Genomic DNA, 144,179 nt, shown 5'->3' with positions numbered 1-144,179 from the left:
AGAGGTCAAGAGGGCATGAGGGATAGTCCTCAATTTCCAATATGGTATCTAATGTGGGCCAAGTAGAAAATGGCCACTGGAACTTTTCTTTATGGGCAGAAGAGTTACTGATCAGGTACATGAGCCCCGCATTCTCTGCATTTCTCTCCCTCCATCTAGCTCACACTCAGAGTGCACAGCACAGTGTAAGATTTTTAATTTGATGCCTTCATGGCCGGATGTTTATAATGGAGTTAGAGTCACTCAGACTCTGGTGCTCTCTTAAGAAGAGAGAACAATTCCTTTCCTTCACTAGGCATGGCTGATTTTCCCCAAACCACTGATAGATTTCAAGGAACAAGTCACAGCCCAGATGACCAGTCCCCAGCCACCACATACACAAACCTTAGGTGCCTTCTCATTTCTTTGTCTTAGGATTTGGGGGCCGATAAGTTCATTCAAAAGAGAGTTGCCCACAGCCAAGTGTGATGCATCACTGACATGTGAGTGCAGTTGGGCACGGCAAATGAGTAGTTTTCTGTCTTCAGGAGGCACTGCCTATGATTTATTAGACTAATTCTGGAAGTCAACTGGGCATTAACTGGGAGGGAAACTCACTCCATGAAAACGCCCTGCCTTGGCCTCAATAACATCTCCAAAACAATTTCATCAACTCTAGTCCTGTGCATTGCACAGTTAGATACATGAGGGATGCCTTGAAGTCTCAGGGAGAAGCAAAGGCTGCCAATTTCATTATCCACAGCCATCTCCTTCTCAAGAGAAACTTCGGAAAGCATTTTATTTATAGAGAACTACTCTGACTTTTTTTCTTCTTTCTTTCATCCTCTCTCTGTCTATCTCCTTCCCCATCTCTGAGAGGGAATGGACAAGGAAGGCTCTTTGACTCCAACCATCCACCCAGCAAATGAAGTTTGAAGTTAAAGTTGCCATTGAAGTCAGAATCATTTGGCCATGACATTACATGGGCTTGCCATGGAGAAGGTTTCTGATGTCAGGTGGGATTATGACTTGAAGTGAGGAATAAACAGCAAGAGCAAAAAGAATGATCCCAAAACCAAGGGCTTTTCCCTCCTCCCTTTTAGGATTTCTGGTAATAAAAAGCAGGGGGAGTTCAGACTGGAAACCCAAACTATAGGCGAGGATGACATCCAGAGGCAAGGAGAATGAAGGTTGTGACAACTTGAGGATTCTGGGATCGGGCTGACCGCCATGTAGCCTAAATTCATAATTTTGCCTAATTTGTTTAGTTTTCATAGTGAGCCCATAAACCCAGACATTGGTTTGCAATTTAACTCCTTTTCTTCCATGTCAAAAAAAATTAAATGATTTTAGGCAGGGGATGAGGAGAAGAAAAACCGTTTTTGTTCATTTCAAGAATTTTAGGACCACAATTCTGGAATCTTTAGGAGAAACTAACTAATTGCTTAATTATGGTTTATTTACAGTCCTTGGAGAGAAGTTTGTTCCTGGAGAGGAAACTCTGTAGTATGAGAGAGTAGGATGGACAGGCAGGATTGTTTCCAAATGGAATGTTTTCCTATGGTTTTTATAAAGCACTCATTGTTCCTTGAGCCCAGAAAATACTCATTTGTCACTGTACACTTAGACAGCCTATGTATGCATCACCAGCAGGTTAACTCTTCACAAGGCATACGCTAATTTCCACACGAGAATTCACAAGAAAATACCTCCATGGGGGAAAAGAAGCAAGCCAGATGAGATACAACCTTAAGAAAGTGGTGGTCCCAGGAGAGTGAGGGCACCTGGGAACCGTGGGTGCATTCCAGAGACACCTTAATTATTGCAAGATCCTAGGAGTATAGCTTCAGAGGTGGAAGGGACCTCAATGGTTATCTAGGCAGGATACAAATGTATTTGTGCAATGTATCCACATCAGCCCTGGAGTCAAAAGGACCTAAATTCAAATCCTGTCTCAGACACTTAGTAGCTGTGTGACCTTGGGCAAAAGAGAGAGGAAGGAAGGAAGGAAGGATTAATTAATAGAGTCCCAGAGAATATATGCATTACCCAAGTTCACACAACTAATAAGTTACAGGACCAAGGTCATGCACTCAGTTTAATGCAGCAGAAAGAGTATAGAATTTAGAGTCAGAACCCAGATTTGATTCCTGCCTCTGTTTCTTCCTACCCATGTTGACCTTGGACAAGTCATTTAACCTCAGTTTTCTCCTGTATATATAAAATGAGGGTCATTGGACTAGATTGCCTTTAAGGTTTCTGTGTATTCTATGGTCCTCTGATGCCAGATTCAGCTCTCTGACCACTGCACCATATTCTTTTTCATTATAGACACAGGAGACTAAGCTTCTGTTACATGAAACAGTTCATAATGCTCTTGTTTTTCCTATCACCATCACTGAAAATTACTGAAAACTAATAAATAACTATACTAATTAATAAACTATAATATAATATAATGGGGTAATGATGTAGTACAATGGATCGAGCACTGGGGTTGCTCTCAGGAAGATTCATCTTTATGAGTTTAATCTGGCATCAGATACTTACAAGCTGTGTGACACTGGGCAAGTCACATCACTCTGTCTGCCTCAGTTTCCTCATCTGTAAAATGAGCTAGAGAAGGAAATGGCAAACTACTCTAGTATCTATGCCAAGAAAACCCCAAATGGGGTCATGAAGAGTCAGACGCAATTGAAATAATTGAACAACAGCATCACCAATCAACACACTCAAGAAAAAAGGTTTCTCTGTGATAAGCTGTCCTCCCACAGCCAAAATAATATTCAGCATACTTAGGAGTACAAAAGAGATCTTTACCTAAATCACTGTCACACATTTCTTTTCTACAGGGATTGAAATCAGGCTTTCCCACCCCTGCGTTTTAAAAAAATGGGCAAAAGGATCCATTATTAATTGAGACACCCAGTGATCCATATGTGGTCTCTTTTAACTTTATCTTTAAAGCAGAAGGGTTTGGGGGTTTGGGGATTTTGGGGGTGGGGTGGATGAGGAAAGAGCCCTTTGAGAAATTTTACTTGGGGAGTTAATATTTAAATTTATGGTTGTGGCCATCAGCTGAAGACTTGTTTCAATTGATAAACCAATTTTAGACAATTTTGTCCTTGTGTTCATAAGTATACACTAAAACATAAGAATAAGAATAAGAACAAGAGGCAAGAGAAGAAATCTGCTATAAACCAACTTTCAAGAAACAACTTGCTACAAATTTCCTTGAAGGGAGATGACCATTTTTTTTTTTTTTGGCAGGGGCAATGAGAGTTAAGTGACTTGCCCTGGGTCACACAGCTAGTAAGTGTGAAATGTCTGAGGTCAAATTTGAACTCGGGTCCTCCTGAATCCAGGGCTGGTGCTTTATCCACTGCGCCACCTAGCTGCCTCATGACCATTTTTGAAAAATTAAGCCTTGCAACCTGCAATAAATTTCCCCACTTCACAATAAGATACTAAAAATACCAAAAGGCAGACCCAGAGATATCAAAAGGAGAATTTGTATATTTGTCAGGATAAATCTTCCTGGAAGCAAGCAGATGAAGACCATAAACATGATGATGAAGAAGAGAATGGGAAGATGGGCACTCAAACACATGACTGGTGGAATTGTGGATTAGTCCAACTGTTCTGGAAAGCCATTTGAAATGTTGCTGAGAAAGTGATGAAAATATCCACATCCTTAGGGGGCAGCTAGGTGGTGCAGTGGATAGAGCACCAGCCCTGGAGTCAGGAGGACCTGAGTTCAAATCTGGCCTCAGACACTTAACATTAGCTGTGTGACCCTGGGCAAGTCACTTAACCCCAATTACCTCACCAAAAAAAAATGCTATGGAAATGCTAGCTATTACAAGTAAACTTGTCCCCAAAGAAGAAAAGAGAACTATGGAAGCAGCACACTGCAGAAACTACTGTGAGAATCTATTGAAGTACACTCATTCGTTTTGCTGAATTGCTTTTTTTCCCCTTTTTTGTTTTTTATTATAAATGATGGCTCACTAACTAGGAAATGAAGCTGAGGATATATCGGGAAATGAAAATGGTGCAAAAACAGAAGATATCAGTAAAAACTAAGAATTATTTCAATTCTGGTGAGTTATTGCTAATGTTAGTTCTCTAACCTCTACATCCTCTTTCAATCCATTCTGTACCAGTGTGGTTTGTCACTGGATTAACTCTAAGAGGGATTCATTTCCTTACAATCCTAGAATTTCAGAGATGGAAAGAGACGTTTTTGTATTATTTCATTTTCCAGGCAAGAAACTAGAATTCCTCAGCTTTCTTTGGCCTTGCATCTCATGCCCAGTACCAATATGAGTACACTGAATCGAGTGAGCTAGTAATCAAGAAACTTCCACGATGCTTTCAGGATAGTTTTCTATTACCTTCAGTACAAGTTTATAAAGCACCAAAAATATTTACTAAAAAACTGGATATTTTCCAATAACAGCTGTGGGCTATAGTGGTGGGCTCAGGCCACGTTATTTAGTCGTTTTCAGTCATATCTGACTCTCTGTGACCCCATTTGGGGTTTTCTTGCCAATGATACTGGAGTGATTTGGTATTTCCTTCTCCAGCTCATTTTACAAGCAAGAAGACTGAGGCAAACAGGGTGAAGTGACCTGCCCAGAGTCAGAGCAAGTATCTGGGGCCAGATTTGAATTCCTGAAGATGTCTTCCTGACTCCAGTCCCAACACTCTATCTACTGTGTCACCCCGCTGCTCTAGGTCAAACATTTAAGGTAAATAATAAGTGCTTGGGATAGAAGCAACTCCCACTTCCCTCATGTGGAGGGAACATGGGGAGGCAGTTAAAAACTTCCCATTTACATATGTACCCATCACATTTCATTCCTGGGCCATCTTTTAACTGAAATTGTCCTCTCAATTTATGTGGGACCATCAAACTCACAATGAAGCTACATACTCCAGGAATTTTTTTTCTTTCCATTTCTTAAGCAGCAGTGCCATCTTCTGGACAAATATAAATATGACATTTGGTAACAGGTGGGCCTTGCCAAAAGAGATTCTTTTCTGTTCACCAAAGTTGGTGATTCTTTTGTTGTTATTGTTGTTCTTGTTGCCTCTAAAACTTTACATGGTATGAGGGGTTTCATGGGGCAGCAGATTTATTCTAATTTCTAGTGCCCAATATTGAAGGGTACTGACCACAGTCAAGAGTTGTAATATAAAGTTATTCCCTAATTGATAAATGGTTAAAGGATATGAACAGGCAGCTTTCAGAATAAGAAATCAAAGATATCTACAATCATGTGAAAAATGTTCTAAATAACTATAGATTAGAGAAATTCAAATTCAAATTCAATTCAAAACAACTCTGAGGTACCACTTGACCCCTATCAGATTGACTAACATGACAGAAAAGGAAAATATTTCTAGGGGAAAGTAGAAAATTGGAACATTAACACATTGTTGGTGGATTTTTTAACTAATCCAGCCATTTTGGAAAACAATTTGGAACCATGCCCAAAGGGCTATAAAAATTGTATATACCCTTTGACCCAGAAATACCAGTACTAGGTCTGTATCCCAAAGAGATAAAGGAAAAAGGAAAAGGACCTATATGTACAAAAATATTTAGAGCAGCTTTTTCTGGTGACAAAGAATTAGACTTTTAAGGAATGACTAGGGAATGGTTGAATAAGTTGTGATATGTGATTGTGATGGAATACTATTGTGCTATAAGAAATTATGAAGGGGGTAGTTTCAGAAAAACCTGGAACAACTTTATATAACATATACAAAGTGAAGTGAGCAGAACCAGGAGAATGTTGTACACAATAACAGCAACAGTACAATGATCAACTGTGAATGACTTAGATATTCTCAGCAATACAATGATCCAAGACGGTTCTGAAGGACTTATGATGAAAAAATGCTATCCATCTCCAGAGAGGGAACTGATGAAGTCTGAGTATGGGCTAAAGCATAATGTTTTCACTTTATTTTTTTTGCTTTTTTAAAAACATAGCTAATGTGGAAATGTTTTACATGATTTTACATATATGATTGATAAATTTCTTGCTTTCTCAATAGGTAGGGGAGGGTTAGGCAGGAAAGAAAAAATTCAGAACTCAAAAAATTCTTAACATTAAAGATAATTTTTAAAAGAGTTGTATATTATATAAGTTCTTGTTTCATAGTATATCTCTTTTACTGTCTATGAAGAAAAGTTAAATCCAAGAAGAAGCTGACTGATCTTCTGGAATAATTTAGCACATGTATTCAGATTCACAGTGGGCTCCAATTTGAACCGTGTCTGTTTTCCTTTCCTGTATAAGTTTAGATGGGACCCATTTTTGATAGTGTGACACAAGTTACAGGGATAGGAATTTGTGTTTGCTTTTCTAACCCTACAAAAAAAGGCTTGGATTTCCCTAGATAAAAATTTCAAGTGCTTCATACTGTTGGGGCATTTGGGTTTTTGCTAAGTGAAGAAAAATAGCCAAATTACTGCCGCTTCATTCAACTGGGGGTAAAGTTCTAGCTAAGGAAGGCCAGCACACAGGCCTAATATTTGGGACCATGATGCAGGCCTCCAGCACTAGGCACAGATGGAGAAGAGGACCCACTCAGATCACTGGGCTTCGATTCCTTCTCATTCTTAGGGTTGAGGAATGCAGACCAAAGTGAAGCTTGCATTCCCTTTTGCACTTTTCTTTTGCGCTTTTCCTGTGCACAATCTAATGACGAACTAGCGTGAAGACTCTCCCAAGTCTAAAGTGTCCAGCACCCTTTGGCAAGATAGGGAAAGTCACAGGGACTTGATCTAGGATTTTATTGATGTACCAGGGCAGATAAGCCCTTTCTCTGCATCTTATGGTCTTAAAGAACTGCCTAGAGCAATGAAAAATTAAGTGACTTGTCCAGGGTCACACGATCGGTGTGTGCCAAGGAGTCTTGAACCCTCTATCCACTCTGCTCCTACTGGAGTATGCCATGGCTTATTGAAAAGTATGACCAAATGATAGGATAATTATTTCTAATGCTCATTTACACATTTACAGTGTGTATACTTAGGTGAGCACTAAGAGAACTAAGCCTGGAGTTAGGAAGACTTGAGTTCAAACCCGGCATCAGATACTTATTAGCTGTGCAACCCTGGGTAAGATGTTTAACCTCCCCATGTCCCAGTTTTTTCAGTTATAAAATGGGAATAATAAAAGCACGTACTTCACAGGGTTCTTGTCGGGATCAAATGAAATAGCATTGTAAAGCACTTAGTAAACTATGTCCCTGGTGCATAGTAGGTTTTTTAATAACTACTTGTTCCTTTCCCCTATAGTGTAAAAGGAATTGCTAATAATTATTTTTTGGTCCAGACTTACAATTTAATGGCTATGTACTACTAATGAGACAAATCAGCAATTCATCTATAATTTAAGATTCCCAGAGTTGCCAAGAGCACTGAGAAATTAAGGGACTTTTCTAATCATATGACTAGGGTGTGTTAGAGGTAAAACTTCAATCCAGATCTTTTTGACTTCGAGGCCAACCTTTTATCCATTAGACCAGTTTCCCTACAATACAGATGCATATCACAGGAAATATGTTCACAAAACTTAACACAGAATCAAGCTCAAACGTAACATCCAAGCAAAAGGAAATGTCAAACTATAAGAAAGGTAAGGAAATCACTATTCTGTAACTTTTCTTCTGTTCCTTATTTTATTTTTCTTTATTTTCAGTGATAAAGCCCATTGAAACATACTTGTTGTACTCATATGGATGTGATTGTTCTCATTCCATCATGTTCTTGGGGGTATCAGATCTGTAAAAATCTTCATGTTTCAAGTTTTTGTGGCAAATTATCAAAGGTCCCCAAAGCACAGATCAAATTAACATCCCAAAGTTTCCCATTATGGAAATGAATGATGGTGGGGGCAGCTAGGTGATGCAGTGGATAAAGTACTGGCCCTGGATTCAGGAGGACCTGAGTTCAAATCCAGCCTCAGACACTTGACACTTACTATCTGTGTGACCCTGGGCAAGTCACTTAACCCTCATTGCCCTGCCAAAAAAAAAAAGAAATGATGGCATAACAAATCTTATAGATGATTTCTCTGCAAAGAAGTATAACCACTTGGACCAAAACGATTTTGTTGGTAGAGTATATATGCAATTAATAATTTGTGGGGATCATTTATGCTGAAGATTTGGTAGGCTGTAGTACCATGCAATAGACATAATATAGATGATATATTCAGAGATGCTGAATGAAGGAATGAACTTTGTCTTATCTAAACTTTTGTCTTTCCCTCAGAAGCTATTGTATTCTTTTCTTGAAAAATGTTTTTGATAGCTTTTATGTCTTTTGTTTATATCCCTCCATCCATTCTAGTCAGAGGGTCATATTTTGTAATGAAGAATTTTTTTTAATTTAAAAGCACTTCTGCAAAGCTTATTAACACATCAGTGTAGTCAGAATAGAATAGGTACTGTTCCACACCAAAGTCCTACACCTCATAAAAGAAGGGAAGAAAATGCATTCTCCTGATTCTTTTTCAGAGTCAAGGTTGGTCCTTATAACTATAGCATTGAGTTTCAATTTTTTTGTTCTTTCCATTTATACTGTTATGGTTGTTGTATATATTGTCTTCCTGGTTCTTCTTACTACCCTGTGCCTCAGTTTACATAAACCTTCCCATGCTTCTCTGCATTTTGTATTCATCATTTTATAGAGATCAGTAATAATCCACATTCGTGCACCATAATTTGCGCAGGCGTTACACAACAGATGGATATGTACTTTGTTTCTAATTCTTTTCTACAAAAGAAAATGCCCGCCAATAATTTGGTGTATCTGGGATTTTTCTGACCTTCTTGGAGAATATGCCTAGCAGTGGGATCTCTGGTTCAAAGGGTTTGGGTATTTTAGTCACTTCTTAGTAAAAGTCTAAGAAGTTCTAGAATCGGCTCAGTTCATAGCTTTAAAAACAGCCAATTAATATGCTCTTTCATGCCACTTCCAACATTAATTATTCCCACCCTTTTGTCATCTTTTCTGGGTATGAGGTGAAACCAGAGAGTTGTTTTGATTTGCATTTTCCTTATTATTTGTGATTTGAAAGAAACTTTCATTTGGCTGCTAATAGTTTATAATTTTTGACAGTTTTTTTTAATATCCTTTTGCCAACAGACCATTGGAGAATAGTTTTTGGTCTTATATCTTTGTATTAATTTCCTATCTGTCTTGAATTCTAGATCTTTGCCAGAGATAATGAAGGACGAAATGAACATTGAGTTAAGTTTCTGCTAGACAATTTATCTTTTAGTGATTAAAAAAATACATAGTAATCTTGCTTGTCATAAGATGCTGTCAGATCCCTTTCTTCACACTTAAGAGTAAAGGGTCCCTACCATGCAGGACTCTCATTAAATTCAATTTCCAGTGAAATCAGCAATAACTTCAAATCTACTTCTGAAAAATGGGATGAGGTGAGGAAGGATGGGGCAGGGAGGGGAGAGGATTTCTTATCTTATTGTGAAATGCTCTCTGGTCATCTTCAGCTTTTGTCTACATAACAAAGACAAACGTCATCTATTATTGTGCAGCACCTCTCTTACAACACTCAGAAGAAATGTATTATACCAAACAAGTAAATAAAAAACAGATGCATTGTTTTCTCTTTTCTTTTTTTTTAATATACAAAGTCAGGAGGATTCAAAATCAAGCTAAGAACAGTCTACAGACATAAAATTTGTTTTGAAGCCCATAATTTGTCATCCAAAGCAGTTGGCTTAAGCAATCCATTGTGTTTATAGATGCCAAGCTGGGCCCTTGGCCTTAGAAATACTATTCTTTAAGAACAAAGTCTCCTAATGAGTATGCAAAAAAAGGATAAGGCTTTTACATCAACCAACTATTAAGTGTGTGTGTGAAGCAGACAAAACTGTGACAAGTGAAATAATTCTTTTGGTGCCTTGGCATCCCCTTTATCTATACTACCCCAAATCCCCACCCCTTTTAGGTCTCCCTTCAAATCCAGATGTCAAAACCTACTCTCAGTAAATTGTCTGAAATTCATTCGCACAAAGGTATGTGATTATAATTTAAGGCCAATACTGATAAAAAGCAATAAAATTTTAAAAGGATCAAATCTTAAACTTAAATGAAGTTTTGGGGCAGCTAGGTGACACAGTGGATAAAGCACCGGCCCTGGATTCAGGAGGACCTGAGTTCAAATCCTGCCTCAGACACTTGACACTAGCTGTGTGACCCTGGGCAAGTCACTTAACCCTCATTGCCCCTAAAAAAAAGTTTTAAGGGCTGGGGAAGATTTCAGGCATTAGCTTGAGGGAGGATTCTTTTAGAGCATAAGGTCTTCCTGGAGCCCCTAAAATTCTAACCTTTCCCCAACCTTTCCACCCTCAGTCAATTGTCTACTATGCCAAGATGATCTGTTAGAGATGCTTCAGAGTAAAGTTGAACTAACTGACCTCTGAGGTACTTATCAATTCATTTCAGTACAAAGACATTTATTTAGTGCCTAATGCATGCAAGGCATTGTTCTAGGTACTGGGGATACAACCAAACTTTAAAAGTAATTGCCCTTGGGGCAGCTAGGTAGCACAATGGATAGAGCATCTGACCTGGATTCAGGAGGACCTGAGTTCAAAACTGACCTTAGACACTTGACACTTACTAGCTGTGTGACCCTGGGCAAGTCACTTAACCCCAATTGCCTCACACAAAAAAACAAACAAACAAAAAAAGTAATTGTCCTCAAGGAACTTATATTCTATAGGCAAAAACAGCATGTAAGCAAATGAGTAAATGCAAGATAATGAGGAGAGAGAGGATACTAAAAAAGTTAAGGGATGAGAAAGATTTCCCATGGGAAGTGGCATATGAGCTATGGTTTGGAGGAAGCTAAGGATTCTAGAAGGCACTAGTGAGGAGGGAGAACACTCAGGTATGAGGAACAGCCTGTACAAAGGAAGAGGGGGTGGGGGAAGGTCAAATCTGAGGAATAGCAAGTAGGCTTTGGATTCTAAGACTGGGGGTGATGTGAGAAGGCATTCTAAATCATTAGCCCTCCCTTTTTCTAATTATGTTTCATTCTACAAAGTAAACACAAATTATCTTTACAGTGATATTATAGTATATTGTCCTCTATTCTGAGAGCATCATTTCATGTATATCCACTTCTCTTAAATATTTTCTTCCATATTGAAGTAGTTTGAGGTGGTAAAAAACCACACAAAACACTGATTTGGAGTAAGGAAATCCTATTTCATCTTAGAACAATCTTTGCCACTCTGAGCAAGTCTCTCAACCTTTCCAAATCTATTTCCTAATCTATACAATGAGGGCAACATTAACTGTAATAGCAATATCACATGGTCATTGTGAGGATAAAATGTGGTAATGAATGTAAAGTACTGTGTAAATATTAGTAGTAAAAATAGTAGTAGTAGTAGTAGTAGTAGTAGTAGTAGTCATAAAAGCAGTTCCTATTTTCTGATACTTGACATTTGTTAGTCAAATTTAGGAAATCCCCTTCAAAATGGTTCAAAGTAAACTATGTGATGTCGAATCTGGATTCTCAGGACACTAACCATATCAAACTGAATGGGTTTAAATTTTACACTGTGGGAGCAGCTAGCTGGTGCAGTGGATAAAGCACCAGCCCTGGATTCAGGAGGACCTGAGTTCAAATCTGGCCTTAGACACTTGATACTTACTAGCTGTGTGACCCTGGGCAAGTCACTTAACCCTCATTGCCCAGACCAAAAAAATCTTAAACTGTGAGGGCATAATGTGCTAAGTACTCATTTTGTACAGGGACCTTGAGCCCACCCTGTAGATACAATGATATAGGAGTACTGTAGAGGTGAAAATGTGTCCTCCACTACTCCCCTTACTTTCTATTCCTATCTCTATGTGTAAATGCACTCTAGGTGAGTCACAAAAACCAGCCCAATCTCAGTGTTCTGTGATTGTAGATGACATGTTTATGAAACTGGTTTCCTTGTCAAAGAGAGAAACCTACCCTCATATGCCTGGCACCCGCCACCACAAATTGATCCCCAAGTGTCAGAATTCAGAGATGAGAGTTATAATTGCTACTAGTTAGAATCAGCTTCGAGAGTACTGATGCACAGAACACACTCAACTACTAAAGAGCATTTCTAAAATTAATTCATGTCACACTTCAACTCATCATTTCAGAATGATCACTTCAATCACGGCTAATACTGTGTTAGAACATAGCATAAACCCCAACGACCATATTCATTTGCTGCTCACAATAAAGAAAGGAATAGTAATAGCTGCAGTTCTTTGTCACATATGCTCTTATGGGTAGGATGGTGTTTGTATTGATATTCAATGGATGACTCAGAGTAAATTTGTTTTGTCATTTTTCTTTTGGTTTTTAAATAAACTCTTGTGAGATAACCAGAGTTATTCTGCTTTACTTTCAGGGTCAGACCTCACTAGAGGAAGGTTAATAATATGACTTAGTCCTTTGATATTTGAAGGAAAAATACCAACAACAATCTAGAAACTTGGTAATGCAGCACCACTGAAGAGAAGGATACCTAATTTGTCATGGGAAAGCTCATAAACACTTGCTTCTTATTCGTATTTGTGAATATCTTAAAATGACAGCTACTAACAAATGCCCTCTTCTCTCTGCCCCACAGCTGGCAAAAGGATATTGCCTAACATGAATTTGATGGTCAGAGAATTTTCCTGTTGCTTGAGCAAATAAAACGTAGGATGTACATTTGGAAAAAATACACCATAGCACCTGAATTTTCTGTGGAGTTCAGTTTTGTCTCATCTTTAACTCCTATGAGTCTCACTCCAAACCTTTTTATACTAAAGAATAGACATTGTCACTCAAGAGTTGGTGAAGTTGGAGGGGCGGAGCCAAGATGGCAGAGGAGAGGCTGTGACTCCCACAAGCTCCAGATAAACCCGTCCATTCATGCCCAAATAATGCGGTAAAAATCAAAGAGTTGGTGAAGTACATGAGCAACAAAATTTCAGAGAGAGGCAGAGACTTAAAAAAAAACAAACCCTTTCTACTAATACGAAAGTTGTCTTTGGCCCTTGCATGTAATATATACGTAGATCTTTCAATTAATGTCTTTATTCTTTCAAAAGAGAAATGAGGTGTCCTCTTTTGTAGTTATAATGCTCTTACTTCATCTTTCCTAAAATCTGTTCCCCTTGTTATGAAAAATCCTAAAGGACCATGGAACTGGTGCTTACAACATAAATAAAGCTAGAGAAGCAAACTTTTAAAATAATGCTCTGAAGTAGGACTGTTGGCTAAACTATATACAGTTTTCTAAAGCAATCAGGACATTACAAAAATCTCTAGGCTAGATATGATGGATGGTACATTGAGCTGTATGAAACCAAATTCAATGACCTGTGTTGCAAAACAATCAATAATCTCACATGTTAGTTTCTTTAGCACTGAGCCCCAACATAGATAGATTAACTACAAAGAATCACTGAATATCAAGTTAGGTCATTTAAATTCTGGAGAAGTAGATCTTCAAGTGTATAAAGAGTTCATATTTGTCTTGTTTCTTGGATGGAGCTCTGATCCTTGTAAATTTTCTATTAATGTATATTTCTCAGTCATGTTCCTCAAAACAGAGGTCCATGCTTTTTCTTTATTATATAAATCTGAAATTTCTTAAAACTTCCAAAGCTGTTGCTCCAACTTGAGAACTGATTTGACCCTCTGTTCATAATTTTATTTTCCACATCTCAGTGAAGAGAGAATCTATAAGGGATAGCTTTTGTGGTTGTTTATCTTAATGAACTGAGTAATAGTTAAAAAATTCCTAATAGTGGGGCAGTTAGGTGGATAGAGCACTGGCCCTGTAGTCAGGAGGACCTGAGTTCAAATCTGGCATCAGACACTTACTAGCTGTGTGACCCTGGGAAAGTCACCTAACCCCAATTGCCTCCAAAAGGAAAAAAATAATCAAAGGGAAAAATTCCTAATAGCACCATGTTGAATGTATAAAGTGGGTTCAATACCAACTACAAAATCTACTTTTTTTGTGAGGCAATTAGGGTTAAGTGACTTGCCCAGGGTCACACACAGCCAGTAAGTGTTAAGTGTCTGAGGCCAGGTTTGAACTCAGGTCCTCCTGACTCCAGGGCTGGTGCTCTATCCACTGTGCCATCTAGCTGCCCCAAAAAATCTACATTTTTATGGTATCCCACGCACATTTTGTGAAACTTAACTGTGTGGACAATACCTAATGTTTAGTGTTCTCATTAGAACACTAACTTTAAGTTGTCAAGTTTAAGGTACTATATACAGCTTATGATGAATGGGATACTATCAGAAAAACATGGAAAGACCTACATGAACTGAAGCAGAGTGAAATGTACTGTATACAAAATAATAGCAATAGTGTGGGATGATCTGCTGGGAAGCATGGGGTTATTTTCAGCAAGGCAATGATGAAATATAACCCTAAAGGATTTATGAAGATTACAGCCCATCTGCAGAGAAAGAACTGATAGTATCTGAAAACAGATGGAAACACATTTAAAAAATTTTTTTATTTTCCTCTTTAACAATTCCTTAATCTGGAGTTTTGGGGTTTTTTGACTGTTTTCTCTCACAACTAGCAAATATGGGAATGTTTTCCATGACTACTCATGTATAACTTATTTTTAATTGCTTGAGTTCTTGTGGGTGGGGGGTGGGAATGGAGGGAGGAAGAGAAGTTGGAACACAAAGTTTTAAAAAATTGATGTTAAAATTTGTTTTTTACATATATTTTGGAAAATTAAATTCTATTCAAAACATAAAAAAGAACACTAACTTGACATATAATGCAAACTCAACCTTTAGGTGAAACCTCTAGATGATTTCCACAACAAATAGCCAGATTCACTAATGTTCAAAATCAAACTAGATCGCAAAGCCTAATAAGTGTTTGATGTGTGAAGGACCTTACTAAAATATGAAAAGATTTGGGGAAAGAACTTCACTACAAAGAACCTGTTTTAACAGAAGCACAATTTGTCTGAATTGTACTATCATGGGATATTGCCAATGATGCAAAAACAACCATTCACCTAAACTATAAGAAAAGAGCCTTTCATTTCACTGTTCCTAAGATTAAGGTATAATAATGATGGGGAAACAAGACCAACCTAGCTAAGGAAGTCTGCCTATTTTTGTTACATAGAATCTCTCAAAGTTCTTTCAGAAAATTGTGATCTCCCAATTCAGTTATGGCACAGTTCAACAGAACCAAAGACCTACAGAAGCACTAAACTATCAGGGTATAGTAAAGTGCATATAAATTGGATGGGATGGGAATAGCTCTTTCCCAACCAGGTTAATACATAAGCTCCTCTCTTTTTATGCAATGGCATCTTAGATGAACTATTAGAATCAGAATCATAGAATGTGAAAACTGGAAGTGACCATATTGATCACCAAGCCTAACTCTCTTGTTTCACATGAGTAAAGTGAGGTCCAAAGAGGATAAGTTATAGAGGACTTTGGTCCGTGAGGTTGGAGATTGGAATAGATATTCTATCTCTCAACAGCAATAGTCCCCAAATTCTTGACTTGCCAGGAGTTATAAAAAGTTCTCCTGGGGGCAGCTAGGTGGCACAGTGGATAAAGCACCGGTACTGGATTCAGAAGGACCTGAGTTCAAATTTGGTCTCAGATACTTGACACTTACTAGCTGTGTGTCTGGGCAAGTCACTTAACTCTCATTGCCCCGCCAAAAAAAAAAAAAAAGTTCTCCTGACCCTACCTCCATATTCTGTCCTCTATGGCATACTGTTTCACAGCTATGGTAATATACTAACACTAAAAGGAAGACAACAAATCAAATTGACACTTAAAGGAACCAGCAAATAACTACAACTGGGACAGAGAAGAAGCTCACACCTCTTTCCTCTACCATTTTCTATGCCTACTAAAGCTGGCAAAATTTCTCAAAAGGAGTTTTCAGCATCATCTAAAGTACCAGGTATTTGTTTGAAAATAGGCTTAATAAACCCATTTCTTGAGCTGTTCCAACAAGTCCTGTGTGTTTCTCTGTAAAAGCACATTTGCCCAAATAGTGAAGTATTGTTTGTGTTCAAGACTGATCCTACAGGTGAAGAGGATAAAGAATAAAATCAGTTTCCAAGGAGGCAACTGTTTATTAATCTGAATTTTAATTGGGTTGTATTTGCATTTAAACAGAAACACTAATGAACACATATCAAGTAAGTATGTTCAAATTTCAGGTATGCATTGGCACAAAGCAAAGCAATCCCAAAGATTAATTTAATTACTTTTTAATTACAAAGATTAGGGCTGATGAACACTAACTGACAGATTTCCCCACTCAGTGACAATCAGGATTTAATAAGTAAAGTAATTCTCATGACCTGGTACTTATCCTTTGGAGTACAAGGCATAGAGGAGCATAATAACAGATCCCCTTAGTTAAAACCTTTTCACATTTAAAACAAGATATATCTCTAGGGATAGAATGAAAGTTTTCATAACCTAAGATAATGCTATCTCCCAAAAGGCAAACCAAAACCAAAAAAGCGGCAATGACAATATTTTGTTTTAAAGTTAAAATTAGTCTGATCACATGTGATGTTTATGTCCAGACCATGAAATTAAATGTTCTGTGCTGTGTTGTGTTTTTTAGTATTAGCTAAACATGGATTAATTAAGATGTTTTTACCTTTGTTTCTGGAATTTATTAAAATACAGTATGGTGTTTGTGGATGGAGTCCCTGAAACTGTGCATCAAATGAATATGATCATAAACACCTATGCATTTGTATCAAATTAATTGAATTGATTTCTTTAAAAAAAATATATATATATATATATAAAGAAGTATGTCTAAAGTTATCAAAACCACACTAAGCCAAAAAAAAATTTAACTCTCCCCTTAGAGTGATACAGAATTGTCATTCACATTATCTTAAGTGAGGTTTGAAGAACTCTTAGAACAGATGGAAGCACCACTGAAGTTGATTTGTCCAGATGTACAGGAGCAAAGAAATACTTCCAGTCAACTTAAAACCCTAGTGGAGAAAAACATACATGATCAGAGTTGTCACTTCCTTTTCATTTCTTTTTGCATGGCCTGAAATGAAAGAAGGGGAGGCTAGGTTTGTAGCAATAACACTTCATCTTCTCCCAGAATAGGGGTCAGACTATCTTCACTGAAGACTCTTCATTTCTTAGAGAACCTTACACACCTCCAAGGGATGAGCAGGATTGTCTGCTTCAGTGTCACCAGCAAATGGTCAAGAGTAGAAGATGTGGGAATAATAATGCTTGTTTTACATAGCACTGTATGGTCCACAAAGTGTATTCACCTACGTATCTCATGTGACTCCCCAAACTGAACTCCAAGAGGTTACGAGATTTGTCCTAAGCCCCACAGCTAATAAGGAAGTCAGTGGTGGAGCGGAGACTAGAATCCAAGTTTCCTGAGTTCTACCTCTTAAGATATTGCTATGTCAACCAGGAGCAATAGTGTCGCTGAGAAATATAACTAGGGTGGGCCATACATCAGAGAAGACACGTTTTGAGGATGACAGAATTATGAAGAGTTTAAAGAATTTAAATGATCTAAACTAATCTCCACTTACTTGTATTTATATTTCTTGGTGGAGAAGGACTTCGACTTCTTGATACCTACAAAATATAGAACACCAAAAAGTCAAATAAACGGGACTTAAGCTTATAACACCAGTTTTTTTTCTAATACCACCTAAATAGTAGCTCCAAAACATTTCAGAATTATTATGTATAATCGTTGTTACACTATTTATTATATATTATTATTCAGAATTATTCCTTGTTCTGAAGATGTTTACCAGGATAGTGCTTGTTAGACTCTATGGGATATAATAATACATTTTTTAAACTGGAGATTTAATGTTAGTTTGTTTTAAATTGAGGCATCGAGGGGGCCCAGAGGATAGAGCAATGGAGGTGGAGTCAGGAAGACCTGGGTTCAAAGTCTACCTCAGATACTGCTGTTGTGACCTTAGGCAAGTCACTTCTCTGTGTCTCAGTCCCCTCATCTATAAAATGGGGATAATAATAGCACCTACCCTCCTCACAGGGTTGTTATGAACATTAAATAAGGTAATAGACTAAGTATTTTGCAGACCTTAAAGCACTACAGAAATGCTAACTATTATTAAATTGCTTTATTATCTATTAAAAAGACGTGTCATAAAAGTATAGAATCAGGCTATTTAAACAGTTTCCTAGGTTCATATAAATAAGTTAAAGAAGAATCTGGAACCATAGCCCAACAGAACTCAAGATTATGTCGTCTCTATTTTTATATGACTTTCATTCAAGAATTAAAACAAAAAAAAGTATTAAAATCTAATGGGGAGGAGGAATAAATTTGATTCTTTCTAGTCTTATAAACTATTTTCTGTAGAACAGTACACAACAGTATTTCTGTTGATGGTACCACAATCCTCCAAGATTCCTAGGAACAAAATCTCAAGGTCTTCTCTGACTTTCCCCTCTCTCCTCCCTCAGTCCCCACATATGATCACATGTGAAGCTGCTGTAACGATACTTTCTCAACAACATTTCTGACATCCAACCTCTTCTCTCCAGGCACACTATCGCTACCCTAATTCACCTTTAAAACTTCCCACTTGGACTATTTCAATAGCTTCCTAACTGGTCTCCCTTCCACAAGTCTCTTCTACTTCCAATCTATCCTTCATGTAACTGCCAAAATAGTGTTCCTGTTGATCAGGTTTGATCAATCATTCCCCTGCTCAAAGACTTTCCTGTGTTACTCTTTATTGCCCAATCGATTCAATGCACACTCCTATGTCAGGTACTAAAGGTTCTGATCCTGGCCTCCACTATTTGCCTCCCATCTACCATTCCAGTCTTCTTTCTTTCTACTGTCCTTAGTCCATGCTATATTCCAAACTATGCTACTAATGGTTCTTTACTCTTGTCTTGCCCTTTCGTACCTCTTATTTCAAACTCATTTCCATTTGTTAAAATCATTTTCTCCCTGCAAGACCCAGTTCAAATGCTACATCCTCCATGAAGCCTTACTTAGTATTCACAGCTGAAAGTAACCTTTCTTTCTCCTCATATTTCTCCTAATATATCCTATATGCAGAGTATATATTATGGTATAGATTCCTCCTTCATCCTGCTCCTTTCTCTACTTTGAATCATACCTCGCTTGTGTATGTGTCTTATTCTTCACAGTGCCAAGTAGGCACCTAATAAATGTTTGCTGAACTAACTTTGTTGAATGTCATCATCAGTACAGTTCTAATGCTAGAAGGGACCTCAAAGGTCATCCAGTGCAACACCTTCATTTTACAGAAAAGGAAACTGAGGCTCCAGCAAGGGAAATGGCTTTCTCTGGGTTATGCAGATAAATGTTAAAAGCAGAACTTGAACATTGATCTTTGGAACCCAAAGTCAGGGCCTCATGCTATCCTAGCAAATCATTGTTCTATCCATAAATGGATACCATATTGATCCAAATATAGGTCTTTCCCTATAATATATGCTGCTACCCTTACATGAAAACTCTTCGAATATATATATATATATATATATACACATATATACATATGGGTGTGTATATACATACATAGGCATAAGATTAAAACTATACAAAATTATTGTGTAAAAGTATATTTCACAGTGAAATGTATGATTTTACATTTCTTTCAATTCAAATAAAATTTTTTTTACTAATTTTTACCAATTTTTTTCTTTTTCATGAAGACTACAGTAATGAAAAAAAGGGGAAAAATAAGGAGATTATAAACCCAGGTTTTCTACAGACCAAACATGGAAAATGTTTGGCCTACTATATAGCTATTGATTTTCGTATAGGGGACTGTTAAAAGAATGGAAGTTACCGACTTTTTAAAATAAAAATTTGTTTCATAGAATCTAAGATGATTAGAGTGATAGATACCCCGCTTTTACCCGAACAACCACGGTGATGGACAGGGCTTAGACTTCTGCTCCTACTTCGGTTGATGTTTCTCACAGATGACCACTGCATCAAAGGACAGAAATGAAAAAGTCATATAGTTCTGAAAAAGTAGCAAGATAACTTAATGCTAGCTATGGGAGTAGCTTTGCATCCAATTATTATTGATATTACTTATGACCCTAGTTTTCTACTACTGACCATTAGTATAATTTATACCACTTTTGTTTCCTATAGCTATTAAATACTATATTTAGTAACAATTTGTCATATTTCTCTGGCAAAATCCCATTACAAAGAACTCTAAGGGACATCTAATTTCTTTGTGCCAGTAGAATTCTGTTAAAATGAGTGAATTTCTAGAAATTACATTCATAATCTGTAAGATAACACATGGAATACAACTAATTCATAAATGAAAAAGTAATACTTTCAAAAAGAAAAGGGGAGGTAGGGGCAGCTAGATGGTGCAGTGGATAGAGCACTGACCCTGGATTCAGGAGGATCTGAGTTCAAGTCCGACCTCAGGCACTTAACACTTACTAGCTGTGTGACTCTGGGCAAGTCACTTAACCCCAATTGCCCCGCAAAAAAAAAAAAAAGAAATTAAATGAAAAGGGGAGGTTTTATATATATATATATATATATATATATATATATATAAATATATATATGTATGTGTATATATATGTATGTATGTGTATATATATGTATGTGTGTATATATATATATATATATATATATATATATATATATGCCTTCATCCCATTGATCCCATATTCCTCAAAGTTTTATATATTTGTGTATTTGTCATTTTGTTTTAGGAATTTAAGGGGTAGCAAGTTGTGATGTTTGATGTGGGAAAGGTAAGTGTATTTTAAAACTTATTGCTATTTGAACAGGAGAGCCACCAAATATCTAATTCCTTCTGCAATGCAAACAGGTACTTTATTACAAGGCAGGAATTGGAAACGACATTTGTTGTATAGGGTCTTTCAGTGTATAAAGGGTATTGTAACTAGTTCAACAAAACCTCGTTTCTATTTCTGTTTCACTAAAATATGGAAATTAACTTTTCAATCTATGATCCTGGGACATCCTCAGCCCTCAGTTTCCTCATCTGTAAGATAAGGAGGCTGGACTAGATGACCACTAAGCTCCCTAATGGTTCTAAACCAATGATGCTGTGAATGCATTAGTGAAAAGATCTCCCAGTGTGGAAACTCCCTCCCCCAAAGCAGATCAATAGCACCTCTGTAACTTAGAGCAGGGGCTCTGAATTTGTGTCTCCCACTTCTTTGACAGTGTGGTGAACCCTAGGGACCCTGTCTGAGAAAAATGTTTTTAAATGTACAAAATAAAATGCATAAGATTTCAAAGGAAAAAAATAAAAGATGGAAATGGTTTTTAAATCTAGAATCCTTTACTGTAATGGGATTTTACCTGTAATGTGCCTCATAAATTCCCTTTAATCCATTACAAAATTAAATTTAAGCAATAAACTTGTTGGGTTGAATTCTCTACTTCGTATCAAGAAATACTTCTGGTCATTGCCCCTCCCCCCACCATTTTCCAGTTCAAAGGAAATAGCAGAGGCTGTCCTGTTTGCCTCCATGCTCTTATGTAGTGACTGGGAGACCTTTACTCTCTCCTACAAAACTGACAATCCCTTCCAGGAAGAACAGTGATACAAACTATATGATGGACATTATGCAGAATATCCACATGCTCACAACCAGAAATGAAACCCATCAATGTTCTCCAAACCAAACCCAACTTTTGTGACCAAGTATGGAAGTCATGCACAGAAAAGGATGCTTGTGTACAGGAGGCAATGAATCCATGAGTTATATTAGCTTCAATCCTCATGCCCTCACCTCCTCCCTAAAAAGGAGGAGGAAAGATGATCAAAGTCATGATTTCTTGGGATTAAGTGATATAATGATTTGGGCAAAATCCTTAAGATTAATTGACAATTTTAAAATGAATAGGACTACACAAGTTCTCCATTATGGCACGGGTCAAAGGACCCATATATTTGCCTATTTAACCTCGCAATATTCCTGAGAGGGTGAAGGTATTACTGCTCCCATTTATTGATGGGGAAGCTTACTGCCCAGGAAAAAACATGGTGGAACCAAAGAACAGACTTAGTTGTTGTCTAGCCCGTCCATTGGACCATACACTTCCTCCCCTTTGTGTGAAACATTTTCAAATGATTGTTTTTATGAAATTCTTTGTGGAAGCAATGGAACAAAATTCCTCTGGGTACAAAAAGTGCCCTGAATCTGTGAGGCAAACAGATTTGATGACTTTTGACTCCACAATGACACCGTACAAAAGCCCCTCTCTTGGTGACAGCTTCTCCCTTCATAATGACAATTTCATTCTCCATCAGAGCAGGCCACACGTGATAGAAGACCAAGGGAGCTGTGAAGTCAGAGTCACAGCTGCGACGATACCTATTTTAAAAACATATATGAAAATTTTATCAGAGTGAAGAAAGACAAAGTGAGAATAATGTGAAACTAGAACGAATCCATAGTGGATCACCACCAGAGGCACTTCTAGTTCTAAAGTCACCTATAATTACTATTAATGAACTAGAAAAAGAAAAGCAAACGACATGAGTAAGTTTTGTATTGCTGGGACTAGATGTGAGGTATTATGTATTATTTGGTACAATAGGATGACCAAGATGGTGAGCAATCTTTGAAGCATATCCATTGATAAATAGTTCAAATGAATGGGTATGTTCAGCTTGAAGATGTGAAAACTAAGAGAAATAAGATAAAAGTCAATGACTTCTCCTTAGCTACTATGGGCTGAGCCAGGATCACTGAGTGGAAATTAAAAAGCAGCAGATGTAAGCTGATCATACAGAAAAACTTTCCAATGAACAACATATGTCTAATGGTATCACAGTCTTTGAGTGTCAGGGAGTTTTCTTTCACTAGATGTATTTAATAAAAAATTGGTAACTGTCTTTCAGGGTTTCCACCCTGGGAGAAATATTGGACTACATGGCCTCTGGGATCCTTCTGTAACTTGAATATTCCATAATTTTATGATTCTAAAGTTTGTGGATGATTCTGGGTGGTAAATTCCCCAAAGGAGAGATTTATGCAAAAGAAATGAAGAGAATTGCATTCTTAAGATTAAGAAGATTGCAAAAACAAACAAATGAAAAATTATCTGAAACCTAGGTATTGATTCAAAAGTAGGAGTAGCAATGACAGCAACTAGAAAACAAATATAATCGATACAATAAAATCCGTCATTACTGTAAGTTGTATTTGGCATAGAAGAGAACTTATTCTCCTCTTATATGAGCTTTGATCATGTGTGGCTAGAGAAGCCATTAAAGGTTAATAAAACCCTCAAAACTGAACAAAGACCTAGGACTGTGGTTCCTAATTCTGATTCAGTAACAGCTGAGAGAGATCCCATTTATCTGGAGAGGTGAGATTTAAATGTTCAACTCAGATTTTTAAATGTTCAAGACAAGATTAGTTTTAATTTCTACTTACTTGAAAGAAAAACCCATCATAGGGAACTTTCAGGGAAGGGAACTGGAATATCAAACTAAAACAGGGAATTACAAATTTTGGAAAGGTTGGGAATTATTGCTCTACATTAAAGCTTCTTAAACTGTGGGTGGTAAGCTCACATGGCATCGCATAACCAAATGTGGGGGTTACAAAAAAAATTGTCAGTAAATATTTTATTTCTATGCATATTTTATGTACCTATAATACCTGGGGTTTTGTGTTAAAATTTATCTGGCAAAAAGGGGTCCTGAGTGGGAAAAGTTTAAGAAGTCCTGCTCTAGATGATATGGTAAATATTCAATAATACAATTGTGTACTTATACAGTACCTTTCTTCTAAGATACTTCAACCCACACTATCTCCCAATGAGTTATATTTAAACCACAACAATTCAATTCCATTTAATAGAGGAGAAAACTCTCTTCAAGGCAAAGTGGCTTATAATAGTATTCATCATCATACTTATTGCTATAATAACAGTAATAGAGACAGCCAAGCCTAGAAGTCAGGAAGTTTTTTGACTCCTTGTATCAATGTTCTTTACCCAAAACAATATTTTCCCTAAGCTAAGAGCAACCCCACATTGGCTTAGAAGCTATGCATTAATTTATGAGATAGTTCTTAGATTTCTTAGTTTCTATTTCTGCACCTAAGTTTTCTTACTTGCAATCATTAAAAATCTCTCCATCAGCACCAAATGAAATATCTAGGGGAGGATCCAAAGTCTGCATTGCAAATGCAATGCAGCATATCTCCTTGATGAAGCAGCTGATAACAACAAAGTCAACTTCAGGTGGAAAAGAAATCTTGGGGTTCACATTCATGGCACGAATCACATCCTGAAAATAAAAAAGACTTTAAGGGGGCAGCTAGGTAGCACAGTGGATAAAGCACCAGTCTGGATTCAGGAGGACCTGAGTTCAAATCTGGCCTCAGACACTTGACACTTACTAGCTGTGTGACCCTGGGCAAGTCACTTAACCCTCAATGCTGAAGAAGAAGAAGAAGAAGAAGAAGAAGAAGAAGAAGAAGAAGAAGAAGAAGAAGAAGAAGAAGAAGAAGAAGAAGGACAAGAAGGACAAGAAGGAGAAGGAGAAAGAAAGGAAGAAAGAAAGAAAGAAAGAAGAATTTATTCTCATTATTCACTTGTGACAAGAAATTATGATTTCATAAGGCTTTGACATATGTGAGAAATTAGAAAAATGGGCTTGGGTGAAGAGAAAAACAAAATGCATTTAGGAAAAGAATGGAAATTGTACCTTAACTACTACCTACTCATGTAATAAGGAACAATGAAGGAAGGACAGTAATAGACACAGATCATGCAATGCTAAATGGAGAATACAGATGAGCGGCTTTTTTCTTACCATTACCTTTATTTTGCCATCCTAGGCAAGTGCAAGATTTGCCTATACCGGAGATCTTGTTCATAAGTTATCTTAAGAATATGAACAACGGTCGACTTAGCCCTATAAAACTTCCAAAGAAGGAAGCAGAAGTCAATAACTGCCTAGCAAACCTATAATTGTGCATATGTATGTATACATACATATATGCATGTTAGAAGTATAGAAACAAGTAAAGTTGATGTTTACTTCCTTTCTCTTCTAAAACAAAGGTATGTTTTTAAAATAAGATAAATTTATGGTTATCTAGATTATACTCTAGCCAATGACATCATTAATAGAGTATATTCATCATGTTAAAAAAAAATTTCCAGCACTTACGTTAACACTGCTTTGAACATCATATAAATCAAGATGACAAATTATGTAATCCATGACAACGTCCTCAAGAGATTCCGCCCCGACATGACTTGGGGTTAAAGTCTTCCTCACACGTATTTTGAAGTGTCTGAAGGCCATCTTAGCTACGTGGAAAGATTCCTGCACATTAAAAAAAATGCCACATATTTCTCTTAATGAAGGGAATGGTAAGGCAGGAGCTAGACAACAACCATAAGCAAAGCAAAATATTTTTTGGCTTCCTAATGACCTAAACCAAAATATTAAAAGAGATGATCTGGGATGGGAAGAAATTTCAGAGGTTTCAACAGAGCCTCTATCCCTGAATCAAAAAATACACCATGAAAAGGCTGAGATTTAGTGGATTTCAAGAAAGTTGATAGCTAGCTAAAGTTCATATTGTTTGTCAATTATTTCAATGTGGTGCACAGGAAGAGAGAAATAAATCATCTAGGTTATAGAAGCATTTGCCTAATCGAGGTGGCTGATATTGTGAACCCCACCCCCCACCCCCCACCCCCGCAAAGGAAAATACTATTAGTAAAAAAAAAAAAAAGATTAGGAAATCATATCATTCTACTATTAACCAGCTATGTGTCTGGTCAAATCACTTTATCTTTCTTGGGTCTCAGTTTACTCATTTGTATAATGAATGGGTTGGACTAGATAATATCAGGTTTCTTAAAGAGCTAAAATTTTACAGAATTATATAATATACATCAATACATCATTGGGAAGGAAGGGAGGACGATGGGACAGAGGAATTTCTTTGATAAATGCTCTACTAGCCTTTCCAAACATTGTTAGTTAATACCAAACTATATACAAACTGTCAGCAAAGACATCTGTATCCCAGTAATTTTATGTCCTACCACTGTGGCAATATAGATGATCCTCTGCACTGTTTCCATCTTATCAATATATCTCTTGAGCAAGTTTTGTGCCTCTAGGCGGGCTTGAGCATATGCATCACTGAAACGGGCCAGGAGATTAGCTTTCCGAGAGACCGAGCTCAGCCTGCCTGATAGAGGTGAGGATAGAGATGATTGGGTCAGCTCTTTCTGAATGGGACTGCAAGACCTGCTGCGTTGGGAAACAGGGCTAGGAGACCGGCTCCTGGAGAGTCTGTCAAGGAAAAAGCATTGAAAGCATTTGAGAACGCTTAATCCACACTGGGCACCAGCTCCCTCCCCTTACACACAGGATCATGGATTTAGATGTGGTGGGGACCATCCTGTCCAAACCCCTTGTTTTAGAGATGGGGAAACTGAAGCTCAGAGAGAGATGACTTTGCCAACATCACCCAGGAAGAGGAGGGCTCAGGTCCTCTGCATCTAAATCTAGTGCCTGCTTCTTCTGCCTCTCTCTGCATTTTAAACTGAGAATAAACATCATAGGTCAGAGAATATAATGAACTGCTCTATTTGGTCACATGCATTTTAATAAGGGCCTGCCTTCTGAAAACAACTGTTTAAGCCAAACAAGTGATTTTACTTGTCATCTAGCAGCACTAGAGTACTCCTTTAGTTCAAGACACTGAGTGTGTCTCCACATTGCCCCTGCTAAAATATCCTGGAATGTCCCCCAAACGCCATTTTGCTATTAATATCCATTGACATCTTGCCATAACTAAGTATATCAATGTAACAAACTTTGAAGAAATAGAACCAGAAAAAGATATGTGTCTACGTGGGGAAGAAATAGTATGGAAAGTCCAAATAATAGGAGACAAAGAAGAAAATGAGGAACCACAGTAGGGATGAGAGTAGGGCTCAGGGAACCAGGAAAAAGGATAAAAGCACTGGGTGCCTAGGACCAGAAGAATGGAGAGTGTCGGAAAATAAAGATGGTCCAAAGACAAACTTGTCTTACTTGAGCCTCGATATGTCCTGTTCATTTTGATTTTACTTGAATTCAATTCAACAAACATTTCTCAAATGCTTATTTAATGGCACAAAGCACTGAGGGAAACAAGAAGATAAAGAAAAACTAGTCCTTGCTCCTAGCAGGGGCACATGGCAGTGGAGGAAGGAGCACTAGACTCAGAGCTAGAAGACCTGGCTTGAGTCCCAATGACAGTAAGAAAGACACCCTCTCTGAGCCCCAGTTTACTCATCTATAAAATGGGGATATTACTATTTACATTACGGGTCTTCACAGGGTTGTCGTGGAGAAGTGTTTTGTGAACCTTAAAGTACGACATAAATGAGAGTTGTTATTATCATCATTAGGGAACATAAGACATGTAAAGTAATTATAACGCAAAATAAAATTAGTGCATTAAAGAGACGCAAACAAGGTACTAAGTAGGTTCTGGAGGAGGAAAAGGCTCAAGTCTTGTTTGGCAGAGATTGGGGCAGGCTTTGTGGAGTGGGAATGATGCCCGAGTTACATCTTGGATGAAGAGGAAAATTTCAACAGGAGCAGGTGGAGAGAAGTAACGGAGAGGGAAAGGAAGACCATTCTAGACAGGGAAAAGGTAAGAGCAAAGGCATGGGGAAGGGAAAACCTGAAGTGTATTCATGATTTAATGAGTACCATGTTTGTCTGGAGTTTGTCTGGAATGTGGAGGTCATGAATAGAAATTGTATTTGATCGAGGTAGAAAGACTGCTTAGCCACAGACAGTCAAGGGTCTTGAATGCTAGGCTAAGGAGTTAACAATTTTACTTAAAGTTTCTAAGTGTAGGAGAAAAGACATAACACAAAGACAGGGTACAAAATTGCTCAAATCTAGAAGGGATAGGGTCCTTCAAGAAGTACGGCCAAAGGGTCATCCCTTTTATAGAGTGGGCCCCTAGGCCTCACAGAAAGTCCCCCTAGATTACCCAAAGGCCCTTGGAAATGGGAACCCACCAGACAAAGGCCTCCTTGCATTATGAGTTCAGACATTCAAGTCTGGCTTCAAAGTCCCGAGTTTTCCCAAAATATAATTCTCTGACTTGTTCTTTGACTCAATGTCTGCATAAAATTCCCATGGTAGCACTTGTCTTCTTCACCCATACCTTTGTGACTATAACTTCCTAGTCTTTCCTAAACATACAAAATATATATTTCCCAAGTATAAAGAAACACAATTTCTGTCTTTACATACTTCCCACTGTAGTGCCATGGGCCTCCCAGGTTGTCTGGTGCAAGAATATTGCACTGAGGGGACAGTTAGGTGGTGCCGTGGATAAAGCACTGGCCCTGGATTCAGGAGGACCTGAGTTCACATCTGACCTCAGATACTTGACCCGTACTAGATGTGTGACCCTGGGCAAGTCACTTAGCCCTCATTGTCCCATTCCCACCCCCAAAATAACATTGCACTGGTCTTGGTGCTCTTCTGCCTTGTAGTAGGGTGTAGACAAAGGCAACCTTTTGCTGTCAATTGTTCAAGTTACATAATATATTAAAATTATAAAGACATGATTTTATTTATGTTTCCACCCAAAAGTCCGGCAGTCACCATTTTTCTCCCCTTTAGCATCAATTAATATCAATGTGGTAACAAAAAAAGATATTTCATTGCCATAATGATAATACCAAATTTACAGAGGGCTTTACCCTACAAAACACTTTTCTTCCAACAACCCTATGAGATATGTAATATTATTATTATCTCCATTTAATAGAACCTGGGCCTCAAAGAGATTGTGCCTTGCATAAAGTCACCTGGCAAGTAAATGGAAGAGCCAGAACTCAAAGCCAGGTCTCTTGATTATTTCCATGTTGTCTCTCCAACATTAAAATCTCATTTGGCAATATTTTCCATAAAGGGATCATTTAGAAGCATGTGTCAGGCTGGATCACAGACCTGCTCTGAAGAACAGATTTTTCCGCAGACAGAACAGCAATCTCATCCTTCAGGGTCCGAAGTTGTCGTTCATAGTCAGTTAGCATATCCAAGCTGCGCTGGCGGGACTCCTCCTGGGCTTGAAGAGACTTGAGCCTTAACCACAAAGACAAATAAATTCAATGGGCAATAGCATTCATGCTGAGCAGTAGCAGCAGCACCATTTATCAGACCGTATAGAATAATAACAGTTCTATGAAAATTCAATGAGCAATGCAAAAGTTAATAAGTGCCAAGAAATCCAGGAATCAGAATATCATTTCATGTCCATGACTCAGAATGAATGGATATTTGGGGGCAGGGGGCAATGAGGGTTAAGTGACTTGCCCAGGGTCACACAGCTAGTAAGTGTCAAGTGGCTAAGGCAGGATTTGAACTCAAGTCTTCTTGAATCCAGGGCTGGTGATTTATCCATTGTGCCACCTAGCTGCCTCTAATATTTTTTTTTCCTACAGAGGAAACTCACCTACCCAGGTGATTGGTATCATGTCAGAACAGTGTAAGGCCAACTAGAAGTCCTTATAGAGTAAAGAATATGGCTTTGTTTTGGCTCTTCTGCCCTAGGTTGGACCATCCTTCACTGAACATCACTGTGAAAGAATTTGGCCTCCAGATATTTTTTCTCTTTCTTTTTTTTTTGTGGGGCAATGAGGGTTAAGTGACTTGCCTAGGGTCACACAGCTAGTAAATGTCAAGTGTCTGAATCTGGATTTGAACTCAGTTCCTCCTGAATCCAGGGCCGGTGCTTTATCCACTGAGCCACCTAGCTGCCCCGCCCTGATATTTTTTATGAATGTTTATCAAAATTAGTGTAAAGGGGGTTGGAGGAAAGAAGTGTGTGGTTTTGCCCCTGAATGTATTTTAATCTTATATATGTTAGGCATGAACTGATAACAATGGAAGATCCTAAAATTTATCAGCTAAGTTCTTCCTTATCTAGAAAAATACCTTATTAGCGTCAAAGAACCAATTTAAAAACCATAACTGCCACAATTCAGGAATGGCAACACAATTCAGGAAACAGGAAAAGGGATGCAAATTATCAAGATTTCATTGCTTAGGCATTACAGTCAGAAAAGTCAGATCAGGCAATGTATGTGGCAATGATTAATGAAAGGTTTCCTGTGGTGGAGAGGGGGATCAAAATTGTCTAAGATGAAAGATGAAGAAGAGTTTCTAATCTGCATCACTGGGGGAGTGTCCACATCATTAGTTCTCTACACCAAGGCTTCTTAAACTTTTTCAATCGTGACCCCTTTTCGCCTGAGAAATTTTTACACGACTCCAGAAATAAAGGTGTATGAAATAGATATACATAACCTTTTCTTGTTGCCAAATTTTTGCAACCCCCACACACACTCAGTTATGTAACCCCATATGGAGTCATGACCTGCAGTTTAAGAAGCTTTGCTCTACACCACTGAAACTGTTGATCCAGATTAAATTTTTTAAAAATTTCTTATTGATGACTAAAACTCTGCAATACCGCAAAAGCTCAGGAACAGAAAAAAAGAAGGAAAAACTACTTTGCTTGATACATAACCACCTAAACTATACCTCTGATTAAACAATTATTACCTTTTTGCAGGGTAATGAGAGTTAAGTGACTTTCCCAGGGTCATATAGCTAATAAGTGTCAAGTGTTTGAGGCTGGATTTCAACTCAGGTCCTCCTGAATCCAGAGCAGGTGCTTTATCCACTGCACCACCTAGCTGCTCCAATAATTATTATTTTTTAAAGGTTACTACTCATCTATCATTTGCTTAGTAAGATTAACCATTATTCCACATGACAAGAGAATAATGGAAAACAAGAATAGATACTTCAAGAATTGGCAAAGTAAAGATTAAGCAACAGACCACCACCAAATACAGCTAAGGCAGATTTTTCTTACTGCTTCCTTAGATGAATTATTTCATCCTCTGCAGCCAAAAGGGCTGTAGCTGATCTGGTCTTGGTGTCTTCAAGATCCATCTCAGTTTCTGTCAGACTGTAAGAGAAATTGTTAACTAAGGACAGATTTTCAAAATTGGTAGACCTTCCAAATTAAGCAACAAGTTCTTCTAGAAAATTCACTGAATCAGGAAACAAAAAGACCCAGTTGCAAATAGACATCTGCATTCATAGTAAACATATCACACTAGGTTTTTGTGTAAACACATACTAACATTCTTTGGTGAACAAAAGCAACTACACTAGAAAATGACCAAGCTTCCATTTCCCCCCAAATACTGTATGATAATTAATAACTAAGAAAGGAATATAGCACACACAAGAAAGATTACATTTGTCCAATCCTTCTCTCCATCTTGCCCCCTAATTGCTTTTAACTGTTCATTTCCTGGCCAACAGTTTTGTTCCTAGCTTGAAAATATCCATCATCTATCAGTTTATTAATTCCTTAGGTCTTTTCTACTATGGCAACACTTTGTTGCTTCACCCATGCCTACTATAACTTCCTAGTCTTCCTAAACATCCAGAATTTAAGTTTCCTGTTGATCTCCATTAATAGCCCCTGCCTTATTGTAGATGTTGCTTCTCTGTGTCAGCAAGACACTCTCTGCTGGCTCCTTCACTGATATCTTCTATTTCTCAGGTTCTCTGTTCCCACCTGATACCAGAGAAGGATACAATTTCTTTCTCCTCTCCCCAATTCCCCTACTTCCTTCCTAAAAGCAGTATTTCATCCTTACAGACAATTACAAAGATTTTCCACAGGGCAAAATAAGGAGAAATTCCTGTAAAATATTCCTCCAATCTTTTTTCATGGTGTAGAAAGGACCCTGGGTTTTCAAGTGCTATTCTAGTTGAGTGCATGCCCTGGCTGGTCCCTGTGGTAAAATATGAAAGTTTTTAACAGTCGGTTAGGATAACTGAAAGACGCCAGTTTTTCAAGGACCACCCTTTTGGGGAGGAGATGAACAGTCCGCCTGCTGCGCATGTCAGACTGCCTGCCGGGCTCTTGACTTCCGGGGTGGAGAGAACGGGAGTAGGCCTGAAGATCATTTACTATGTTGCAGAGGGATTGCAACCTGCCTCGTGGGCAGAAGAACCCACACGATAGCACAGATCCTTTAAGTACTGAAGTACTATAAGAGGAAAATACAAGGTGATATAATGAAAAATGAAAAGGGTAACATTTAAGTAGAAAAAGTGCTTATGAATAAACCTTCTTCCTATATACCAACTACAGGGAATTAGGGCTACTTTTTCTTAGCTTCCCCTTCCTACTGATTGACCTCTTTTTGCCAGGGCTTAATCTTGATGTTACCCTTTTGATGCTAGCTCTACTAATCTTTGTGATTGCAAAGCTGTTGGTGCCTCAATTTTTCTGAATAGCAGATTCAATAGGCTGGTTAAGAAAAGAAATCAGATCACAAGGAGTTGAAGAATGAATAGCTGGAGAAAATCAAGGTAGTAAGAGCAATAGACTACTCTTCCTCGATACATAAAGTGAAAGAGAAGACAAAGAAAAAAGTGTTAGCTTGAGGAAACTGCATTGTGGAGGGAAGCATTTTTAAGGAAACATGGTCATTTTTAAGGAAAGAAGAGAGATGAGAAAGTTTGTGGAAGAAAGAAGTAGCCAGTAAAGATAAAGATATTGAAGATTGAAGAAAGAAGATAAATAATTGATAGAACAATAGTGGTGAGAGATTTATGGTAGGGGGACTAATCCAAAGACCATCAAAGTAAACTAGGCTAGAGGTATTGAAGGGCTGTGTGAGTGGAGCAAAGGGCTAATGTTGAGAGATGTTCTGAAGGCAGAGATCTGGCAAGATCTGGCAGCTGACTGACTAGGTGAAGAAAAGGGAGGAGTTGAGGCTGATGCTGAGGATAAAACCCTGGAAGACTATAAAGATGCAATGTATCCAAAATAAATAGGGAAATTTAGAAGAGAAGAGGGTTTTGGAGGATGCATGAGTTCAATTTTGGAAAATGTTGAGTTTGAGATGTCTCTAGGACCTCTAATTTGAAATGTACAGTAGGCAAGTAATGATGCAGGACTGAAGCTCAGGGGATATACTGAGGTTAGTTAACTATCATCTTTATACATATATAAGTGTGTATATATGCATGTGGGTAAATGCATACATATACACATATTTGTGTACACACATGTGTATATACACATATACATATATACATATATTTGTATGTACACATATACACATATGTTTCTGTATTCAGCTGTGAGTTACCTGCATAGATTGCTAGCTAAAGCCATAGAAACTCATGAGGTTACCAACAGAGGGTGTGTAGAGAGTATAGAGGGAGAAGAGAACTCAAGACAAAGCCTTGGGAGAAAACCTCCAGGTGATATGGATGATGAGCCATCAAAGGAGAATGAACAGTGATCAGACATGTAAGAAGAGATGGAATAGGGGACTGGATAAAAGCATTCAGGAGAAGAGAGTGGTAAAAATTGCAAATGTAACAGGCAGGGCAAGAAGAATTATAACTGAGAAAACTCCATCAGATTTGGCAATTATGGCATCATTGATAATTTGAAAGAAAGCAGTTTCAGTTAAGCAAAGTCAGCAAACAGACTGCAAAGAAGATAGAGTGAAAGAAGAGAAAGTAGAAGTAGCAAAGTATAGACAGCTTTTTTAAGGATTTTGGCTAAGAAAGGGAATAGAAAGCTATAGAACGATAGCTTGAGGGGAGAGTAGGATCTACTAAGGTTTTTTTTAAGGATGGGGAAAATATGGGCATGTTTGGAGACACTAAAGAAGGGACTAGTAGACATGGAGATATTGAAGATTCAAAAGAGAAAGGAAGATAAAGGATGCAATTTATTGAAGATAAAAGAAGATAGGATCAGGCATACATGTTGAGGGGCCTTGGCAGAAAGAAAGACCACTTCTTTGTCAGAATATTAGTGAGGGAACTGAGGGGATTAGAACATAAAATAGTAGTAGGAATTGAGTGAGTCACACTGATTCCATCTTGGGACTCAATTCTGGGTCTAGTTCAGTTCCCCTTTTAGTTAATTATGGGTCTAGTCCAATTTTTGTCTGAGAAAATTTTGTTCAATTGTGGGAATTGTGAGAGAACCTCGTTGCACTGTTTGAACCTAGCCCTACATGACTGGAAAGCTAGACTACCTCTACATATTGCTTAAAGAATAAGGACCTAGATTATGCCAGCCAAAAACCCAGTCAAGATCCTAAGATTGATTGAGTTTTTTCATAATTGTATATTTCAAGCAACCTAAACATCTTATCTGAAAACTGACCCTGTACTGGTCAATCAGTCATTGTTTCTGTGTTCTTTGATTGAATACAAGACACTTGCTGGGGGCAGTGGGGAATGCAATATCTCCTTTTCTGATTTCAGGGAATTGTACCTGTTCACTCTGCCCCTACCAACTTGGGGAAGTCCCTAATCTTTCTTCCAATTATAAATCAGATTTCTTAATTTTGTGTCCTGGTTAATTTTTTTCTTTTAATTACTTGGTCTTATTTGTTTAATTGTTATAAATGTATAAAACAGTCTGTCTCCCCCTCTGTATTCGGCATCGAGTGCCAAAGCTCAGGAAGGTGACTCATCCCAATTTCTTATGCAATTGGCATGCATTGCTTAATAAATTAACATTCTCAGAAGCTTGAACCTTTGTTTCCTCAGTCATTTCTTCTTTCACCTGCCATCATGATAGATGATGTGAAAGAGTTTTGAGAATTTTTAAGAGATAGGAGGCATACATAGGAGAAGTGATCAGCATTGGACAAGGTAGCAGGGATGTCATATCTTCAGAGAAAAGTTCTTACTCTCTCTTGCTTCAGCCCATTTCTCTCCTCTCCTCTCTTCATTGGCATGTCTGAAGTAAATTCTCCTAACAAAATTATCTCAACTGGCTCTGCTCTTGGGGATGAGATTGTCTTCTTTTCACCCATACCCTATACTGGTATCAGACCTAGTAACCCTACAATCCTAAAACTAGGCCCTGTGCTTCCTTCTTCTAAGTGTACCTCTCCCCTCCATGTTGCTCCAAAGATGTCTTTTGCTCTCTGATCTTCCTTTTAGTTCAAAACTTTATGGCACCTACTATAGTTCCTGGCACATAACAAGTATTTAATAAGCATTTGCCTGATCGGTTGATTAATTGATTCATCCCCTTGCGGACCTATCATTCATTGACAGTGCCAAGCTTTACAGACATACCTTGCAGCAGAAGTCACTAATCTTTTAAGGAAGAAGTTGTTTTTGTAAAATTCTTCTAATTTGGCTTTTGAAGTAATATTCTAATACATGTTTTTAAAATTTATATCAGGTACCATGTTCTCTTTTATCACAAACTATAACAGGCTAAGAAGTATTCCATGTTTCTATCATTATAAATAACATAGAGATAATAGAAAAGAGGACATACATACATTATTATAATTTAATATGTTTCATATATATCCTTGTTCCCATTAGATTATAAACTCTCCAAGGCTAAGCTCTATTTACTCTTTCCTTTTCCTCTTTCTATAGTACTTTACAAGTATTTGATAAATTTTTCTTATATGATTTTTTAAAAACTGTACACTTTTAATTGTTTTTTACATTTTTTCAAGTATTTGACATCATTCAATCACATTGTTCCCCAATAGGCCAAAGCTGCTAGATAAATTATGATGCTGTACTTTTCTGTCTTTCTTTTAATCTCACTCCCTGATCTCTCACTTTTACCCTTCAGTTGTGTTTGTTATTTTTCAATCCCAAGTGTTCTTGAATTTCATAAGTCTTTACCCTAAAAGTCCTGCAGAAAGAAGTGTACCAGGAAGGAGTAAATACTATAGTGTTTGAGATCATCATGTTTTAAGAAATATTAGGTCACTATAAACCTCAAAGTCATCATCTCCCAAGCATCTTAAACTTATTATTTATCTACAAAGGTTCCATTACCATATTAACTATGGGCCAAATTTTTTCATTTAAAGTTTTGCTTTTAATGTAATTGGATGAAAAAAATTCTCTTAGAAAAAGACAAATCATTTTCCTCTTACTCTTGTTGAACCATGCTGAGCTGTACACGAGTTGAATTCAATTCTGAATCTAACTGCTGTATCTCCCGTTCCCGAGTAGCAGAAAGTTCTCGTAGCTGTCGGTCCTTTTCAAGTGACTCCTTCAATGAAAAATAAATTTTAAAATTGTCTGAAACCCTATAAAACATCTTCAGAAAATCACACTTAGAGCAGCATTTTTCTGAACGACATAATAAAAGGAATGTCATGAAAGTCTGTACAATTTAGAAAAAAAGGTTAATAAGGCTTTACTTTCCCAGACACAAAAAAACATAGCTATAATAATCCTAATTATTACCATTATCACAGCTCATTTTATAATATGCTTTAAGGAGTTTGCAAAGCACCTTCTTCATTAAAACCCTATAAAGTAGGTAAGGAAACAGAGTCAGAGAAGTTAAAAGTTTTGTCCATATGTGTTAAACATTAATGAGTGGTCAGAGTCAGGATTCAAACCCGGGTTTCCAGACACTAATTACAGCCCTTGTTTCCACAGTGACAACCACACTGCCTCTGCTTCAGAAAAGTAAATTGCCTTCTCCCCACCCTGTTCTACATCTGTGCAAAAACTGTCATTGTCTCTCTATTGTACTAGCACTAAGTAATAATGGAACTGCTCTCCCAAGTCACTGAAAGGAAGCTGCCTTTGTATGCTGGGGAATTTTCAACAGGCTTTATTTTTCTTGCTCCAAAGTGCAGAACCTTCTCCATTCACCCTGCCCTTCAGCTCTGAAAGCCTATAACACTTTGTACTCATTTGGCACTTGGAGTACAAGACCTTGTAGAACTGTTTATCTAGGTCTTGTTTGCCAAATAGATTGTAACCCACTTGAGAATGGAGACTGTGTGTAACAATCAATTCAACAAGCATTTACTAAGCCCCGTGCCAGGCATTGTGCTAACCTTTGACACAACCTACCAGACACATTTCATTGAAAATAAGCACTCAATAAATGTTTGAAAATGGTAAAAATTGAGGGTTGTGTTTTAATACATACTACCTGCAAAAGGCTTATGTTGTTGTCAATGGGTTTTCCTATAGAAGAATTGGAGAAACAAGTCCCTAGCCAGGGCAGAAGTCGAGATTTGATTGTTTCCACACCGGCATAATGTCCACCTAGGAGAATAAACAAGCCAAGATGTGAGAGACAGCAGGCATGGACGTGCATTTGCATCTAATGTTTGGAAATCGTAGAAGGGAAGAAGAGAGTGTATGCATGATGTATATGCACAGGATAGAACTCTTTCTCACCTTCTTGTGCTGTTAGACTGAGGATTGTGAAGAGCTGCCCCTGTATTCTGGAATTCAGTTCAATTATTTCACAGCAACAATTCAAGTTTTGATCACATGAGTTCATCTGCAAAGCCAAGCCATCAAGGATAAGTACAGTCCTCCACTCTGAAAATCATTTCAGGCCAGATAAATATCTCAATTAACCCAACAGATGTGTTTCCAAATAAACGTACGTAGATGGAAGCCTATTTAAATGCTTTCATGAACAGCTTCCCAGCTAATGGAACCTCAGAGAAAGTCCTTTTGGAAAGTGGAGGGTTCTTTCATAAATAGGAATTATGTTTTGCTAGTTCACATTCTGTCATATGCTGCTGGTAATAAAGTAGGACATAGTTTTACCTTTGTTAACAACTTCTCAAAGAGACTGCTGTTCTTGGAGATCCTTGAGAAATGGCCAAAGCAATGATTTCAGAAGATCAGTGATAAAGCATATTACTATCCACCTCCTACCAGAGACATGATGGACAAAGAAAATTGCGATATATTTTTGGGCATAGCCCATTAGCAAATTTGTTCTCCCATTTTTACACCAGGAGTTTCATACGTGGACAAAAAGCACAGACCCTTTGTGTTTTCTTGTGTCTTTTTCATCTAATATGGAGTAGAGTCAGAAGATGGGGAAAGAGTACACGGTCAGAAATGACAGTGATAAGGGGTAAGGATAAAAAATTGGGAAACATGAAGGGGAAAGCAATAAGGGGAAACAGGTTTGTATTTTACAATAAGATCATGCTAACCTAAGAATCACTATGAGGAAATGGGGGAAAGCATTAAAACCAAAACCACAGGAATCACTAGGGGAAAGCAAAACTGATGTTACTGTACAGAGTATGGGGAGTATTATACCATTCCATCTCCAGAAAAATGCTGCGAAAGATCACCCAGAGACAATGGAGAAGCGAGTGATAGATGTGAGCAGGAGGCAACACATTAAAAATAAGAAATTATGTAGAAGTTACATAAAGGATCTCATCAGACTAGGTACAAATGAGAAAAAAAATGGGCTGGTCACATAGCAAAGAACAACCAGTACACGGCCTGTGTACTCCACTGTTGTCCACAAATGTGAAAAGAGGAGTAAGGCCAATAGCATGTTGGATGATCTGTGCTTGGTTTATGAGAGGGCTTGAATCAAGTTGTGATGGATGGGCAGGCAAGGATGGACTACAATGTACATTTGGAGGGAGTATCCCACTTTTTGAGCTTCCAGATCCATTAGCGTACTAAAGCATTGGAGTATACAAAGATTAGCACCAGCACCTCTTAGGAATTAGTCAAAGTTTTGCCAATTAAATATCAAAGTAATGTTAGTATGTCATAGGTTTCCAAAGGGAGATAAATCATGGAAATTCCTTGATCAACTTGATGAAGTTATAAGGGGCCTTTGCCTAGTACTCTAAGTACATCTCCCTGTGGAAGAATTCAGGATCCCTATTAACAACCTCATTGAATGGATGGAAGGAACATCTATTGGAAATACCCATTAATACCTAATAAAGGAGGAGTGAATAAGTCTCAGCCATCTGGAGTGATGCTCATAATCTCCCCCTTCTCTCTTCCAGAGAACTGGGCCCAAGTTCTCGAGGAACTCAAAATTGTTCAGGAAATCATTCCTGCCTTATCAAGTAGCCTGGGTTTGTGATGATTTAAAAATATGAGACATAGTTTCTGGGTAATTTAATCATTTTATTAATAAGGTCAGCAAGTTATTAATAAAAGGATAGTCATTTCGCCACCTCTCTCAGACCAAAGACCATTATGGTGGTGGTGGGCCTTGGGGTATCAATTTAAAGAATGTCCTCCTCTTCAATGGGAGGGGGCAGAGTGACCCCCAGCCTTCAGTATCTAGACAAACAAATCTATCTCCACCCAAGCTTGAGTAGAACACAATAAGCTTCCCCCACCCTAAATTCCTTGCAAGCTTCTATATGACCAAGATGTAGAGATTCAATGCAATCTTATTCCGAAGAAGAAACTGAACCGCTAAAGGTCATGGCTTTGGAAGAAGGGGGAAGCTCTGAATCTCCCCAAAATATCAGGTCACCACTTCACTATATGCTACCCATCTCCTAGGGTCAGCATATGTGTGATAGCCCGTGCAACTGCAATGTATCACTGTCATCACTGTCACTGCCACCCCCACTGCTTCTCTATGTCTGGCACTTGAGGTTCAGAAATTTGGGGTATAGGAACCCTTACTACTTGACCACTGGCCCAGCTCATACTAGCTATAGTCTGCAGGGCTGAGATGGGAAATGGTCAGTCAGACCCTGGCATAGAGAAGGGCTGTGCTGATGCCCAAAATGTGCCCCAAAAGGGTAAAAAGCTTGGCTGTACAATAAAACTTCCTTTTATAGGTCCAGCACAAAGGGATGTCTACAACCCACAAGAGCCTGAAGCCAATCAAATAATCCCCAGAGACTGTAACTCTTCATAGAGAGATGCACCTAAAAATCCCCAAACATTCACTTCTCTTATCAAAGTCAATGAAGTAATTTCCCTGATCAATGCCCTACCCTTCTACCCAATCTCAGTAGGTAAAGAATAGTTACAAAAGCTTAGTGAAGAAATACAGATTTTTTAAAAAAAAATAAAATTTGGGGAACAAGAGAGGGTCACCTGTACTGTAGTGTTGGGAGAAAAAAAAACAGTAACAACACTAGCCTGGGAATTTGAAGCCAATACCCTTGAGGTCCTGTCAGCTTCTGTCACTTATTAGATAACTGTGTACAAGTCCCTTAAACTCTCAGTCTCAATTTCCTCATATGTTAAATGATAGAGAGAGCCTTTTCAACTCCAACGTTCTATAATGCTGTAATTCTTTTTTGTTTTGTTTTGCTTTTTGGTTTTTTTGCAGGGCAATGAGGATTAAGTGACTTGTCCAGGGTCACACAACTAGTAAGTGTCAAGTATCTGAGGCCAAATTTGAACGCAGGTCCTCCTGAATCCAGGGCTGGTGCTTTATCCACTGCACCACCTAGCTGCCCCCTATGATATTGTAATTCTAAAATTAATTAGCCTAACAGCCACCAGGAATTGATAAAAATGGAAGTTTAAAAAAAAGAGGGGAATACATACTCATCAGTTGAAACTCATTCCTTGCCCCCTCCCCAGGAGAACAGGTTTCAGAGGGTTTAGAGGAAGGATCCCATAGAGTATAATTCTAGCCTAGGAAGATGTAAAGTTCTCAGGACTTAAATCCTGAAAAGAGAAACAATTGTGCAGAGGAAAAAGGGGAATCTTCTTTAAGAGATTTGTATGGAATTTAGGTTCCAAAAATGCATCAAATAAGATGGAAGTAAGGGCAGGTAATGGAGGAAGGAAGATGGAAATGGGAGAAAATAATTGTTGATGACCAATGTTGTGGGGAACTAAAGATTCCCCTTTGTGTTACATGCTGTCAGTGAGACTGTCCCCCTCAAGACCAAACCCAGGTAGGAGCCAGCATGCTGGTTCAGTCTGGGTGGAGTCTGAATTTTGGGGTCAATTACCATATGTAAAGATATTGTCCGGAATCAAGAGGACATTCAGTCTATCTCACCTGCTGGAATCCACCTTTAATTGTGTGAAACAATTAGAACTGATTGATGTATAAAGACCCTCCTCTTATCAAAAAGGTATAAAAACCTAGAAAAGTAGTCACAGGACTTCTTTGGACCACTGAGAGGCTGCTTTGTCAATCACTTACCGGCAGAGAGAGCTTGCCCCAAACTGATGTCTCTTGTAATGATTTTAACCATCACAGAAGCAAATGGAGGATAAATACAAACACATGTATGAAAGAATGAATCCAGAGAAAAATTAACTGTTTGGGGGAAATGAAAGGCATTGTAGTATAGTGCATAGATTGTCCAAGAAGACCTGGACTTGTATTGTCTGTATGGCTCTGGGAAAGTCACTTAACCCCTAAGGGCTTTAGGCAATTTCCTAAGACCATAGAATTGCAGAGACAATGCCAACCAGAGGGAGTTTTCTCACTTTTGAGTTCCTATTTATCAATGAAATTCACAGCTCTAGTCACTAACCCTATCCTTGGGGAGATAGGAGGATCAAAGAAAAGGATTCCTTCATTTGAAGAGCTCTCTAGTAAGCAGGTAACCACTGTCTGCTAAGTCAAACAAACCCAAGGTCCATAAAGAGGGACACACTAGCAACCCTTGCCCTTGAAGCCCTAAGTCCCCATGCCGCCCCAGCCTCCTAGGGCACTTCACATTGACATAATTCCTGAAATCAAATATTCTGCATGAAGTCTCCCCAGACCAGTCCTAAGAACAGCTGAGTACAACCTTTGAAGACAAGCCTCTCCCATGCACCAAATCCAATGCCCCCCATTTTCATTCTCTCCTTTGTTCTCTGAACCATTTGAGCGGTGATTTCTACCAATTATGCCTCACTTGTATGTGAACACTTGAAGGTTTAAAGGGAGAAATTATTTGTATTTATTAAAAATTGGAAAATTATAAGATGAAGAAATTACACAGGACACAAAAGAACAAGGACATAAGATAAGTTAGAGGACCACGTTGGGAACTTCTAGCTGCATAACATTATGGTCCCTCATTTCATCTGTATACATTATATTTAGTCTTATGATTGAAGATTTCTCATTTTAAATGAAATTCTATAAACATTTGAAGACCGAGATAATGATTTTCCAGCAGCTATCAATTTCACCGAAGAAATTTTCTACTTTTAAGTGAAAGGTGAGTTTGCTGAGAGCCAAGAGGCTTTGATTTAAATCATTGGTAGATATAGGTGTTGGAGAAAGGAGACTGAAGTGGAAGAGGGAAAAGAAGGAAGAGGATTGAAGAAACAGCTAGAGGTTGGGAAAGCAATTTGTTGAAGCATTTTGAAGAGACCAACAACAAGAACAGTCAGCTGACAGATTTAGATAGGTGATTTCTTTTTTTTTTAATTTAGAATTTAATTTTTCCACAAATTACATGTAAAAAACAATTTTAACGTCTATTTTTAAAACTTAAATTCTCTTCCTCCTTCCCTCCCCACCTCCCCTTACGAACACAAGCAATTTAATGTAAGTTATATATGTGTAGTCATACAAAACATTTCCACTATGTGATTTCTGATTGGCTGAATGAAGACAGAAATTTCAGTTATTGCCCTTCATAGTCACTTAAAATCTAAGAGAAGTGAAGCTTCTCAGAAATGTATGGTACCCTTTTTGCCCCTTCTTGTTTAAGAAGGAAAAGGGACAGGTACTGCACCTGCTTTGTTTTACAGGAAGAGATAGCTAGGCTGATTTGCCTTACCCAGAGAGCTAACAATGAGCTGTTTTGCTTTGTGTTCTGATTAAGCAGCACATTATGCAGGTAAGTGAATTACTAGCTGGGCTAGTCCATAAAGCCCAAAGGCAGCAAGCCATATGAGCTTTGAAATTCTCTAGTTTAAAAACAACTGATATTCACATTAAGAGGCAACACCTTTTAAGGGTATATGTAAATTGAAAGAGTTGATAAATGCTACATTCAAGTACAGAAGAGAAGAGCTGGAGTGCAGTGAGTACCAAAAGACAAGCATGGGTTTCATGTCGTACAAATGTTCCAGAATGGACTCATATCAAAGCCTATAGTCCAGAACTGTGTCCTAACAGAACACATGGGTTTTCCTCCCTCATATGCTCCCTGTGAATGCGTGCCTAATCTCTCCCATAAATATTGAGTAATTGGTGGGAAAGCATAGCCCAAATTTATATGTAGCTTATTATTTAAGCATTGGCTAAATATAAGTACATTATTTCTTTTGCCTTTATTGCTAAAGATTGGTTATGTTTAAGATCTAAAAAGTGGCATTATTGTAAATGGCTAGACTGTATAAATGTAATGACTGTTTAGCTCTGTATGGTATGTCACACTTCTGGTTCTACACATAAAAATGCATCAGTTGGGGCAGCTAGGTGGCACAGTGGATAGAGCACCGGCCCTGGATTCAGGAGGACCTGAGTTCAAATCCGGAACTTAACACTTACTAGCTGTGCGACCCTGGGCAAGTCACTTAACCCCCATTGCCTCATCAAAAAAAAAAATGCATCAGTTGGGGCTTGAGAGCTAATGTAATGAATGGAGAGAATATATTCAGCAAGATTACCCATATGACCCTGAGAGAATTTGAGTGCATGTGGTGATAATCTATCACTGGGAACCTAGACCTGCTAGTGTGAGGGTAGGCTGGAGTCGTCCCAGAGAGTGTGAACTGTGATACTCAAGAGAAAGGAGTTGAGGCTAGAGTGTGGGTACACCTGGGTCACACCTGTTATATAAAGGTAAGTAATTTACCCAAGATCCCATACTAAGTTAATGGCAGAATTGAGGACTGGAACCTAGGTTTCCTCCTTCTTTATCTAATGTTATTATTCCAGTCATTTAGCCTTCAGTTTACTCCATACTAAGCCTGACTTCCATCCATGGGTCAATGCTACTCCACCTCACTAGAATTTCCTCCAATTTTGTCCCCTTTACGTTTTTTCTCTACCCACTGTAACTATCTTCAGTCCTTAAATTTAAAGAGGGTCATCTCTACTATCTGTTCATTTCATCTTTGTTCTCCAGGCTTCTGTGAAAATCATGAACCCTTGATGACTAATTTATTATGAATTTATACTCTCTAACTTTCATTAGTTCCCTATTAGTCTACCACTCAGCAATCCTTTTCTTCATTTCACTTTGATTCTATATCAAATTGTTCACAGCAGTTGTTCCAAAGTTTTTCTCCATTCCTCAAGTTCCCCTCTCCCTTTAACCCTTATCTCACTTCCTACAGATGACTTTGCTTCCTATTTTTCAGAAATAATCAAGGCCTTCTGGAGCTCACTCATACTTCCATCTACCTCACTAAAAATATTTTTATATCTTCACTCATTGCATTCTTCCCTCGTTTCTCAAAAGAAACAGTGTCTTTCTTCCTTTCAAATATAGCTAATACTTTCCCCCCATGCATCCAATCCCATTTCTTCCCAAATTCTCTGGTTCCTCATCTAATCTCTCTCTTCTATTATCATTAGTTCCTTCCTATCTGAAATATGCTAAGATTTTCTCTTCAATATTTCAAAAGATCCATGACTTCATCAGTTCAGATGTCCCTTAGATCAATGCAGACTACTAATCCTCCTCACATTAATAAGGTGGCTTTACACATCACTGTGATCATAAAATTTCACCAGCTGGTACCCTTCTCTAAGCTTACCCAACCTTATGCCTTTCTGGCATAATAAGACCCATGACATATAAAACTCTGCTAGCGTAACTTTTGATAAACCAGGGTCAACTCCATATGATAACGAGGTATCAGAGTTATCTCCCCTCTATCTTAAAGCATTTTCTCAAACCTGCTATTGTTCAAGGTACCATTTTGTTTCCTTTATCTCTTAGTCAGATTTTTTCATGTAGTAGCCTATAGTCACCTTCTATGTTTTCTTATAATTCACTCTCTCCTTAACCCTTTACAATATAACTTTTACTTATACCAATGCAACTAAATTGCTCTTTGGCAATAACCTCTTAATTATCAAATATAAAAGTCTTTTCTGGATCATATTTTGGCCTGGCCACGTGATGGAAATAAAACCCAAAGTGTTCTAAGATAACCTGAGTAAGGAAAGACACTTTTAGCTGGAAGGTTCGAGAGAAGTCTTCACAGAGGAGGTGATACCCTAAGCTGAGCTCTGAAGGGAGAAAAGATTCTAGGGGGCAGCTAGGTGGCGCAGTGGATAAAGCACCGGCCCTGGATGCATGAGGACCTGAGTTCAAATCCAGCCTCAGACATGTGACACTTACTAGTTGTGTGACCCTGGGCAAGTCACTTAACCCCCCATCGCCCTGCAAAAAAAAAAGATAGAGAAAAGATTCTGAATGGAAGAGATAAGGACAGAACGTTTTTTCAGTTATCAGGGAAAACCTGCAAAAAATGCATGTAAGTGAGAGATAGCTGTTAAGAGTTCAAAGAATAGATGGTACATAGTCTAGTTGGGCTAGAATATAAAATGTATGAAGAGAAGTTATGTGATATTAGACTAGAAAGGTAGGTTGCAGACAGATTGTAAACAGCCTTCACAACTAAGCTAAGGGAATTTATCATTTATCCTAGAGATAGGTATTAAGAAACTACTAACAGTTTTGAACAGGGAAATGACATGATCATTTGAGCTTTAGAATATGATTTTGGCAAGTATGTGAATGATGGATTAGAAATGGGCAGCGATAATATGAACCAATAGTTCTCAAAAGAAGCATTGCAAAGCATTTACAATCACATGAAAGGATGTTCCATATCACTAATAGTACAAACTAAATCATGCAAATCAAAACTACCCTGAAGTTCCACCCCACACACCTTGAAAACTGGCAAAGATGAAAAAAAAAATGTCAAGTCAATTTTGGAGACATTGTGGAATGATAGGCACACTAATACACTGTTGGTGGAGCTGTGAAATGGTACAAATTGTCTTAGAAAGCAATTTAGAATTGTGCAATTAAAGTGACTAAAATGTCCACTCCCTTTGTTTCTTTCCCCTAAAAAATTCAAATTTATTTTTATATTTATTCAGTTCCAAATTCTTTTCCTCCAACCCCTCCCCCACCCATTGAGAAGGTAAGAATTACAATGCCTATTATACATATGAAGTCATACAAACACATTTCCACATTAGTTATATTTCTGAAAGAGAGAAAGAATATATATATATATATATATATATCTGCACTCTGAGTCCATCAGCTCTCTATCTGAAGGGAGATAGAACTTTTTTTTTGTTTGTTTTTTGCGGGGCAATGGGGGTTAAGTGACTTGCCCAGGGTCACACAGCTAGTAAGTGTCAAGTGTCTAAGGCCAGATTTGAACTCAGGTCCTCCTGAATCCAGGGCCAGTGCTCTATCCACTGCGCCACCTAGCTGCCCCAGAGCATTTTTTTATATGACTATTGACAACTTTGGTTTCTTTCTCTGAAAACTGCTAATCAAATCCCTTGATTATTTATCAATTTGAAAATGGCTCTTGTAAATTTGACTCAGTTCCCTATAAATTTGAAAAATGAGACTTTCATCAGAGAAACTTGCTGCAAAAATTTTTTTTTACCAGTTTTCTACTTTTCTTCTAATTTCAGCTGCTTTGGTTTTGTTTGTGTGTCCATACCCTTTGAACCAAAGACTCCATTACTGAGCCAGTACCCCTAGGAAGCCACTGAGAAGAAGAAATAGCCATTAAACACCAAAATATTTATAACAGCACTGTTTGTGATAGTAAAGATTTGGAAACAAAATAGATGCTCATAGACTGGGAAATGTCTAAACAAACTGTAGCACATGAATGTAGTGCAATATTACTGTACTATAAAAAATGACAAATGTGATGGCTACACAGAAGCATGAAAAGATCCACATGAACTGATGTAAAATGAACTAAGCAAGCCAAGAAAACAATATACATAGTAACTGCAACAACATAAATAGAAAGAAAAGACACAGAGAAGACAAAAGTGAATTTAGCAATATTATAAGGATCAAGGATGACTCAAATGAAGAGATATGAGGACCACCAACTTATCTCTTCATGGAGGTGGAAAGTGTGGCACACTGTATATGTTTTCAGACTTTTTTCAATGCATTGCTCAGTTGTGGGGTTTTTGCTCTTTTTTGTCTTTAAAATCGTATTTTTAAAATACTATTTGTGGGGGCAGCTGGTGGCACAGTGGATAAAGCACTGGCCCTGGATTCAGAAGGACCTGAGTTCAAATCCAGCCTCAGACACTTGACACTAGCTGTGTGGCCCTGGGCAAGTCACTTACCTCTCATTGCCCTGCAAATAAAACAAAAACAAAAACAAACCTATTTGTTATACGGAATGGCTCTCTTGGAGGGGGAGGGGGAGAAGGCTGGATTAACATGTGATGATGTAAGAAAAGACAATAATAAAAACTGATTCTAAAAATAATTTTTTTTTTGCAGGGCAATGGGGTGTAAGTGACTTGCCCAGGGTCACACAGCTAAGTGTCTGAGGCTGGGTTTGAACTCAGGTCCTCCTGAATCCAAGGCTAGTGCCTTATCCATTGCGCCACCTAGCTGTCCCCTAAAAATAAATTTTAAATGGGAAGACACTTGGAGTCAGGGAAAGCAACTAAAAAGTTGTTAATAGTTCAGGTTAAAAGATCCAAACAAAATGGTGGCATTATAAGTGAACAGAAAGGTACACGCAACAGAAATGCTGTGACTTTAGAATGGTTAGGATTCTAGGAATTGATATGGGGAATGAGGAAAAGGGAAGATTAGAAAATAACTCCAATAAAGCCTGGATGGCTTAAGATTGTGGTGCCATTAACTAAAATAGGAAAAATGTGAGGAGGAGAGAATTAAGAGTGAAGATCAAATCCAATCTAGAACTAGAAAGAACCTCCTTAGCCATCTTATAATCTGTCCAGTCAGTCAAAAAGCATTTATTAAGGGCTTACTTTATATCAGTAAATGCTGGGGATATCTAGCAAGGCAAAAATAGTCCCCAACTTCAAAGAAATCACATTCTAATTGGGGAGGCAAATATGTAAATAAGTACGTACATACTAGATATACAAAATAGATGGAAGACCATTAGATTGTAAACTTCCTGAGGGCAATGATTATCTTTTGCTTTTATTTTATTTTTTTTAGTATCCTGGGACTTGGCACAATGCCTATCATATTGTTGTTATTATTATTTAGTCATTCAGTGGTGTCCAATTCTTCATCACCCCATGGACCTTGGTACATCAGGCCGCTCCACAGAGTTTGTGTAGCAAAGATACTGGAGCAGTTTGCCATTTCCTTCTCCTGTGGATCACCTTTTTTCAGAACTCTCCACTATGACCTATCCATCTTGGATAAATCTAAATGGTATATTTCATAGTTTCACTGAGGTATGCAAGCCTCACCACCACAACAAGCAGTGATCCTTTCATATATTAGGAGCTTAATAAATGTTGATTAATTTCTTGATTGAAGAGAATCTCAGAAGAAAAGGCAACTAACAGCTGGAGGACCAAGAAAGGACACCTGAAGAAGGTAGAATTTGAGCTGATACTTGAAGGAAGCCAGGTGGTGAAAGTAAGGAGCAAAAGCATTCCAGGTATGGATGGGTATAAGCTAATGCAAAGCCCAAGACATAGAGATGGAATGTCATGTCATAAGTAGACCAGTAAAGTTGGGATCAGAGAGTTCATGAGGGGGTAGTGAAATAATGAGAAATGGGTAGACTGATAGATTTATATTGCAAAGACATCCCAAAAAAGGGTAAAAGACCTATTTGTACAAAAATATTTATAGCAGCTCTTTTTGTGGTGGCTAAGAACTGCAAATCAAAGGAATGCCCATTCATTGGGGAATGGCTAAACAAGCTGTGGTATATGATAGTGATGGAATATTATTGTGCTATAAGAAATGACAAGTAGGATGATTTCAGAAAGGCCTGGAAAGACTTGCATGAACTGATGTATAGTGAAGTGAGCAGAACCAAGAGAATGCTGTTCAGTGACTGCAATGTTGTTCAGTGAAAAACTCTGAATGATTTAACTATTCTCAGCAATACAATGGTCCAAAACAATCCCAAAGGACTAATGATGAAGCATACTATTAACTTCCAAAGAAAGAACTGATGTGGATTGAACACAGACTGAAGCATAATATTTTCACCTTTCATTTTTTCTTTTATTCAAGTTTTCTTATATAAAATGACTAATATGACAATGTTTTACATAATTGCACACGCATAACCCATATCTGATTGCTTACCACCTTAGGGAGGGGGTAGGGGAGGAAGGGAAGGAGGGATAAAATTTGGAACTCAAAACTTTAAATAAAGGAGTATTTACTGAGGGGGGGGAACAATGAATAGGTAGGTAATGGCCAAGTCAGGAAGAGCTTTAAATACCAAACGGGGAAGTTTTATATTTAATTTATATTTGATTCTGACAGTAATAGGAGCTCTACTGGAGTTTAATTCCCCCATGATATCCTCCTTCACTCTGGTCTTGGATGGAGAGATGGCCCTTCTTCTGGCCAAAACCAATCCTTTGAAATGTACCCTTGACCTTGGTTTTTACCAACAGATTGAACCCACTATCATCACCACTCTCATTCTTACCTTCAATCTCTCACTATCTACTAGATTATTCCTCATTGCCTACAGATATACTCATGTCTTTCCCATTCTTTAAGAAAACAAACTCTTCTTTCCTTCTTTTTTTTTTTTTTGTGGTAAGTGGTGGTTAAGTGACTTGCCCAGGGTCACACAGCTAGTAAGTGTCAAGTGTCTGAGGCCGGATTTGAACTCAGGTACTCCTGACTCCAGGGCCAGTGCTCTATCTACTGCACCACCCAGCTGCCCCCCTGTAACTACATATTAACTTAGAAAACTACATACTGAAAAACAACCTTCTAATTGGTCTCCCTGCCTCAAGTCTTTCCATTCCACTGCATCCACACTTAACTGTCAAAGTGTTATTTTTCTACTAAAGCGTGGGTCTATCCATGCCACACTTCTACTCCATATATTCCAATCCAACCTTCTCAAATCAGAGGCCTCAGAAACTGAAGTATAGGCAGGTGAAATAACTTGCCCAACTTCCTACACGTACTAAGTAGTAAAAATGGGATTAGAATAAAGTTCTTGGATTCTAAAACTCCATTAATATTTCCACTATACCCAAGAAGTCAAATTTCCTTCCATTATCTCCTCCTCCAATTGTACTACTACATAAAGTCTTATTATACAAATGTAAAATGTAAAAATGTAAAAAAAAAGCAGCTCTAGCCCCGCAAAATGGCTCCCTGTCCTACAACATAGTGACTTTACTACCATTACCACATTTTCACCAAACAATAAATCTTTAAAAACAAAAAAAAGATAAAAAAGGACTGATTTCAAGAACAGGAAAATGACAACCTTAAACCTTAATGACTGCTGCTAACTGAGTAAAAGTCCCTATTTAGCGTTACTCATTATCATCATGACCTATAACTAACTAACATAACTGGCTATTTGTAAATTTGTTGGTGTGTTTCTCCCCTACATATTAATAATGAAATTTAGAAAAACAAATTTTGCTCTTAATAGAAATTAGAAAAATCATACTTTTGAAAACTGAAATCATATAAGGAAACTGAACCAACACTTTTATTTTGAAATTATGGCTTTATTAGTCATGATAAAGTTATAAGTAAAAGGTATTTTATATAAATTAACTAATGATTTAAAACTTCATAAATGGTATCAAGAACAGATTGACTACAAAAAACAGTGTTTGGACATACCCATAACAACCATTGTGTCCTTTTGTACTTTAAGAATCTGGCACCTTGTAGTTTATGGACTGTAGTTGGTCAATAAAAATATAAAATAAACACAGATAATAATAACTCTGTAAGAAACTGTTTTGTTTTGGTTTTTTTTTTTACTTTAAAGAAATATAGAGGCAGCTAGATGGCACAGTGGATAAAGCACCTGCCCTGGATTCAGGAGGACCTGAGTTCAGATTCGGCCTCAGATGCTTGACACTTACTAGCTGTGTGACCTTAGGCAAGTCACTTAACCCTCATTGTCCTGCCCCACCCCCAAATATATATATATATATATATATATATATATATATATATATATATATATATAAAACCAGATCCTGTCTAGGAAGTTAATTTTGTGATTCAATGGTGCTTCTTTCATGTTTAACTACCATAGAAGAGTACCTTTAAAATTATCCTCCCCCAAATCTAGTCCTCAGTGGGGGCTAATAAAGTTTCAAGGAATCCTAAAATTTGAAGCTACTAGAGGACAGATGCAGAGTAACCCACATCTGTGACCAAAATCCATTAGTTTCTGTACTTTATCTTTCTTAGGTCCTCTTCAAGCAGCATTAACTTGTAAATTTTTAATGCATCTATGAGATAATTAGATGGCCAGAATTAATTACTAGTGATCATTTGAAGCCCAAATAGATTTGGCTAGTTTGTAGTGTGAATAAAAAAGAAAACTCTAAATCACATGGTTCTTTGATGAGATCTCTGAAATAAATAAACTTAAATCAGCTTTAGGGCCCACAAAGGAGTTATTTACATCTGGTCTCCAAACTTGATGTAAATAAATCCACAACAATTAGCACCATACCTTATATAGGGGAAGTGGTCAAATAAAATCTGAATAAATGAAACTTCTGGTATGGATGAAAATATTAAAACAATAATAGAAAACAAATCCCCCCTCAGGTGCTGGTCAAAATAGAAAGGAAGTCATTTCATCTTAATTGAAAGGTTCCATATCAGATTGCTTTCTGTCTTGGGGAGGGGGAAGGGAGGAAGAAAAATTTGGAACTCAAATCTTATAAAAACAAATGGTAAGAGGGCAGCTAGGTGGCACAGTGGATAAAGCACTGGCCCTGGATTCTGGAGGATGTGAGTTCAAATCCAGCCTCAGACACTTGACACTTACTAGCTGTGTGACCCTGGGCAAGTCACTTAACCCTCATTACCCCCACAAAAAAACAAAAACAAAAAACCAAAAAATGTTGAAAATTATCTTTGCATGTAACTGGAAAAAATAAAATACTATTAAGATTGAAAAAAATTAATCGAAAGGTTCAAGTTATAAAAGCCCCTAAATTTCAAATGAATAAGAAATTTAAAGTCATAAGAAATAATTCAATTATATCCTGAGTCAGTCTACCTTGAAGAATCCCATTAAATTTTCAGGGCTAAAAAAATGGCCCTCTAACAATGGATCAAAAACTTATAGTCTTTGATGAATTTATTAACAAATGAATATTTGTGGTCAGTTCTATTAGGTGCTATTGAGGTTATAATATCAGAAATGGTCTCTGTTCTCAAAGAGTTTGCTATATAGCCTATATATATATATATGGGGGATTTTAAAAAATTACATAAACAAATTTGTAAGTAAAATAATATAAAGTGATAAATTGTGTGCTACAGTTTATTAGAGTTATTGGAATTTGCAGGGGGAAAAGGGAGTTATTGGGGGCAGCTAGATGGTGCTGGTCCTGGATTCAGGAGGACCTGAGTTCAAATCCAGCCTCAGACACAACACTTACTAGCTATGTGACCCTGGGCAAGTCACTTAACCCTCATTGCCCCACCAAAAAAAAAAAAAGGAGTTATTTAATTAAGGGAAGGCTTCATGGAGCTTGATCAGGGTCTCTAATGCCAAATAAATTAGGGAAATAATAAGGTGAAGAGAGAAAAAATGTTGTACCAGACAAGAATAATAATATTAGCAAAGGCATGAAAGTCAGAATGTGAGGGTGGACAGTGAAGAAACAAGGCAAGTCAGTTTGGCATTAAAAGTCCTTTGGAGGGGCAGCTAGGTGGCACAGTGGATAAAACACCGGCCCTGGAGTCAGGAGGACCTGAGTTCAAATCCGGCCTCAGACACTTAACACTTACTAGCTGTCTGACCCTGGGCAAGTCACTTAACTCCAATTCCCTCACCAAAAAAAAAAAAAAAAAAAGTCCTTTGGAGTCAAGTTCCAAGTATTCCCATTTGCCCACTCTCAGCTTCTAGCCAAATTATCTCACTTGCTGTTCCCTGAATTTAACATTAAATGTCCTATCTTTGCAAAGGTAATGTCCCACATGACTGGAATAGAAATGTACCCTCCCCTCACCCCTACCTCTTAGAATCCCCAGTCCTTTTAAGACTCAGTCCCTTTTATGGGAAGCTTTTCTCGCCTTCCTCGGATTATACAGTATTTTTTCATCTAAAAGGTTGTGTCCAGAATGTGAAGTTCTAGACTATTTGGGGGGGGGGGCAATGGGGGTTAAGTGACTTGCCCAGGGTCACACAGCTAGTAAGTGTCAAGTATCTGAGGCCGGATTTTAACTCAGGTACTCCTGAATCTAGGACTGGTGTTTTATCCACTGCTCCACCTAGCTGCCCCCTAGACTATTTTTTCATTTTGTTTTTGTAACCACACAGCAGCACCTAGCATGGGTGTTTTTGTACAAAGTAGGTACTTATCATATATGATTATTAGATTTTTTAAAAAAGTCATGCAAGAAGAGAGGAGAGGAGGAGACACCCTGAGAAGGTAAAATAAAAGATTCCATATGTGTGTGTGTGTGTGTGTGTGTGTGTGTGTGTGTGTGTGTGTGTGTGTGTGTGTGTGTGAGAGAGAGAGTGTGGTGTAAGGCCAAAGTATGAATGGACTTGAAAGCCAGGCAGAGAACTTGAAGCAGCAAAACATAGAGCACCATTAAAGGTTTCTGAGCAGAAAAATTGATGTGTTGAAAGCTGGTATATAGTCTGAAGGGAGGGGTGGAGAAGGAAATCCCTCAGGAGCAACTGAGACCAGCCAGGAGGTGGCTGCAGCCATAATTCTTAGAATATAATGATGGCCTGAGCTGGTATAGCCGCTAAACAAGCTAATTGAAAAGAAAGAATATGAGAGACATTTCAAAAAATAAATAAATAGACATTCATGACTGACCATAAGAGATGACAGAGCATGACAAATCAAAATAACTTCAAAGAGCTCAGATGACACAAAAACAAAGGTTGGAAGAAGGGACTATTTGAAGGATGATCATATCTTAAGTATCAGTCCTATTTCAACTATATCTAATCATCATATATTTGTATATATGTTATATATATGGTGTCAAACAACAACAGAAATATTGGAAAGTATTTGTTTTTTTAATAAAGAATTTTATTTATTTTTTCCCGTTACATGTAAAGATAGTTCTCAACTTTTGTTTATACAAGTTTTCCAATTTCAGGTTTTTCTCCCTCCCTCCCCTCCTTCCCCCCTCCCCTAGACAGCAGGTAATCTGATACAGGTCATATATATATATAACATTAAACATATTTCTGCATTAGTCATGTTATAAGAAAAATTAGAGCAATGAGGAAAAACCTCAAAATAGAAATACAACAGCACCAAAAACAAAAGAAATAGTATGGTTCATTCATCACTCCACAGTTCTTTTTTTCCCCTGGATTTGGAGATCCTCCTCCATCATGAGTTCCCTGGAACCCTTCTGTACCATTGCATTGGTGAGAAGAATCTAGTCCATCACAGTAGATCAACATAAAATGTTGATGATACTGTGTACAATGTTATTCTGGTTCTGCTCAATCTCACTCATCATCAGCCCACGAAAGACCCTCCAGGTTTCACTGAACTACTCCTGTTCATAGTTTCTTATAGCACAATAGTATCCCATTACATTCATATACCACAACTTCTGTAGCCATTCCCCAATTTATGGGCATCCCCTCAACTTCCAATTCCTTGCCACAACATAAAGAGCAGCTATAAATATCTTTGTACATGTGGGTCCTTCTCCCCTTTAATATTGGAAAGTATTTGTAAACAAACCAATTTCAGGTGTAAAGTATGGGCAAGAGGAAGTTGGAAGTAGGCCACAAAACATAGATTGAAGCTAATTTATGGTGGGCTTTGAATGCCAAGCTAAGGAGTTTGAACTTTTCTCAGCAGGCAACAAAACAGGTATCTCACATCATTCCTTATTGTGAAATGTTCTTGACCCTCATCTCTATTGAAATCCTATCTATCCTTCTGATTCTTTCATTATCCTTTCCTGATTTCCCCAGAATTGAGGTTTTTCTTCCTTGGAATTATCATCACCCTCATAGCAAGGAAGGAAAGAAATCGATTAAGTGCTTACTATAATTGTTCTAAATGCCTTTACAATATTATCTCATTTTATCCTCACAACAATACTGGGAAGTACGTTCCATTATTAGCCCCACCCCCCATCTCCTGTTTTACATAGTTGAGGAAACTAAGGCAGACAGTTTAAGTGACTTGTTCAAGGTTACACATGGAGGAAGTGCCTAAAGCTGGGTTTGGACATAGATCTTCCTGACTCCAGATGACCCGTTTGTCTACTAGGCCACTAGTATCTCTCCTTTTACACTGATATATTCTATTGTGTATGATGGGGATTTGAATTTTATTTCCCCCACATTAGATTTTTTAACACCTTGAAGGACAAAGACTGTCTTATTTTTTATATATTCTTCAGCATAAAAACACAGAAGGGATGCAGTATTTGTCAAATGAAGAGCTACTTTTCATTTTTCTCAGACTTGGGGTGGGGGTGGTGAGGGTGGCTGACAAAGTGAAAGGGAGAGAAGGGAAGGATGCTCAACGATAAGTAGAAAGAAAGAGAGGAGTAGGGGGAAAAGTTATAGAGCCCCTAATCAGATCAGAACAGTCTGGGAATGAAGAAATAGCTTCACGCAGAGATATTTTTCCTGCAGAGAATTCCATTAAATAACAAAGATTGGGGAAGATTAGGATTGAAGAAGCTGCATAGCAATAGCTTGTCTACTAGACTTCAAATTTTAAAATCAATTCCAATCTACTGCTCGGGTAACCCTACTTTAATAAATGGGTAAATGTTCATGTGAATATATAAGGCCTGGACAGGAATGCTAGGTGACAGTGGATAGAGTGGAGGGCCTGGAATCTGGAAGACTTATCTCGGTGAGTTCAAATCTGGTCTCAGACACTTACTAGCTATGTGATCCTGGGCAAGTCACTTCACCCTGTCTGTCTCAGTTTCCTCATCTGGAAAATGAGATGGAGAAGGAAATAGCAAACCACTCCAATATTTTTGCCAAGAAAACCCCAAATGGGATCACAGAGAGGGGAACTTGCCTAAACAACAACATAAGATACACTCTAATTCCATCGTGGAAATGAGCTGGCTAATGATTTGAAAACCTGTATTTTCTTATTACAAATTACATACAATCATCCTCAATTCATTACAGGCTTTTCATTGTGGACAGAGGCAACTGGCTAGCTCAGCAGATTGAGAGTTGTGCCTGGAGCCGGGAAGACCTGAGCTGTGCACGTCATTTAAACTCTGTTTGCCTCTGCTTCCTCCCTTGTAAAATCGGAATAATAACAGCACCTACTTCTCAGAGTTATAAAAATCAAATGAGATAATATTTATGAAGTGCCTGGCACAAAGTGGGCCATATATAAATGTATTCCATTCCTTTGTGGACTAATATGGAAATGAAAACTACAGTAACCTCGTTAGGTAGTTCCTTCCTGGTTCTGTGAGTGGGGAGAAAATTTGACGGTCTGATGAATTTAAAAAGAATAATCAATTTTGAGGCTACCCACAGCCTCTAGGAGAATGGTGGAATTTTTTTAAAATCCTGTTGTGTGTTTATAGAAAAAGGCTGAACATAGCTGCGTTTTAGTAATATTTAACTTTTAGATTAGATTGTGACGAATGAGATTCAAGGAAGACTTCGGTCGCAGCCTATTATAGGCTAGACCAGACAAGTCAATTGCCTTCCATTCCGGTTGCTATGGCAACCAGCGTCCCTGGTTACCGCTTTCCCAGGAAATTACGGAAGTCAGGTTTTTCTCAGCTATTTACACTGAAAGAATCCTCTTGTTCTGGGCTTTGCCGGGACTGCAGCACCCGGCATTGCCCGAAGGCCTGAAAATAAGGAGCAAAAGTAGAGAGAATCTTCTCTTTCTCATGTTACGGGTCTCCTGCGAGGGTAGAAGTGTCCTGATCTATTTACAGACTCTTGCCCAAAGCGAATCGCAGAATTTTAGAAAAGGAAGGGATCCTCAGGAGTCTACTAATGCAACCTGTAATAATTACAGCTCAAGGAGTGGAAAAGGCAGTGGGCGTGACGTCAGAAGACCGACCTGGGTTTGAGTCTCTGCTCTGATAGAATCACAGCTCTTGAACTGGAAAGCACCTTACAGATCTTCTAGTCCAACCCTCTCATTTTACAGTCGAGGAAACTGAGGCCCAGAACGTGAATCATTACACTACTTGCCCAAAGTCACACAGGTAGTAAGCGTCAGAAGCGGAAATTGAGCCAAAGTCCTCTGACTCCAAAGTATTGAGTTATCCTGCTTTTTCTGTGTTACCTTGGGCAAGTCACTGTGATAAGGTCATTTTCTGTGTGACCTTAGGTGAGTGAAGTCACCCTACCTCTCTGGGCTCTTTTCCTCGTCTATAAAAGGAAGGAGTTGGAGTAGATGATCCCTAGAATAGAAGGTCCCTTCCAGCACTGAGTCCCAGCACGTTTGCTTCCTTAAAGGGAAGGGAGGGAGTGTGTATTTCCTCTAAGTCAGATGCCTCCCGCCCGGGGAATCTCTGCGGATAAGTGATAAGTGATAAGTGAGCCCTGTGATTGATTCCTGCCGGGGGCTTGGACCCAAGCGACTCACATAGTAATCCTTGTACCAGGTCTCCAATTTCTCCTGCAACGTCCGACAGCATTCGTTGTTAACTAATCTTCTTAGGCTGTCCGCCATGGCTGCTCCCTTGGTTTTTGCAGATGTATGGTGATGTCAATTTTGGGAAGGCAGAGGGCAAGAAAGAGGTTTTCTCCCTAAATGGGGGGGAGGGGGCCTTAGAACCCAGAAGGTGTTTCCATTCTTTATGCCCCCAGGTCTTCAGCACCTGCAGCCTCGGGATGCGAAAGGGCAGGGAAGGGGAAGAGGGGAGGGGAGGGGAGGTGTTCCTCTGCCCTCAGGAGCCTGCATCCGCGGCCCCTTAGGGTGCCCCTCCTGGCGCTACTCAGAGCACTGGTGCATATTTATACCCAGGCGATTATTAAACAAACTTTGACGTTTGCTTTGCTCGGCTGTCAAGGACGCCAGCGCGAAAGGGAGGGCAGCTCTCAGTTGTAGCAACGCTTTCTCTTCCTCCCCTCCCTTCCCCTCTCTCCCTACCCTTTCCCACCCCTCATCCCCTGGTTTCTCAAGCCATTCAGCCCCTTGTTTTCTTAGACTAGAAGCCGGAAGGGGGAACTCTGTTCTGAACTTGCCTACCATGCCACTGCTGTTCTTGTTTTTGTTAATGCTTTTGGTGCTACTACTAGTGCTGCTGCTTTCTGAAGGGGAAAGAGCAGACCCAAGACAACAAGGATATTGAGATGAACTCCTAATGTCGTCGGGAATTGACACCGGAAGCTGGATCCAGAAGACACTGTGGTGCAGAAAGGCATGACATGAATCTGGATACAGAGGAAGGTCACGTCCTATACTTCACAAAGCAAGAGGTACTAAAGAGCAACTAAGCAGAGCACCGGAACAGAAGTCCAAGTCAGAAACGTTCAAGTGGAACTTTTTCCTCCTACATCCTAAATTCAGCCTCTTCTCCCCTATTTCAGGTTCTGGGTATTGGGAGAAAACACCATGGCCTTAATTAAGCACCAGAAATTCAAGTTGTATTTTACAGCTTAGTAATTGGTTCGGCTCTTAGGAAGCACCGGAAAGTCACTATGTTCGGACCCATTCTCCATCCCCTTACACCTATGCTTTCTGTTTTAGCTGGAACAGCTCGCTGAAGGGTAAGGGGAATCTGGACAACTAGAGGGACAGGGCTTTAATGAGGAAAGAAACTGTTATAAGTTGCCATCTCAATATCCCTTAATGCTATCCTAAAACACTTTGGGAGATAATTCTCCCAAAAGGTACTTCTAAAGAGAAAAAGTTTCCAAATCTGAGCTCCTGTGATATCCTAACATGAAAACTTTGCCATGAAACTAGAGGAGAAAGCCGATGTTACCTCAAAATCTAATTCAATCCTTCTTGAGATCTCCCTCACTAAGTCAGCAAATCTTTCCTCCAACCACTTAAACCAATGGAATGAGCAAGACATTGTCAGTATGAGAGGACTATGTCCCAGGAATCACCTCCCTGATTGATCTAGGCAAAGTTGTCAGTGATGCACATGAAATCACCATTGACCAAAAAGTTATAGCCTTACTTAAGTTTTCTCTTGCCTTGTTTTTTTGGGTGCAGATGGATGGCTTTGGGGGTTCCAAGATGAGCATACATGAAGGATAACTTCACAGGTTTGGACAGGTTTTAATGGTATAAAAAGTTACTTATATGGTAAAACCTCATTAATTCAGAGTCAACTTAATTCAAAAACTGTGAAAATTAAGACAAGACTTTGACATAATCTTTTTTTAAAATTCCAAACAATAGTGCAGGGCAATTGTTTTAATTAAGAAAAAAAAATTTCAAACACCCTCAGCTCTTTAGATGGCATACCATTTTTATCTGGTCTTTTAAGATGGTTCCCCTGCTTAGCAAGTCTATTAATTTTGTTACTTTACGTACTTGAAAGTATTAAACCGTTTGTCAAATATTCTGCAATTCTGACTCTTCGCTAATTTAGATCCTTACACAATTTGTTTGAACTGGTGAGGTTTTACTGTATGCAAACTCAAAGTACATTTCTAAATCCTCCTCTCTTCCTGATCTTTTTTGTGTAGCAAAAGAACAGAATTGTGTCCATATAGTAAAGACATATATGCTGAGGTTCATACTAAATAATATTTTAACACAAATATACTTTTTGTAAGAGTTGAGAGAAATTAAAATTAGAAAAGATCTATAAAGATGTTCATATTAATGATATGCCTTTTTAAAAAGGAGTGTGAAAACAATGTGAATTTGGTGAAAACAAGTTTATTTCCCATGCAACCAGGACTGGCTTATTCATAGAAAAAAACAAAAGATTTGTAGATGTACAAATAGCACTCTTCAAAAAATGGTTTTAATTTTATTTTTTAAAAATTTGCTTCCCTCCATTCCATTGTTTCACAATCTTGAAATATTCACAAATATCAAAGTGAAATGTCTAATCCTATGGTAGAGCTGAATATTCTCTTCATTAAACTGTTTCTCAGTCAAAATCTTAACATCCTCAGAGAAATAATGGACTAAATTTCACATTCGTTTCATGACAAAAAATCCAAAATGGAACATGTTTGTCTAATATAAAATGTCAGAGCATTTATTACCCGTAGTATTCAGCATATCCTTGCATCACAGTGATACAAGGACACTCTCAAAGTCTTTCTGAACAACTTTGGAAGCTATTGTGTGACATGGGAGACACTGGCAAAGGACCACCATGCATGGCAAGCCCACAAAGGAAGGTACTGTGATCTATGAGCGAAACAAAATTTCAGTAGTTCAAAAGAAATGAGATGCATAAATTTAGAGACATCTCCACTCCAAATATTCATGTGTACTATTTGTGCTTGACCTGTGGTAGAACATTCTGAGCTCATATTGGTCTGATCAGCCACAGTGGGACTCAGTGTACCTTGACTTCAACATTGTCATGTCATTTTGGTCCTCTTCAGAAGAAAGACAACAACCAATTCAGCAATCCTATCTTGTAATTTTTATTCTCTAATCTATTTTTCTCAACTAGATTAAAAACTTCAGGACAGGGTCCATATTTCATATCCAGTGCCCTTTGGAATAGAGGATAAATAAGTGTTTTTTCATAATGAAATTTAGGGATACCAACAAGGAACTCAAAACAGATGGAATATTCAGTACAGATTTTGTTTGGATAATTTTGCTCTAGTTCAGTAGTTTTAGAAAATAGATGTTTGTGTCTTGGTGGAGAGGAAGTTTCAACTGTTTTGAACTAGGTTGTGATTACTTTGGGTGAGGGGAGGAGACTTTGTAATTCAATAAAATAATATTCAGTTTAGGTTCTGGATTAAGTAAATGAATATAATATTATCCATTCCAATTCAAGGTTGACAATTCAGTTAATGTGAAGTCCTGGTTATAATACTGTTTATCAGCCACTTGTATTTTCTAATTAAAAAATAGAACTGGATTACATATTCTGAACACAAATTATTCTATGCTCCTTGATGGAATAATTAATATTCCTAATTTTGTATATATGAATAGAGAAGAAGATATGTTTCCATACCACTGCATACCTCTAACATAACTCAAGTGATCTAGAAATACCAAAATACTTGAAACATGTAAAATCCAAACATATCCTTAAAGCTTTTAGTTTTTACACAAATGAATGTGCTGATGCAGGATGAACAATATTTTAGGGATATGAGATAAAGATAAGATCTTGTACAGTTCCACATATCTGAAGATATTTTGTACACCAATATTGATGAGTCCAAGCAGAGTTTAAAATTGAGTATGAATACAACTAAGACTTTTGGAATCCACATTTTTTTGGCTATCTTCAAGCAATTTAACTGAATGGAATTTGACTGATTTTTCATGGCCTGCTTTAGAAGTGAGATTATTCAAACCACATTTCTTACTAATCTTTCAGGAAACATATATTTTATATGTGATTTACAAGTCATATATGAAGTTGAAAATTAAAATTAAATCATTTCAAAAAAAGTAAATATAGCATACACCAGAGGTGCCAAATCCACTGCAGACTCTATTTCACCAGAACAGATTAAAATCAAATTGGGAAATAATTAATAAATAAAACAATAAAACAATGGCAACATGTGGTTTCTAAGTCAGTATGCTTCCCAAAAGGATCCTTATATACAATTTGGTAGCTCCCTTTCTATTTGACACTACTGATATATACAACTGACAAAAGAGAAAGAATGAAAAGAATATGATTCACTATTTTAGCTCTGATGTCATAATTGCAACATGTAGCAGTAAACCTTTTTTTTTTCCTGTAGAACAATTTAACAGCACTAGCATGCCATTTTAGCACATATAAATATGGTATATTTGCAGTAGCACATATTACTAAAGAAAAGACCCAGTATGTGATCTTTAAGGACCAGTACTGGGAAGACTGGGACTCAGGAGATATGCATTCCAATCCTGACACTACTATGTCACTCTGTGATTTGGGGCAAGTCATCATCTCTGTAGGCCTTAATTTCCTTATCTGTAAAATGAAGGAGTTGAGGTCCCTTCCAGTTATGATGTTTACAATTCTGTGATAAGACTTCCTACTGCCCCCAAATTTTTTCACCACTTCACTTCAAATTTCTACCTTCTAGTTAACAAGTTAACAAGCAGCTAGGTGGCACAGTGGATAAAGCACCAGCCCTGGATTCAGAAGGACCCGAGTTCAGATGTGACCTCAGACACTTGACACTAGCTGTGTGACCCTGGACAAGTCACTTAACCCTCATTGCACCGCAAAAAAAAAAAAAAAAGTTAACAAGCAAAGAGCTCTGAAATTCAAAGATCAAGGCAAAAGCTAGGGAGTTCAACTGTCAGGAGTAAGTCAACCTATCAGGTCAAAACTGAGATTAAGTCTGTGGTATCTGGAAGATCAAGGACAAGTCAAAGATCTGAAAACTATAAGATCAAGGTAGAAGTGGAAAGAGGCAACCAGTTCCAATTAGCTAAGGAAAATGAGTTTAGATTCAAGGAGCACAAGGTAGAGCAAGACAAAAGCACCAGAAATCAGAAGTCAAGAGTAAGCCTTGAGGAAGAGACCCAACCTTCTGCCTTCCTCTTGATGACAATTTACTGCCCTGGAAATGAAGAAGTTAACAGGAAACAATTACACTTTGGTTATGGGTATATTCTCACCGATATTGCTGAGATCAAATAGCTGTCTACCCAGATTTTTGCACCTTATTTGTTACTGACCATTTCACTTTTTTCAAGAGGACCATTAGACTATGATAATAGTACAGCAGAAAGAGTTCTTAAAGATCATCTAGTCAAACTCCATCATTTCACTTGAGAAAACTGAGGCACCAAGATGTTAGGTGACTTAACCAAGGTCACACACCTGGTGGTTATTAGCAGATCCAGGATTCAAACCCACGTTCTTTGACTATTAAGTTCAAAGTTCTTCCTACTCCACCACCCATTAGTAAATATCTTTATGAGTCATTTATCTGTAAACTTTCTATTTTATTATTGCTGCCTTCCTTATTTACCACCCCCTCCACACCATGAAAAGTAAGCCTAGGCTCATGGATTATATCAGGAATGGGACAATAGGGTTGTGTGTTTTTTGTTTTTTGTTTTCCAAACTACCGGTCCTCTTCTCTCAGTGACACACACAAAGCTACATAGATGCTGAAGGAAATTTATAGGCTCTTAAATAACTAAACTGAACGCTGTGTGGTAATAAGCAAGCTTGGCCCCAAGAAGAGATGAGAATAGGGACTCCCTTATTTGCATGGGAAGAGGAGGGAAGAGAGTGAACTACAGATGGGAAATATTGCGTTCGTTATTGATTCGGTTTTGAGCTTTTACTTTTCTTTCTAAATCGGTCACAAGGGAGGGGTCTCGGGGTAGGGAGGGGAAAATTGATGCGGAAACAAAGGTGATACCAATACACAAGTTCCTTCCCTAGCACATGCTGATGTGCCCGTCGGGGCTGAAAGCATCGCTTTGCTCCACCGCTGCCCCGATAACCAACCCACGGGATCCGGTGTATTTGGCGTCTGTCCAGGAGTTCACCCACCTCTGGGAGGCCCCCAGCCCCACCACGCAGGCCACCCCGGTGGTGGCAGGGCGAGGGGACGGCCGGGGTCCTCCTTCCTGGCCTGGGCTGGGGAGCAGGAGGAGGCCTCTGCAAGGCCCTAACTGCGAGGTCCAGCTGCGGGACCGGGCAGAAGCCTCCTCCGCCCTGCTGGTCCCACCCTCCAGAGCCCGGGCACAGCGGGGGCTGCGCGCACGCGCCGCGCGCGCTCTCGCCGCCGGGGCACAGGCGCGGGTGCAGGCGCAGGCGCGAGCGGCGGGGGGCGAGCGGGGGCTGAGGGCACTGCCTCGGGCTGGCAGCGGCGGCCGGCGGAGTGGGAACATGGCGGCCACGGCAGCGGCGGCGGCGGCGGCCGAGCAGGTCAGTCCTGTGGGCGTTTGGAGGCGGCCTTGCCCCGGAGCTGCTGCCTGGGATGGAGCGGGGAGGGGGCGCTTCCCCGGGAGGGAAGGGGTCGGGAAGCCGCATCTGCCTTCCCCTCCCGGACCTGCCCGCCGCGCCTCCCCCGGAGTCTAGGGCCCAGCCATCCCTCCTCCCCCTTCCCCCTCCTCCCCGGGACCAGCCGTCTGCCCCGGGGGGCCCGGAGCTGCGCAGCGAGGCCTCAGGGAGAGAGGGAGGGGGCGATCCGTCCCCGGGGCCCCGGGAGGAGAGGGGGAGCCGGACCGTTGAAGGAGAAAAGCTTGTCAAAGTTGCGTGTAAATATAACTCGCACCCCGGAGGCCCTGCGGCTAAACACCCCCAGCTCCACCACCATCAGCTGTCCCCGGGATGTCAGCCTGCCTCCCCACCCCGTCTTGTCATTCCAGTCTCCACCCTCCCGCCTCCTCGGGTTTCCGAGACAATCCCAGTCCATAAGGGGATCCTCTTGGGCTAGAAATAAAGGCATCCTATATCTCCTAATGTGTAGTTTAAACGGTTTTTTAAAAATCCTCTCAAGAAGATGTGTGAATATTGTATTAGTACCCATATTATTAACCTATGCTTTTCTGCATGGGCCTGCAAAAATAATAGGCAAAGGGACTTAAAACCTCCTCCCTTTTTGTCTTAAAAAAATGTGATTACTACCGAAAATTTAATTATATTTAGGATTTCTGAAAAATGTTGAGATTCTGAACATTAATCGAAGTTCATATTAAAGCCACCCAGTAGTTCCATGGCTGATTTTTTTACTCTGTTCCATAAAGAATTTTAAGTGCTTCTATACTATTTCACTTGGTGATTTCATGAGCTTCCATGGACTCAATTTTTATCTCTAAGCAGATGGTTCTTAGAATTGTTTATCAAGCCCTAATTTCTCTGCTGACCTGCAATTTCATATCTTAGCTGCCTTTTGGACATTTCAAACAGGATGGCCCATAGACATCTAAAACTCAACAAGTCCATAACTGAAATCATTATCTTTTCCCTCAAACCCTCCTCTCCTCCTAACTTCTCTATTACTGTCGAGGATACTACCATCTTCCTGGTTACCCATACTCACAATCTAGGTGTCATCTTCAAGGCCTCATTCTCTCTCACCCCCCCCCCCCATATCCAATCTGTTGGTGTCTTGTTGATCCTATCTTCAGAGCATCTCTTCTCCTTTGATACTGCCATCATCCTGGTGCAAGTCCTCATCACCTCACACCTAGACTCTTGGAATGGCTTACTGGTGGGTCTCCCTGCCCCAAGTCTCCTCACCCTCTTAATCAATAAATTCCAGTGACTCCCTGTTACTTCCAGGATCAAATATAAAATCCTCTGTTGGTGTTCAAAGTCTTTCATAACTTGGCTTCTTCCTACCTTTCCAGGCTTTTTATATCTTAATCCTCTCCACATATTCTATGATCCAGTGATACTGGCTTTCTTGCTTTTCCTCGAACATGATTCTTTACTTCTGGACTACAAGCATTTTCTGTCTCTTCTGAATGCCTAGAACTCTCTCCCTTCTCATCTCCACTTTCTAGCATCCTTCAAGTCTTATCTTGAAGCCTTTTGTTTTTACTTCAGTCTTTTCTAGCTATACTTCCCTACCACAGTCAGTGAACAAGCATTTATTAAGCACCTACTATGTGTAAGGCACTATGCTAAGTACTGGTGATACAAAGAATGGAAAGAAAAATAGTCTCTGCTCTCAATGAGCTCCCAGTCTAATAAGGATGACATTCTAACAACTATTTACAAACATAATAGATAAGGGATAAATTATAGAGATTACATCATCGGGAAGGCAATAAGATTAAGGAGGACTGGGAAAGGTTTCTTGCAAAATTGAGGCTTTAGCTGAAATTTGAAGGAAGCTAAGAGATTAAGATGAGAAGGGAGAGAGTTCCAAGCCTGGGAAATATACAAAGAAAATGCATAGAATCCAAAGGTGAAATATCCTATTCAAGGAAGAACAAGGAGGACAGTATATGTGGAGAAGAGTAAGGTATAAAGAAGCCTAGAGATCTAGGAAGAGGTCAGGTTATGATGGACTTTAAAAACAGAATTTTATATTTAATCATAGAAATAATAGGGAGCCAGGGGAGTTTGTTGACTAGGAGGGTGACCGCTGAGTGGAGAATATACTGTAGTAAGGAGAGTTGAGGCAGGAAGACCAACCAATTGGCTATTTCAAGAGTCCAGGTGTGAGGTGTTAAGGGCTTGCACTAGGATGGTGGCAGTGTAACAGGAAGAAGGGGGTGGGGTATATACAAAAGATGCTCTGAAGATAGAATAAACAGGTTGGTGGTACCCTCAATAGTAATAGGATAGGTTTGAGGAGAAAGCCAATGAGTTCAGTTACGGATTTAATTAAGCTTAAGATGCCAATGGGACATCCATTTGAGATATCCAAAAGGCAGTTAGAGATATGAAACTGGAGGTCAAGAGAGAGATTATGACTAGCTAAAGAGATGTGAGAATTATCTATTTAGAGATGATAATTGAATCCATGGGAATTCATGAGATCACCAAGTAAAATAGTACAGAGAGAACCTAGGACAGATACTTGGGGGAACCCAAAGTGGGCTAGAGTGATACCCAATGAACATGATCCTTATAACAAAAAATTAATAAAATTAAAATTTCAGCAAAGCTAACTGACATAATGACCATGTCATTATCATCTGTTCTCCGGAGCCAACACGATCATTATAATTGCTTGGTATTTGGCTTTGTTTTAGTGTTCTTTTAATTTAATTGTTATCATTATATATGGTATTCCTGATTTTGTCCTTTAAAGTCTACATTAACTCATGGAAGTCTTTTTGTACATTTCTGAATTCCTTATATTTGTTGTTTCTTATATTTCATTATATTCATATACCACAATTTATGCAACCATTCTCAAATTCAAAGCTTCTTAAATTGTGGGTCATGACTCCATATGGGCTTGCTTAACTGAATGTGGGGGGTCATGAAAAATTTGGCAACAGTAAAAGGTTATGGGGGCAGCTAGATGGCACAGTGGTTGAAGTGCTGGCCCTGGATTCAGGAGTACCTGAGTTCAAATCCGGCCTCAGACACTTGACACTTACTAGCTGTGTGACCCTGGGCAAGTCACTTAACCCTCATTGCCCCGTAAAAACAAACAAACAAAAAAACAGTAAAAGGTTATGTTTACCTATTTTATGTACCTGGTTTCACATAAAAATTTCAGGCAAAAGGGAGTCATGGGTGGAAAAAATTTAAGAACCCCTGTTCTAATCAATAAGCATCCTCTTTTTTCCACTTTTTTTAAACTTCAAAAAAAAAATACTGTGACTATTTTGTTGCCTGTTTTCCTGGCTGGTCTTAAATCTCCATGCTGACTTTCTCTGACACATAATAGAGAACGTGCTATAAAATGCCAGGTTCACTTCACTGATACTACCTAAGCCTTGGTGCTTACTCTTGTGAATAGCCCTCATTTTTTCTTTCCTACGCAACAGCAAATTGTGCTTATGTCTGTTTTCTTTCATGTGACAAAACTAGTAAAAACATGGGTATCATTAACAATCTAGGTGTATCTTTATATAAATAATTACAGTCAAACAGATAAGATTTAAAAGTGTCTTACTTAAGGATCCCCTCATTTTTTTTTTCTTTTTAGGGGCAGTGAGGGTTAAGTGACTTGCCCAGGGTCACACAGCTAGTACATGTCAAGTGTCTGAGGCTGGATTTGAACTCAGGTCCTCCTGAATCCAGAGCTGGTGCTTTATCCACTGTGCCACCTTGCTGCCCCCATCCTCTCATTCTTGATGGCTCTGTCTAGTTAGCCTAATCCAATTTGTTTCTGATGTGGGTTCTTCTTAGCTAGCCAAGAAGTCTGTACCCTACTTCTTGTTGCTCTGCTTCTATCTCCAGTATGAGCTGACCTTTCCCTGAGCTGCCTCAATCTCTTGAGTACAGAAAGTCTAACTTGGTCCTCTCCTCTCAAAGAGATCCCTCAACTTGCTTCCTGTTTTCTTTATCAAACTTTATCCTCATACTGGGAAGCTTGGATTTAATTTGAACGTTCAGTTTCTCTTATTCCTAGTTCTGTCACCAACACCAAATCACTATCATAGTCATTTAACATCAATGTGAGTGCCATTGTGATAGAGTGGGCTCTTTAGGGGGGGCTCCTTAGTTGGTCTTAGATCCAGGAATTCTCAGAGGAAGGCAGTCAGCTTAAAGAGGACTGGAAAGGGTGAGACTTTAGCTTGAACTTGTAGGAACCCAGGAAGTGAAAATGAGAAGGGAAAGAGTTCTAGGCATGTTAAATAGACGTAGAAAATGCTTGGAGTCCAAAAGTGAAATGTCATGGTCAGGAAGAACAAGGAAGTCAAAAATCACTGGATCACAAAATATGTGGAGGAGAGTAATGTTTAAGAAGCCTGGAAAGGTAGGAAGAGGCCAAGTTATAAAGAACTTTAAAAGACTTTATAAAAGAATCTTTATTAAAAAGTTTTTTATATAAAAGGATATTATATTTCAATTCAGCAAGTATCCATTAAGTACCTACACTGTGTCGGGCATTATGCTAGGTGCTAGGGATACAAATAGAAAAATGAGAACAAGTTAAGCCCTCAAGGAGATTATATTCAGCAAGAACCCAATAAAAGTTGGGTACATATTCTGCCTCTTGACTTTTATTAACTTTATGACTCTGGACAAGTCACTTTACTCCAGATCTTTCAAGAAACTTTCTAGGATTTAACTATGATTAGTTTCTCTCACATTGATCCTTTTATTTATAAAAGGTAATGTACCACACAAATACATGTATTCAAGTCCCTGTAATTAGAGTGAAGGAAGGAGGAAATGAAAATTTTTAAATCAAGTTATATACTAAGATTTGGTCAGTAAGCTTTTAAAATTGCTATTGGCCATTTTTCCCCTCACAAACCTCTGCTGTTCTAGGCTTTTGCTTTTTGTACACTATTTCCAAGCCATTTTTATTCATATTTGGTTATATGTCTCTATTTTCATCTTGTGTACATGTCTTTTTAAAATCTGAGCTCACTAGAGAGCTTCTCATGTAGCTACATTGGGACACTTCCTCTTCATCATTAAGTTAATTTGTGATTGTGTAACCCTACTATTAGAGGCTCCCTCAATATATGACAGCCTCAAGCCTACTATGGGTGATTTCTCACTTTTGTGGTAATTTCAGCACCCCCCCACCCCAAGCCCCAAGTAGTCACCATTACCTCTTATAAACACTCAAGATCTCAAGGCCCAAATTCAGTTATAAGTTAAGAGAAATAGACAGGACTTGGATCATAACCAATAATAATAATACCCATCGGTGAACAACCCTCCATACACAGACAGACACACAGTACAGTCTTGGTCACATTCAGCATTGCCCTTGGTGGAGCTCCAACTGGTGGCACTGTATCAGCCCCCTTCATCTGTCTGTTCAGCCATGCTCTTTTTCTAGCTGCTCTCAGCTGATGTCACTGATTGCTATTTCATTTTGCTGTGCCTTCCCATTTTCCTCAGCTCCCAGCAGGGGGAGGCATCATATGTCCCTTTCTCTGTTCTGTTCCTTTTCTAGGATTCTGATTAACTTCCAGCAGATGGTACTCATTTATTCTGTGGTACAGCCCATAGGCAAGGATACTCCTGAGTGTCTGTCTTACCCAAATGTTTTTATAGCCCAAAGGCACCTTCAGACCAGAGTGCCTGTTTTCTTACACCTTATTTTGTATACTGGCTCTTCAGCCTCAGAGTTTTACATCTTGGATCATCTTAACTTATTGGCACATCCTTTCTTTTCTGGTTCAGAATGTCTTCTATTTACATAGTTGTTCTTGCTGGGTTTAGGAGCTCAGGGAGTACCCCACTCACCAATTGTTTTTCAGCCCTACACTCAGGACAGTTATTACAGTTACCTGGGGTTGCTTCTCAAAACATTTTAGAGGAGTGAGAGAGAAGAGCTATAATCTCATTCCTGACTTGACCATTCATGTATTAGATAGAAGAATATTTGTAATCTCCGTACAGATTGTCCTGTTATTGTCCAAGACACCACCCTCTTTCTAGTTACCCAGGTTCACCATCTCTGTTATCCTCAATCCCCCATTACCAGGCCATGAATACAATCATTTACCAAATCTTCTACCTGAACATTTCTATGTCTACAACATCTCTCAAATAATTCCCCTTCTTCTACTCATAAAACCACCACCCTAGTTCAAGTCTTTAACACTTCTCACCAATCTCTACCTCAAATCTCTCCCCATTTGAGTGCTTCCCTCATACAAACATCAAAGCAATTTACCTAAAACACAGGTATGACCATATAACTCTCCTCCCTTCACCCTCAATATAAACTCTAACAACCCCTTATTACCTCTGGGATCAATTATAAACGCCTATGTCTGGTATTTAAAGCCCTTTACCACCTGTCACTTTCCACCTATCCTATCTTCTCAGACATTACTCTTCTCCATGTACTTCCCTCAAATACCACTCATTCTTGGGGCTTAGCTCAAATCCCATTGTGCCATATGGTCATCCAGTTCTTGTATGTCAGCTCACATTTCTCTGTAGTTGAAAGGCAGAGTTGGTTTTATCTATAGCATTATATGCTGATGGACATCTTTAACCTATCCCCAGTATTAAACTACATATGCATAGGAGAGCCAGTAAGAGGAAGGAGGCAGAATATATCAAATTATGGAGATGTACCTTCTACTTTATGTTAATTAATACAATTGAATGGCTGACTGCTATAGATGCAGGTTATACAAAATCTACTTTTTCATTACTAATGAAAATTCCAGTTAGTAATTCAACTTTCATTACTTTGAGCATGAATTTGTAACTTATTAACTTGGTGTTCTGCATCGTCTAGCAAAGTTCCAATGGTCCTGTAAAGAAGTCTATGCGGGAGAAGGCTGTTGAGCGAAGAAATGTTAATAAAGAGCATAACAGTAACTTTAAAGCTGGATATATTCCAATTGATGAAGATCGGCTCCATAAAACTGGCCTGAGGGGGAGAAAGGGCAATTTAGCCATCTGTGTGATTGTTCTCCTTTTTATCTTGGCTGTCATCAATTTAATTGTGAGTAAAACATATAGAATGTTTAATGTTTTCTTTATGTTTTCCATTATTAGCATAAAGCATTCATTTGTTCTTCTGGTTTTCAGACTGGGGGTGATCTGAACTGATTGTTTTTCAGCCCTACATACAGCACAGTTATTGCAGTTGCCTGGGGCTAACAAAGGTTGGGTGACTTATCCAGTGTCACAAAGCTAGTAAGTTCTGTAAAATAGTTAGGATTTGAACTCAGGTCTTAGGATCATAGCATTAGAAATAGAAGGAAATTCATTAGGTCATTTAGCCCAACTCCTTTTATTTTATGGATAAGGAAACTAAATTCAAAAGAGGTTAAAAGACTGAGTAGTCTTTTATGTAGGAAGCAGAGCTAAGTTTTAGACCCAGGTCCTCTATTTCCAAATCCAGTACACTTTCTGTTGCACTGTGCTGCTTCCCAAGAATATTTTTCCAACTCCCAGTGCAATACTCTTTCCACATCACCTTGTGTTAACTCTGTAATGAGTTAGTACTCGATGGGAAATTACTTAAGAAGAAGAGATAAATGTAAAGGGACGTTATTTGCCATAAGAAACAATGAATATGAATAATTCAAAAAAATTTGGGGATACTTGTATGAACTTATACAAGAGATGAAAGAACCACCAAGAGAGCAATATACACAATGGCCACAAGAAAATAAAGGTAAACAATAGAAAAAGGCAGCTGAACTCACTTCAAATACAACGACCCCTATTGGTTCCAGAAGATGAATAATGAAATACATTTTCCTCTCCATAGAGAGGTGAGAAACCACTGGTACAAAATGTTGTATATATTGTCATGTGTCATTTTGACATATTATACCCATTCTCTGTTCATTCATCTTAGTATTTATGCATACATTTTTCCTTTCCTAGTTACATTTACTATGTATACTAATTTCTTTGATTTCCAGTGCTTCATATGTTTTTACAAATTTATTTCATATTTATTATTTAAATTCCATTCTTTAAAAGTCTTCTATAGGGGGCAGCTAGGTGGTGCAGTGGATAGAGCACTGGCCCTGGATTCAGGAGGACCTGAGTTCAAATCCAGCTTCAGACACTTGATACTTTCTAGCTGTGTGACCCTGGGCAAATCACTTAACCCTCATTGCCCTGAAAAAAAAAAGAAAAAGAAAAAGAAAAAAAAGTCTTTTATAAATAGTATGCCATTTCTATGATCATGACATTTTTACTGCATTTCTTTTAGAAAGCACTTAATTATGTCTCTTTTTGTTTTCTTTCGGGAGATATATAGGTTTTTTCCTCCTAGTTATGTCTGATGTTATGCTAAATGTAATATTGAGTTTATTTTACTTTTTTAGATAACGCTTGTTATCTGGGCTGTGATCCGAATTGGACCCAATGGCTGTGACAGTATGGAATTCCATGAGAGTGGTTTGCTGCGATTTAAACAAGTATCTGATATGGGAGTTATACATCCTCTTTATAAGAGCACAGTAGGAGGCAGACGTAATGAAAATTTGGTTATCACTGGCAATAACCAACCAGTAAGTTATCATGCTAATTAAGGCAACAATGGGAATGGGATATTAGAGATAAGTCATTTATTAAAAATGCATGTTCATTTTTGTTACTAAACAGGGAGTGAGCATTAAACCATATGACCTCTTTAGTCTCTTCCAACTGTATGATTTGTGGGGTGTTTTATGAATAGTGTTGGAAGCCAAAACTTTTCTCTTTAGAAAATCCATAAACATATTTATTTTTACTAGAAAGTCTAACCTTAATAGGGAAACATGATGTTTTCTTTAAGTTCCATACTTTATTCTCTGACAGTATATAATGAGTATTCTTTTCTATGGGGAGTTTCACTAATAAAAATTATTAAGAATATACATTGTACTCATTCTCTACTTCAGGTGAAGGTAGCTATTATTATGTACCTTCCTGGTCCAAAAAACTTAGACTGCTCTAGGACTCTTCCTGACATAGATTATTTACAACCATTTGTTATCACATGGTCTTTCTCCTTCGCAAAGCTTTCAGGTACCAGTAGGTGCCACTCCAGATGTCTCTCCCCCACCCTACTGCTGAAGTGCCATGAACTATATGTTTTGTGTCTCATATTAGGAGTAGCCATTCCCAACTCCCTTACCCATTATGCAAGTACACAAGATATCCTTTTATAGCATCTATTTTCCATATAGTATAAAATTAGGGCTACAGAGAATCTCTTTAATCTGTTATAATTCCATGGATTTTGTTTATGATATGTTTTGAAACCATATTCACCATAAAGTATGTTTCTAAAGATTGTTTTTCAGCAAGGAACAACGAAACTCAGTGTAGAAAAGAACAAAACTTCTATTACAAGTGACATTGGCATGCAGTTTTTTGACCCAAGGACTCAAAATATTTTATTCAGTACAGACTATGAAACCCACGAATTTCATTTGCCAAGTGGAGTAAAGAGTTTGAATGTACAAAAAGCATCTACTGAAAGGGTATGGATTTTATTTTTGCTTTTTATATTAATAACAGTGGTGGAGCTATTATCCAAATATTTAAAATGGAAGTAAGGTTTTATATAATTTAGTATTATACAAGAATACATCATTTAATATAGAGAGAATACTGGGTTATATTTCCTTTGGTAAGTCACCTAATCTCTTTGTTGCTCAATTTCTTCATCTTCAAAATAGACATAATTTCAACCCTACAAAATTCCCAGGAATATTCTTCCTTTTGAAACAAAAATGAATATCTTACAAACATAGTATGACTATTTATGATAATAATTCTTACACAGATTTATAAGCCATATTTTAACACACTTATTTGATATGGTGTTTTTTTTTTTTCAGATTACCAGCAATGCTACAAGTGATTTAAATATAAAAGTTGATGGGCGTGCCATTGTCCGTGGGAATGAAGGTGTATTCATTATGGGCAAAACCATTGAATTTCATGTGGGTGGTAATGTCGAATTAAAAGCTGTAAGTGTATACTAAAAAAAAAACCTCAAGAAAATTGTTTCACTATGAGAATTAGAAATATAAGACTTCATTTCCCTTTGTTATTGCTATTCAATTTCCAGATTTTAAGAAATCAAAAATAAATTATATTAAATTACTTATTCAGATGCGGTTATAGATTCCACAGCTTCTACATTTCTATTTCTATAAATAGAAAATTTATAAAATATATTTCTAGTTGTACTTCCATTATCAAGATGAATGTTTTTTTAAAGTATCCTCATTGATCACATTCATCTACAGGATATTATATTCAGATTTCAAAAATGTGTTTGAATTTTGTAACTTGTGTTTCACACTAGAGGGCTGGATTTGCCAAATGCTTTCACAGGTTCACAGTTCTCACAAGATCATATTTATTCACTGGTTCGTTCAACAACTCCTCATAATTCCTACTTTCCTTCAAAGTTCAGCTTAAGGGCCACATTCTACCTGAGTCCTTTGATGATTTCCACCTTTACTGGTGCCTTTCTCCCACCCCCACATTGTCTCCTATAAGACTTAGACATGTTGTTTCCCCCAGTAGAACCGAGGGAGTGTTTAATTTTGTCTTTGTATCCTCAGCACAAGACCTAGTAAAGAGTAAACAATAAATGCTTGTTGAATCATTTATTGAACAAACTTTTATTAAGCATGTCCAGGGATTGTCCTAGGGAAAAAATAGCCATGCTAATAACCAGTACAAAATATATACAAAGCAAATAGGAAGTAATTTCAGGAGGGAGGATATGAAGAATTAGGAAGAAAGACCTTAAATAGGAGGCAGACTTGAGCCAAGTCTTGTAGGAGACGTTGTATTCCAGGACAGGGAGACAACCTGTACAAAGGATTGCAGACCAGAGATGACATGCCCTCTATAGGAAATAACAAGTAGGCAGATGTGGCTGGAACATAGAGTATTTAAAAAAGAATAATATCAATGAACAAGTATTCCTTAAGTAACTCCTTTGTGCTAGATACTGATACAAATGCAGCGAATGAAACAATCCTTGTTTGCAAGGAGTTTGGGGGGAAACACAAAGGATAGATATATCTGTGGATGTGTATATGCATGTGTCTTTGTATATAAATTTAAGTGTGTGGATGTATATGTGTGTATATGCACATACATATGTACACACACATATATACATATACACAGCAAATAAATATAAAGAGAATTAATACAGGGTATCCCAAAAGTCTTATCGCAGGTATAAGTTTTTAAGAACTTATTCCATAAAATGGGGGTATAGTTTTATCTACTTTAGAATTGTACAAAGATAGAGATTTAGTAAGAAGAGTACTAGGATATGTTTCCTTTGATAAATCACTTAATCTCTTTTTAGCTCAGTTTCCTCATCTGTAAAATAAATGTTTTAATACTTGCCTTACAAAACTCCCTTTAAGTTTTAAGAGCTTAAGACTACACTAAGACTTTTGGGAAACCCTTTACAAAGTAGTTCAAAACAAGATAGTTCGAGGGAGGGAAGGGGCACTAGCAGTTGCAGAACTCAGGAAAGATTTCATGTAGAAAGTGGTGCTTAATGTTATATAAATTGTTCTCCTTGTTCTTCTCATTTAGTTCTTCATCAGTTTATAGAAGTTTTCAGAAGTTTTTGTCTTTGTAATATTGATGTTAAAGTAGAAATTGATCTCCTGGTTCTGCTTCCTTCACTCTACATCAGTTCATATGAGTCTTTCCAGGTATCTTTGAAACCATCACATTCCTATACTACCACTTATTCAGCTATTTCTCAATTCTTGAGCATACTTTTAGTTTTCAGTTTTTTGATACCATGAAAAGAGCTTCTTTAAATATTTTTGTACACACAGGACCTTTTTCCTACTTAAAACAAAAATCCCTTTGGGGTAATAGACCCTACAGTTGTATAGGGTGTGCACTACTTAGTAACTTTTTTTTATAATTCTAAATTGATTTCCAGAATGGTTGTACCCATTCACAAGTCCACCAGTATTACATCATTGTGCCCATTTTCCTATATCTTCTCTAACACTTATCTTTTTCCCTTTTTGTCATCTTTGCCAATCTAATTGGTATGAGGTAGAATCACAATTGCTTTAATATGCATTTCATAATTACTAATATATCTAGCATTTAATAATAACAAACTAGAATGAAATAATAATAAATGGAAAATTAAATGAGTAGAACCAAAAGAATAATTTATTCAATAGCAACACTATAAAGACAAATAACTTCAAATGTGTTAAAAAACTATCTTCTGTATTGTGACTTATCCATGATTCTAAAGGATCAGTGATAAAGCATACTATCCACTTCCTGACAGAGGTGACAGATTTAAGGTGCACAATGAGATCTATTTTTCTGTGTAGTCAATGAGGGAATTTATTTTGGTTGACTATACATATGTGTTGAAAGGAATTTCTTTTTCTTTTCCAGTAGAGTGGGGGTGGAGTTAGTTAATTTGGTAAATTAAAAAAAATTTTTAAATACAGATGAGGTCACTATTTTTAGTTTAACAAGAGATGTTTCTTGGAGTGCCAATAATCTATAAATGTTTGTAATGTAAAAATAAAACACATCAGTAAAACTTAAAAAATAAAAAGGTGATGCTTGGGCTGTCTTGAAAGAAGAAAGGACAAATTCTGTGAGGTGGAGGGGAAGGGAAGTGCATTCCAGGCAATGGGGGACTGTTAGTTCAAAGCCATGGAAAAGGAAGGGAGGGAGTATTGTGTGTGAATGAAAAGCAAGAACATTTTGCCTGAATTAAAGAGTGCAAGAGAGGTTGGAAAGAGTTTGGGACAAGGTTGTGAGAGGATTTAAAAGCTAATCAGAGAAGTTCATAGTTTGTCTAAGAGGCAGAAAAGAGTCACTAGAATTTATTGAATAGAGGTATGACATAATCACTTCTGTCCCTAAGGAAAGTCACTTTGTTAGCATCATGGAGGACGGACTGAAAGTGGGGAGAGACTTGAAACAAGGAGACCAATTAGGAGGCTATTGAAATGGCCAGGATCAGCCTTTTGGGGGTCACACACCCTTTTGGAAGAATAGTCCATCCCAGGGACCCCTTCTCCAAATTATGTTTTTAAATACATTAAAAAATGTACACTCGGGGCAGCTAGGTGGCGCAGTGGATAGAGCACCGGCCGTGGAGTCAGGAGTACCTGAGTTCAAATCCGGCCTCAGACACTTAACACTTACTAGCTGTGTGACCCTGGGCAAGTCACTTAACCCCAATTGCCTCACTAAAAAAAAAAAAATGTACACTCAAAGAAAACTAATTCTGTTTAAATAGTCATCAAAATATTTTTTAAAGACAAATTCAAGGACCTCAGCTTAAGAGCTCCTGATTTAGGTAAAAGCTCATGAAGACCTGAACTAGGTCTTTGGGTAGAGAGAAGGGATTGGAGCCAGGTATGTTGTTAGAGGACAGAATGGAAAGATTTGACAGCTAATTAGGGGTAAGGAAAAATGTGGAGTTGAAGACAACACCAAGGTTACAAATTGGTAAAACTAAGAAAGATCAATAGTACCTTCAACAGAAATTGGAAAGTTTGTAAGAGGGGAAAAATTTAGAGCAAAGGAATGAGTTCTGTTTTGGACATGTTGTGTTTAATATGCCATATACCTGGAATGGTAGGCTAGAGCCAAATTAGGAAAGATTTTGAATGCCAAGCAGTGGTGTTTGTATAAGGCAGTAGGAACCACTGGAGAGCAGCAAAATCATATGATCAGGTGTGCTTTAGAAATAGTAATTTGGGAGTTCTGTGGAGCAAGAATTAGAGAGATGAGAAAATACTGGCAGGGAGACCAATAAAGAAGATATTGTAATAGTTCAGGCAAGAGGCAAAGATAGCCTGAGTTAGTGTGGTAGCTCTGCAAATGGAGGGAAGAGGACAGAGATAAGAACTGTAATAGACATATAAGATTTGGCAACCCAATCAATAAGGGAGGGTGGGGGTGATGAGGTACAGTGAAAAATCAAGGATTATTTTGAACTTAGTTAACTGAAAGGATTTTGGTTCCCTTAACAGAAATAGTCAAATTGTGAAAGTGGGTGCATTCGGGGAGAAAAGCTAATGAGTTCTATTTTGGATATACCGAGTTTGAGATGCCTACCGAACATTGAATTGGAAATGTCCAATAGACAATTGGTGAGTCATCTGCATAGAGATAGTAATTGAACCCATGGGAACTGATGAGATCATCAAGAGAAAGAATTTAGAGAGAAGAAAGGAGAAGACCCCAAACAGAACTTTGGGGAACAACCACAGATATAGAGACTGCAAAGAAGCGGCCAGAGAGATGGAAGGAAAATCAAGAGAGAACAGTGTCACAAAAACCGAGGGAGAACTGAGGGAAAAACCATTGGATTTAACAATTAAGGACAGATTTATCAGTGGGCAGAAGAAGAGAGAGGATAATGGAGAGAGTAATGTCAGGTTGTGTGAAGGGGTCTGAGTAATAAAACTTGTTACTGGAAGTATAAATAACCTGGCAATTAAATTAATTTGCTAATTACTCTTTTCTGTGATGGATATTAGCCATTTTTAATAATCATTCATTGTCATCATTCATATACTTGTTGAGAATCTTCTGTGTCTCAGTTCACTAAAGTTGTTTTTCAAAAAAATCAAGCAACATAACCATACGTCAAAAGGCAAGGAACTACAAAAAAACTCTTAATAGTCTGTATAATTTAACAATAAATTTTTAATAGGGCTTTGGGGAATGAGATATTTCTTTTTCCTATACACCTTTTAAAGTATGCATGGTATATGTCTCAAGTTATAAGTTACTTTAGTATTAGAAGAATGACTAAAAACATGTTTCTGCTAAGGAGTTCAGTAGCAGTAGTGAACACTGTTGAGTAGCCATTGCATTCAGTAATTATGTTGTGCATAGATACATGCAGTAACGTTTTTGTATATGTGAATACATGGATTATGTGTATATGCATTATAAAGAAGGAAATAGGTTTATATCAGTCTTGAAATTCATGCTACAAATGAAACCAGAAAAAAGAATGGTGTAGCTAATGGAAGGAATGACAAGTTCTTTCTTAGGCAAAAAAGGATTAGCTCATGATGACATAAAGCTGGAAGGTAATTCAGAGACCATCTAGTCTAAACCTTTCATTTTGCAGATGAAGCTCAGGGAAATTAAGTAACTTGTCCAAGGTCATCCATGTAGGATCGCTGGCAGAATTTGAGGCCTCATCGTTTGACTCTTTTTTGTTTTTGTTTTTGTTTTTAGTGAGGCAATTGGGGTTAAGTGACTTGCCCAGGGTCACACAGCTAGTAAGTGTTAAATGTCTGAGGCCGGATTTGAACTCAGGTCCTCCTGACTCCAGGGCCGGTGCTCTATCCACTGCGCCACCTAGCTGCCCCATCCTTTGACTCTTGAGCCAGTACTTTGTCTGTTATGCCATATTGATCACTGAAGTTTTTTCTGTTATGCACAAAAAAAACCCAAGGAAGCATAATTTTAGGGGACATTTGGTCATCTTGTAATATTCATATTGGAATGATTGGAATGATGCCACCTACTGGAGACTTGCTGTGGGAAAGCTCCACCATGAGGAAATGCCTCAGAGGCATTGTGGCTTTTTCTTGGCGTCAGGAAATGACGTTTGCTCATGGGTGCTGTCTATCAAGGCTACCAGCCAATCAACTTGAGTAGCCTCCTATTTTCTGGGAGGAGACAGGAAGGAGGAGAGGGAGCCTGCGCAGAGAGCTCTTGGCTTTTTGGGTTCCTGACTTGGTGGTGGTGGCGGCAAAGGACTTCACAGGAAATTTGAGGAAAGATAGGAATGCCAGGCTGTTGGAATTCTGTTTCTCAATCTTTTTCTTTCTATTTTCCAATAAACCCTTAAAAACCTAAACTTGTTTTATCAGTGATTTTAGTCAGTTTCCCAAAAAAACTGGGGGAACAGATTAGAATCCACATTTAGAATCTTAAATTACACAACATTAAGTGTTTGCAAAAAGACCACTGTGAAAAATACTTGCAAATATTAAACAACCTGTTACACAGGATGAAGAGGTAGATAAATTTCTGTGAAGAATTCTATAAGGTTCATTTGGATCTTCCCAATTAATTCGACATCTAGTTTGATACTTGGTGATGAGAGAAATGATTATTTCTTTCTTATATTAATAATCAATTATTAAATTAGGACCATGATTTTTTCAGAAACTTGTAGGTCCTTTAGTCTCTGAAGGACATTGATGATGAATAAGATTGCCCAAATCCATGGGGTACTTACTTGCCTTTCAGAATACATGCCTTTTTGGGAGAACCCACTCAATTAGAAAACCTTACAAAGAATTTAATCTGAGGTGAATTCAACACATTGTGTTCTACTCAGGCATATTAGATTGAGGCTGAGGGTAATCTGATTTGAGATAGTCTTTCTATGTCTATCAGTGATATAATCAGTCATATCCCTACCCCCTCATTAGAATAAGTCTGCTCATTTTAATATTCATTTTCTTATTACTTGTTAACCAATCATTATTGTCCCCCTTTTACTCTTCCAACGACATATAAGCATTGAGTGTGTTCCATGAGGGATCTTTGACATTTTTTCAGTTGCCTTTTTCTCACTATTAATAAGATTCAAAGTTCTTTCCATATTTTTAGTATTTTCTCTTCTTTTTTTTTTTGTTTTTTTGGTCTGTCTTTTTTCACAACATGACTAATGTAGAAATATGTTTTGCATGATTGCACACATATAACCTTGAAACTCAAAATGCTTTTAAATGAATCTTTAAAATTGTCTTTACATGTAATTGGGAAAAAATAAAATATTAAAAAAAGAAATCTTGGTAAGAGGACCAACTAAGAATTCATCCCTAGATCATTTAAGGAAAATAGAAAGATGACTAACAAAAAAAAATGAAAAAGCTCAGCAAAGATTTTTAGAACAATTTTCTTTTCACCATTAAGTACAGGGAGCAGCCACACCAGAACTTTAACTTCACAGTCCCAGATGTGCTTATGGAGAATGTAGAAATGATACTTAATAGGAAAAAGACAAGAAAAACAGCTTAGATCACAAAAACATAGAGCAGATTCATTCTGTAGGCAGTATAACTGTAAGGGCATTGAGGCATCAATTCACAAGGTGTCCAAAAAAAGAAGAGAAAATACTAAAAGTATGGAAAGAATCTTGGACCTTATTAATAATGAGAAAAAGGCAACCGAAAAAAGTGTCAACATACCCTATCCTTTATGCCTGCTTTTCCATCTACATAAAACGTTTATGAGAATAATTCTACATGGATGTCAAGAGCATCATTTGTGAAAGAAAGAGCCAGACTTTTGCAAGTGATACTCCACCGTAGACTTGATTTTCACTGTCATTGAAAAATATAGAATATAAAATCCCTTTATGCTTGTACCACTCCTAGGGGAGTGAAGAAGCTCATAGTGGATGTGAATTAGGAAAGATGTATGCAAAGAAATGTTATGATTAAAAAAGAAAAAGATGGGTTAGTAATGTGATGTGAATAAAGGCTAATTCATGTGTTCCATTCCTATCCTTGTTAAGTCAAGAAAAATCAAAGAAGGCCCTAGCATATTGGGTGCATCCCCAGTGACAAACTTATGAGAGAAAATGGATGGGATTTGCAAAAGTCTGGATGGGTTGCAGTCTGTATGGCCGGAGGGAACATGCACATCAAGATCACCAATACTGGGGGTCCCAGACATCAGTTTCAGTGGTTTCTCTACCCACCCTCTACCCTCATCCCCCACTCCAGAACATCCAGTTCTCCTTAAGAAACTATCTTGTCTCCTTTGGGATTAAACCCAAGGGAACAAAAAAAAAATGGAAATAGACTCTTTTTTCTAGTTTAGGGATCAAACTACACCTAGATATGGACTTTGCCTTAAGCAACTTGAGTGAGGGTCTTCTACATTCTTCACCCTTATGTCATCTGTAGAGTTCATTTTAATGTAGACCGCCCTCAAGTCATGTCAGCCAATGGAATTGAATGATGCTCACCAATTAGCTTTGATCAGTGTACAATGACCCACCCCTATCAAAAGAAGATAAAACTCTTGTCTGATGCTTGGCTCTCTTCTCTGGGTGGACTCTTGGCTTGCCTCTGCTCTCCCTCTTAGGATGGCATAGGTTTTATCTGTCTTCTGAACTCTCCTTGAGACCATGTGCCGTCTCTCTGAGAGATGGGCTGGGGCTTTTTTCCTGCTCAAGTTAACTGCCATGCTGAAGCTTTCTCTACTATGTGGCCTGAGACCATGAGAAGTTAGGGAGACACGTGGTCAATCTTTTACTGATATTAATAAAATATGCTTAACCAAAAAAAAAAAGATCACAGATATCATCTTCTAGAAAGATCAATTCTACAACGAAACAAAAGACCTCTGTACTATTCATGGCTTCTTAAATATCTCTGAGCCCCAGTCTCTTTATTTTTGAAAATAGAAATAATAGTTTTGCAATTTTAATCTTTGAAGTATTAAAATGATACCATAGCTATGAAAGTACTTTAAAATAGTAAAAAAGCACCCTATTAAATAAAAATAAACCAAATTTTAAAGACTTATAATTCAACTTAAGGAAACAATAATGGGTAATTTAAAATCCATAATATACCGTTTAGAATAAGAACATAAAGTTTTAAAAAATTAAACTGACCACTGGGTGGCAGAATCAGCAGCAATTTTGAAAGTCACTGTTACTGCATTTGTTCTTAAGATAGAGTAAAAAAAATGAGATTGTGAAGCAACAGTAACATAAATTTTAAAAACAATTTAATAAATTGCTTTTTAGTAACATTTCCCTTCAGTATATGATTTTAAGGGGCACTGTAACATAGTAGCTAGAGAGCTAGCCCCACCAGAACTAGGAAGATCTGGGTTAAGGCCTGCCTCTGACAGACTGGCTACTCCACCCTGAAAAGTCACTGAATGCCTCAGGCAACTCTGTAGGCCATAAATTGCAGAACAGTTGCCAGTTTGCACTTGGTAAAGGAAGCTTTGTAACCCAGAGTTCTCTAAATCAATAAAATCACATGTTCAGGCCAATATATGTACACACAGGCTTATAAATCTATCTAATAAAAGCAGGAGGAAGTACATGATTTCTATGTTTCTTAAATCTGTTGGGGTTTTTTTCATTAAAAAAAAATTTTTTTAAGGGGCAATGGGTGTTAAGTGACTTGCCCAGGGTCACACAGCTAGTAAGTGTCAAGTGTATGAGGCTGAATTAAATCTGTGGGTTTTTTTTTAACCAAATTTTTGAGCATGCATAGCCCTTTGTTTAAATACAGTTAAGATTAATAGCAAAAAAAAACAAAAAAGGTTAATAGTTAGCAAAGAGCTTATTAAATAACTATTTTAGAATTGTTACCAGATTCATCTTAATGCTACAGAAGAAAATTCTCTCTCTTCTGAAGAAGATTCTTTGGTAACAAGAGTGGTGCCAAGAAGGGGCCAAAAGCTCAATTGAGTACCTCTTTCAAGTCTGAAATATTATTTGTGGCCAAAATTATGTATTAATTTAATTAAACAGGATGAACCATAGGACTGTTAAATACTTTAAAAGTTTCATAACACAATCTTCCTGAAATCCTGTAGTGAAAAATTAACTTTATGCTTACTTTTTATAACAGATTATATCCAAAATACCTTTAACATAAATCTACTTCCCATCATAACATAACACTTCAACAGGGTCCTGCAAAAAAAAAAAATCATCTAACATACATACACAAGAAGGTTTGGGGAGCAGTAGGTTGGAAAAAGGTCTGGTCTGGCCTGTACCAAATTTTGTTTGGAATGTCGATATTTAAATATATAAAACTGGTTTGACTCCTATATGTCATTATGAGAAAGTGATAGGAATTAAATCATTTTCTTCATGAAGAAAAAATGTTTTCTCATGTTATTTATCAAAATCATTGTGCTAATTTTTAGGCAGAAGCATTATTAGCAGTATGACTAAGAGGCAGCATTATGTTCCACACTTTTACTTCTGACATGTACTGGTCTTGTGACCCTAGAGACAAGTCCCTTACCCTCTCAGAGTCCTAGGCAACTCAAAGACTACCAAAGAAGGTGGTGACCTGCATTGGGAGAAAGGAATTTTCTTCATATTGGGAGTTTCCTGAATCAGTGAAGTCACAGGGCCATTCCTTAGCCCCATATTATGACTTGATATGCATGAGACTTTATAAATGACAATGAGCTGAGTTTCGTTTTTTAATCTTCAGTAAGTGTTTGCAAGCATTATAAATCTATCATGGCCATGAGAATTCCAGTGCAGCACTAATTTAATGGTTGAAAAACAAAATGTATTGCAGGTTGACTATCATATATCAAGCTCTAAAGATAGAAGACCTCTAGTTGAATTTGAACTTACTTGTCTGTTGTAATCCCCTTTTCTTGTTATTTTGGCAGTAAACTGCATTTATTAACTATTGTTCTCACTACTGCTGTTGGTAGTAAATGAACATATTATTATTCTCCCAATAGGAGCACAGCATCATCCTAAATGGATCTGTGATGGTCAGCACCTCTCGCCTACCAAGTTCTTCCTTTGGAGATCAATTAAATAATGGTGACTGGGTTCGCTACAAGCTATGTATGTGTGCAGATGGAACTCTGTTCAAAGTACAAGTGACAGGCCAAAATATGGGCTGCCAAATCTCAGACAACCCTTGTGGAAATACATACTAGATAAGTTGGAGAGAGAAAGTCATCAGTGTGTTTATAATTGTCTTTACTTTTTTTTTAAGTGCATGCATGCAAGCCATTGTTTTTACAAACTTTATGATATGCATTGTAGTTCTTTTAACTGCCTAGCATTAATAGATATGTTAAATAACCTCTAAATTTAAAATATTCTGAATTAAAATAGCCAGAATCTTAAATTTTTCCATTCAATTACACTGTGCTGAGTATCAGGCAAATCTATTTTTAAAATATCATGAAAAATGAATAAAATCAAAATGAAACATTTCAAGAAATGTTTTTAAACATCATTTCTTGGGCTGGTTTAGCTGTTAGACTCGATATAAGTAAGTTTTTGATAATTATGAGGACTGACCACTCATTAAATTATTTAAAAGGATAAACAATCTGTACATAAATATATTTTTTAAATCTGGAAAAATTATAATTTTATTTATGGACGACATGTGGTTTGTGCTTCTAAGAATAATGACTTTGAGATTTCATACTGAATTTGTCATGGGCAAGAGTCTCTCTTACATGTCAGTGAGATCAAAGGAATTTTAAACACATGTGATATGTAATAAGAAAATAGATACCTAGTTAGGAGTCCTGAAGAAAATATTTTGTGATGCCAAATTTTTACTTAAAGTACTGTTGAGTATAATTATATTATCACGTAATACTAATGAGTATTCAATGTTTCATTCTGGTAGTACTGCATGAATAATATAAGCAAACATTTCAATATCTAATCTGAAGCTCTAAGAAGATGGAAAAGAAGGTATTTGGTCTTCAAAAGACCAATCCAGACTAACCTATAAGGTTTTGTATGTGTGTGATTTTTTTTAAGAAAACAAAATGTATTTACCTAAAAAGAACAGAAGACATAGTAAATAAATTTCAAATCAGTCAAGAAAACTTGACTAGTCGTTGCCAAATTTAAAAATCAGAAATAAGCTGGTTCCAAAGCACTGCACTAAAATCATCCCTATACAGTTGTTTTCCATGCTACAAAATAAAACAAATAATTTTTAGATTAGTAAAGTAGGATTACAGTCTCCACTCTTAACATCCTCTTCTGCTCCCCTTCTACCAACAATTTAATTGTGTCTAACACATTTCATATTTGTACTATGATTATTTTGTTAAATATGATTTATATCTAGGCCAAATAAGCCCCTTTAAAGGGGCCCTTAAAGTGAATTATTGGCCTACTGTTAAGCAGTCATCAGTGATGAACCACAGGCTCTACCTATTTCTTTTTTATACAGGAAATAGGATTAAGCCTACATTTACATAGTGTTTTAATCAAGCAAGTATTTTTAAATGATTACTTATATTGTGTAGATAAGGAAGTCTAAAAAAACCCCACAATATTTGATAGTGTTACTATTGTATATGTAAATAGTTTAAAAATACAATACTTATCAAAATCTAAACATTACCTTGGGGTCTTTAAGTTTAATCAAAATAACCATTGAGTCCTTCCCTAATCCTGAAAGTTACACTTTAAATATCTATAACAGAATTGTGGCCTCTATTAATTATTACAGCTATTTTGCTAGAACTTTGTCCTTCTACATATATTCCAATTGGAAATCTCATTTCAAGTTCCCCCAGCTATTCTTTTTGCATACTTTTGTGCTTTATTCAGATTTATTTGAATAAATATTTTACACAAACTGTGTAACAGTTTATTGCACAAGTAATCACAAATCATCTAATTATTTTTGAAATTTTGTCATTAGTTTTGGTTTATATACATAATGTGTATATACATATATATACATGTACGTGTACATATATGTTCACCCCCATCCCAAGTGCTTTTGACTAGATAGGATGATTTGATGCAGTTTACAGAATTATTTCAAAGGTATAGCATTTTAAAATACTTTACAAAGTAAGGAGTTCCCACTTTTTGCTGCAATACATTCCTATAAACCACATAGGAAAACCAAACAGCAAAAAAGGGAAGGGACGGAGGATCACTGCACATCCATACAGCTTTCATTAAATAGAAATTGGACATTACTCTCTCTTGCCACCAGATGGTGCTTGACTATATTCCTGAAACCAAGTTCATGCCATCATAGATTTAGCTTAATAAGGGACACCCAAAAGGAACCCACTCTATAATGTCCTTCCTCCACGGTCATCTGGCCTCAGCTTGAATAGCTCCAGTGAAAAGGAATCACCTACCTCCAGAGGCAGCCCATTCTACTTGGGGACAATTTCCTTACTAGGACATTGCCCATCTAGTAAGTCTAAATCTTCCTCTTCAGGGATGGGTAAAGTTCTGAAACCCAGGATTGGCCTTCAGCAATTTGTAGAAAAACTAGTCAATTCATAGAAAGACTATATTGGATTGGAAAGAGCACTGGATTTGGGGTCAAAGAATCTGGGTTTGAATCCCACTTTACCACCATAATAGCTCGGTGACTTTGGGCAAACACCTCTCTTATAGCCTCGTTAGTAAAATGAGGGATTTGGACTAGATGGCATTGAAGAACCCTTTTGCTCTAAATCTATGATACTATGAAAAGCATGAACTTCCTGTATATTATTTGCTGGTCTACACATTTTAAAATATATATTTGTATTATTTAATTACAATTTGTGTAGTCATTATTTATAGTAACTATTGTTGCCCATTGGTAATTAAATTCATTTTTAGGAGGTGAGAGTTCAGTGGTGCTAAAATGACACTAAAGAGACCTTTGTACCTTTGAAATAACGATAATTTGTCATCTATTTCAAAGATGGTATTTACCAATTCTGCCATATAAAAAATAATTATATAAATCTATTCCATATTGCTGACTTTAGTTGATGTAACATGTTAATGACCTCTGTTTACAATAAAGATGATATAAATAAATTTCTGCTAATTTGTTAAGGGTTATGTGTTAATAAGTTTCTATTTGAAAATCCAATCAAAACTAATACAGCTAAGTATAATTTGATAATGTAACATCATTATTGCTGTTGCATTTGCCTTTAAGGGTTTATTATTAATAATTTGGTGTCTACTGAGATGACTGGCCTCTCCCTTCCTAGTATGTTCCACCTCATGGTGCCCTGGCAAGCATAGGTTGGTGGGTCAATTTGTTCTCCTAGAACTCAAATGAAATGGTTCTGGTTGTCTGTGAGGCATCCCAGTCTGGGATAGTTGGAGAGGAGGAAAGGGCTTGCTAATTGTTTCCAGACTGCTTTGGAAGGACCAAGGAGTCTCCTGGAAGACTTCAGTGATCAATTGAAGACCAATCTTCCAGGCCCTTCTCTGTTTACCCTAAAAGTAAATAAAATGGAATCACTGTTGAATGTGCCTCTGATTCACCCACTAATCTAAAAATTTACGTTGTCTTAAAAGCGATATTACTGCCTAAGTAATGTTGAAGAACACTTCCATTTTCAACAAAAACCTTCCAACTAAAGCATGATGATTCCATGAATATCCCCTTCTGCCTTTTCCTTATAATTCTTTTTCTATTTCTCCTTTGCTAGCATGAATTCTTTTCTTTTGCCAGAGTGAATTCTTTTTTGCTTTTCTTTTTACCCCTCTACTTCCTTATGTCACACATTCATTATTTTAGCCACTTAAAAGACCAGTACATTTAACTTTGTTTCCAATTCCCACAGGAACTTTTTCTATAACTTTAATTTTTTTTTCATTTTGAGAAATGAATACCACTCACTTCAAGGCATTATAAGGTTTTCAAAAAATCTTTTCTGGGGGCAGCTAGGTGGCATAGTGGACAGAGCACCGGCCAGGAGTCAGGAGGACCTGAGTTCAAATGTGACCTCAGACACTTAACGCTTACTAGCTGTGTGACCCTGGGCAAGTCACTTAACCCCAATTGACTTACAAACAAACGAAACAAAACAAAAAAATCTTTTCTGAACATTAGTACTCTGGCAGTAATATAATTGTTGTAGGGCTTTTATGCCAACACCCTTTTCAGGTTCAATATTGGGATGAAATTAGGAACATTTAACAAAGGAAAAAGAGGTCATCTTTGCCCTACCACAGCAAGAATAAACAAAAACGATACAGGGGCACTTAGAATGTGTCTAGTCAGTATGTCATTGGGGTGTAGCAACTGGTGTGGCCTCAGGCAACCATAAAGTCTGAGAGGCCCAGACTGTAGTCCCCCTGGACTTCATGCCTGTTGATCAGGAAGCTGGGGCCAATCAGATTGTGGGGATGGCAGTGGTGGGGTTACGGGGTGGGTGAAGTGTGAGGATCTCAGGCCACAGTCAGGAAAGCTGGAGCTGAAGGCCATTGCATTAGGAAAATACCGGTTCTATCACAGTAATGTCTATCTGTTTACCAACCTAGAAAGATTATTTTAAAGGAGAACCTAACAAAACAACAACAAAAGGAATTTTTAAATCTCCCTTTGAAAAATCATTTTTAATCGTGTTTTCTCTTCAAAAAATTGGACAATCTCTCTTTTCTGAAGTTCTTCCATTCCCTCAAAGCCTTACTCAGGTACCACTTCTCTAAAACCTTCCCTTGCTCTGTCCCATCCTCCAAGCTGAAAGCTCTATCTCTCTCAAATTACTCCTTGTGCTTTGCTTGGATCTCTCCTTTGCACCTATCTCACTATCCCTTGTATCATATTTATTTCCCCTGAGAGCAGAGTATATTTCCCATCTATTTTTGTGCTTCTAGTATCTACTAAAGTGCCTTGCACATAGAAGAAACAATATTAAATAAGTAACTGATGGGTTTTACTATTCTGACAGCAAATCCCATTCATATTCTTTGTGACTACCAATTACTTTGATAAACATCTGTATATTGAAATATTGTAGTTATAAATAAGGAGACAAATATTTTACAAACTCAGCTCCCTGAAATTGCATAAAACAAAGATGCTATAAATATTTCACCACCATGTTTTCTGGCATATTTGTAACTCTTTGTTACAAAACTCTTGTAACCCCATGCACTTATTCCTCCATATCTTTATAGGAGAGGTAGCTTTTGATTGGAGATGTCATTTTTATTCATTCAAGTATGGGGATTTGGTGGGGGGGGGGTTGAAGCTTTATAACAGGAGTTCTTAACCTGCAGTTAAACTCCAAAGGGACACTGTACACAGAGATAGCAATATTGTTCGATGAAGAACTGTGAATGACTTGACCATTCTTTTTTTTTTTTTTAGTGAGGCAATTGGGATTAAGTGACTTGCCCAGGGTCACACAGCTAGTGTTAAGTGTCTGAGGTCGGATTTGAACTCAGGTACTCCTGACTCCAGGGCCGGTGCTCTATCCACTGTGCCACCTAGCTGCCCCGACTTGACTATTCTTAACAATACAGTGATCCAAGACAATCCCAAAAGAATATTGATGAAGCATACTATCCACCTCCAAAGAAAGAACTGCTATTGATGGAAAAGATGGAAGCATGCTATTTTTCACATTCTTTCATTAAGTGACAAATATGGTGATGTTTTGCACAATCATATATGTATAACCCATATTGGATTGTTTGCCACCTTGGCAAGGGGGGAAGGGAGAGAGGAAAGGAAGGATAGAGATTGGGACAGAAAAATATAAATAAAAATGTTTAACCTGGAAAAAATAAACTCCAAAGGGGGTCTGTGAATAGATTTGAGGGGACCCATGAATTTTGATGAGGAAAAAAATATGTCTTTATTTTTACTAAACCCTAACTGAAATTTAGCATTTCCTTTAATTACTTAAAAACATTATTCTAAGAAGGGGGTTGTATATGGGTAAAAGCTTGTAGTTAGGAAGTGAATCCAATGAAACAAATACTTGTTAAGCTCCTGCTACATGAAAAGGATTTTGCAGTGTTGAGGGATGTAAAAATGATTAAGCCACACTGCCCTCAAGAAGCTTATAGTCTTGTGAAGAATAAGAAACATGCATGGATATGTATAATACAAATTGAAGTATGGAAGTTTTTTAAAGTGCTTTATGAAATTCAAGGAGGGACAAAGTATTTACCACTGAGAAGTTTAGGGAAGACTTCACAGAAGAGATGGGATCCAAGCTGGGCCCCAGGAGCTTAATAGGATTTCATGAAATCATAAAATCTCAGAGTAGGAAAGGTTCTTATTTTTTTTGGAGGCAATACTTTATATGTGGTCTGGCCAGGGTAAAGTACAGTGGGGCTAATCCCTTCTTCAGTCTGTGCCACCTAGCTGCTCCTACACATGACTTCTTCAGATCCTTGAGCCCAACTAGCACACACTCTCTAAAGCTTTTCTTCTCCAATTCTTGCAACCAGTCCTCATTGGGGATGAACTCAAAACCATTTACCATTTTGTTTGAACTCTTCTGGACATTCTCCAGTTTATCAATGTCCTTCCTATAATGTGCCACCCAGAACTGAACACAAAGAATACAGATGTTCCTTGGGGAACTTACAATCTACCAGAATACAACAAGGTCACAGATAAGTAGATAGAATAAAAGATATATGCAAAATAAATAAGGTAAGTGGTTAAAAGCAAAATAAATGCAAAGTGGCTGGGGGCACTGACAACTTGGGGAGATGGTGACACTAGAGTTGGGCCTTGAAGGGAGATAAGGACTTTAAGAGGTGCAGGTGAGGGAGGAAGGAGAGCATTCCAGAATTGGCAGACAGCCTGAGCAAAGATGTCAAGTCATTTGTTAGGAATAGGAAGAGGGCCAATTTGGCTAAAATTTAGAGTGTGTGTGGGGCAGCTAGATGGCGCAGTGGATAGAGCACCGGCCCTGGAGTCAGGAGGACCTGAGTTCAAATCCGGCCTCAGACACTTAACACTTACTAGCTGTGTGACCCTGGGCAAGTCACTTAACCCCAATTGCCTCACTAAAAAAAAAAAAAATTAAAGTGTGTGAAGGGGAATAATGTGTAAGCAGTCTAGAAAGATAGACTAGAGCCAGATTATGAAGGGCTTTAAATGCCAAACAGGAATTTATATTTGATCCTCTAAGCAATGAGACACTTCGGTAGCTTCTTGAACAAAAGAGTGAGATCATTGCATTAGGAAAATCAATTTAGCAGCTCCGTGGAGGATGAATTAGTAAGGATATTGGACTCAGAGGAAGAAATGAGAAGACTATTGCAATGGTCTAAGTATGGACTGGAACATGCCCATTCCAGTGCTGGTATAAGTAGAGAAAAAGGGATGGATTTGAGAGATGTTGATGTATTTGAGGGAACTTAGAGCTTGGAGGGGACTTACCACATAAGGTAAAAGTCAGTGCAGAAACTCATGTGACATAGGGTGAAACCAAGCAGAGCCGACCACCCAACCCAAATATACAGCAAGGTGGAATCTGGTCATGACACAAAGTCTTAATTCAGGAATGAACACTAAAGAGAAAAGACTGATAAGTATAAAAAAATTACTGTAGATCTAGAGGGTCCCAAAAGAAGGAGCAAGTAACTGTGTAACAACTACAAGCAGAGAGACAAAGGAAAAATTGGATTTTCTATAAGGACTGCATGAAAACCTAGAAGAAATTAAGAGATTTTTAAAAATGAAACAATCTCTGTAAGAAGGAATTGAAATAAGAATAAATATCTCAGAAGAGATAGTGTTAAATATTGCCAAGAAATTAATTCCATGAGAGAAAAAAGTGATACCTGATATAAAAAACTGGAAAACAAGAAAAGATAATTTAGGAATCACTGAATTCCTTGAAAACTATGATTTTTTAAAAATCTGAACATTGTGTTTTTTTATTTAGAATTGTTTTGGTTAAGCATTTATTTTTTTCTCCCTCCCAATTCCCTTCTTATAATAAATATGCAAAGTCAAGGTGGACAGATTCCCACATTGGCTGATTCTGCATCTTGATTGACTAATTCTATATCTTGAGCCCAGGATACCATATTTTAAGAAATTATAAATAATAGCTACCCAGATTCATTAGACCCAGAGGGCAAAGTAAAGATGGAAAGAATCCACTGATGTTTTCCTAAACCAAACCTCAAAAGGAAAAGTTCCAGGAATGTTATAGTCAAAATCCAGAACTCCGATGTCAAAGAAAAAAGGACTTCAAGCATCCAAAAATAAGCAGTTCAAGTATTAAGGAACTATAGTTAGGAATATGCAAGACTTAGAAACTTCTATTAAAAAGAAGAGGAAATCTTGGAATACAGTGTTCAAAAGGTAAAAGAGAGAAGTTTACACCAAGAATAACCTACTCTGCAAAGCCAAGTATAAATCTATGGGAGTGAGGGGAGGGAGGATGGATCTTTAATAGAATAGAGGACTTTTAAGCATTTCTGATAAAAAGGACTGAGTAGAAACTTTGAAATACAAACACAAGGTTCAAGAGAAATCTAGAAAAGTAAGTTCATCTGAGCAATTGAAAGGAGGTATATAGTGATGTAGTATTAGCATTCTAATACAGAGGGAAGCAACAAGTGTTCCTTAACCACATTAAAATCTTCAAAGGGAGGGGCAGCTAGGTGGCACAGTGGATAGAGCACCAGCCTTGTATTCAGGAGGACCTGAGTTCAAATCTGACCTCAGACACTTATCACTTACTAGCTGTGTGACCCTGGGCAAGTCACTTAACCCCAACTGCCCTGCAAAAAAACAAACAAAAAATCTTCAAAGGGTATTGAGTGAGTTAAATTACAAAAACAGAGGACCAAAGGGCTGCACTGTTTTCAGGGTTTGAAGAGGGAAAAGAGAAGAGAGAATAAAAAGAACACACAAGTATAAAAAGGAGAAAGAGAACTTGTCATTCCTCATAATCAGGATGTATAGAAGAGTATACATCAACAGGAAAACAAGTGGAGATTGGGAAGGAGAGTGAGAAAAGTGAGTTGAGGAAGACTGCAGGGCAGCTAGGTGGAGAGGGGGCAGCTAGGTGGTGAAGTAGATAAAGCACGGGCCCTGGATTCGGGAGGACCTGAGTTCAAATCTGACCTCAGACACTTGACACTTACTAGCTGTGTGACCCTGCAAAAAAAAGAAAAAGAAAGAAAATGAGGAAGACTAATGACAGAGAGGGAATAGCTGCAAGCAAAGCCAACTTCCTGATTGGGGGGGTGAAAATGGAAAAAGCAAAAGCCAAAGAACTAGAATATAAAGATATCTGTCCACTGGGGAGTGATTGAATAAATTGAGGCACATGAATATAATGGAATATTATTGTAAGAAGTTATGAAGGAGATGATCCCAGAAAATCCTGGGTAGTATGAATTAGGGTAGAATGGAATGAATAAAATCAGAAGAATAATTTAGACAAGGATGAACACAGTATAAAGCAAAACGAATTTCAAAGATTTAAGAACTGTGATCAGTGCAATGCCCAACCATGTCTCCAAAGGATCTGTGATCAAGCAGGTTGCCTAATCTTGACAGAGATGAGAAGTGCAAAGTACAGAAAGAGATACACATTTTTGGACATGGCCATTGTGTGAATTCATTTTGCTTGACTCTGTTTATTTGTTACAAGGGGTTTTGTTTGTTTGTTTAGAGGAATAGACAAAAAAGAGGGCCACTGAAACATGTTTTAAATACACAGAAGGAAACAGAAGGAAGCACACAAGTAAAATATAGAATTCACTAGAGACTTTTTCTTTAAAGCAAGTGATAGAAAATGAAGATTTGGTTTCATGTAGAATCTTCTTTTTGTGTTCTGTGTGTAAGGAATTATTCTGGTTTTTAATTTTTAGAATCGGAAAAAAATTAAAATATACCTTTTTTTTTTAGTGAGGCAATTGGGGTTAAGTGACTTGCCCAGGGTCACACAGCTAGTAAGTGTTAAGTGTCTGATGCCGGATTTGAACTCAGGTCCTCCTGACTCCAGGGCCGGTGCTCTATCCACTGCGCCACCTAGCTGCCCCTAAAATATACTTTTAAAAGAATTGGGTAAGAAAGAGAACAACAACATAGGGTCATGAAAACCCACTGAAGAGAAAATATCCAGAAGATGGGAGTGGATAACCCTGATAAATACTATAGGGAGGTAAAAAAGGATGAGGATAGAGGAAAAAAGACCATTGGATCCAGCAGTAGATTATTTTTGGTAGGGGATGGGAGGCAATGATTTAAACTCATAAAGATGAATCTTCCTGATAACAAGACTAGTCTTCTATCTACTGAGCAATGTAGCTGCCCTGGGAAATATCACTACAACCTGCTGTTGCTCCCTGCTGTCTTCTGCCAATCTTTCCCTGTGATATAGCTTTGTTTAGCAACAGCCCCAGTTCTGAAAAACTCATGATCTCAGGCTATTTTATTTCTTTTGATAACCCAGAAAACTAGCTAAAGAAGCCTTTGGGGATTTGAAATCTAGATTTTGAACTGCTTTTCTTGGGCTACCTGGTTGCAGGTTAGGAGAAAGTGGCTGAAATCCAGTTTTGTATCCACTGAAACTCATATAACTTGGAGTGGAAAAAACCCCCTTTCAATTCCTTTCAACTCTCATGACGTAATTGTGGTCTGAACATCACAGGGCTGGAAGAAAAAGATTGACAGAGGCTGGCAATCCTCATGCTACTTCTCCCTTCTGGCTATGGAATTAAAAGAGCTGGATTTTAATCCTGGTTCGGTTTCTTATTATTTGTGTGACATCTTGAGGCCTCCATTTCTTTGCCTCTGGATGAAGTGATTAGACAAGATTTTAAAGATTTATAAAGCCCATCCCAGCTCTGGAGTTCTGATCTTATGAATCAATGTATCCCTTGCAACAGGAATACAGGATTTAGAGCTAGAAGGAACCTCGCAAATCATCTAGCCTAACCACCTCATTTTATAAGATAAGGAACTTCCCATGTTCATTTCCCAATTCAAATCACCTACCTTTCCTTGGGTCCTTTTCAGCCTTCCATGATACTTTACATGACCAAAGTGATTTACCTTTAGGGGAAAAAAAGCTTCAGTGTAAAGGACATAAAAATAAAGTGAATCGTGTATAATTTCAATGACTAAGCTTGTCACTGAAATAGAAATGGGAAAATATATCCCTTCCCCCACTTAACAAGAGAGGCTGGGGATTGTGGATGAAGAACCTAGCATGTACTGTAAGACTCAATTGCTATATTGCTTAGTTTTGCTGAACTTTCTTTTTTCTTTCCTTCTTTTTTCTTTTCTCTTTTTTCTTTTCTTTCTTTGTTCTTTTCTCTTCATTTTCTTTTCTTTCTTTTTTATTTTTTGTTACTTGGAATAAGTCCCTGGTTTGGAGTAACAGGAAGGATATATTTGGAAATGAAGGTGATGTAAGAACAATAGCCATCAATAAAATTTTAAAAATAATATTTATCTCAAATAGATCAATTAAAAATAATTTGACGCAATTATTTTCTACTGAGAATTATACCTTTGGGGGATGAGGTTTATATAGTCAAACATCCTATATTCAGATGAATGTGGTACTTACAGCTTTCTCAGGACTACCCCTAAAAAGGTTCAAGTGATTGATGGTATCTGGCTGCACCTGTATGAGTGTGGGAAAAACAAATTTTTAAAAACTAAACCAATATACATGGTATTTTTCTATATCTTATAACCTGAGAGTGATGATGTTTTCCAAAACACCTGCAAAGACAAATATGCAGAAACCTCCCAAGGCAAAACTTCCCATGCCTACTTACACAGCTAGTAAGTGTCAAGTGTCTGAGGTCAGATCTGAACTCAGGTTCTCCTGAATCCAGAGCTGGTGCTTTATCCACTGTACCACCTGGCTGCCCCTTTAATTTACACATAAAGTCTTAGTATACAGCATGTGTTTGACCCATTGAACTTTCTGCCATTTAGTGCTAGAGTAATAAGCCACATGTCTCACTCAGGACAGAATTGTAGATAAGCATAATTGACTTTGCTCCTTCCATAGAACCAGTGAGGAAGCAGCAAAGTCCCAAACCTTGATAATGTTTCACTAATTCCGAGTAGACAGTCTTGCCAGGTAACTGCTGGGTGACTGCCGGGTGACGGATATTTTAAAAACAGAAGTATTTTAAAGGTGAGGTCCAGGGGATTAAATTCCTTTCAGAAAAATTAGAATAGTTGTTTTAAAGTGATACAAACATTAATTCTGTTAAATCTTTAATTTTTTGGAAGACAAATCTTAGCCAAAGCAAAAACAAAAACAAAAAACAAACTTGAAGAACTAAAATGTTTAGCATCAAAAGTAAGTAAAATTTCCTTTAAAAAAAAAACCTTAAAATTCTTTCAGTTTGGATATGCATCTTTCTTTTTGCTCCTAGCTTTTAAAAATGTTTGCCGTATGTGAATAATAGAATTCATTTTCCTTTTCTTTTTTCCAATAGGCATTATGAAAAGGTCTTACCTCATCGTGATTATTGTAGTGCTAAGCCTTTATTTTACCAGAACAGCAGCAACCAAAACAAGAAAATTTGATATTCCGTCTGACTCCAGATGCCGGTGGGATGGGGACCTTTTGATGGATTGTTCTTTTACTGGAAAATCTGATATACCAATGGCTATACCACAAACAGTGACCACAGTGGATTTAAGTTACAATTCTATTAGAGCTCTCTCAGTATCTAACATGGAAAACGAAGAGTGGACCATAAAACACCTGAACCTAAGTAACAATAGGATATCCGAGCTAACTTTCAGCTCTTTTATGTGTTTTCCCTCTTTGGAAACGTTAAACTTGAGTGACAATGGAATTCACTCCCTTTCATTCGATCTACAGAACCGTAGCAGCTTACTGGGGAAATGCCAAGGAAATGGTTTCAGAAATGTTTTTACGTCTCTCAAAGTTTTGTCAATTCAAAGAAATCATCTTAATGCTACTCCAGAGGGTAAGTGTCAGTATAAAAATACAATGCAGTATAAAAAAAAATGTGTCCAATTGACTTGGGATGCTTTTGTGTAAATAGGTGATCCATATTAGCTTTCGGTTTTACTTGCATGGAACTAGAACTGAAAAGAAAGCAGGGTGGTAACGGCAGGTGTTGTCTTTAAAAGCAGAGTCTCATGAATTTCATCTAATTTTAAATTTAGAGCTATAACTTAAAGGATTTATTTAACCATTGGTTTTCTTTCCCATGATATAAATTTCCTTCTTGATGATATCAACTTCTCAAAGTGCAGTAGTATATGTGGTAGACTTTAAATTACCTTTGATGTGATCATCTGTTAATCACTGAGTTATATCAAATTATTCCAGCGACAAAAGGCTCTAAGAAATGGCTGGGTTTGGATCTGATTCATTTGAAGTAGAACTGTATTTAACTTCAGTGTTATTACTAGATAGAGCATTTTCTATTTTCCTATCTTATTAGGAGATATTTTTACCACAGCTTGCCAAGTGGTCTGGAGATGAGGATCAAAAATATGGTATTTCTGTCTATTAGTATGCAAAGTACCTTTGAATGTTGAATTTTTTTCCTCTACTTGCAGAACAAACTTACAGAAATACATTGTGCTGTCAAAATTGATCAAAATCACAACCCCATATCCGTCTCTGGTTCCTAACAAGACTCTAGCCTCCTTCCCTAACAAGATTATGCCTTCCAGGGCTCCTCCAGTCTGATGGTAAATGTCCTAAGTAATAAATGGTGCTTCCACTGATTATCTTGGGAGACTATTCAAAAATACAGTGTTTTATTCTAGGAAACATATCTTGCTGTTCAGTCTAAACTTGCTTTGCCTTCTTTTCATTACATGTTGCTACTCAGTTTCCTCTACTTTTGGGGGGTGAGGGCATTGAGATATTTACATCTTCAAATCAAAATTTATTAAGCACCTATTATGTGCAGGACACCATGATAGGTGTTGTGGGGTATGCAAAGAAATAGAAGATTACCATCTTCTCTCCTTCCCAATTTATACCCATTAAACTTTTCCATTGAGTTCTTACGTTCTATTTTCTGTTTTTAATGCCTTTTCTCCAAAATCATTTTTAGCAACTTTTGGATAGTGGGGGCTAGAGTTGAAGAGATAATTATTCTGAAGATAATATCAGTGGAATTATGTAGAAAAGAATGGCTTCTTCCTTTCCTGTCCATTTTGGACATAGCCTACTGACCTTTCTCTTATATTTCATGGAATGAAGTGAGGCGTTTTGTTATGTTGTATTTTTCTTTTTTTACTAAAGTTCTGGGCCCTCTTCCTCCGTAGCCAGTGAAGGGCATATTTATTGCCCTTTGCTATACTGATAATCTAGAGGTTGTAGTGCCAAAATTTGTACATCTTAGACCTCAAGTAGCACCTTTTTTTGTAAATCATAAAAGTATTTTATTATTTTCCAGTTACATGTAAAGATCATTTCCACATTTGTTTTTCAGATTCCTTTTTTTTTTTTTGGAGGGCAATGAGGGTTAAGTGACTTGCCCAAGGTCACACAGCTAGTTAAGTGTCAAGTGTCTGAGGCTGGATTTGAACTCGGGTCCTCCTGAATTCAGAGCCAGTGCTTTATGCACTGCACCACCCAGCTGCCCCTCTTCAACATTTGTTTTTGTAAAATTTTGAGTTCCAGAGTTTTCTCCCTCCTTCCTTTCCCTCCCCCCCTCCCCAAACTGAAAGCAATCTGATATAGGTTATATATGTACAATCACATTAAAATATTTCTGCATTAGTCATATTGTGTAAGAATCAGAACAAAAGGGAAAAACCTCAAAAAAGAAAAAAAAAGTCGAAACAGTGTGATTCAATCTGCATCCAGATTCCACAGTTCATTTTTCTGGATGTGGAGAGCATCAGATAGCACTTTTTTCTGCACCCATCTAATAGATGTAATCAAAGAGCCCTGAATCTGGACTTAGAGGGCCTCAGTTCAAAATCTAAATTACCAGTTGTACCTTGAGCAAATTATTGATCTTCTCTAGCCTATTTCTTCAGTAATTTGAAGTCAAGAAATATGTAGCTTCAGGGGTATCCCACCCCACTCCACTCCTCACATGTGGAGTTCTTCAAAAAGTTATTCCAAGTTCAAGGCTCCTTATCAAGTGGAAACCACAGTTGGTGAGCCCCTGTAAATGTAGCTACTTTTGTCAATCAGCCAGAAGGCATAAGTAGTTCAAATCAAAAGTATTTAGTGAAATAATACAGAAAGTATAGTAACCCTTTGCTCCCCCACCTTCACCCCAATAAAATTAGGTCATACTTTCCCACAAATACACATGGCATTAGTGGGAAGTGAAGTCCAAACACTTTATGACAGAAATACTAGGAGGAAAATATATGAAGGAAAGGAAGGGAGAGAGAAAATGGGGGTGGGGGGAGAGGGAGGAAGGAAGGAAGGAAAATAGATAGATAAGGGTATTTTAGTCTTGAGATTCTTTGAAATCAATTCCAAATAGAAGCCCTGAATTTCATTTTGTATATAGAATCATTACCAGGTTTCCGTGTATAAATCATTTTAGGCCTTTCCAATCCCTTGTTTTTTTGTGGTTTGAATTATTGTTCCCTAATTGTACCATCTGGGGTTTGCCCAGGGTAATTTTGTGGTTTTTTTCATATATGCCTCTATAGCCAAATTCTCATTTAGTTTTGTGTGGCAAGAATATCCTAGGGAGGCAGAGACAGTAAGAAAGAGGTGCTGCCTGGATCCCCTCACTATGGGACAGGAGTTCTTAACCTTTTTTTGTCTCGTGGACCCCTTGGGCAGTCTGGTAAATCTTGTGGACTCTGTCTCAGAATAGTGGTTTTATTTTATTTTATTTTTTGCTGGGCAATGAGGGTTAAGTGACTTGCCCAAGGTCACACACCTAGTAAGTGTCAAGTGTCTGAGGCCGGATTTGAACTCAGGTCCTCCTGAATCCAGGGCCGGTGCTTTATCCACTGCACCACCTAGCTGCCCCATAATAGTGGTTTTAAATGCATAAAATAAAATAAATAGGATTACAAAGAAAATCATAATTATCAAAACTTTTTTTTTTTAAGTTCAAATCCAGCCTCAGACACTTGACACTTACTAGCTGTGTGACCCTGGGCAAGTCACTTAACCCCACTAGCCCCGCAAAAAAAAAAAAAAATCCTGCTCTAGAGAATGACCACATGATCAGAGATATCTCATGCCTTTCCCATAAAAACTGCTCTGGCTTTTCCCAGCAGCTATTTATGCTATTATTAGTCTCCATCCTGCCCCACCCCTAGAAGTTTATAGTAAAGGTTATAACCATAATGACGTGGCACTCTACATAAAGAGTTTCAATGAAGAAGAGGCAGAGATTGGATCAGTCAATGCTGGAGAGATGTGACTGCACCACTTCCCAGTACATCGTTCTGTACGGCTGATATGTGGGTTCATAGATATGGAGCTGAAGAACACTTTGACATCATTTCGTCCAGCCCCCTCATTTTACAGATGAAGAAACTGAGGTTAACTCACTTGCTCAAAGTCACCCATCTCTTAATCTGCAGAGCTAGGAGGTAAACCCCTGTCTTGTGAATCCAAACCCAGAATCCTTTCCATGGCACAAGCCTAGTCATGTGTTTGGAATAATTCGCAGTTTAATCACAGCGCCATTGACTCCAATTTATTCCGGCCTCCTTTTTTGTCCTTCCAGGCATTTTCGTTTACCTTTTTCTCTTTTCTCCAATGAACCTTGAAAAAGAATTATCCACTATGCGTCCTGCTATGGGGAGGGCACTATGTTGGAATGGAAAAACAAGTTTGAACTACAACCAGAGTTGTGTGACTGTGGATAAGTCGATCAATCAGTCAGTCAATAAGCATTTATGAAGTACTTATTATGTGCCAGACCCTGTGCTCAGGGTTGGGAAAACAAGGACAAGCAAAGAGAAAGAAAATCCCTGACCTCAAGGAACTTACACTCTCATGAGGGGAAACTCACAGAAAATGAAACTCATAGGGAGGAGGAGATATGGGAGTGAAGGCACTGATACCAGGTAGCTGAATGGTGCCTAGTAGAGCAAGTCAGGAGTTAAGCCCAGAAAGGAAGGAAGACACAGTTGGCCTGGGCCAGCTTCCTTAAAAGAAGGTGCTGGACAGCCCTAGATTCAAGAGGACCTGAGTTCAAATCCAACCTCAGACACTTGACCCTTACTAGCTGTGTGACCCTCATTGCCCCAGTGGGAGGGGGGAGAAATACTTTGTCCATTTTTTCAAAAAATACTTCATTCCTCCAATCATCTGAAGGGCAGAATGGCCTCTTCTGCATCCCTAATAAAGAGACCAATTTGCATTCTGTTAAAAAAAAAAAAAAGAAGGTGCTGGAAGAGCCAGTCAAACAGAGGGAGAGGCCAAAGGATGGAAGGTACTGCCAATGTGTGAATTCCAGGGCGAAAGGGAGCTTTCAAGAAGAAGAGGTTTCTGGTAGGTAGATAAAGTCTAAAGTGTAGCCTGAAGAGGAATGAAGACCATTAAATTATTATTACTTTAATATTTAATACCAATAATTTACTTAATTTCTCCCAGCCTCACTTTCCCCATCTGTAAAATGAGAATAGAATACTTACACTCTCTAGACCATGGGATGGTTTTCAGAAGAATATCTAACAAACTTTAAAGAATTAAATAAATGTGAATTATTATTTTGTGTTATAATACATTCCCATGATCTAAGCTTGAAGTTAGCTGGAAGGAGTTAAAAAGAAATGGTATGGGGCGGCTAGGTGGTGCAGTGGATAAAGTACCAGCCCTGGATTCAAGAGGACCTGAGTTCAAATCTGGCCTCAGACACTTGACACTTACTAACTGTGTGACCCTGGGCAAGTCACTTAACCCCCATTGCCCTGCAAAAAAAAATGGTGAATCTAATTTTTTTTTCCTAAACAAAAAATAGCTCTGAAAAAGGCAAATAAAGAATATAATGGTTTTTGAATGGGGAATTACCATCCAATCATTTTTAAATAAATTAAATATTTTATTGCTAACTTAGAGGGGTTATGTGGAGTAGTGAATAAAGAGCCAGCCAAGAAATTGGGAAGTCGTGGGTTCAAGTATCACTTCTCATACATAGGCCCTGTAACTCTGGGCAAGCCACTTAATCTCTCAATGTAATCAATTCTCTGAGACGATAAATTGCAAAGAAGTTGCTAACCTATAATTCCCAATACTAATAAAAAACACAGGTCCAGTTCCTATCCCTATTACAAACTTACCATTCAACAGCAATACAATCTTGCTTGGTAACTAGTTATATTTAAATTACAGTTATCCATTCCACATCACAACATTCTCCATCATGGTTTTAATATATCAGGGGTTGGCATAAGAAATCAAATGGGAATTTGAGGGAAGTTTTACAGAAGCTGCAGGCAACCTGCAAAGACCAGCAGATGACACAGAGCCTATGACCAAATATTTAATCCAAATTTTAGAATAAGATATTGTAAGTACTCCATAAAAAAAAGAAAGGAAGGAAGGAAGGAACAAAGAAAAGAAAAAAGAAAAAAATGCAGACTTCTTCTCTGGTATGAAGGGAGGGCCAAAAAAATTTTACATGGATTTTCTACATTGCAGTGGCCACTGTGCCCCTAACCCCTGTGATGTGGAAGGAGTAATTAATTGATTTAAGTCATTTGTCCATTCATTCACTTTTCCTCTTAAATAGTCATAGCCGATGTGTCGCCTTACATTATATTTCTGTATTCTCTCCTAGTCTTAATCACATGATAATATTCTGTGGCATTAAGGAACCACGATTTATTTAACTGTTTCTCTGTTACAACCTAGCCATGTTCACGTTTGAGGCTAATTAATTGGGTACTCTCCTGGAAAGGAGCAGGTGCAATCTGGGGAGCTTTTCTAAGTCAGTTTGATAAGCATAACTCTTTTTATAGAATGAGTATACCTCTCTCCCATAGTGTGTGGGCCTGCTCTTTGGCAACTTGGAGAAAGGATATAGACAATTCCTGATTGTTTTTTCAGTGACTCATCCCCTAGATTTGGGCAACTAGGTGGTGCTGTGGATAGAGCACTGGCACTGGAGTCAGGAGGATGAGAGTTCAAATCCTGGCCTTAGACACTTGACACTTACTAGCTGTGTGACCCAAACATCCAGGGTCATCTCTTGTCATCCTGATGTATATTTTGCCACTAGACCCAGATGGCTCTGGAGGAGAGGGTGAGGCTGGTGACTTTGCACATATGTCTCACTTAAATCCAATTTAGTGCAAGTCATGACATCACCTTCTGATGTCATGCTCCTCTTTAAAAATGAAGAACAAACAACAACCCCCAAGATTATTGATTGGCTGGAATTCTAGTCAGGATGACTGTAAGAGACATATAATTTGTCTCCAGTCTTTCTGCCTTTTCACCTTTTTCTTTGCCCCCTTATCTTCTGGAACATCATAAGAATTTGAGGAAGGGGATTTCTCCTTTCCTCTCTCCAACCATCTCCCACCAGGAGCAGTTGATATCAATTTACAGCAGGATGTGACGAAGGGAGATATGCTTGTCCATGTGGCCTGAGAAAAGTTGGACTTTTCCAACTACAGAGATAGCAATAGCCACAGCAATGATAAAATTAATGCAGAAGGGGCAGCTAGGTGGTGCAGTGGATAAAGCACTGGCCCTGGATTCAAGAGGACCCGAGTTCAAATCGGCCTCAGACACTTGACGATTACTAGCTGTGTGACCCTGGGCAAGTCACTTAACCATCATTGCCCCACCAAAAAAAAAATTAATGCAGAAGCATATAGTGGAGGGAGACAGAGGAAATTACAGGCAGTGTTCCTGAGCTCTAGATTGTGTAGAGGAGAAATTTCTATTTCCAAGGCAACATGATCTAGGAATCTATCCTTCTAAGCAAAGAAGGGACATTTTGCTTGGTAGTGACAGCCTTGTGGGTAACCCCCAGTTTAAGAGCTAGAGAACAGACCTTCTGGAGAAAGGGATTTCCTAAGCAGCAGTCTTATAGGAGAAATAAGATCATTGCTCACATGGCCCTGTAGTTGGAGGAGCTAAGAGAGTTGAAGCCATGTCATTGAGTGGCAAGGAAGATAATGGGATCTATCACCTCCTATTATTTCAGTGAATTATTCAGAAACTGCAAATATAATGGGAAAGGTATTGTTTGTTCCAAAGTACATTTGCTTTATGGAAGGAATCTATTTATTTGTTTTTGGCTGAGAAATGAGGGTTAAGTGACTTGCCTAGGGTCACACAGCTAGTAAGTGTCAAGTGTCTGAGGCCAGATTTGAACTCAGGTCCTCCTGAATCCAAGGCCAGTGCTTTATCCACTATGCCACCTAGCTGCCTTATGGAAGGAATCTAAACCACAGAATGGTACAAGTCTTTGGGGGGGAATTTGTAAGTCTCTGTAGGAAAGAAAGATTTCCCTGAAATATCAGAGTATTACCCCAGTGGCAACCCTAAGGTCAATTTCCTTCCAAGGGGAAGCTTATGGGCTTCTTTGGGTTCTTTGAGTGCCTTTTGTGTTTCCTATAACTGTGTATAGATTCCTACAAGTACTATGTACTTTCTATATTTTCTGCACAATGAAATATAGGTTGTCCTCTATTTGATATGCACTTGTTTCCTTGAGTGCTTGTACAGGAGTTGGGGATCCCTTTAATCCACATTTGCGGAAATCTAGACATGAATTTTCCTAGAGTAAACTGTAGGCAAGGGTAATGAAATCCAAAGGAAAAAACACCTTCTTAGATCAGCCCCAAGCACTAAATCTGGTTTTTATGAGGTTAGAGTCTGGAGCTGAGGGTAGGAGGATTGAACAAACAGGAACCACAAATCAAAATCCAAAAAAAGAAGATTGAATTTACTTTGGTGAGAATTTGCTTCTCTGGTTCATAAATGTAAATAATTGTGAGGACACCACAGCACACAGGAATCAAGCTTCGCTCAGCTCCATTTCCATCTACAATCGGAAGCCTCTCTTGATTATCCCAGTTATTAATGCTCCCATATCAAACTGTCTTATATTTATGTATGTGTGTGCATATTTATGTATTTATGGTGTTTCCAACTGGTAAAATATAAGATCCTCAGGGACGAGGAATGATTCCTTTTTTGGTCACTGTATCCCCAGCCTTGAGCATAATGCCTTACCCATACTTCACAAATGTTTGGTGAGTTCATGCATCTCATGGGATATATATATATATACATACATATATATATATATATACATATATATATCAGTTTGTATATCCAGGAGCGAGTGCTACACATTTCTATAAAACGTTGATGGTCTTCATGTAGTGTGGTAACAACCATTTCTTTGGATAAGAAGCTCTGGACTTGAATGGAGACTGAAGGTTTGAGTTTTGAGCCTCTCATCTATTAGTTATGTAACCTAGGGCAAGTCACTTAATACAGCACTTCATGGCTGATAAAGCACATTCCTCCCAACCCTCTGAGGTAGATAATGTAAATATCATTGCCCTCATTTTTTTATAGTCTCATAGAGAAGCTACTTCCCCAGAGTCACACAACTAGGAAGTCTCAAAGCAGTATCAGATCCCTTTAATAACAAGCTTAGCGCACCTTTCACTACACCATACTGATCTTCAGCTACAAAAATGAGGAGGGTTGTGCTACACCAGAGGTGCCAAATTCAAATAGAAACAGAGCCACTAAGACCTGCTGGTGCATACTGACTTAGAAAACCATAAATTAACATTATCTATTGTTTATTGTGTTTTTATTTATTTTGTTTTTTCCAATTATATTTCCATTTAAATTAAATCTAATTTCCCAATTACATTTTAATCTGGTTCAGTCACATATCTGGACTAGATGACCTTAAGACCCCTTCCAGCTCTGACATTTTGTGTTTCTGTAAAAACTGATTCTGCTCAACACAACTCATTTCTAAACACTGAACTTCGGTTCCCTGTTCCTGACCCAATGACAGCTAGTTTATTGAAGGCTATGACAGCTGTGATAGCTATCATTGTGTTGCTTGTTTGGACAACACCCAGGGAAGGAGCTGGCAGGTGCAGCAGACAGGGGAGAAGCCTATAGCGAATTTAATACCAGAGATGCACCAGCTCTTTCACACAGGCTTCCTGACGGCAATATTCTCAGCTCCCCTCACCAGTCAATTTAAAATAGTTTGAAATAATAGAATCAATCCCAGGTCAGATCATCCCAGCTTCAGCAAACAGTCCTTTCCAAGTGCATGCAGGAGACTTGGCAATAATGTATTAGCCAACAAATATTGTATTATTCCACTTAAATTTATAGTCTTCAAGCAACCACCCAGAACTAAATCAGCATTGGAATCAGAGGATGAAAACTGTTAGAAACAAAATGGGATGAACATTAAACCCTGAACCCTTGTAAAACAAAAATGAAGCATGGCTCTTCAGGGGGGAAAATGTGCCCATGACACATTTTAAGTTTGACCTGAATTATTAGCATTTTCTTGTTCATTTTCTTAAGTATAGACCAGCAGGTCAAACTCAAATAGAAATGGATCCCTGGAGGCTGCATATTGAATGAGAAAACCATAATTTAACATTAGCTATATTTTGTTCTATTTTTATTTATTTTGTTAAACATTTCCCAATTGTATTTTAATTTGGTTCTGTCTAGGCACTCCTGAGTGTCCAGACTGCTGGTCTAAATAATCAATAAAACAATAAATCAAGCCCTGATTTGTAGCATTTGCTGATATCATAGATGTAAATTCTCACACTGGAAAACTAACAATTGGCTCTTGGCCTGATACAAGCTGATTCCAGCACACCTTTAGTTGTTCTGCAAAAAAAGATGCAGTTTTAAAATTTATAGACTTTTGGTTACAATTGGTTCCTCTTTTTAAAAATCACATTTTCCTCATTGCTGAAAAATTTGTTGTTCTTGAGTCATTTTAAGTCATGTCTGAGTCTTCATGACCCCATTTGGGGTTTTCTTGGTAAAGATACTGAAGTCATTTGCCATTTCCTTCTCCAGTTCATTTTACAGATAAAGAAACTGAGGCAAAGAGGGTTAAGTGACTTGCCCAGGGTCACACAACTAGTAAGTGTCTGAGGCCGGATTTGAACTCAAATCTTCTTGACTGCAGGCCGGGTTCTCTATCCACTGCAGCACCTAGTTGCCATTGACAAATTATATTAACCCTACAAATAATTGCTCCCAAAAGTCAGCACTGAGTTACTATTGCATTTACTATATGATACCTGGGCTCATGAATTTCAATTCAATTCAACATTTTTAAATGTATCTACTATATACCCATCATTTACAGATGCTGGGAATACAAAGATAAAAATGAGCAGGCACTGTAATGCCTACCCTCAAGAAGCTTATACTCTATTGGAGGTCAAAGGAAGGGAAAAAGAGGCCATGTACCAGCTATGTAGATAACAAGGTAGGAAGTGATGAGAGCAAAGGAGAAAGGAGACCAAGTCCTTCAGGAGCCTTTGAGGATAGAAAGCTAGAAAGAAGGAATGGACTTCCTCAAGTAGGCAGCACCTGAACAGAGCCCTGAAGGCTGAGGAGAATTCCGAGGCTTATTTGGCGATTCTCCTCAGGGGAGATTTCCCATAACATACATTGTACACTAGGCATTTCCAATTCTCTTCCTTCTCTCGTTCCTAGTCCAGGGCTCTTTGGACCTGGCAGGATTATATCTGCGTCCCACTGGTTTATGTTTCAAGTTGCTAAAACTACTTCATTAGTCAAAGGAAATGTTTGTTTAGGGAGTGTTCCTTCTTAGCAGAGAGCCTCTTGGGACATTTTTCAATTAGGTTAGAACCAAGTGGAATAAGTTTTTTTCAATTCAATTCAGCACATGTCATTTATCCAGCACACATTTATTAAAATACCCCTAATATGAACAAATCTCTATATCAGATTAATCATGACGTCATTTGAAATGTCTCTTTGATGTCCTCTTTCTTTTCTCTTATCTTAATTTCAGGTCTCTTTCACCTCAGTTGCTACAGCATATACTTAGTTCTTGCTACTTCCAGCCTCTTCCTCAGTCCAGACTATCTTACATATATGGCAGTCGAAATTTACTCAAATGCCTCTTCCACCATCCCTGTTCACGAATCTGTTGAGGCTCCCTGGTCTATCAAACTCATTTTTCTTGGCTTTCAAGTCCCTCCATAATCTGGTCCCATAATCCTACTCTTACTTTATTTCCAATACATTCCTCTCCTCTTGTGAGGCAGGTTCCTTCATTGTCCATTTCATTTACCATGCTTATTGCCATGTGTGTATATCCTTTACCTGGGATATATTTGAAGCAATGGGTAATACAGTGCATAGAGTGCTGAGCCTGAAGTGAAGACGAGTTCAAATCCAGCCTCAGTTACTTCCTAACTGTATGGCCCCAGGCAAGTCATTAACCTCTCTTTGCCTCAGTTTCCTCAATTATAAAATGAGGATAATAATAGCCCCTACCCTGTAGGGTTGTGTTGTGATGATTAAATGAGATAATATTTGTAAAAATGCTTAGCACCATGCCTGGCACACAGTAGGTACTACATAAATGCTTATTCCCTTCCCACTTCCCTCTTCTGTTTTTCTCCCTCTTCCTTAAATCCTATGTAGCCTTGAAGACTCAGCTTTGGTTCTGCCTTTATTTGAAGATTACTAATGAAGTGGCGCTGGCATCTTCCCTCTTCTCCATTGAAGGCAGAAGCTAGAATAGAACCAGAAGAGACTTGAAGAAAGACTCACAAAGAAAAGCAGACCTTAGTTCTCCCCAGCTTTGCCCTGTTCCTCCTGCAGGGGCAGGGCCTTGATCTTTATCAATGAGGAAAGAGTCCCACAGCAATAGACTTTGGAACTTGGGTTGTTACAAAGACTACTTCAGCCTACTATGCTCGCATCATTTCCCTGCCAAGGACGCACATCTGCACCCCAACCAGCCTTGACTCATTGATCTCCTCAATCCCTTTGCAGATCTAGTTCAGCACTCACCTTCACTATGATCCTTCCCTGGCCATCCCCTACTGAAGCTGATCTCTCTCTTTTCTGAATTCTTATAGCATTTACTGTCCATCCCAGCCATTCGGAACTTAACCTTTAAAGGCATGTAGTTTAGCAGAAAGAGTGCTAGACCAGGAATCAAGATGTGAGTTCAAATCCTTCCCCGGCACATTAGCTTTGTGTAAAGCAAATTGTTTAACATTTCTGATCTTTAATTTCCTCATCTATACCATAAAGACAGTATTTCTTGTACTAACAGACAGAAAACTGCTTCATAAACCTCACGGGGACAGTATTGCAGAATGGATAGAACATTGGATCTGAAGTCAGCAAAACCTGAATCCTACTACCAATAGTTACTAGTGGGAAAAGTCTTTTCTTAAACTCTCTGAGACTCAGTTTCCTAGGCTGTAAAATGGAGATAACAGTACCTATAGCACTTACCTTATGGTAGTGATTCTCAGGCCCCTTTATACCCTTAAAAAACTATTGAGGATCCCCAAAGAGCTTTTGTTTTTATGTGTTATATCCATTGGTATTGACCATATTCAAAATTAAAATGTCTTAGTATTATTATAGAAAACAATTTTGACCTCAGAGACCCCCTGGAAGGATCTCCTAGACTCTCAGGGGGCCCCAAGACTGCACTTTGAAAACCACTGCCTTAGAGAATAATTGTAAGGTTTCCTTGAGATAATATATGAAAGGTACTTCACAAACCTTAAGAACTAATATAAGTGGTGATAATTATTCTATCTTAAAACATCCTAGAATGTGAGATCTTCTTATCACCTCCTGGTATCTTTGGTTATCTTTCCATATATTGCCTTTCCATATTGACTTTATTTACCTTGTTATGGTAATTGCATATGCTGGATCTTCTGGCTCTACTTTCTTTTATCTGTATTGTTTCATGCAAGTCTCCCCAAATTTTCTTGAGTTCTTCATTTGTCATTCCTAATGGCACAGAAATAGTCCATTATATTCACATGTTAAAATTTGTTCAGCCTTTATTTAATGGTTCGGCACCGATCTTTTTTCTAGCTTTCCATTATTGAAAATAATGGGGACAGCCAGGTGATGCAGTGGATAAAGCACTGACCCTGGATTCAGGAGGACTTGAGTTCAAATCCGGCCTCAGAAACTTGACACTCACTTAACCCTCATTGCCCCGCAAAAAAAGAAAAAAAGAAAAGAAAAGAATGGTGCCACAAATATGTTTAAACATGATCTTTTTTCTTGAATTGATAACACAGAGAGGACTTTTTGTGCATTACTAAAATGATATCCCATACCTATATACATATATTTCAAAGGCAGTAGAATGTTTATATATGTATATATGTATGTATATATAAAAAATATTTCTCTTACTCCATTTACCATGTATATGGAAAATGGAGTAAGAGAAATATAATTTCAGTAATAAAAAGCAATTATAAGAAAGGACTTTGACACATAAGAGACTTGTACAAGTTGAGAGCTGAGGGAACTCTCGAAGTCTTTTAAACTGAAGATAGTGGCAATGAGAGCTAGTGAAGATAAAAAGCTCTCTGTTCTAGGACATGTGTAATGGGGGAGACTGCCAATGGGACGCCAGTCCAAAGGGCACATGCAAAGGGCTCTGCCTGTAGCCAACCCTCATGTGAGTTTGATGAGCCTGTAATAGAGGGGCCTTGGCTCCAGTTCAGAGCAAGGGCAGGTGTTCCGTTACTGTTTCCTTTTAATTAGTTGTTGAACCAACCCTGACTATGTATACAAAAGGTGCCAAACAGAGAAATCTTGTCTCTCTTCCCTGGTGGTAAAAAAGGAAGAAGAATTACAATAAACCTACGGTGAGACAAGAGAGACACTTCGGCTGCCATCTTCCCTGATATGTGGCCATGAACACGCGAAGCCTCTATTTCATTGCCTCCTTGCATTAGTTCTTTCTTGCTCTCAGGTGAATGAGTATTGAGATGGAGTGGACCAGGTTATGATCTTGTGAACTTCAGAAGATGGAAGAAGCCACCAATGGTCCTTTCTTGGGAGTCCAGGACAGCATCTTGTCGTTGGCTGCTGCAGCTGGACAATGAAGAAGTCAGAAACCAAAGCAGCCCCAAGAAACAGCCTGAATGACCCGGGCTGGCAGGGAATCTGCCCAGCAGCAGAGATAGCATGTCCTGAAGGCAAGTGAACAACTCATCTGGGAGTTGTACCACAGCCAAAAAGGAATTGGTGGGCTACACATTAAGTTGCAACCATTTTTTTTTTAATTTGAGCTCATTCTCCCCAGGGACTGAAGTGGCTCCTCCGACCTCTTGAAGCTCACAAGGTCATAGTCTAATCTACTTTGTTTCAATATTCAGTCACCTGAATGCAACAAAGGACAAATGCAAAGAGGCAAGAAACAGAGGTTCCAGGTGTTCACAGCCACATGGAGGTGGAGGATGTGGCAGAGGGAGCTGCCACTTCCCTCCCCAGAGGGTTGGAGCCTTTTGTATGCAGTCAAAATTGACCATTGTCAATTAAATTTTATTCAACACGTAAGTGGATATGCTCCAAAATGGGGGCAAGGAACCTGCAGAAGCAGGTGATTCTCCTTTCAGAAGCAGGATCGCCAAACTACCAATCTGGGTTGGCAGCAGGCACACTCTGAAGACTGGACCCTTATTGGCCAGTCTTCCTTCCCTCTCCTCATTACACATTTAAATCAATCAGGTAAACAAAGGCATTCAGTATGTACCTTGTGCAAGGTACCAAGTTAAGTCATCTGTTAGATCTTATAATTTTTTTAAATTATTTTTATGTTTGTGGGGCAATAAGGGTTAAGTGGCTTACCCAAGGTCACACAGCTAGTAAGTGTCAAGTGTCTGAGGCTGGATTTGAACTCGGGTCCTCCTGAATCCAAGGCCAGTGCTTTATCCACTGTGCCACCTAGCTGCCCCTAATCTATTAGATCTTAAATCACTATTTTTTTTCTTTCTCTTTGAAACACAGGATTGTGGAAACTGAAGTCTTTGCAAAATCTGGATCTGTCATCCAATGCCATATTACAGATTGACGTGACTGATTTTCAAAACTGTCTACAGCTAGAGAAGCTTTATTTACAAAATAACAAGATATCCAAGATTCACCCAGATGCCTTCAAGGATCTCAACAAGCTTCAGGTTCTAAAAATCAGCTTTTTTTCTACTTAATATATATGTCTACATGTTTTTCAGGTAGTCAGTTTTTCAAACAGCCCTCCATTCCAACATCCTTGCTGTCCCATGATGCATTTTTTTGATCCCATAGAGGAGTTGATATGGTCTTTCTTACCCAAAAAACAATAGGCCAGTTTCAGACAAAGTGTGATTATCTCAAAAAGTCTTCAAATTTAAGTCAAAGTCCAGCAATATTCAATGCATAATAAATATTCAGAGGAAAGACACCTTTGTGATCCTTTCAGTTTCTGTTGCTGGGGTAACAGCGCAGCATATGCCAGGCTTGTCTAACTAGTTTCCATTAGCGCTGGGCTTGGTTACCTAAGGTCATGGAGGACAAGAATAACACAAATGTCTGAAAACTGTGACTAATCCCTAAGCTTCATCTTAAACATGAGTTTCAACCCTCCCAATCTCGTAGCTCACCTTTACTGGGGTTGAGAACAGGTAGCAGAAAGACCAAGCTTAGTGTCCCGACCTTCCACTTCCCCTGCCACCCTCCAGTGGTGGAGATGTCAAGGATGATGGGAATGAATGGTAAAAGAAAGGGAGGAAATGGTCCTGCTTGCAACAAGCCAGAAGTCAACCTCCCCACCCCCACCCAAGAAAACACACATACACACACACACACACCTGTTTACCTAAAGCTATAGAGAATTCAAACATGAAAGAACTTAACGTAGAACTTAACCTAGAACTCAGCAGACTGGTAATTAAGTTCTAGCAATGTGGCCTTGGAGGATGCCAATCATTCTCTGGGACTCAGTTTCTTCATTTGAATACAGACTACCAACTTCACAAAGTTGCAGTAAAAGTTAAATTGGGGGGGCAGCTAGGTGGCGCAGTGGATAAAGCACTGGCCCTGGATTCAGGAGTACCTGAGTTCAAATCCGGCCTCAGACACTTGACACTTACTAGCTGTGTGACCCTGGGCAAGTCACTTACCCCCATTGCCCCACACACACAAAAAAAGTTAAATTAGAATGAAAACCCCTTGAGGGCAGGTACTGATTCACTTTTATATTTGTATCTTCAGTACCCACTACAGTGCCTGGCATATAGTAGGTGCTTACTAAGTGCTTATTGGTTGGGTTGATCAAATGATACAATGAATCTAAAGTCCTTTATACATATACATACATAAATATATATAAATATATATATTGTGGTAGTAGGTACTGGTATTGGAATTGATGTTATGGAATAAACGGGTAATTTTGGCCAGAAAAATCAAATCCCATACATATAAGGTAAAGAACTGGTCAGGGAAAATGTAAAAGAGGAAAGTGGGGCATTATACTGGACTGTTAAGCTGAATATCCTAATAAATATACTATTTTTTTAAAAAAGGAAGCATGATCTTAACTTATAGAAACAAGAGTTTAACATTTTTTAAAAATCATAAGGCCTTTTCCCTACTGCAGGAAACCGCATTGTAACAAACAACAAAGGAATTTCCAGAATTCTTTTTTTGTTGGGGGGTGGGGAGCAGGGCAGAGAGTTGAGTGACTTGCCCAGGGTCACACAACTAGTAATTGTCAAGTGTCTGAGGCCAGATTTGAACTCAGGTCCTCCTGAATCCAGGGCCGGTGCTTTATCTACTGTGCCACCTAGCTGCCCCCAAGTCTCCAGAATTCTTAAAACAGTATTTTGAAAGATAGGCGGTATCATACTAACAAGAAAAAAAAAACTGAATTCAGATTCTAGAAACTTGGGTTTTAATCCTGGCTCCGCCATTGAGTGGTTATAGGGTTTTGGGGCAAGCCCCTTAATTTGTGGGGATGTCAGTTTCCTCACATGTAAATGAAGGATTGCATCACGTCAATTCTAAGGTTCTCTCTATCACTAATGTGCTTATTCAAGACAAGGGAGCCATGGACCATGGCTTAGAAATATTTTGATGAAGTGGCATTTCATAAGATTTCATGGAATCACGCATCCCAGTTAGACGGGACCTCATAGGCTGCCTTACCCAACCTCTTCCTTTTATAGCCCCAAGATCATACAGATGACAAGAGAACTAGGATTTGAACACAGGTCCTCTAGTCCCAAAACTGATGCCCCTTCCACAATATCATTTATCACAGTCATATATCACCTCTACATTCAGTATGAATCAGACCGCATAAAAATATTCCATGAAAGATGCTACCCTGAGACAACCATCAGATCTCAGGATCTCAGGCCCACACCAGCTGTGCTTTCACAGTCCCAGAAGCAGCAATGGAAAGCTTCAGGATTGAGGCTTAAAGGCCACACCAATTTGTGATTCAGTAACAAATATTTAGGATTCTTTTGTTTGGTTTTGGTTTTGGTTTTTGCGGGGCAATGAGGGTTAAGTGACTTGCCCAGGGTCACACAGCTAGTAAGTGTCAAGTGTCTGAGGTGGGATTTGAATTCAGGTCCTTCTGAATCCAGAGCCAGTGTTGTATCCACTGTGCCACCTAGCTGTAACAAATATTTATCAAGCAATCAATAAATATTAAAATACTTATACACAGTTCTGGTCACTGGTAATGCAAAGATGAAAAATGAGATGGCCTTTGCCCAGATCTAATGAGGGTGAGGGAGAAGGGAATACATGCAGCTAGATGGCACAGTGTCAAGCCTGGAGTCAGGAAGACTCATCTCCTGAATTCAAATCTGGCCTCAGACACCTAACCAGCTGTGTGACCCTGAACAAGTCGTGTCACCCTGTTTGCCTCAGTTTCCTCATCTGTAAAATGAGCTGGAGAAGGAAATCGCAAACCTCTCTAGTATTTCTGCCAAGAAAACATCACATGCAGTCACAAAGAGTTGGAAACAACTGAAACAAATGAACAACAATGACAGCAACATGTTATAATTATATAGTAGAAAATTTAGAAGTTAAACAGAGTGGGACTAAAAGATTTGACAAGGGAGCAGGGAGAATGGTGGAAGAATTGGCATCTGAGCTCAGCTTTGAGGAAAGAAGAATTTCAGTAAAGAAAGATGCATTGTCTTTTCCCTCTGTATGTATGAGAACAGGCCAGTACTTCAGAGAAACTGTGAGAAACTTTTCCAAGGCACGCTCAAAGAAAGGGACTCTGGATTTAAGACTGGAAAGGACTTTAGAGGTCATCTGGCCCCATACCTTCATTTTTCAGGGAAGGAAACTGAGACCCACACGGGGTCAATGACTTGCCCAAGATCTCAAAGGTATTTAGTAGCAGAGCTGGATTTTAATTCACTCCTGTCCTTTGACTCCAAACCCATCATTCTTTCTACTATGCTGTGTGCCACAGTCCTTCCCACTACCTCCATCCAAGGAATTGGAGGGTTGTTTTTTCCCTCACTTCGGACCATGACCTTAGAACCTTAACCCATATCACATTCATGCCCATATCACACCTGGGTCCCTGAAGTAGTTTATCAGCATGTCTTATGCTCAATAACTTTTTCAGATACAAATTTTCTACCGTATGGGAGATTTTGAGGGATAAACTAAATGACTGTCACAAAAGCCATTTGCAGACCATAAACACAGATGTTTGGGTTGGTTTGGTGTTTTTTTTTCCCCAGTTTCAAACTATTTCACCTTCAGGCCAACAAGCTGCTTCTTAGTACTAGACCTGATGAAACTAGTCCTGTCTGGCTAGTCTTCAAACATAAACTCCAAATCCAAAGTGAACATATTCCCTTTTGAATCCTCAGATATTTTGATGTCCGCTTCTCTAGATTCAAATACCAGAATCTCACCAACTAGCCTCATTCCCCAAGCATTTTCTACCTAGCTCAGAATTTACAATGGATTTCTATCTTTTTTTTTTTTTTGCTTTAACTAGCTTCCACTGGCCATTTTTAGTGCTTCTAGCCACCTTCCTCTTCATTTAATTGTCTCTAATTGTTATTTGGTGTTTTAGACAAATAATTTGGTGAAGTGAATAGTGGGCTTGTCTTAGAGTCTGAAAGATGTGTTCAAGTCCTATCCCATACATACACTGATTGACCACGGCAAGTCTCTAAGACTGTAAGTGTAGATAAGTTGTCAGTATGAACCAGTGGAAGGAATTTGTACACTGGGCATTCTCTGTACCAATGGAACCACAGATCCAGACAAAATACCTTCTTCCTTCATACTTCCTCCCTATCTATGAAAAGAGCCTTAAGGAGGCATTTTACTCTTTGAAAGCAAAATCTTTTTTTAAACTAGTAAACAAATAATAAGCACAGTAGAATCTAGTCTTCCCTCTACCTTTCAGACAATAAATAGTGACTGTAAAAGTGTAGTCTGGGTTATATATATATGTATATATGTATATATATATATATATTAGGTATTAATAATAATATGTGAAATAACATGATATAGTCTGATATGTGATATAGCCTGATATTATGTGGTATGGTATGGTAGATGTGATTGTTATATGATATGATTAATATAATATATGTAATTTGCAAAAGCTTGCTTGTTCCCTTCTAACACTTTCTCCAATGATATCCTTGATGGATATAGAGATTAATCTCATGTGTAGCAATGAAAAAGTAGGCATAACTGTCAGTAGTTACTAATATGTTCTTAGTCATCTTTTTTGTAATGATAAGGTTCATTATTTTTACCAAACATTATTATCGTCCCCTTTTTCACATACCTTGAGAATCAATTTCTCAGTGCCCTCAAAATTGTTTTGCTTTCAACAGACCATAGGTATTGTAACGATTGGAATGACACCACCTGCTGGAGACTTACTGTAGAAAAGCTCCTCCATGAGGTGAAGGTCTCTGAGGGCAAGACCATGAATCTTTTCTTTGGCGTCAGGAAGTGACATTTGCTTGTGGGAGGAAGAAGGGGGAGCCTGGCACTCTGATTCACTCTCTTTCTGGTGGACTCTGGTGGAGAAGGGAACTACAAATGCACTCTCCCTTTAATAGATAGAGGAATCTAGGCCTTTCTCTCTCTCTTTACAAAATTCTTATTGTCCTTAATAAATGCTTAAAAGTCTAATTCTTGCTAAAACTTATAATTTATTGGCAACCACTCATTAGGTATTTTAGACAATATAGCTAGAATTTTAGCCTTAACAGTATATATACTTCATAAAATCCACCATCCCTTCCCATCTTTATTTTCTTTAGAACTATTTCCCCTTCTTCTTGAAGCAGTAGGAGGCTCTGATGTTAGAGTTCAAATGCAAATGCAAAAAAGATGCAAAAAAGAATTTGCTCTGTGAATCTTTAGAGATCTTTTCTCTTTCAGGTCTGTTTGTTGTCTTCCTTTTATTTTCATTCTTTTTGTTTGTTTTTGTTTAGTTGGTTTTTGTTTTGTTTTTTGCAGGGCAATGAGGGTTAAGTGACTTGCCCAGGGTCACACAACTAGTAAGTGTCAAGTGTCTGAGGCTGGATTTGAACTCAGGTCCTCCTGAATCCAGGGCCAGTGCTTTATCCACTGTGCTATCTAGCTGCCCCCTATTTTCATTCTTAAATGCCATCATGTTGAAGTGGCTTAGTTGGGTCTCTCACCCAGATTTTTGTAAACTTGTTTTCCCTCTACTGATTCTCACTATTTTTAGCAATGATGTTATCTAAAATATTCTACCATGTTCCTTTATCAGATGATACAAATGAATGTATAGTCTAAGTCAGTGTTACCTTGGCTATGATGTTTTTGTTCTTAGCAAAAAGATCAACTGGCTGAGTTAGTTTCTAGGCTCTTTTGGTGTCCTTGCAGTGGCAATTGCTTTATGGGGTAAACCTACTTGGGAAATTGTAATAGTCTATATTTTTACCCATTAACAATTTCTTCACTATATTTTTCTACCTAATCACTCCCCTTAACTCATATTGGCAAAAAAATGCAATTATCTTCATACCAGCCTTTATATAAATGTTTATTATAAATGCTACAAAACAGTGACCAAGTATCCTATTAGATTTCTTGCTGCTTTTAGATGCAAAACAATGCCAACTCTGCAAATTCTTTTATTTTCCTCTCCAAAATACCTGCAAACTATATTTCCATTTAGCTACTATTTAGTTTTTGCTTCTGGTTTCATTTATAGCAAGAACACCGAGATTGATTCTATTCTTCTGAGTGTCAGCTTATTGGTCACCAGACAAAGGTTTCACATTAAGAGTACCAATGGGGGAAGCTAGGTGGCGCAGTGTATAGAGCACCAGCCCTGGAGTCAGGAGTACCTGAGTTCAAATCCAGCCTCAGACACTTAACACACACCTACTAGCTGTGTGACCCTGGGCAAGTCACTTAACCCCAATTGCCTCACTAAAAAAAAAAAAAAAAAGAGTACCAACGGCTAAATTAATGTTTATAGGTGGTCTAAAAACTGAAATTCCTAGCTGACTCTGGCCCATTTCCCATCACTCTAAAAGGAGAAGGAAGGGTGTCACACAAGACTGAATACCAATCTTAAGTACATCAAACTTAACTGGGAAACAAGTAGGGATAAGGAGCAGGATGGGGTTTAAGAGGAAGGATAATATCAGAGAAGTAATCGCTGAAAACAAACTTCCTGGTCCTGAAGGTATGAAAAAGGCAAAAAAGAAAAGAAAAAAAAATAGAATTTAAATAGATGCCTTAGGTTGCCTCTTAGACAATTGGAAAATGGTTGAACAAATAAGACTTATGATATGGAAGTGAGATCACACCTAATTTGTCCCAGAAGGACAGAACAAGAAGAAACAGGTAGAAATTGAACACAGGCAGACTTAGGCTCAATATATTTTTTAAAAATACCTCCTAATAATTAAAGTGATGTAAAAGCGTAATGTGCTGCCTCAGGGAGTAGAGGATTCTCCTTCACTAAAATCTTTAGCTAGAGACAGGTTGATCTCTTAGAAAGATGGGGTTACTATTCATCTAGAGATTAGACTAGATTACCTTATCAGACCCTGAGATTCTGTGATTCTTATCCTTTGCACACACATGTATTTGTATATGTATAAATATATATACACATACACATATATATATGTGTGCATGTGTATATATGTAGGTATATACAAGATGTGAATAGTAGGTCACCTTAGAGAAGAAGGCACTAACATCTGGGGGAACAAGAAAGGGCTTATGCCTTTGAGCTGTCTTTTTTTTTTTTTTTTTTTTTGGTGAGGCAATTGGGGTTAAGTGACTTGCCCAGGGTCACACAGCTAGTAAGTGTTAAGTGTCTGAAGTCAGATTTGAACTCAGGTCCTACTGACTCCAGGGCTGGTGCTCTATCCACTGCGCCACCTAGCTGCCCCTCTTTGAAGCTAAGTCTTAAAGGTAACTAGGTATTCTAAGAGGTGGAGGTGAGGAGGAAGAGTGTTCCTGGTATGTGGACCTTCAGTGCAGAGATTCAGACAAGGGAAAGACTGGCCTGTGTGGAAACAGAGGTAGGCCAGTATTGTTGGGTGGATGGAGGAAAGTCCTGTGTAAGTGGAGTAACATGTAGGTAGAAAGGGACCAGTTTTAAATTCCAATCAGAGGAGCTGGCATGTGATTGTAGGGGTAATAAGCAGCCACTGGAGTTTATTGAACGTAGGGATGAAATAGTCATACCCATACTTTATGAAAATTGCTTTGTCAGCTGGGTGGAGAATGGTTACAAATAAGAAGACTTGAGGCAGGAAGATCAATTAGGGGCTGAGAGAAGGAACTATGAGGATGGGATATTGTCAGATGTGATCACTGGATCTGATGTTTTTGATTAGATATGGGGAGAGGAGTAAAATGATTGGGATGGAAAGACATATATATATATATATATATAAAACTGATCACAGAATGCTAGAATCTCAGAACAGGAATAGCTATTAGAAGTCTTATCAGTGACTCCAGGGCATTTCCAGGCTAAGTTCCTCTGTAAAACCTGACCTTCTCCTTCCTTTCCTATCTTTTTTTTTTTTTGGTGAGGCAATTGGGGTTAAGTGACTTGCCCATGGTCACACAGCTAGTGTCAAGTGTCTGAGGCCGGATTTGAACTTAGGTCCTCCTGAATCCAGGGCCAGTGCTTCATCCACTGTGCCACCTAACTGCCCCTCTTTTCTATCTTCTTACAAATTACTCCCTGCCATGTACTCTGTGATGTTGTAACACTGGACACCTTGCTATGCCTTCCAGTGAACGCTCCACCTCCAGACTCTAGGCATTGTCACTAGCTGTCCACCCTGCCTAAAATAGTCTCCCTCCTCAAATCTACCTCCTGGATTCCCTTGATCCCTTTAGGTCCTAGCTAAAATCCCACCTTCTACAAGTAGCCTTTCCCAGTCTCTTAATCTCAGTGCCTTCCCTTTGTTATCTCTAATTTATCTAATATGTATCTTGTCTGTTTATAGGTATTTGCATGTTGTCTCCCCCATTAGACTGGGAGCCCCTTGAGGGCAGGGGTCATCTTTTGCCTTTCTTTGCATGCTCTGTGCTTAGCACAGTACCCGGCAAATAGTAGATGCTTAATAAGTGCTTATTCATTGCCTGATTCAGTAGCCTTTGCTTCCATTTGCAGTACCTTGTATTCAGTGACAGTTGTTCCTTTCATCATCACATCACTTCAAAATTATTAACAAAGATTTTATTGAAAAAAAAAACATTTCCAAAGCACAATAATGCAACTTATATCTACTTGTATGACTTATAACACATAGAGGTTCATAAAGGAACAGTTGTCATTGTTGTCTTTACTTTGGTAATAAATTTCATTCACCAACTATTTCTTCCTTCTCTCCCTTTACAAGCAGATTGTGAATCTTAGCACCAATGCCATGGCCACTGTCCTACCAATGATGTTCATTGCCTTAACTCTGCCACATCTGGATGCTGACCTATCAAACAACCAATGGCAATGTGACTGTAACATGTCTGTCTTTCAAAATTTCATTTCTGAATCCTGGAGGAAAAAGTGGAATAGCATTTGCAGTGAGCCCATCAGTGCACCTGAAGTATCTTTCCACTCTCTGGAATGGCTGCATTTGAAGTGTAAAATGCACATAGAAGATGTCATTTCTTTTAAGCAAGTTACAGTCCCCCATGGAGCAACAGCCCTGCTAGACTGTGACTTGGATCAGCCTTGGGGTAGGTGCCAGAATAATCATGGATGTCCATATGCTTCTTCCAATTCATTTGGGGTTGGCTTCAGGATGGGCAAAAACACTTTGTTCAATCATTTAAATAGAGTCTTTTTTAAGTGGAGAAACCAGACAGGGAGAGCTTCAAAGGTCATTTGACATTCATTCATTCAGCAATGACCTATAATCATCAGGACCTATAATGGGTTATGCTTGAGAGGCACTGTGCCATAGTGAAGAGGGGGCTGGCAGGTATCAGAAGAGCTTGAGCTCAGGGTGTACCTCTGACATATGATTCTGGCCAAGTCATTTACCTTTGTTTGAGGAGCTACTATTGGCAAAGCAAGTTTGCATGCCAAGAAGTCCTCTCCCAATGATAAAATGACAAGTCCAGTCCATTTTTAGTGCACAATGGTCTTTGCTAGGCACCAGAGGAGATGCAAAGATATATAGTGCAAAACCTCAAAGAATACGAGAGGGAATATAGAATGTATACACAGATAAATATTAAATGAACTAGATTATAAGTGTATAGGAGGAATACACTCTGCTAAGAAATCAGATGAGAGGAAAACTTCTTTGTGGGAAGAGAAAAAAATAACAGGACATCTTCATCTCACTTTCCAGCATGATTAACTAAAGAGAGTCCCGTATTTTAAAATGTTTACTGTCATGTCTGATTTGACTCAAATCAACAAACTTGCTAGGTACTAGGGCTTATTATAAAGATGAAAAAGGATCTAGGTCTTGCCATCAAATCATTTATGTTTTCCTGGGAGAATGGGACAACAGGAAGGTATGAGTATGTATAAATAAGGGAGATATATAGAAGTAGAATGCACGGGAGACTGTGATGGGCCAAAGGATAGACCCAGAGAAAGGGCTCTGGGGAAATTGGAGAAAAGGAGAAAGCTTTCACCTGAGAGGATGAATGAACACTTCATGGGGAAGCTGGCACCTGAGCCAAACCATGGAGTTTAAAAGGAAAGCTGAAAAAGCACATATTTTGATGAAAAAGCAGTTTCTGGGGCAGCTAGGTGGCGCAGTGAATAAAGCACTGGCCCTGGATTCAGGAGGCCCTGAGTTCAAATCCAGCCTCAGACACCTGACACTTATTAGCTGTGTGACCCTAGGCAAGTCACTTTACCCTCATTGCCCTGCTCCACCCCCAAAAAAAATTTAAAAAAAAAAGAAAAAATCAATTTCTTCTTTTCATGTATATGTTACTTCTTTTGTAAATGAGTATAGATAACTGAGGGCCTGTTCACTGGGAAATTCATTGTTAAATTAAAAGCTTCTGGATGAAAAACAAAAAAAAGAAGCCAGACTTTATTCTAAGGATTGCCTTTTGTGCCATCCAGATGTGTTGTAACTTCCGGCGATTTTAAGAAAGAAATAGGTGGAAGTTTGCTTACCACTAGGACCAGGATTCATCAATCAACAAGTTCTTATTAAGCACCTATGTGCCAAGCACCGTGCTAGATGCTTGGGATACAAGTACAAAGAATGAAACAATCCCTTTCTTACAATGAGTTTACATTCAAATGGAGGAGACAAGTACAGATGAAAATATATACTACATCAACACAAAGTTAAAAACTATACACACACACACAAAGTAGTTAAATGTAAGGTAGTTTGGGAAGGAAAGCACTAGCAGTGGAGGGACAGGGATGTAGAATTGTTGGGCTGGTGTTGCCGCTCTCTGGGGCAGTGTGTCAGAGATCCTCCTCCTAGATGAAGACATGACTCATAGAAGAGGACTAGTGTCTGAGACGCTCTCTTGTCTGGGCATGAGGGAGGGGCCTGCAGCCTCTTTGAGAGGAAACATCCTCACCTTGAGACATAAACATCACTTGGAAGTACAAGAGAACAAGGTAAATGGATGTCCCAGCCCCAGCCTGGCTCAGGGTCTGGTTGTGGAGATTTTGTCCTCTCTACTCCCACTGCCCTGGGGTCAACTGATCCTCTGCCCCAGCTCACTCTAAAAACCCTGAGATTTCTGGGGGCTGACCCTCACAGGACCAGAACCTCAGACTCCACCCTTCTCACTTGTAGTGCTTTCCAAAGCCCAGGACCAGAGCCTAACCCTGCCCAGAATTGGGGCTGGCTGGGCCTGAATGACCTGAGGCAAGCATTACTATAGTGTTCCTCATCACCCAAGGGGTGAGGATGATGATAATGCTCACTCCAAGGGGTACCAGCACCCCTTACCCCCACCAACACAAGACCCATGGTGCTGTGCACACCTACAGACAAGAGCCTAGGACTAAAATGACAAGTTAGCATGAGTAGATTACTTTAAAAGGTTATTTTGAATAAAGTCTCATTTCAGTGTATGCCTCATTCTTGCTTTTTTTTCCCTTCTAGTTTTAGGGGAAAATGAAACCTACTGGTGGACCCCCTACAACAGAATTTCTGAGAATATTCAGATTCCTCATATTAGTCTAAATCAAATGAAAAAATTAGTGATAAACAAAGCAGAGGAGTCCCTAGAAGGCTTGTATGTTTGCTTTTCCACTTCTGGAAAGAAGAAACACATCATTTATGAGATCTCCATGAAGCAAGAACATTCCCCAAAACAAGTGAGAAAGGTCAGGGAAATTCTTGCTTCCACCAGAGAAGGAGCAACATCGCAGGACCTCACTTTGGCAATTTGCTTGTCTGTGATCATTACTTTCCTTTGTGCTTTTGGCCTTGGTGCCTTCACAAGACCTTACATGGATCGTCTATGGCAACACAGGTGCCAGGCCAAAAGTTCTGCTTCAGACAACGCATATTCTAATGAAGGGTTCTACGATGATATAGAGATTACAGGAAACCCAAGATCTGGGAGTCAGCACCAAGATTCGTGTAGTATGAGTATCTATGAAACTACAGAATCTCCAGACCTATACACATCTGTCACCAGGGATGAAACACCAAGAGCAAACAGAGTCAGGGTAAAGTATGAGCAAAACATGAGCAGAGCCGTCCCAGCAGATAGGCAGAGAACTGAGAACAATGCCTCTGATAGCTCAGAAGACACAGACGCGGTCTATGACGACGTCATTTCAGTAAAGAGAGGGCATCTCTACGGGAAAGACATCCTCAGAGAACTAGAAAAGGACAATTCTTTCCATGAGGATTCCATGAGAGCCTCTTCTGGAGACAGACGCTCCCAAAAAGACTCATTCCAAAGCCATTCTTCTGAGTTAGACCCGACACTCACAGGGAAAAGGACATCTCCCCTTCCTCAAATGCCAGTGCACCCCAAAGCACGGAGCTTTGGGGAGAATGGAGACATAAATGAAGCTACATCCTTACCACCAGAAGTTACAGGAGTTCAGAAGGGGTTTCCTAGGGAAATGCAACTGAGTTCTCACTTGCATCCACCAACCACTCGACAACAAATGCTCCATGGGAGCAATTCTGGACCTCAGTATAGGGTGAATGGGAATAAAGCCATTCTCAGTGATGACCTAATGCTTCCCGTTTGGAAAAATGTCTTAGATGCTGATCATCCTAACCAAAATCCAACAGCAAGTTCCTCTTCTGATCAGCAAAAGCAGGAGTTAAACACAAAAAGTATCAACGAGGAAGACATACTCACAGATAACAGTTATGACTCAGATGAAGGGTCTTTGTTTACTTTAAGCTCCTCTGATTTAGAGTATGACTGGAATGGTATTCAAGAACAGTCACATGGTGAGAGAGATCATGTAGCCACATGGCTACCAATGGAGGAGAATTGCATAATTAAGAGTTCACCTGATAGAATGGACAGTATCCGATCAGAAAATCCTGAGGACAATGCTAGCATTCAGAAGACTTTTCAGAAGTGTGAGAATGAAAAGAAAGAACATTTTGAAAACATGAGTAATTTGTCTGACCCAGATTCATCAATTTATCAGATTAGCAGTTGCAGTAAAACTAGAACACAAGAATCCCCACCCAATTCACTGGCTAGCAGTCCTGTAAGTGTTGAAATGCCTGGAATGTTCATATATGATCATGTTTTAGCCGCTAGTCCTGAACCACTGGAATGGCATCATTCATGGGAAAAACAAGAACAAGTCCACATTGTGAATTCTTCACCCCAACAAATCCCATTCATGTATCCTGATGGAGTACCATCAGATAGTGAGAACAGTGATTTTAAAGATTATACCCACCTATAAATGTATAAATATCATAACAACATGCAGATGTCAGACACTATTAAAAAGGAAACTCTTCCTGAGATCAACCCAGAGGAAAAAATGAAAAGTTCACACCAGAGTTTTGAGTTTAGTGACATGGAATTAAACGTAATTGACTCTAAAGTTGTGAAAAAAGATCTGTTTCCCTCTTTGGACTCTGGTTCTAAAAGGATTACAAACCAAGTACAGTCTCTTCAATCTAATGTCCCCAGTGATGAGCGTTCTTTTCCGTCAGAAAGAGATGAGGAACATTTCAAAGCCTATGCCAAGAAACAAGTACCATTACTACAACAAAAGCTTACTACTAAAGATAAGACCAGTTTACTAAGAATACAAAAGGACTTTAGTGATGATCACTGGGGCCAATATTCAGAAGGAGATATATCGGAATTAGATAAAAACCATCCTAACTTTTGTACAAATGAACCACAGATCCAGAGTCTCACAGATTCTTCAGTTGGTAGCACTTATTCCTATGAGGAGCATCTCTATGATGAAGGAAATAGTGTCCCACAGATTGATAATAAAAGAGAAGATGTAAATTAACATTTAAAAAGTATATTGTGGGGGCAGCTAGGTGGCGCAGTGAATAGAGCACCGGCCCTGGAGTCAGGAGTACCTGAGTTCAAATCCAGCCTCAGACACTTAACACTTACTAGCTGTGTGACCCTGGGCAAGTCACTTAACCCCAATTGCCTCACTAAAATTAAAAAAAAATTATATTGTGGAATATCTAACTGAAAAAACTAAAAATCTTTCAGGAAATTTATCATATATCAAAGATTGACACAATCTCAAGGAAGTGGGCTACAAAGCTTTCTATGGAAGATGAGAATGTTAAGAATTCCAAATATAGGTGATTTATATTCCAAATATAGGTGATATTGTGTTAAAAGAGGACTGTTTTATAACATGGATTGTAGATAGTCAACCAATTAAGAAGAAAGACTTTTTATGAAAGTACTCTGATAGTATCAAAAGTAGGAAAATAATATCAGAAATAAGTAATGTGATTTGGAGTATACAGTAGAAAGAACACAAGAATTGCGGAGTCAGGACATAAGTTCTTATCTTGCCTCTTAATGTCTACTACCTATACGACTTTGGACAAGTTATTTAACCTCCCTGGGCTTTGGTTTCCCCATTTGTAAAACAAGAAGGTTGTCATTAAATGTCCTTCTCTGAGGTCTCTTAAAGATCTATAATTGTGAGATGGTTAAATGGTTCTATCATATAAGTTGATTCTCTAAGTCTAAAATCTTGAATAGTCAATGCTAGATTATTCAGCTCTTAGATAACAACTATATTTACTAGCTAATACCACAGAATTTTTTTAAAACATACTACTAGGGGCAGCTAGGTGGCGCAGTGGATAGAGCACCGGTCCTGGAGTCAGGAGGACCTGAGTTCAAATCCGGCCTCAGACACTTAACACTTACTAGCTGTGTGACCCTAGGCAAGTCACTTAACCCCAATTGCCCTTCAAAAAAAATACCACTAAATAGGAATATAAAAGAATTGTACATATAGTTTAAAATACATCTTCTTTTGTGCAGATATATCAGGACAAATTCAATCCTTGGTTCACATTTCACAAGTACTAAAAAAACCCATATTTATTACTTATAGTTTCCCAATATTTGTGCCCCAACAGCCTGTCCCTAGACTAGTTTTGAGACATCAGGGCAAAAATACTTGGTAGCTGTGGCTTGAGGAATAAGGGCCAACCTCAGAGAAACCTAATACAAAGGAGAGGATCTTCTTCTTCTACTGCCAAGTTTATGTGACCAAATCCAAAAAGGAGAAAGCAGGGAAAATACAAATAATGAAAGGGGAGGTAGTTTATGGCTGATCAGTCTGACTTTCACTCAGGGCCAGCACTCCATGTAGACAGGGTAGGTACCCACCTATAAAAAGTAACAAGGTCACACTTGCCTCTAAACACGTCCTCTACCAGCATATTTTGGTGCTAATCTTTGCTCTATCTGGCTTGAAGTACTTACCTTTAGAGTCATTCCTTTGGGGGAGGCAACAAATACTGTTAAAAGATATAGGCCGAGGAAGTCAGATGACGTTCTTTCACTAATACATTCCCATAGATCAGTTTATGAGATTAAAGGGGTGATTTTGAAAGGGGGCTACATGCATACCAGGGGATACAAAAGACCATCATCCAGTTTTTGTTTTTACATTGCTAAAGTTTTTTGCAGGATCTTTCCTCCCCTCCCCTCCATCCCAGAGAGTTATCTCATTTAAGAAATTATATTTTTAAAGAAAAGAAAAATAGGAAGAAGAGAAAAAAATCAACAAAGTCAATTAATACATTTTTAAAATGTGACAATATATACCATGTTCCATATCCACAGACCTCCTACCTCTCTGCAAAGGAGTGAGGTGGGATATCTTGATATCTCTTCTTTGATGCCATAGTTGTTCTTTGTAATTTTGTAACATTCACTTTTGGTTGTTTTTATGGTTGTTTTTTCCATTTAAATTGTTGTAGTAGTTGTGTATATTATTTCTTAGCTCTGTTAATTTCCCTTTGCATCAGCTCCTATAAGTCCATGCTGCTCTGTATTTATCATATTTGTCACTTAGAGTAAAGTAATCATCCCATTACATTCATATACTACAATCTATTTAGCCATTTCTCAGTTGATGGATGTACCTTATTTCTGGTTCTTTACTACTACAAAACGTGCTGCTATAAATATTTTGGTGTATGTTGGGGCTTTCTTCTCCTTGGGGTATATGCCTAGCAGTGGAATCTGAATCAAAGGGTATGGACATTTAATCATTTTATTTGAATGATTTTAAATTATTTTCCAAAATATTTGTACTAATTCACAGCTCTATTTACTACTCTGCCCTTTCCACAATATTGATTTTTCCCATCTTTGTCATCTTTGCCAATTTGCTGAAACCAGGAGTTATTTTGATTTCTATTTCTTTGGCTATTTGTGATTCAGAACATTATTTCATATGGAAATTAATAGTTTGCAACTCTTTTGAGAACTTTTTTTCATGTCTTTTGACAATATATCTACTGGGGAATGGCTTTTGGTTTTATATATTTGTAAGTTGTCTACACATTTGGATACCAAACTCTTATCTGAGAAATTCAATGCAAAAAAAGAGGAACCTATGTGGATTCTTGAATGATCTGTATGAAATGATAACCAAACCCATGGGAGCCAAAGGTATCTCCAAGAAAGAGGAAAGAGAGAAGAGAATTTGGCCCAGGGCCAAATCTATGGTACTTCCATGTAAAGGAGGTAGGATCCAGAGATGCTGCAATAAAGGAGACCAAAAATGAACCACAAAGGTAGGAGAACCAGAAAAGATCAGTGACTTCAATTCCAAGAGAAGTAAACCTTCAATTTAACAAAAACCAAAACCCATCACATCTATGCTTTTTAAGTTCACTGAATTCCTTGAATTCCATTCAGTCACAGGAAGCCAATTAAACTTTTGATTCTGGGAGATTTTTTAAAATGCTAATAATTATTCAGAAAACAATAGTTTTGCTTCCCATTCCTTTCATGCATAAGGTAGAGTTTTCTTCCTCTGCTCTGTTTTTTGAAGGTTGTAGGCAGAAGTTACAGTTATTCTAATTTGAGGTCAGATACCAATTTGAATCATGAAGCATTAGAACTGGCAAACACATTAAAGATAATCTGGTGCAACTCCCCCATTTTTCAGATAAGGAAACTGAGGCACAGAGAATGACTCTCAGGATGCTACATCCCTGGCTTCCTTCAAGACAACTCAAATTCCACCTTCTGAAAGAGATCCCAATCTTCCCCAGTTACTAGCTCTTTCACCTCTGAAATTCTGTTCCATTTGCTCTGTATACATCTTTTTTTTCTCTTTTTTTTTGGGGGGGTGAGGCAATTGGGGTTAAGTGACTTGCCCAGGGTCACACAACTAGTTAGTGTCAAGGGTTTGAGGCTGGATTTGAACTCAGGTACTCCTGAATCCAGGGCCAGTGCTCTATCCACTGCGCCACCTATCTGCCCCAGCGATGTATACATCTTGAGTGAACAGAGATATACATGACCTTAGTAGAGTACAACATTCTAAGATACACTGAATCAGGAGGACCTGATTTTGAATCCTGCCTCAGACCACACCAGCCAGGTGATTATGAACAAATCCCTTAACCTCTCAGCATCACTTTCCTCATCTCTAAAATGATGACATTTGTCATGTAAACTACACCTTGGTTATAATAGCAGTATCATGGTTGTGAGGATCCAATGAGATAACATGTCAATCAGTTTGAAAACCTTAAAGTGCTATATAAATACCAGCCATTATTGTTGTTATTATTATGTATCTAGTTATTCACCTGTTGTGTTCTCCATTAGAAGTGTCTTCCAGGGCAGCTAGGTGGCACAGTGAGTGGATAGAGCACCGGCCCTGGAATCAGGAGGACCTGAGTTCAAATCCGGCCTCAGACACTTGATACTTACTAGCTGTGTGATCTGGGCAAGTCACTTAACCCCAATTGCCTCACCAAAAAATAAGTGTCTTCCTTCAGGGCAGAAACTATCTTTGTCTTTCCATGTGTTGTTGTTCAGTCATGTCTAACTCTTCATGACCCCATGGACCATACTGTCCATGGGGATTTTTTGGAAAAGATACTGGAGTGATTTGCCATTTCCTTCACCAGTGGATATGGGCAAACAGAGGTTAAGTGACTTGCCCCAGGATCACACAAACTACTAAGTGTCTGAGGTCAAATTTGAACTCAGGTCTTCCTGACTCCAGGCCCAGCTTTTTATCCACTGAGCCATATATCTGCCTCCTTTTCCACTTAGTAAGCACTTAACAATTGTTTGTTGACTGATTGACGATGATCTAAGTCAAGACCCAACCTACCTGGGTTTTCTTCTTTTTTCAATACTCAGTCTTTGCTGGATGATCTCCCAAAGCTGCTAGGTGGGTGGTGCCTTCTATAGTTTCCTCTTGTTGCCACCAAGTCGTGCCCAGTATCAGCATGGACATTCCCATCTTTCTCATTAGCTCAAATGAATCAGAGATTGGGCTTTACAAAAAAGAATTTGCTAGCAATTAAGAGAACGAGCTCAAATGTTACCATTTATTAAATGCCTACTACCATATGGTGTTTCTAAGGCTACAAAAGACAAAAATGAATCAGCACCTGTCCTCAAAGAGCTTACATTCTATGAGGTGAGTTAGCATACTTGCTTTCAACCCAACATCCATGCTTTCCACAAAGAGTACCTCCTCTTCCCTCACCCACTATTTCTAGGACAATGTTTACAAGTCACATAAATCCTCCCCGTTAGTGAGGTATCTACCACTAACAATAAGGGAATATTCAGTAGGGAGGCTGAGGTCGACCTTGCACATAAGCTATCAGACATGTTGCTCTGGTGGTTGATTTGCTTAGCTGGTCCTTGTTATAAAGGAATGTGGATATATATGAGAAAATGACTGACATAAAAATGAAAGACCTTTATTAAACCTTTATGCCAAAGACGAAAGGAAGGAGTAATTGATTCCTTTATTTAACAAACATTAATTAAACTCCCACTGTCCTAGACACTGGGGGAGATACAAAATTCAGAGACAAGGTCCCTACCCTCACAGAGTTTTCAGTCTGATAATCCAGGATCTTTTTCCTCACAACTTGCTGGACGGTGCTGAGCAAGTCGCTGTTGATCAAGTCAAGGACCGTCTTTAGATTTCGAAGGATGACCTTGGTTCTTTTGTTCCTCTCTCCCAAGTTCCCTCAAGTAGAGTTTTCTCTCAGCTGTACTCTTCCTCCTATAAGCTAATTATTTTAGGAGAACCATACTCTAAGATATTCCAGGCAGTCCTCAAGAGGGAACAGAAGACGGCCAATAAATACAATGGCCAACTTTCCAAGTCTTGTGGCCCATGTTATGGTGGTTGTGGCTATTTGTCATTTAATTTAACCCCAACACCTCTAGACCCAGATTATTTTTGTTCTGCTGTGTTCAGTCAGCCTTGGAAGAAGGTAGATTTGCTTCTCAGTACCTTCACACTCTCAATCTTCCAAGGATTCTAGAAAGGATTCCATTTCTCCCCCGCCCCTTCCAACAAGGCACTTAACAGACTTCCTCTTGTTCTCATGGTTCTGCTTTGCACAGGCTGGGCCACTGCTGCTGGGGGAACCTCTATTCTCCCCAAGAAGGAATAACACCATTATCCAACCAAATTCTCGCTTAGGAGCCTTTTTTATTTTTGGCAGCCTAAGTGGGTCTATATTGAAATCTTTTCTACTAAAAACAGAATTGACCCAGCTGGTGGCAACCTTGTTTCCACTGAGAGCAGCTGTTATTGCCTCCTCAGCCTTTTCTTAAGAAACAAATTTTTTATATACCTCATGTATGACTGACCAGGTCTCATTTTCGTTAGCTACAAGGGGATGGAGCAAAAATAACATGCACAAAAGGAAAACTCTCTTCCTATAATGTTTGACTACCAATCTGTACAACTTCCTTAAGCAACTCCTTAGGAACCAGGCATTGTGCTAGGCCCAGTGGAAACGAGAGAGAGAGAGAGAGAGAGAGAGAGAGAGAGAGAGAGAGAGAGAGAGAGAGAGAGAGAGAGAGAGAGAGAGAGAGCTCAAGGGATTTACATTCATATAAGCTTGGAACCAGCTATAGATAATGGGTTTGATGGGTTTTCACTCAATGGCCCCCTAATCAATACCTCTTGGTTTCTCCATCAGTCCTGCCAGATTTGCTCATTTATAGTTTTCATTGATAAGAAGAGCTACTATGTGGCATTTTGGTCAGATGAACATCACAAAAATAACAGCAACTAGGGGACAGCTAGGTTGCACAGTGGATAAAACACTGGCCTTGGATTCAGGAAGACCTGAGTTCAAATCCAGCCTCAAACATTTGACACTAGATGTGTGACCCTGGGCAAGTCACTTAACTCTCATTGCCCCGCCAAAAAACAAACAAACAAATAAACAAACCAGCAACTGACATTTACATAGGTTTTAAGATTTATAAAGTTTCCCCACACAGTCTTTAGTTCCCTTTTATGAGTTGTCATCCCCACCCCCATCCTACCCTTAGAATGTACACTTCTTGAAGACAGGAAATTATTTGCTTGCTTGTATTCATTTGTATCCCCAGTGCTTGGCACATGTTGTTCAGTTTTCATGACCCCGTTTGGAGTTTTCTTGGCACAGATACTGGAAGGGTTGGCCATTTCTTTTTCCAGCTCATTTTGTAGATGAAGAACTGAGACAAACAAGGTTGAGTGACTTGTATAGGGTCACACAGCTAGTAAGTGTCTGAGGCTAGATTTGAACTCAGGAAGATGAGCCCAGTGTTTATCGACTCTATCCATTGCACCACCTTGCTGCTTGGCACACAGCAAATGTTTAATAAATGGTTTATAATTCATTCATATCTTATTTTTAGCTCCACAAGAACAATATGGAGTAGATATTATTATTGTTATTATTCCTGTTTTACAAATGTGAAAACTGAAAAAAGGGTAAGTGACTTGCATAAGCAAGTCCAGGCACTTGGGAAGTACCAGTCACTGCATTCAAACTCAGATCTTCCTGGCTCCCCGTGGTACATTGTATCTATGATGCCAAGCTGTTTCTAGTAACAAGTAAAGTTTACGAGGAGACATTTTGTCTGTCAAAGGGCCTGGAAAGTCATTCCATTCTGCAGTTAGCATTAAGCACATACCAGAACCAGCTATAAAAATGCCTGAGTCAAAATCTAGGCAATGATTTACAAAAAAAACGAAGATGGAAACTTATTCACACCTAAATCTAGAAAACAGAACAGAACACAGAGTTCCACTTGTATTTTCCAAGTAAAGACTGATTAAAAACAAAAACAAACAAAAAATTATTACATCTCTGCAAAACAGTTTATTGACATAGAAAAAGGGTTTCTCCTATGAAGAGAAGATTATGTAAACGCTTGTGCCCTTGGGATTCTCTTGAAGGAAAATCTTTATGAGAGCTTTTCATTCTTACTTTAACAGACGTGGTAATTGGCTGTCATCTTGAATTTCCAGACTCGCTAAGCCTGCTCTTATAGCTATGTTCTGGTCTGAATACACAGGATCATAGATTTTAGAGCTGGAAAAGTTCTTAAGAGATAATTTAGTCCAACCTCCTCATTTTATAGATGAGGAAACTGAGCCCCAAAGGGACTGAGTGACTCATCCGAGGTTAGGTAGGTGGTACGTTGCAGAGCTGGGATTTGAACCATAGTCTTCTGAATCTAAATCCAACACTTTCTACATTGCCCTTTAGAGGCCTGGCCTATAGCACTGTGTCAACGGCTAAAGAATTGTCGTCACCTTCTTTGAACCAGATCAAGGTCTCTAACCCTTTTTGTGTGTCATGGCACGTCCTTTGGCTGACTGGTAAAACCCATGGACCACTTCTCAGAGTAACGTTTTTAAATGTATAAAATAAAACGCTGTTGCTGTTCATCCTTCATTTCAAAGAGGACCAATGACATCCTGGAGTTAGGTTTAAATGAGGCAGAATTACACAAAGTCGTAAGCCTCTTTTTTCCAGGGTCATCAAAGTCCAGTGGCAAGAGGAAAATCAGTGTGACTGGAAAGGGCCCAGGATTCCTTGGAAGACCCCGGCATCTTCCATGTCTGACCAAGCTCTAAACATTTGCTCCATAGCACCTGCTTCAGCTGGCTTCATGGTCTTTGGAACAGATTGTTCTCCTCAGCCCATTCCGCCATAGGGAGTCTTCACATACTTGGGGTAACTCACCAGTGTTCAGGGAGGACTAGTGCTTCTGATATGAAGACTTTCTGAGCCCTTTTCAGAGCTGCTCATCCACCTTTGGTTTCTACCTGTCACCCAACTCTCACCTGTGGTTCCAAGAAGCTATAGCATGTGCAGCGGCAACATGCTGGTAAAACTGTCTCAGCAGATGGGCTAAACCAGGCAGAGAGTAGCCAATAAAATAAACTACATGGTATTGCAAAGGAAACCAATTAGTTGTCAAACCAATACAGTTGTCAAAATATATTTTTTTAGGGCAGCTAGGTGGTACAGTGGATAAAGCACCAGCCCTGGATTTAGGAGGACCTGAGTTCAAATCCGGCCTCAGACACTTGACACTTACTAGCTGTATGACCCTGGGCAAGTCAGTTAACCCTCATTGCCCAACCAAAAAAAAAAATTTTTTTTAAACTGACCTCTGAGACCCCTGGTTAAGAACCCCTAGTACAATAAGACAGTTCACCCTCTGGTGCATTTTCAAATATACCGTGGACTATGCTTATAGTTTTTCTCTCCATTCTCCAATTCATCCTCATTCCACCCCCAACACACACACACACACACACACACACACATCTCCCAGCCTTCCCTTACCTCCGACTTAAAACATCTAAAGGGTCTTTACCCATGTTATGTTATTTAGTGACCAGGTACTATTGGGGTAAAAAGAATAATTAGCAAATTTATAAATTAGGGCTCTAAGGTCTATTTATAATACTATCATAAAAGATGATCTATATCAAACATTAACTCAACAAGTTAAATCAACATATGCTCTGATACTTGGTGGCTTCAAGGCAAAAATAGGAAAAGGTAAAGATGAGGAGGAGCATATGGTAGAGTATGGTCCAGGAAGAAGGAATGAGAGCGTGCCAAGATGTGTAGATTACCTGGAAGCCTTCTGCTTCTGTGTCATGTACAGAATATCGAGAGCACCAAAATAACTATATCAAAGAATGAATTAGATTAGATTTTAACAGACAGGAAAAGACTTGTAATTGGTGTGGTGGTTATCTCTGAGTCACCTGGCTGCGTACAGTTAGACCATTGACTTGTCAGAGTGAAGATCAGAATGAGTCAAACACAGGAAAAAGGAGAATGAGAAAAGGGGTATGGTACATAATGGGGAAAAAAACCTCTCCTATTTAAACAAATTATTGTCATAAAAGTTTTGGAACCCTTAAGACATGATGAAAATGCCAACTATTATTGGTAGGCCATACTGTTCTTTCCTTGATATATGTTCTCCAAAGAAGAAACAAGATGGCTAGGTGGCAGAGTGGGTACAGTGTCAGGCCTGAAGTCAAGAAGACTCATCTCCCTGAGTTCAAATCTGGCCTCAGACACTTAGTAGATATATGACCCTGGGCAAGTCACTTGACCCTGTTTGCCTCAGTTCTTCATCTATAAAATAAGCTGGAGGAGGAAATGACAAAGCACTCCAGTGTCTTTGCCAAGAAAATCCCAACTGGGGTCACAAAAAGTCAGACATGATTTAAATGACTGAACAGCAACAATAAGAAGAAGCAGCCCCCCAAAGCCCTGTGATAGGATTAAAAATGTATGCCTGGTAGGAATCTCCAAGTCAAAGGTTCATCCAGAAATGGTGGTCCTGGAGAGGAAAATCACCAATGAAGAGAGCCTCAGGGTGGAAAGTTCTCCAGTGGCCTGGTGATCCCAAGGTCATTCAAAGATGAAAAGGGAAGGAGAACTGCAGAAGGACAGTGGAACCATTTGGGGGGGGGGCGGGGCAATAGGGGTTAAGTGACTTGCCCAGGGTCACACAGCTAGTAAGTGTCAAGTGTCTGAGGCCGGATTTGAACTCAGGTCCTCCTGAATCCAGGGCCTGTGCTCTATCCACTGCGCCACCTAGCTGCCTCCCAGTGGAACCATTTCAACCCCAACATCATAGTCCCAGGGAAACTTAGAGTGGAAACAAAAATAGAAGTAAAGAAAGCAAATAAAGGAAAAACAGCCAGATCAGAACAAATGTCTATAAAGGAGATCTGGCTGGAGGCAACAACTGTAAGGGGGTTGAGGGTTTAATATGCAAGGCATCTGAAGGTGAGGAAGATATCAAAGGTGGGGAAAGACTTTAGACTTTATCATTCCCTCCTCCCCCAAAAAAGTGGCCAAGAGAACATCAATAACTATGGGACCTGTTTACTTCCTCTCCTAGCTATACAAAATCTTTATGAAAGTCATCTATATGTGAAATGGGGGCATCGTCAGTGAGGGTATTAGAAGGGAAGACGTAGGCTTTCATAAGCAACATTCAACAATGGGCAATATCTTTACCATTTTACAGTTACTTGAAAAATATAAAGAATGTAAGATTCCATTGTATTCATTGCTGATTATGAAAAAAAACATTTGATTAGTTGTAGCCCCTTGGTGACACAGTGAATAGAGTATTAGACCTGAAGTCAGGAAGACATGAGTTCAAATCCAGCCTCAAGCATTTATGAGCTGTGTGACTCTGGGCAAAGTCACTTAACCTCTGTCTTCCTCAGTTTCCTTGTCTATAAAATTGGGGTCACATTAGCACCTACCTCCCAGGGTTGTTGTGACCATCAAATAAGAGAATATTTGTAAAACTTTTTGTAAACCTTAAGGCACTCTACAAATGCCAGTGATAGAATAAAACCACAGGCTTTTTACCCCAAAATTATTCACCACCTTGGTGAAGGAGATCCAGAGCAGAATTCAGGTCAGAGGGATTCCTTGTGTGTGGTGAAGTCCCTCTAGGTGTTCCTGTTTGCTGATGAAATTACATTGATTATATCATGCCCCCAGAACCTTGCAAAGCCTTCTAGAAGAGATCTGTAATCACTTCAAAGAGTTGTTTGTCCTGTCCATCTGCTCAGGAAAGATAAAGCAGAGCTAAAGTAACTATTGCTCAAATCTCAATATACATTTAGAAGAATGGACACTCCACAGAACTTGTCCCTTCTGTATATCTGAGCCAGATAATAGAGAGGGAGAATGAGATGGGCACAGATTGAACAGGAGGAACAGAATAGGCTGGAGTACCACTGGGAAATGACTGGGCCTCTTGAATGACCCAAGCTTTTCATGAAAGCAAAAGGTCTGTCTTTGTAATACCAACATTCAGCCAGTGTTTTTCTATGACAAGGGGACATAGAAAATGGCTGCCTCTGAAAAATATAAAATGAGCATGATTTGGAGAGCAATAGAGAGGTGCATGGTGGGTATGAGCAGGTTCTGACATATATATATATATATATATATATATATATATATATATATATATATATATATATATATATATATATATATATATAACCATTGAAGAACTTGGAGCAAGAACTGGTGTAAGACTTGTATGAGGGGCTGGTCACATGGGGAGATGATGCGGGGGGGGGATCCAAAGATACATACCCTTGCAAGGTCAGGAGAAGGAAAAGAGGGCCACCAGCACAGTGGGTGGACACTCCTGCTATGAACCTGTGGGAGGACATAGACTGAATGGGTTGCAATCTGCACCACTGGAAACAATTCCCAAATCAGTGAAAGCATAGATCTATTTGCAGATTGCATAAGATGATCTCCGGTCAATTTAAGACTCTGTGGTCCAGGGGGCAGCTAGGTGGCACAGTGGATAGAGCACTGGCCTTGGATTCAGAAGGGTCTGAGTTCAAATCCAGCCTCAGACACTTGACACTTACTAGCTGTGTGACCCTGGGCAAGTCACTTAACCCTCATTGCCCTGAAAAAAAAAAGACTCTGTGGTCCAATTACAGGTATGAACACATGAAAACATTGTCTGTGTGAGAAAATAATTTGTTTGGGGGAACCCAGAGGGCCCCCAACTCCAGGGAGCCTTGTCTGATCTCTTTTAAGGCCAGCCTAGAGTCAGTAAAGTTGTAGCTCAGACTCTGAGTAAAGACAATAGAGATTAAAGCCACACCTACCTGAAAGCCTTTCCCCTCAGAGGGTCTGTCCTCTGGACTCTGACCTCAGTACCTACTGCTCATTTTAATATGGACCACCCTCTAGTCCAGTAAACCAACAGATCTGAACGATGCTAGCCAATTAGCTTTGAGCAGTGTGTAAGGGCTGCCTCCCCTCGCCCCGACCAGCAGGGAGTTCTCTCTTGGCCTGGGACACTGGAAGAGGCCAATATACTGCCTCTGCTCTCTTCTTTTACTAACTAGGTATGTAGGGATTCTAATTCTGAGTAACGTTCTCTCTCACTCTCTTTACCAACATTGAATATGCTTTAATAAATGCTTAATGCCAAAGACTGGTGCTATATCCTCTAATTTATAAGTAACAATATGTAAGAGACCCCAGAAAAGTTCCCTAAAACCTAGAACACCCCATATATATATATATATATATATATAAAATTTGATCCTCACACACACACACACATACACACACACACACACACATATATATATATATATATATATTTCCCCCTCATATATTTTCAAACAACACATCTGAGTATGGGTCTCATCTATGAAATACAAGAGAAGTACAATTCAAACATAATTGTGGAATTCAAATGCCTTTTAATTTACTCATGGCCAGTAATGCTCTTGATCAAGGAAGGAAATATTTTACAAAAATAAATAACTAGACTTGATAACATAAATGGAAACAGTCTTTAATTCAAACATTATAAAGTTTTTGTTTCCTTGATACAGTGCCACTTTTGCATATGTGATGTGCATATATGTGATTACATATGTACATATGTGATGTACATATATGTGATTTCAGTTTGAGATACATAGGAAGGTTTACTAGACTTGAGAGTGGTCACAAAATCCTTATGTTTATAAAAGATACATATGGACATTAAGAAGAAAGACTTATTGGAGCACAGCATTTCCATTCATATACATAAAATTATTTGCCTATTACCAAATCTATTTCTAAATAACTCATGTAATGATGTTCCCTTTTCTTTAAGGAAGTAATTCCTAGGAGGCATAGGGATTACATAGGGAGGCATAGGGATTTGGAGTCAGGAAGTCTTGAGTTAGAATCCAGCCTCAGACACTTAATAGTTGTATGAGCTTGAACAAATCATTTCACTTCTTTCAGCCTGTTTCCTCATCTGTAAAATGGGAATAATAACACCTACATCAGAGGATTATTGTGAGAGTCAAATGAGATAATATAGGTAAAGCACTTTGAGAACTTGAAAGCATTATGCCAATGCAATCTATTTTTGTGCCAGCTTTTAAGAGATTTAAAAAATAGGACAAGAACATTTAGTTCTAATACATGAGGCAACTTTTTCTTTGCTTAAAGTTAGTCTCGGTTTTCTATTTTTAAAAAGTTTCTGAAAAATTGAGTTGACAGCTCTATTAACTTCTTGCTTTGGGCAGTGTGCCACAGCAAAGCTCCCTGTGAATAACCATTGAACTGATATGTCCTTTCCAAAATCAGCAAAAATATTTACCAACTTTTTTTTTATTAAGGAAGACCAGCTAAAATTAAAATTATTGTGATCCTGTTGAGTCATCTCATGAATCTTGAATGGATTGCCCCCTATCTAGTTGCATACGCATTCCCCAGGGTTTTTTTCCAACACACACTTTACATATTGAGTCACATAATTTAGTATCCAATTCCATGTTGGCTTCCATGCTGTTCACATTCCAGAATGACTGAGATTGTAGAAGGTGGGATGAACTACCTTGTGTTCTGCCAAACCACTGAGGGTCTCCTAAATTCAATGAGTGACTTGCTTCAAGTCTTGCCACCCAATAAACCATGATAAATTCTGATATGAAAAGACTTACATTTATATGTAATTGCTAACAGCCAAATTACAGTTGTGGTCATAATTGGGGAAGAACAATTAGCAAATTCATGAGTTGTGTCTCTGTTTAAACTGCTATTCTCAAAGCAAATGGATGCTTTACCTAAATCAAGGTTTCTGCTTTGATTATAGCCCTTAGTAATTGTGGATTTGAATGTCATAGAAGCAGAGTTTAAGAGCTAAAAAGCATCCTAAAGATCATCTAATTCAGCTAATCATTTCAATGACAGGGGAAATGATGCCCAGAGACTTTAGGCAATTTGCCCAAGGTCACACAGATGAGTTGGTGGCAGATTTGGATCTATAATCCAAGATTCCTGACTTTCAATTCAGAGCTATTTCCACTACTACACAATGTGAGGTGCTGAGTGTGGTGTCTTTCTAATGGCTTTAATTAAAGCAGAAACTTTTGCCTAATCAATCTTAAGTTTAGAAAACTTATGTAAGATGTGTGTGTGTGTGTGTGTGTTTGCTGCCTATGTAGTTTGTGTCCTCAGGGATTTGTCTAGCTATGCCTCACAGAGAGACATAATTAGAGTTCTCCATCTCTTCTTCCCACTTATTTCCAAGGGACGTTGATTCCTGCCAGGAAGGGAGCAGGCGACTGGGGCCATGAAGCCGGCCACTCTAGTCTCCTCTACCCCAGCCCTCTAATATTGCTAATCTAGGAGGAATAATTTTTAGGTATAAGCTGTGCTCCCCTGTCACTATACCAAGAAGGATTGCCCCGAAATACATATCCAAAGGCCTGATTCTCTTCCCACCAAATGGTAGTTACAAGAAGACAATCACATAGCAGGTGGCAAACAAGCCCATTTATCCAAGCCAACAGCAAACCGAAATCATAAAAGTTGTACAGATTAGAATATACCAGACAATATGCAGAGGGAATGAACTCTTCCCCTGGAAACAGTTCCATCATAAAAGAGAGTCCTTGATCTTACCCAAGGGGAAATTCCCCAAAGTTTCTATTGCGGTAAACTGGAAACAAGGACAAGCTCCAAGGCACTGGCTCTTCTACATGTCAGCTTCTTCCCAGAGTCCTTCTCTCCCTGAAGAGAGGCTGGAACCACAGGTATCTTCTCTTGACTCCAGAAGCCCAAACCAAGATCTTTCCTGTCCCAAGTTATCACCAACTCCTCCCCTCATACAGACTCAGAATATCAAGTAATTATTCTCCACCAATAGGGAGAGGCTTATGGGAATGGACTTGAGCCCCAGGCTATACTTAATAAAAAAACATAATTTAATACTTTTCTAATTTTTCTTCTGCCTCCACAGTCTTTATCCTAGAAACATACACAGAATTCTTACTCTAACTGATAATAGCTGAAAGTGATATGCCACTTTGAGATTTGCAAAGCAATCCACATACTTTATCTCATTTGATCCTCACAGCAACTATCTAAGCTAGGTACAACCAGTGGTATGCTAGTAAATGTTTAACAACCAGGTATGGGGGGGAAGGGGGAATAAACATGGGATACACTTTTAAGTTTGGTTAACCTTAAATTATTTTCATTGCTTTATTAAGCAACCCAATAAATCAAGCCCTAATTTGTAGCACTTGTCAATTTCTAAGATATAAATATTCACACCAAAAATTTAATGATCAGCTCTCTTAAGCCAGTATAATAAACAGGCTCCAACATTTTCCTGGGTACAATAGATGATATTCCCATTTTATAGATGACAAAACCAAGCATAAGAGAGGATCACCCATGGTCACATGGCTATTAAACAACAGAGATAGAATTCAAACTAAGGTCTCTTCTTCTGAATCAAAGTCCAGCACTCTTTCCATTATATCTCACTGGTTGCCATGATGTATTCTGATTTGAAGCATCTTACAAATACACACATATGGGGCAGCTAGATGGCGCAATGGATAGAGCACCGGCCCTGGAGTCAGGAGTACCTGAATTCACATCCAGCCTCAGACACTTGACAATTACTAGTTGTGTGACCCTGGGCAAGTCACTTAACCCCAATTGCCTCACTTAAAAAAAACCACAAATACACACATATGTACATACATACATACATACATACATACATAAATGTTCCCCAGGGTCATGGGGGAAATTGGTGGTGGGGGTCCTTAGGTATTCCTCTTTAAGGAATTATACCCTCTCACACACAAATCCAATTAGAATAAAATATTTTTTTTTATTTAGGCACTTGAGAAAGGAGACCAAGAGAGAAGCCAAGGACTTCTCTTAAGGGGAGATGGTTCAGAGACATTCTCTGAGATATCTATCTCCTCGAACAACAGAAAGGCAAAAGCTTTTATAGAAGGGGTGATCACCTGAGCCCTTATTGGGGGTGAGTTGGGAGAAATCAGGTGAGGGGTGGTTGTTCTGATTTCCAGAGTTCTCTATGTCCCCTGGCTCTGACCAGGCAGTAGCCATGCCTAATGGGCTTATCTCCCTTCCTTCTCAAGGTATGTCTGTCCTTTAGTTTAGCTTCTCAAGGACTTACCCAGTTCCTATATCCTTTAGTTTAGATGGCCAATTTAAACTTTAAGTCCCAAATTCCTTGATGTCCCAACCCCAAAACACACAGCCTCCTCCATCCCACCCAGCCCTGTTCCATCTCTACAGCCTTGAGGACCATGAAACTCTCAAGGTCTTCAAGTTCTTTTATAAGTCATCTTGTTTCTCCTAATACTTCCTTAAAAGTCTCTGATTTTGGAATAATTTGTAGGATTTCCTGTTGAGGTCAGAGCAATGTAGCTTTTCAGCAGCTGGACACTAATTGGTCATTGATCTTTGGTCTCTCTTTTTTTCTGCCTACCAGGTCAAGAAAAATGAAAAATATTTGCTCTTCCCGGTCAGCTCCCTTAAAGAGCAAGATGGCACAAGCAGACTAAGACTTCAGTACTGAGCTAGGGGATAAACTTTCTGCTTTTAAACACACATTTTTTAAAAAACTGAATGGGCAATGAGAAGGTGTGCCTGAAGCAAGTTACCTGTCCCTTATGCAAAGAGAAATGGAGATCTCTGTCCTTTCGATTGCTTTGACACAAGATGTATCAAATAATAGTTAGACATTTTTAGGATGCTTGACACTTTACAAAGTGCTTTACACACATGACCTCATTTAAGCCTCCCATCAGTCCTATCAGAGCTAGAACTAGGAATTCTTTCATTTGGGTAAAGTGGGATAAATCCATGTAGGGGAGTGGGGGAGGCTAATGTGAGTGCAGAGGGCAATCTTGCACTATTACTCAACAATTCATTTGTGTACATATATACCTTATCTTCCCAGTTGGACCATGAGCATCAGCCCAGGAGCCATGTCTTATTCCTCTAATTGGCTCCCTCAGCACAAAGTATACTGCTCTGCACATCAGAGATGTTCAATGAACACACTGTCTGACTATTGGCAGGGAAGCTGTGTCAGTACCCTGCCAAGAACTAGTAAGCATGCAACATTTTATCTAATAATAATAGTAATAACAACAACAATATCTAGCATTTAGGTTTACAGAGTACTTTACAAATATTATCTCATTTGGTCCTCACAACAGTCCT

At 38.5% G+C, this 144,179-nt stretch overlaps 3 protein-coding genes across 5 annotated transcripts; 2 read left to right on the top strand and 1 right to left on the bottom strand.

Moving 5' to 3' along the window:
- Positions 1-16,196: 16,196 nt before the first annotated feature.
- On the bottom strand, positions 16,197-58,130 carry SPATA18 (spermatogenesis associated 18). 3 transcript variants are annotated; one of them, XM_043971990.1, is made up of 13 exons: positions 57,651-58,130; positions 37,382-37,487; positions 37,128-37,246; positions 36,112-36,230; positions 31,014-31,109; positions 29,081-29,215; positions 26,155-26,407; positions 25,265-25,423; positions 24,201-24,376; positions 22,325-22,448; positions 19,969-20,052; positions 17,630-17,675; positions 16,197-17,056 (listed from the first exon to the last, which is right to left on the bottom strand). In XM_043971990.1, exons 1-13 carry the CDS (start codon positions 57,735-57,737, stop codon positions 17,049-17,051), a joined length of 1,512 nt encoding a protein of 503 aa, XP_043827925.1. In that variant the 5' UTR covers positions 57,738-58,130; the 3' UTR covers positions 16,197-17,048. The 3 variants fall into 3 exon arrangements, with proteins under 3 accessions (XP_043827925.1, XP_043827927.1, XP_043827926.1); XM_043971992.1 differs by having other exon boundaries at positions 19,980-20,052; XM_043971991.1 differs by having other exon boundaries at positions 37,131-37,246.
- A 5,836-nt stretch (positions 58,131-63,966) lies between these two features.
- On the top strand, positions 63,967-84,971 carry SGCB (sarcoglycan beta). The gene is made up of 6 exons (XM_043970692.1): positions 63,967-64,065; positions 70,991-71,200; positions 72,543-72,728; positions 73,494-73,685; positions 74,046-74,177; positions 84,688-84,971. The coding sequence occupies exons 1-6, from the start codon at positions 64,027-64,029 to the stop codon at positions 84,889-84,891; spliced, it is 963 nt and encodes a 320-aa protein (XP_043826627.1). The 5' UTR covers positions 63,967-64,026; the 3' UTR covers positions 84,892-84,971.
- Positions 84,972-97,149: 12,178 nt separating this feature from the next.
- LRRC66 (leucine rich repeat containing 66) lies at positions 97,150-126,598 on the top strand. Its single transcript, XM_043972256.1, is given in 4 exon segments — positions 97,150-97,645; positions 112,645-112,814; positions 121,545-121,878; positions 124,242-126,598. Coding segments are annotated over 4 exon segments (3,357 nt in total).
- Positions 126,599-144,179: the final 17,581 nt, after the last annotated feature.

Source organism: Dromiciops gliroides, chromosome 6, assembly GCF_019393635.1.
Source record: "Dromiciops gliroides isolate mDroGli1 chromosome 6, mDroGli1.pri, whole genome shotgun sequence".
Taxonomy (NCBI): domain Eukaryota; kingdom Metazoa; phylum Chordata; class Mammalia; order Microbiotheria; family Microbiotheriidae; genus Dromiciops; species Dromiciops gliroides.
The sequence above is the reverse complement of the archived record's forward strand: the minus strand, read 5'-3'. Positions and strand labels throughout refer to the sequence as shown.

Bases quoted from the DNA above. Each gene is read 5' to 3' on its own strand.
- SPATA18 (XM_043971990.1), bottom strand. From the start codon at position 57,737: ATGGCGGACAGCCTAAGAAGATTAGTTAACAACGAATGCTGTCGGACG. The intron at 31,110-36,111 runs GTAAGAGGAAAA...TTTCTCTTACAG, and splicing joins CTCAGCATGGTTCAACAAGA to TCTGACAGAAACTGAGATGG. The intron at 17,676-19,968 runs GTATCTATCACT...TATATTTTGTAG, and splicing joins GTTGTTCGGGTAAAAGCGGG to GTATCAAGAAGTCGAAGTCC.
- SGCB (XM_043970692.1), top strand. From the start codon at position 64,027: ATGGCGGCCACGGCAGCGGCGGCGGCGGCGGCCGAGCAG. The intron at 64,066-70,990 runs GTCAGTCCTGTG...TGCATCGTCTAG, and splicing joins CGGCGGCGGCGGCCGAGCAG to CAAAGTTCCAATGGTCCTGT. The intron at 73,686-74,045 runs GTATGGATTTTA...TTTTTTTTTCAG, and splicing joins AAAAAGCATCTACTGAAAGG to ATTACCAGCAATGCTACAAG.